General features: G+C 48.0%; 2 protein-coding genes and 4 long non-coding RNA genes across 40 annotated transcripts; 2 read left to right on the top strand and 4 right to left on the bottom strand.

The window, feature by feature from the left end:
• Positions 1-3924: 3924 nt before the first annotated feature.
• Positions 3925-16499, top strand: LOC116149518 (uncharacterized). Of its 11 annotated transcripts, none has more exons than XR_010378750.1 (8): positions 5645-6056; positions 6487-6802; positions 7952-8183; positions 8665-8751; positions 9029-10183; positions 15378-15455; positions 15694-15742; positions 15846-16499. XR_010378750.1 is itself a non-coding variant. In XM_064481783.1 (5 exons), the coding sequence occupies exons 1-5, from the start codon at positions 5889-5891 to the stop codon at positions 9327-9329; spliced, it is 1104 nt and encodes a 367-aa protein (XP_064337853.1). In that variant the 5' UTR covers positions 5645-5888; the 3' UTR covers positions 9330-10504. The 11 variants fall into 11 exon arrangements, 1 of the variants encoding a protein (XP_064337853.1); XR_010378752.1 differs by having other exon boundaries at positions 16286-16499; XR_010378757.1 differs by adding an exon at positions 3925-3983 and having other exon boundaries at positions 5086-6056; positions 6681-6802; positions 7955-8167; positions 15378-16499.
• Positions 6797-8671, bottom strand: LOC116149519 (uncharacterized). The gene is made up of 4 exons (XR_010378760.1): positions 8573-8671; positions 8066-8174; positions 7406-7519; positions 6797-6863 (listed from the first exon to the last, which is right to left on the bottom strand). It is a non-coding gene; the product is annotated as an uncharacterized LOC116149519 (long non-coding RNA).
• On the bottom strand, positions 10869-19274 carry LOC135319849 (uncharacterized). Its single transcript, XR_010378759.1, has 2 exons — positions 18118-19274; positions 10869-11233 (listed from the first exon to the last, which is right to left on the bottom strand). It is a non-coding gene; the product is annotated as an uncharacterized LOC135319849 (long non-coding RNA).
• A 5323-nt stretch (positions 19275-24597) lies between these two features.
• POU3F3 (POU class 3 homeobox 3) lies at positions 24598-26164 on the bottom strand. Its single transcript, XM_010991888.3, is given in 15 exon segments — positions 24598-24762; positions 24764-24874; positions 24876-24938; positions 24940-25275; positions 25277-25288; positions 25290-25337; positions 25340-25378; positions 25381-25476; positions 25478-25600; positions 25602-25679; positions 25681-25746; positions 25748-25865; positions 25867-25970; positions 25972-26058; positions 26060-26164. Coding segments are annotated over 15 exon segments (1530 nt in total). The 5' UTR covers positions 26156-26164; the 3' UTR covers positions 24598-24609.
• Positions 26165-26411: 247 nt separating this feature from the next.
• LOC135319848 (uncharacterized) lies at positions 26412-28368 on the bottom strand. The gene is made up of 3 exons (XR_010378758.1): positions 28085-28368; positions 27818-27876; positions 26412-27201 (listed from the first exon to the last, which is right to left on the bottom strand). It is a non-coding gene; the product is annotated as an uncharacterized LOC135319848 (long non-coding RNA).
• Positions 28369-29725: 1357 nt separating this feature from the next.
• LOC105099102 (uncharacterized) lies at positions 29726-81266 on the top strand. Of its 25 annotated transcripts, none has more exons than XR_010378766.1 (12): positions 29726-30225; positions 49531-49669; positions 51015-51334; positions 55513-55600; positions 58215-58275; positions 58608-58818; positions 59404-62401; positions 64012-64886; positions 69522-69658; positions 70715-74534; positions 75728-75866; positions 76275-76424. It is a non-coding gene; the product is annotated as an uncharacterized LOC105099102 (long non-coding RNA). The 25 variants fall into 25 exon arrangements; XR_010378782.1 differs by lacking the exons at positions 49531-49669; positions 51015-51334 and having other exon boundaries at positions 29956-30225; positions 70715-71203; positions 71791-71808; positions 72462-74534; XR_010378765.1 differs by lacking the exon at positions 49531-49669.
• The last annotated feature ends 60805 nt before the right edge of the window (positions 81267-142071 follow it).

Below are 142071 nucleotides of genomic sequence, written 5' to 3' on the forward strand. Positions count from 1 at the left end.
AGAGGTGGAGAGGGTGGACGGCTGGGGAAGCAGCGGCAAAATCGAGCTGGAAACCCCCGGCTCCATCCGATGATGCTCAGCACATCTCCCCTCCGTGTTTTCTTCCTTCTCCTGGGGGTGATATTCACATACGCATTTTCTGGAGTCCAGATAACAAAACCATGCTTTGAGAGACACTTCACTCCTTCTGCTCATAATCAGGACCCGTCCCTTCCAAGATGCAGAAATCCTTGAGCAACAACACACAATGTGCTCACCATGCTCGGAAAGCTTCTCAGATCACAGCGCAGGGAAGGAGGCGGAGATGCCAACATGCTGCCCGCCTGGGGTCCCAGGTGCCCTTCCCCCTGGAGTGTTTTTCTCCCGTATTAGCCCTTTGATTTCTCGCACAACAGGAAACACTCATTTTGTTCCTCGCAAACCTTCACACTTTGCAGAGTGTTTCAGGCTTGCCCTCTCAGAGACTGTAGAAATATGCCCATTTTGCACACGGAGCTAGGCTGCCCCCGGGAAGACCCAGGGGTGCGCTTTTCAGAGGAAAACGTGTCTTTCTCAAGAGCGGGGGTGTTTATACAGAAGGCACAGGACGTCGCAAACGGGTACTCTTTGGTAGGAAGCGAGTGATGGTGAACTGAAATCCACACGTTTTCTTACACGGGACCCATCTTTCTCCATCTCTGGTTGTTTCCATCCTCCAGTTACTCTGCATTTGTTCCCAGTGGATTTCTTTGATTTTGCCCTCCAAACAAGCGTGTTTGGGTTTTCACCACTATTCCAAACTAGTTTCGAGTTGACTTGTGTGCCATCCTTTGGACTCAACCCTTCCTGTGGTCCCTTCCACAGCCCCCTCCCCACCGATCTGACGGGGGTCATCTTGAACGTAACAAGCATGGTCTCTCTTCTTCTCAGTCCCCACAGGTAACAGCGTGTCCGTGTCACCTGCGTGGATTTGAAAGGTGTCACTGAGGAGTCACCCAGGGAAGGCGTCCTTTCCACCCTCCTCCCGCCCCGCCCCTTTCCTAGTTCTGACCATAAGCCTGATGGCCAGCCTTGCAATTCTGAGAAAGTCTCCCTAGGAACAGGGCTCCCCTCAACCCCAAGTGTGTCCTGACTTTCTGTTGCTGGAGGGACAAACAGCCCCCCCCCCACTACCGTCCATAACCTTCTCTGTGGTCAGAACCCTAAGGATATTTGTTCTGAAACTTTTGCATCTTTACAAGACGACATGCTGATTTTCTGACATCAAACATACGATTGGGATGGGAGGGTCCTGGAAATGTGTTTTCCCCTCTGTTCTGGGAGTGGAGACTTGAAATTGTCAGTCTCCCAGATGCTGGAAGGAGAGAGCTGGGCTGAGAGCGGAGGGGGCTGGACAGAATCCAAAGCTGCTGTGCGATGGCTCCAGCTGTCCTCTGCCAGACCTTCCGCGAGTGACGGTGCACGACACGAGCTCCCACCGCGGGAAGATGGCCCGCTCCAGCCCTGCCTGAAGACTGAGCAATGTGCCTTCATGCCCAATTTGAAGAAAAAAAAAGATGCTGTCAGTGTGCAGCTCCTATGGCCCAGAGCTAATCCAGAGTCTTAAACTGCTTCACAGAGTCCCAAGGCCAAGGCTATACCACAGGTCGGTCGGGGGCAGGTGCTGCTTGCCTGGTGCCGCGTGGCTCGGGCGTCACCCGCCAGGGCGTCCCGCCCCTCTAACACCCTGGCCACCAGGGGCGGGCCTCTCACCGCTCGAGGGTCAGAAAACACAAGCTCTTTTCCTCCAGTGCCTCCCCTTAATCCATTTAGGGGTAACCCCTGTAATTCTCCACAGGAAAGACTTGCTTTCCACGAGGAGGACGCCACGCTGGCCATCCCTCCTCTCTAAGTGGCATTGCCCTGGAAACAGGTGGGGGCTAATATCCCCCCCAGGCCCTCTCCAGGCACAGAATTACATTTGAATGCTGTTATTTTCTGATACTTACCATTCTTGCTTTCTGCTCCCTGTCATTTTCACCTGTTGTTCTGGTAGTCAATTCTTACCCTAAATACACTTTGCAAAGCTTTCATTTTATTCTGTGATATGTCTCCATGGTTCTGTCCTAGAGGAAGAAAGTTAAGTTGAAATTTAAAAAGAGGAGAGGAGAATCCTGGGCAAAGGTGTACACAACTTGGAGTGTGAGTTTGTTTCTGAAGTCGGATGTTGAGTGTTTCGGTCACACGATGCCAGGCGGGGGTGGGGGAACTTACAGGGTTACTCGGACCATCAACATGCGGGATCTCAAAAGTCGGGGCGAACACCGTTTTAGTTCTAACATCTACTCCACGGAGAGACTGGGGAGGCTGAAGGAAGAAAAGGATAAATAAAAACATGCAGGTCTTCCTTCCTCCCATGGAGTGTGCTGATTAAGTCAGACCAGTATCTGAAATTTTAAACTCAAATAAGACGGGAAAACCATACAAAGAAGGAAACCCTGTGATTTCTTAGATACCCGTTCCCTGGCAGTCGATTTCATCGGCTCTCCTAATCTCTCAGTGAGTCCACATCCACCAACGAGGCAACAAGCAAGATATCAACCTGCTTCATTATTTTCCCCATAAATGCGGGTTTTATTTCTTCTTCTTCTCTCATTTCCAAAGAAGGAAGAAGAAGAAAAAAAAAAGCAACCTGGAGATTCGGTGGAGGGGAGGGGACAGTGGTGGTGTTGTGACAGATATTCCAGCTATAAGACAGCTTTTAGGGCAGGCCCACCCGGCATCGGCCACGAGTCAGAGGAGCTCGGGGAGCCCCCACGCCCAGCCGCCCAGCCAATCACTATCGCCCAGAAGTTGAATCAAGTTTATTTTACTGAATTCGGGAAAATGTATTGATTTTTTTGGTCATGCCTCAGGCTCTATATCAGTAGAAAGTCAAGGCATCCTGTGGAAGAGCCAGTTTGAGAAACTGCTATAAAATATTATATTTGTTCAGACTGTACCCTGACGTGTGGGTACCAGAGAGACACATGTGAGAGAGAAACAGACACAGAGAGACAGACAGACACAGAGAGGGCACAGTGAACTTCAGTGTGATCTTTGTACAGGAGAAAAAGAGGATTGGATGTGAATGAAAGAAGACGGTAAGTGGAAGACACTAGACGGGAAATTAAAAGGTTATATGTGACATAAACTAGCTGTCTTCACCCTCTAAGAGTCTAAAACCTCTAGGAAACAAAACTTTCGCCTTGTTCGTGGAATATGTTGTTTTTGATACACTGTCTGTTCCTCATTGACTTTTCAGAGCATTTGCATGACCACCTGAGTCTAATTTCACCATCTCTGCTCAGGGCAAAGGGCAGCTTGTCTTCATTTCTCTAGTGGAACAAAGCACCCACCCCACCCCTGCCCAGAACAGACAGACCCTCTGCCAAGCACATGGCTGTGGGAAGAGGTGGGTTCTGTGTGCACGGGCATCGCTTGGGAGCACAGGGATGGCTGCAGCTTTCAGGGGACTGAGCCAGCCCAGCGCATCCTGATCCTCAGGAGAAAAGAGGAAAGCAGGGGAAAAGGTTTTCTTTCTTCTCTGGGTGCTGCCTCCATCCCTTGGTGTGGGGAGGCGAACACATCAGAAAGAAATGGGTGTCACTGCCCAAAAGAACAAGAGGAGATGTACGTGGACATGTATGAAGGGGAGGAATCAGTGGCATCAGCAGTGACTACAAACACGGCCACACATCGCAGCAGGGAGCGTGGTCGGGTGCAGAGCACACCCTGGAGCAGGCAGGGGACATGGAGGTACAGGGGGCCTCTGGGCTGTGTCCCTTGGGACCTGGTGCCCCTCCAGCCAGTCCCATGGGTTAATGGTTGCACAGACCACACGCCGTCCAAGCCCGAACCTGGAAGTGGAGCCAAGGGCGTGTTCTCCTCCCGTCATGCTGGAGGGCATTGTTGCAGACTCCGCGGGATGGAGGCAAGGATCTGGCAGCAGGAATCTTCCATCCTCCTGGCTGAGGAGTGAACAGGTGGCCCCAAATCTGTCTATGTGGTGGGGGGTGGAGGTGGGTGGGGAGAGGATGAATCTTAAAATATAATGTCCTGAAACTTAAATTCTCAACCACGTAAAGGAGGGGGAAGACGCTATAAGGCAGAATTCTCAAAAATTTCCACCAAAATACCACTAATGTCAGAAGAAACCGCATGTGCTTGGAGGAGAAGGGCCAGGTATTGGTCCAAAGCCATCGGCTCCAATCACCAAATGCATCTGAAGTCTGGGTTTTTGTTTTTAAGTTATATGATGATTTTGTGTGCTATTGGAGGATAGATTCATGCTTGTGTTTCTACAAAGATAGAGTTTGAGCTTATCGGTTAAATTACTTAGCTTGTCCCCTAAAGAATCACGTGGTGCTCTGATGCTCCAGGAAGACAGGCCATACTCATCCTGTGATGCGGCCACATCACCTGCACCCTCGGCAGGTGCAAAGGGAACCCTGGCAGCTTGGGAACAGGATCTCTGCCTGAAGTCAAAGCACTGAGGCTGCAGGGACAGGAGGAGGTCCCAGGGAGAGGAAGGACTCGGTGCCCTTGGTCCCAGGGCACCTCTCACCCCACGACCGCTGCCCTGTCCCGCTCGCCAAAGCACTAGGCAGCGATCTTTAAGTGTTCCGGCCCAAATGTGGGAAGCACTTTGAGCACTGAAGCTCAAACAGAGCTCAAGTCTGTCTCTGCCGCCCACCCCAGAACCCTCCCCCCACCCCAGCAGTGCGAGCTGAGAAGTCTGCTTTTCTTTAGTGGTTGGTCAGGTTGGGATGAGGGGCAGACAAAGTAATCCCAGCCCTTAGACGAGATGCCAGCTCCTATAGCCGGCACCCGCGGCAGTCCTGTGTCCTGTAAGTGTAAGAGGGCGCTAGACTCAGCAAACACCACCCTCACGTCGGGATGCTAGCTGCGGAACAGCACGGGCGCAGCCTGAGCACAGCAGCACAAGAGCACCGAGCTTCCGCTGAGAACGTGGCAGAGGCGGAAGCTGGTCTGATTGAATTATTTCATTAGCCTACCCCCTGGTACAGGCAGGGAGACAGTGTTTATATCACAACATCGATGATATATCTTATGCTTTCTCCATAGCATGAGGGAGAAACTGGCTGAGAGGACACAGAATCCACCTAGTTGGAAATAATTAATCCTTCTTTCCAGACCAAGCCTTACAACCGAATTCAGTCTCTGAAATGTGGGTAAATGGCATGATTTTATTTTCACTGCGACCTTTGGAGTCGGGCTGATTCCCGGTGGGCTGACCTCCCACTAAACTGACCTACTCAAACCCAGCCAGTTCAGCCAGGTGACCAGCTACTAATCAGCCAGAATCTGGTTAATCTTTACTGCTTATGGGTTTCCAGAATTTTCAACTGCCTGCACTCAGGTGCAGGAATGAGCCTTTTCTGTTCTTTTTGTCCTGTCCTGTGAGGACAGGAAGGACAGTCTTCTGTGGGACACACAGCAAAGAATCAGCAATGGCACGTGAGCCCTGAGGCTGTGGCCTCCCCGTCAAGCCACGTGCAGACGGCACAGCCCAGGCCCGCCTCTGCCACGCCGGGTCCCCCTTCTCTCTCTCCGCTGGGACTGGGATGGAACGGGAAACACGGGTGGCATCGATGACATCGCACCATCGGCGGAGATGCTCGTTGCCGACTATAAAAAGAAGATCCCAGCGTTAAGCACGAGTCCTGTGGGTGGGCCTCTGGGTGTGGGGGAAGGACGTGCTGCAGGCTAACTGTGTGTTCAGGACACACTTTGGCTCTCTCCCCGGCAGGGTCATTGGCGGGAGAGCTAATCGCTCAGTAAACAGAGAAGAGAGATGCTTATACTTAATAAGCCATTGCAAATGGAAAAGGCAAGCTCCTACCCAATGTGATTCTCTCTAGAAGCAAATGGCTTGGATCCAAACACTACAAAGCCGTTTCAGAATGCTGAGAGGCCTCCCAGTCTCAGCGCCCCTGGAATGTAACCCTCTGGCATCTTCTCTCTCACCTGGAAGTCGCTCTAACAAGGGAAGAGGGAAGGGTGGCACCATCGCGATTGTGTTCTTTTGTCTTAAGGTAAGGAGCTCCTGATGTGCAGTGCAGCCTCCTCTCTGGGGATCCCCCGCAGCAATTAAAGGGGAAGGCTGGGCCCCACGGAGCCAAGATGCGGGGAGGTGCCTCCGAAACCTCCTCCCTCCACGCCCCCCCCCCACCCCGAAGCACCGCAGAGCTTCCGCGGCGCAGCAAGTGGCAGACTTGGCCCGGCAGCAGAAGGGAGGTCGAGGTCTCTGCCAAGGCTGGCTGCTCTGGTTTCTCTCATCTGTGTCCGGTGCCAGCCCTCCTGTCAGATGAAAGCAGCAGTGTGGTCCAGTGGCCAAGGCCAAGTTGGGGCTAGGAGCTTGGGTGCAACCCTGGCACCACAGTCTTTTCCCTTGATTATCTTGTGCCCACTCTAGACGTTTTCACTTAAAATGTGGGCAATAAAAACACTGACCTGTCTCCGCAGGCTGTAATATTAAAAAGAAGAGGAAAGGATAACGGAGTGCTCTGGAAATCCACCACAAGTGACTCCTCACAAGGCTGGCTGAGCTCACCAGCAGCTGAGGCCGCGGGAGGGAGCAGAGGGGTGCTCAGCAGTGAGACGGCTCCCAGCCGGGGTGGGACGGCCGCCCTTCCGCTCGCACACTTGCTGTTTCTCAGCTCTTTTCTAGGAAAAAGGACTTCAGAGAGTCCCACCAGTCCATACACACTGCCAACGTTGGGGACACTAGCATCTCTTCCAAATGGAGTAAATCAAAGAATCCAGGCAGAAGACAAGCACGGTATATATTTTTTTCCCTTCTCTTCTCTCTTCCCAAGAGATGTTGAACCTCTGGTCTCCTTCTGGCAGCAAAGACAGGAACAGGGCTGGTTAATATGAAAGCCTTTCAATTTTCCAGCTTGTGATTAGAAAGAGGCCAAAAACAGGACCATCAAACAGTGTTAGGTCTGTGTGCCCCCTCCTCAGTCGTTTCTCTTCTCCCCCTTTGGTAGGACTGGGCTCAAAAATTAAAGAGCAGAGATTTGAAATAATCACCAGGATGTTCCCCCTCTGCTGAGACCCGTCCCCACTTTGCCTTCTTAGTGTTACTCCACTACGTTTGTAAATTTACACTTAAAACGTTTCATAACTACAATTGGGTACCACCTCACACCCCTTATGATGGCTGTCATTTAAGAAGCCAAAACCGAAAATAACAAGTGTTGGTGAGGATGTAGAGAAATCGGAACTCTCATGCACTGTTGGTGGGAACATAAAATGATGCAGCTGCCATGGAGAAAGGTAATGCAGGCTTTCCCCAGATTAAATGTAGAATCACTATGCAATCCAGTACACACCCCAAAGAATCGAAAGTAAGATCTCCAAGAGATAGGTGTACACTCACTTTCAAAGCAGCATGATTCACAGTCACCAAAAGCTGATCACAGCCAGGCGTCCTTCAGCAGATGAATGGATGAATGAAACGTGGTCTATACATATGATGGAATAGGATTCAGTCCTAAAAAGGAAGGAAATTCTGACACATGCTATAACATGGACTTTACGTTAAGTGAAATAAGCCAGTCACAAAAGGACAAATGCAGTCTGATTCCATTTATATAAGGGACCCAAAGGAATCAAGTTCATAGAGACAAAGGAGAATGGTGGGTGCCAGAGGCTGGGGGAGGGGAGTGAGGAGTTAGTGCTGAATGGATACAGAGTTCCAGTTTGGGAAGATGAAAATGTTTTGTGGATGGTGGTGGATTATAGTTGGACAAAAGTGGAAATGTGCTTAATGCCACTGAACTGTAGGCTTAAAAATGGTTAAGATGGTAAATCATATGCATGTTTTACCACAATAAAAACCATTTGTCCACCTGACATCATGTTCTACTCTCATGGCATACTTGAGAGAGGAACAGGCATTCTGATCTCTGTCCTACCCACCCAGCAGGGCAGGGCCTGAGACTCTCAGTCCCTCACCAGCTCTGTGCCTGGACTGGGAGCTCCACCGCTCTCCCTGAGTTAAGACTCCAGCCGCGAGTTGCATCCTCAGGGCCAGTACCTGGTGTCTCCGGCTGCCCACCGGCCTCCTGCCTCTGGTCCTTTGTTTGCAGGCACGGAGACAGGTCATCCACTCTTCAAAGCATCAGGACGGACAGCAGCTGTGAGATCTGGGGAGGGTGGGTGGTTAGGGCCTTGATCAGCACCTCTCCTCCCTTCTGGTCCTCCTTTCACAGCTGGTCGGGGCGCCAGCCCTTCTAACTTCCCAGCTCTGCAGAAATCCCCTGAGCTGACAGGAGCACATGGCACCATGTGCATCGCCCGTGGTCCCTGGCCCTCATGGTGGCCTGGAACCCTGGGAAGGCCTAAGCACCCTCAGGCTGCAGCCTACCTCTGGGGTGCTGGGTCCCTCCTTCCATCCTTTCCTGGGCCCTGCTTCCTTTGCCTCCCCTTAGGCCCCAGCTGGGCTTCCCCTCTCCTCAGGCTCCTGCAAATAGCAGACCCTGAAGCTCTCCCAAAGCCCGTCAGGACCAAATCTGTCTCCACTGGCACTTTTTTGTTTTGTTACCATTATCCTCTTTCATTGCCTTTCCCCATCCCTCTCGAAGATTCTTTGGCTGCACACCCCTTCATTATGTGGCTGTTCCTTTCGGAAAACAGGTGCTCCCGCTCAGGACTTCTTGGTAATTTCCATCGCAGGCCAAAAGGAAAAAGGGAGCGCTTGCAGGACACCAGGGTCCCATTAAGGCAGGTGCAAGACGATCTTTCTTCCCCCGCGGCCTGGGGGCACGCGGAAGGGAGGAGAGGGCAGGGGCGCAGGGGGCGGACTCAGGCGGGCAGGCGGGCGCCGCATCACCCCCGTCCCCTCCCCGGGAAGGTAGGCTCCGCGGATTCCCGAGGGTGTGCGTGGTGCGCGCGTTGGGGGTGGCGTCCAGCCGGTGTGGGAGGAGATGCGCAGGACCCGCCCGGCCCGCGCGGCCCGTCCTAACCTACACCCGGCGTCAGCTTTTGCTGCTCCCGTTAGATGGCGCTCGAGACTTTCCGACCACTCGCCAAAGTGCGCCGGGCCGGGAACACAAAGCCCCCGGGCCGGGAGCGGACGGAGCCGGCCTGTCGGGGCGCGCGAGGCCGGCCCCACTGGGGCGCTCCCTGGAGGCCTCGGCACGCCGGCCGCCGCTGCCATCTCTTCGCCCCCCGCCCCACACCCACTCGGGTCAGCCCCGGGCCCCGCCGCGCTGCTGGGATCGGAGGAGCCAGGGCGCAGACACGCGTCTCCAAACCGCACCCGGCCGCTGTTCCCGCGCCGGCCGCCCGGCTCTGCATAAGCCGGGTCTCTGCTTTGCAGGGAAGCGGGCAGGTGCGGGTTTTGTTGTTTTAACAGTTTCACTGAAATTGTTGTTCGTTGCAAGGTTTTAATAAACTTGGTCCGCGCGCTCACGTTTCCACCAACACACTCCAAACTTTCTTGCTGCCCCCGATGCCGGTGGAGTTCGAATGAAAGTCAAGCGGCCTCCTTAAAAAGAAAAGAAAAAAGAAAAAAAGGAAAAAAAGCTCGTGAGGATTCTAGGCCGTCAGATGCGAGGGCTTATTTCTAAATAACCGTTCAGCGATCAGGGAGCGAGCTTTCCTTCCGCCACCAAGTTCAGCTCTCCTTCCTCTCTCTCCAAGGAAAGTGACTCGATAAGGCGCTCCCGTTCCCCAGTCTCCTCCTTAGTGTGGCCTGCGCGGGCCCCGCCGCGGAGAGGGGTGCGCCTCCCGGACCTCAAACCCGCAGCAGCGAGCCCTTCCTTTGTGCCTGCCCTTGGCTGTGAACTTTCCCGCGCGGTGGGTTCTCCTTTAAGAAAGTAGCGATCTCTATGAATATTTAATGCCGGGCGCCGGCCGCCCGGGCGGAGGGGAGCCCCGCGCCCGGGTCCCCGCAGCCAGGACAGGAACCGCGGGCCGGGGCGCGCGGCCTGCCGCGTTCATTTCCATAAGAAAGCCGGCCGCGCGGCTGGAGGGAGGATTCGCGCCCGGCCGCCCTCCCCCGGACCCCCGGTTTTCTGCTAGAAGCGGGCTCGGGAGCTCAGAGCCCCAAGTGTGCGCTCGTCTCCGATGGTATCGACAAAGTGTGGTTTCAAATGTTGCCCCGACTGAGGCCGGTTTCCTGTCTGTGTGCGGAGTGGAAGGACCGCGCCGGGTAAGTTCGGGGCGCCGGGGAGCGGGCCGCAGGCCGGGGCCGGAGAGGGAGGGCCGCCGGTGCTCCCGCCGGCAGGGCTCTGAGAAGGGGAGCCAGGCGGAACGAAGACCCCAGCACAGAGCAGCGAGTGTGTGCGCTCGAGTGTGTGTGTGTGTGTGTGTGTGTGTGTTAGGGACCAGGGGGTGATGAGGGGCCAGGGGCCGCTGGTGGGAAGGTCTGACCCGCCTCGCGATGTCCCTGTTCAAAGACCCGGGGCAACTTGCCCTCGCCGCCGCGCACCCTCTTCCTGCGAAGGAATAAAGTGAACTTGCTTAGTTACTCGATTCGGCTGGCGGTTCAGTTTTTTCCGCTTCAGTATTGAGTTTCTTCCTTCCTTTCAGTGCGAGCAGCCTTGTGTCCTCAATTCCATAGTATGTGTGTGTGTGTGTGTATAATCTCCTAGGTACTTTATGATTCCATCTGGATAAATTAAAACCCTGATCTGTAATGTTTATTCTTAGTTTACAAAAGACAGGGGGAAAATATGTGAGACACATGTCTACAAATATAACAGAAGTACTTTCCCTTTTGCTTGAAAAAGTTGCAAATGGCCTCCCTCCACTGATCCCGGACCACCTGTACCTCCGGGTGAAACTAAATCAGGTCAGGAATAAAGCACCAATCAGATCAAGCAATTAAATACCAATTATGACTATTAAAGACTTTATTACTAATGATTGGAGTTGAGGACTCCAAACCCGCTCCAGGTGATCACGCTCTTTCAAAATTCTGCTGCGTTGGATTTTTACAGCACTCCACCCCAGTAAAGGGGGTGGGAAGACAGAGGTGATGTTTTCAGAGGGCCAGTAGGTATCCCATGGTCAAAGTTGCATTTATTTCTTTCAGTGAAGTTTATTTCTACTTCTGGTAAATAACGGAGTCTTCATTTCTGGCCGTGTCAAGTTATGCAAAGTGTAATTGATGGTGGTGGCTATTTGGCTTGGATGCAGAATTGAGTGGCTCAAGGCGGGGTGTGTTCTCTCTCCAGTTGCTCTGGTAATGCTGAAAGCCCTGGAAGAGTTTAAGAAACAAGTGCTTTAAATCTTTAAGATGGGGTGATGGAGACTGGGATGGCTGGGAGTTGAGGAGGTGAGGGTGAGGGTTGGTGAACTCAGGGAGCAGAGGAGAAATAAGTAACTTGGTCTGGGTTTTAAATTTTCTTTTTGCTCTTGAGTTCAGATGGTTTCGGCCTGTCATAAGCTGAGCAACTGTTCAAAAGAGGAGGTTAGTGAGACTTGTGTCTGTTGGTGTAAAGGTTACTGTGGCTGAAGGTGGTTCACCACCCCTCCTTGTCTCTTTGGTGGTACCCCTTCTCATCCCAAATGGAAATCCATGCTCAGCTTTGGGATGGGCGGAGGTGGCATGGAGGGAAGGAGGGAGGGAATAAATTGCTTTTGGGAATCCACAGCAAGAAAAAAGGAGAGGGCAGCTTGCGGGAGCCCTGGACAGCCACCGTGATGCAGTCAGGCTAAGCAACCGGGCAAGTTGGAGGTGTCCCCTCTGCTCATTCCCCAGAGCTCAGCCCTCCCGACCAGCCTATCAGGACTGTGGGTGAGCCGAGCCGAGGCAGCGAATGTGTTCGGAATGTCTCCCCAGCACCTCGGCTGGCTCTTGGTGGAAGCCCAGGGCAGTAGCACACATCTGGATCTGATGTATTTACCAGGCTGGTATGGAAGTGCCCAGGCTGAACAGCAGAAACCTGAGCTACTTGCGACCAGCAAACTCCTCTGCTCAGCGGTGGAAAAGTTTGCATGGGTTCAGAGTGCTGGGTGGCCGCTGCTCTCACCGGGAAGCACGTGACCCCGCCCCATTCCAGTCTGTTGGAGTTAATTGCCCTGCAGTGAGGGCATCTCACACCTCAGCCAAGGAATACAGCAGAGAAGGGAATCTTCCAAATTGGATGGGGCGGGATCATCTTGGACACCCGAGGGGTCCAAAAACCTCGCCTGAATGAGATGGGCCTGGCTTCTGCTCCCACCAGAGGCCCCTGAGGCAGGGTCAGGGTTTCAGCAGCCCCAGAAGACCCTATAATCCTGCGGGTTAAAGCTCACAGCTCCTTTGAGTGGGCAGCTGACCCCAGAGACAGATCTTAACACAGCAGCTCCATACTCGGCAACAAATTCCCTGCTGACCCTGAGACTCCCAGGAAAGAGGGCACTAGAGGCCAGTACATAGCTCCGGTAACTCAGGGCAGTGGGAGCCCTGCCTACCCCAGAGTCTGGCAGCAGGGAGAGAGCCAGGGCTGGGGAACAGGGCTCCGAAAATCTGTTGTCCCCCTTCCTTGGGTCAGCTGCAGACAAACCTGAGACAACACATGGCTGTGAAGAGGGGCAGGAGTGGAGGCTGGAGCTGGCCCTGGGTCCTACCAAGCTCCGTGCTGGAAGAAAGCTCCCCAGTGAACCCTACCAGGCCGCCTGGGGCAGACACCAGAGGTCGTGTGGTCCTTCCCCTTTCCTTACCGAAGGCCCCCATCATCCCTGAGAAGACTTGCTTTCTTGGAAACCCGGTGGGGAATCTGGTGAGCCTTGGAGGCAAGTTTCCTCAATTTCCTTACAACTTGTTTGGAAATTGACATATGAAGAGGACATGCTCCCAGCTGGAGCCTCTGCGGTGTCAGAAAACCTTTCCCCTCCCAATGAGTCCCCCAACCCTCCCCCCAAGTGGCCCCTTAGATGTTAGGTTAGCCGGAGAAGGAGTCTGGTCTCTCCCCTACACCCAAGTAAATACTAATGAATTTTGTTCTTGAAAAGAAACTTACAATTTGAAACTTTTCCCAGTTAGATTCACCCGGTTCCACCAGGGTCTCTTACCAGCCGCCATAACCCACCCCCACCTCTTTCTCCTTCCTTCTTTGTGGCTTAAAGTTGCATTTGAGGAGGGTTTATATCATGTTGTTCATGTCAGCAATTCTCTGTCTCTACTCTCACCCATCTCCCTGTATGGAATTGGAGTTGGAAACCACACACACACACACACACACACACACACACACACACACACACACACACACACACACACACACACACACACACACACACACAAATTCTCTTTAAAATCTTCCGCTATTCTTCCCGACTGGAGGAGTTGACAAGACGTAGACACATTAAGTTGCAGAAAATACAGTGGACTGATCAGCCAAAATGCATCTCATTTACACTTGTATGTCGCCAGGGGTAGGAGCTAGTGTCACTCAGGGCCTCCAGCCCTCTTGCCATGCTGGGCTGACTGGCTGGAATTTCCAAGCCGGGGCCCCTGGTGGGGTCGCAGGCCCAGCCCAGCTCAGGCCAGCAGGGGTGGGGGTGGGGGAGTCAGCGGCGTCTGGAGGCCTGGCCTGAGGGCCGGGGCCAGCCTGGGCAAGTCTTCCACTCTGGGCAGCTCAGGAGCTGGGAGGCCCAGCGGGGTGGACGCTGGCAGCTGGAAGCCCAGGTCAGCAGCCATTCCCAGAGGCCTCCCCGGGATTGAAACAGAGAAAGGGGACACTGCCAAGTAGAGAATCACGGACCACACTTTAGACCTACTTCCACTGCTCTCCCAAGGTTTTGTCCTTGTCACCCACTTTGTCACCGGCGGAGGGTCACCTCGGCCTGATGGGTTCTTCCACCTACCCCTGGTCCTGAACTTGGACCCTAGCTTCTCGCTTCCTGCTGGCCTCACTGAGTCCCACTTCTGGGCCTCCAGCTCCCAGGGAAACTGGGAAAGGCAGGTGGGAGCTGCACTGGGAAACTTGGAACCCAGTGGGAGCGTGAGGGTGAAGTCACAGGTCTCTCTGGGGTTCCCGATCCCCACTCCCTCTCCCTCCTGTGCTGGTCTCAACCCTTCCCGACCCCGACCTCTGTGTTAGGGCACCAATTCCTAGCCGCCAATTGCTACACAGCAGCTGGAGGCCGAGGCTGCGCTGGAGCTCAGGGTCAACGCCAGGGCTCCGTGGCAGCGGGTCTAGGGTGCAGGATGGAGGGCCCAGGCGGAGGCCTTGGGGCTGCCCACCTGCTTCGGCCAGCGACCCAGCATCGCGTCGTGGGAGGCGTCCTTTCCACTGTCTCCTGCTTGCTTTCTTGCCAAGGCCCTGGTGACTCAGATGCCCGCCAGCCCCGCGAGCTCCCTTCTCCAGTGCGCTCGCTCTCGCCCAGCAGGGATGCGCGGGGAGTCCTCAGGGCCGCACCACCAGGCATCGCCAGGCCAGATCGCCGCCCACCACCTTCCCCGGGGCCAACCGAGGGTGACCCGTGTGGCCCAACCAGACCAGCGCCTCCCTGGGCTGCCCGGGGCCGGGGCCCAGCCACCCACCCTTGCCCACGGGGGCCTGCAGGAGCGCGGGGCGCGGCTGCGAAGCAACACCACACCACTGATAGCCCGGGCACGTCCGCGGAGCCCGGGGGAACAATCAACGGACTCTCTGTCCTGGGGAGCTGGGGACACGCCTGGAAGGTGTGCGATCCTGTAAAGATCCGTGGTACCACTTTCGTTGGAATCCTTTGTTACAGCTTTGTCAGCTGGTGCGCCTTCCTGGCCCCCAACTCCCAATCACCACCCCCTGCGGAGGGGGCCTGTCGCTGGGGATCTGCTGGGACCCACCGCCCAGCTCCAGATCCCCTCCTGCAAAATGCTTGTCCTTTGGCTTCATCTCTCCTTCACGCTGGGGGCAAAAGAACACGGTTTGCAACGCCTGCGCCTTTGGGGCGAGGTTCTCCCAGAAGAACAGGTTTCCTGAATGTGACCTCGGGCTGCTGCAGCGGCGCCCTCCTCCTCCTGCTGCTGGTGAAAGGACAGCTCTCCTGCCTCAGGCCGGGGTGGCTGGGGTGTGCACAGCAGGGCCTTGGCCAGGGGGTGGCCTGCCCCCCACAGTGAGGATTTGAGGATTCTGACAGAAAGAGCAAGGTGAGGAAAAGGTGTTCACTAACTTGGTTCCTACAGGGCAACCAGGGCCCAGTATTCCTGGATAGGATTGCCCTCCTCAACCCCCAAGTTAGGTACCACTCCTCTTTAGCCAAATACAGCTAGAGGCAGGATGTTTAAAGATGCCCAGGGCCCAGACAGGATGTACCAGTAAGTGGCTGTTCACATGTGCCTCAGCTTGCATGCATCGGCGTATATGGCCACACAAGTCCCATTTCCCCATGGTTTTTCTATTTAACTTGTCCTTATTCCTTCTTTCTAGTCCCTTCTGCCTGTACGTAGTCATTTGGAGAAAAATCAAGGCTGAGCCCCTCTCCCTGCAGAAAGTTCTATATATTAGGTAACACTCACACAGGAATTCCTCGAGTTTACCCATTTGCTCCAAATCAGCCAGCACTTGGTTTCCTGGCTGGGGTGGGGCCATGGTGGGGGTGTCGGGGTAATGCACACAGAGGCTTCATTCCTGGGGGGCTGTTTTTTCCCCTCCTGGAACCCCCAGTCCAAGGCCCAGAACAAAGGGGATAGTTAAGTGACCTGTCTTTTGGTCTCTCCCTTTACTTCCACCCCCTCACCTGCAGGCCCTCCTCTTTGATACACTGAGGAAAACCTGTGGGACCAGGGACACAGGTAAGCAGTGCTGCCCTGTGAGGCCCCCTCATGGAAAATCAGAAACCCTGTTTTAAGTGCGGGCTGCTCAGTGCCTTGAATATCCACACCTCCACTCCCCCAGATGTCACTGGACCTGCCTAGCATCCCTCTCGCATAAAAAACCTCCAGGACAACTCTTAAACAGATCTTGGAAGAGTCAGACATCTCTCAGGTCTGAAACATTTTTAAAGCCCTGTTTGGAAGAAATCTTGGAGGAGCACGAGTTACAATCAGTAGGATTGCCTGAGCAAGTGATGCTGTCCTTTCTGACTGGACCTATTTAATTAATTTTTAAAAATTCTACTGGAGAGTTTTCAACCTTGGAGATGTCAATGAAAAATAGACTCTCTCTCTCTGAGATTCTTACAGGGGCTGAATGGAAGCACCATGCCTGGTTCCCCTTCACTCCTCTAAGTGGTCCTGCCTGAAACTGGGTGGGCTGAGGGTGGTAGGTTTGGGCATCTTTTATTTCAGGGCTGGTGCAAGGCGAGCTCTTTGAAATGAATATCTATTCTATTTCAGTGTGCAAATTTCCAGCCTACTAAATGGGCTTGCCTTGTGCCGGGAGGGAGGCAGCCCTGCAGGACAGAACTAATGTGCGATTTCTCAGGAAGCTCTTCGTCAGAACATCCCTTGTCCTTTTGTTTTTGTTTTTGAATTAAAAAAAGATGTGTTTGCTTTCCTCTCAGTGTTCATCCTGCTACTTTGTAGCTCCAACAATGAAACATAGACAACAGTTAGTGTTCCTTTTGTCCTTTGTAAACTCTGCTCCTTTGGGGACTTCACAAGGCTCTAAACATACCTCAGGTGTGTCCTGTGCGTTTGATGTTTACTCATTTTGGGTCACCCAGAGACTCATACTTGATTCTACCTTCCCCTGGATGTGACCTCTCTCCCAAACAATGCACTTCTCCCAACTCGCAGAGGCAGGGGACTCACTTCAAGAAAACTTCCCAAGTTAATAAGGACCAGACTCAAGTTCTCCAGGTAAGTGATACTGGCTTACTGGTAATGGGGAAGCCAAGAGCCTGCATCACCCCAGGTGTGACTCAGGAAACGGGGGGGGGGGGGGGGGCAGCAGGCACATTGCCACAGACATTTCTAAAACGGTGGCAATGAAGTGAGTTTTACGATAAAATTTTGCTGTGTTCCCAGCCAGCTCAAGTCATTTAAATTTTAGTTTTGTTCACATGCACGCACACGCTGTCCAACTAGGGTTATGTTACCAGTGCAATTTCACTGGGTAACTCTGGGGACAGCAACGACTACCAACAAACTTATTTTCTGAAGAGTAAAAAAGAAAAAAGAAAAAACCCAAAAAACACAAAACCTCTCAATATCTTTTAAATGGTTATTTTATACTGTTTAACGTCCCCACAGGCAGGAATTGGCCAGACACCACTGCTTCTTTTTCTAGGAACAGGTAAATTAGCCACTCTCCTCCCCTGCCCCCAAGACCCAGATATTTTTAAAAGCTAAAATTTCCCTTTCCAACGGGAAGAAAAGGAACGAATTCCATTAATGAATTACGGACATGGAATGTGGCTTGTCTAGAGCAATTGTATTTGTAAATAAATGGCTTCCTGTTTATTATGTAGGTTTTCCTGAGAACTCCGGTGCCTCTGAGCATTTAATGTGGCAAACATTCAACTTCTGGTTTAATATCCACTGTTTTGGGTTTTTGGTTTTGGTTATTCTCTGCAAAGAAACCGAGTTAAATTGAGTCAGTTGGGGGCTTCAGGGTCTTCACGCAGCCAGGCTGACCTGGGGGAAAGTAACCTCTGAAGTTCTGGCAGGTTTGCCAGAGTGGGAGGAAGGGGCTCGGCTGCCGGGGGGGACGCTGTTGGAACCAATCTAGGGAGTTTCACTTTGGCCCCGCATCTTTCTAAAGCTGACCGCGGCCTCCTCGGGCAGCTTCAGAGGCGGTGCACGCGCAGTCCTCTGGCGGGTGGCCTGGGCACCCCTGCCTCCCCTGCCGCCGCGCTCGCCCACCGCCCGCTCAGTGTCGCCCGGGAGGGGACCGCGACGCGGCCGGGCACACGCGGCCGACCCCAGCGTCCGTGGGGGCGCCCCAGTTCTCCAGCCCGGGCCGGTGGCGGGGCCTGGTGCCCGAAACTCCACCGAGCGCCGGCCTCCCGCCGCCCTGCCCCCGCTCGCAACCCGCTCCGGCCTCGGCGCGCTGAGAACAATGCGAGCGAGCCGCGCACCAGGCCGGGCCCCGCTGACCCCTGCACCCCCGCCCGCGGCCTGCAGCCCAGGGCTGGGCCCTGTTCCGACTCAGTGCGTCCCCTCCCTGCGCGGCACCCTGCGGGAAGGGACACACAGCGTTCCCGATGGAAACCCCAGGCCCTGACCTTGGGAGACCCGTGGCTCCAGCTCCACCTGCGTTCTTCCTCCAGGGCCCTCGGGCGTGGGGCCCAGAGACAGTCGGCCAGCAGGTCCGGGGCTCAGCCCTCTCCACTCCATCGTCCGCACGGGGAGGCGGCGACCAAATTCCCGGCAGAGGAGGCCAGGCCCAGGACGGAAAATCCGCAAACGTGGAGCAGAGGGCGATTGCCCTTTCTCCCCTGTGCCCTCCAAGAAGTTGTCTCTGGACGCCCGGAGCCTGAGCCGCTCAGGCGACCTCTCAGCCTCCCCACGAAACTCCCACAAGTCCTCAAGTCCTTAGGTTTTTTTCCAGCCACGGGCCTTGTCGATTGCTGTGCCAACTGTCCTTTAAGTTCCAGGGCTCCCGAGGCCCGAGCTGTTCCAGAATCAGGGCAGTAATTGTAATTATTAGGCTGTGAACGGAGCGCAGGGTCAGAGGCTGTGGGCTGAAGGATTGAGCATTAATGACGAAGGGGGAAATTTCAACCTGTTTCCAAAAGTTTCAGTTGACAATTATCAGTAACCCCGATAGACAACTCCATTAAAAAAAAGAAGAAGAATTTACTAGTGCTCTTGAAAAGCCGTTATTTTTTACATCGCTTTTAGGAAGATAGATGAACAAAACATCGCGTTTCAAGCCATTCTGATCTGTAATTAAATGGCAGGACCGGTTTGTATTCTCCTACGGCTTTTACAGAAGTTGCAGTGATCCAAAGTCGGGTTGCTGTGTCAGAGTGGCATTTTTATTAATGAGAATACAAAAAGCTTGCATATTCTCAGCCCTGCTTGAATTTAGTTGCTAAGCAACCGGTGTATGGTAATTCATCCGCGAAATTTAAATCTTTGAGAAAGGATCGTGCGTTTTGCTGAATGGTCGCCACGAGGAAAACAGCTTGTGGGACTGTCCGCAGCTGTTCCGGCCCGGCTGCCGGGCAGAGCTGGGCCGGGCAGGGTCGGGACACCCCCATTCCCGCCCCCTTGACAGCTACCGCCCCACCTGGGCGCCCGGCCTCGCGCGGCACCCCGGGGGGAAGCTGGGCTTCGGACGCCGGCGGCCCGCGCCGGCACCCTCCTCCTCCGCTCCTCCGATCCCCCACCTCCACCTGGGCCTGGCCCTGCACCTGAGCCAGCCGCCGGCACCCAGGGGTGCAGAGGCCCGGCCGCGACTCTGCGCGGCGCCCTCCTCGCGCCCGCATCCACGGGCACGCGGCGCGCGCGCACCCAGCCGCCGCGAGAAGGCCAGTTGCCCTCTTCCCAGACCCCTCTGAGGTCACTTCCAGAACGACTCTTCCTCGAGGAAGACCCGACTCATCAAGAACGCAGCCCACGGCCCTCCAGAAGGCCAGGCGGCCGCCGCTGGCCGGCAGTGACATCATAGCGCTCGCCACGCTCGCGCCCACATTTTAGGAGACAGGAACAAACACGGATGTGAAATCAAGAATGAAAGAGAGAGTAATCTAATTAATAGGCCATGAGCCAGGCTAACAAAATCAAAGAATCTGATTACACAAGTATCCTTGCCATCTCCGCCGCCCCCACCCCCACCCATCCCTTCCAGCCTCCGCACTGTTTCCTTTCCTAGACTGGAAAGTTCAGGAGGCAAACCCAGAGCCCTCTGATTTCCTTATTGAAATCAAGATCAAGCCCACGGTGGGGCTCTAGCAGCCAGGAGGTCACGTGGGTGACCTTCAGGCCCCCGGAACAGCCGCCCTGAGAAACGGAGATGACCAAGTGACCTACAGAACTTGGAAAGCTGGAGAGGTGACCCCCACACTTCCTACACGTATCACTCTTACAACAACCGCCACCACCACAACCACACCTGTACAGATTGCTCCTGCCTTCGGTAACAGGAAGAGGAGAAATTGGGTCTTCACTCAGGGACATTTTTAGAGGATCTTTTTTTTTTTTTTTTTTTTTTTTTAAACATCACACAACTCTTTTTCCTACATCACCTTGCTTCTGGGTCACTGATAACCTCAAAGTCTTAACTCTCCTTCAACACCCTTTCCCACCACAGACGTCTGAGCATAGCCAGGTACGGGGTTTTATCACTGATACCTTAGCATCTAGTCTAATCAGTCCAGCCAGCCAGCCACGTGCAATTCATGAAAGAAGTGAATTCTTTCATTTCTATCCTTCTGCCTTGAAAAAAACCAGGTCCACCTCCTAAATAATTAATTTCAAGTCTGCATCCAGTGCTAATACTTGTTGCATCCATTTTAGAGTTTGATTAATTACCCTGGAACTTGGGCAAACTAAACTCCATGTGGAGAGAATGTTTCTTCCTTCAATTTAGTTCTGAAAGCTACAAGTTATTGATGGATCCTCCTCTATTTACATACAAATTGGTGCAAATAGGCCCATCTCTTAAAATGCATTTTGTATACATATATAAAAGTGTCATTTTTGATTTAGCTTGAAGAGGTTGATCATTTATTACAAAAATAAATGAATAAATACAACAATATATTGTTGCTTCCAACAGGATAAATACTTTACAAATATATAATTTAAAAAACAAATTTAATTGTTAAAATTATTTAAAATATTACACTTATCGATAAAACTATCCATAGCATAGACTGCATTTAATTTTAGAACCAAGTATTCTCTGAATGTTGAAAACCATTCATACAAAACAGATTATGGATGTGGTAATACGCAAACACTGAGGCTACAGGGAAAGCAGAAGGAATCTCTAAGATTAATAATGAATAGTTCTGTTTTGGAACGAAGAAGTAGTCCTTGGCTAAGTCCTTAAAAAAAAAAAAAAAAAGCAGAGCAACAACAGCAAAGTGACTATTTTAAATACACCTTGAATGATTTATCGCCCAGACTTGCAGGGGAAGAGGGTTGGGTGAATGAGATGGCTGTGGCTTGGACAACTGGTCAGGGGCCACAGGAGACTGCAGATTATAAATGGGCCTAGTTTGGGATTAGCCAGATTGATGGAACAGAACTTTGTCACTGGGTTGGGAGGGGAGGAGGAGGGTGGGCCGAAATGGAGGGAACAAATGGACACTTGACGAAGCACAAGACACTTGCGCTGCAAAGGAACACAATGACCAAATTCATTAAAAAGATCTGGTGATATATAACAATATTTTCATTATTTACATGTGTAACAATATAAGCCTTTGCACAAAACCTCTCAGTTATCTCTGCCCTCTTTTGTTTTCCAGCCATGACTTTCATTTTGTAAATACATTCAAAGGGCTGATTTAAAAAAAAAAAAATGGAGTGCAAGCCTTAGCTCACTTTCAAAAATACAAAATAATGAAAGAAAGTGGGCCAGCTCTCCCAGCTTCTCGAACTAAGTTACTCTGCTACCCCCAAATCAGGGCTTCTTCCAGAGTAATCAGCAAAGGTTCCTTTTTAATAGAAAACAGTGTGAAATCCAATGTCAGTTCTTTTGTTGTCAGCCAAATAGGTAAGCAGATACCTCCTAAAATGTGAAATAGACCCATTCCCTGTCTGATCAACCACTGCCAGTCCCATAGGGAAAACAATATTTCATCTCACGTGCCAGGAGCGTCCACCATATTAAAGCAACCACACCCAATCCCCAGCTTTCCAATAGGGCCTTCTGTGCTTGCCCCTGCGGACCCTGGAAAAATGATGAAGTTGGTCCCCACCCCCCACTCCAGGTTGTAAATTTGCTGGGCAAAGAGATTACAATAGCAAGAGAAACAGAACACAAGGAGGCAAAGAAAAGTAAATTGTGGTTTCTTGTTTTCATTTTTTCCCCCTGCTCTCTGTTTAATAAATATGGCCTTTTTCAGATTTCACAAATCAAAATGATTGTGATTTTTAGTACGGTTTGGTGTTTAAAATAATGCAACCCAATACATGGCCATCTGGCTGGGCTTGATTTATGAAAGTGGCACAGGGTCTGTCTGGAAGAAATAACTGTTCCTTGTTGCTCTCACAGTTTTCTGGGTTTTTTAACCCCTGCATCGATATCACAGAGAGAGGGAGTGAAGATGAGAGAAGATGCAAAAAGTGAGTGACAGCTCGATGAGATTGGGGGAAATTAATCTGCAAAATCATTGCTTTCTCACTCCAAAAGCTTTTTTTTTTTTTTAAAGTAGAATACCAACGGACCCAACTAAGCAGAGCCTCTTGCGTCTTGCTGTCTTGTTACTTACAACCTGAGGCATGACACTTTCACTTTCCCACATTGTAAATATTGATACATTAACTTGATAAATGTGACCGCTCTGCAGGGTGTGTCTAAAGAGTGATCAAAAAGCAAAAATCCCCAGCACCAGGAAAGAAGATCTAGAATCATACTGGGGAGAGACCGAAACACAGAAACCTAGAAGCTTAAGTCTGAACTGGTAATCACACTGACAGAAAGCAGTGTGGGCCATAATCAGGATTTTAGAACTACTTTCATGATAGGAAAAACAACCCCCCCCAAAAAAAACAGCTTAATAACTTAAACTTAATTACAGATAATTATTCACCAGAAGTAATTGATATAAAAATATTTCATCGACTTGTAAGCTGTTCTTTACAAGTATTAATCTTCAGAAGAAGAGGAAAGAGACGAAGTGATATGGCGGAGGTGGGGGATGAGAGGAAAAAGAGAGGCTAAACTTTGGGGGGCACTCTGTATTAACCATTAATAATCAGTTGGCATGTTTTTTTACTGGTGATGTAGTCCAACTTTCTGATAAAGATGATGAAAGGACACAGGTATTTCTGAGGAAAAGACTAGCATTGAGATAATCTCACTGAAAAATACTAAAAACACCCACTAAAATTAAGGGAGAGAAGAATATAGTGAAATTAATGGACTAACAAGGAGTGACTATTTATGTCAATTACTAGCGGTTTCTGTCATTGACCTTTACTCTAGGTTTGCAAATATATCTTAGGTGGAGCAGGGTCCTACTTCCTCACTTAGCACTATCCCTTAAGGATTTGTATTAGTAAAAAAATATTTTCTAGAGGACTCTTTTTCTTCCCACACAGTGTTTATGCATCAGACACAGACTATTTCATTCTAACAAATTTATTTTCTCGATCAGCTCTTACGGAATCACTACTCAAATTAAATTACAATCAAATGATCACATCAAAAGATACCCTTATTACCTAACAACTGTCCATATTTTTTCATTTCATTTTGATTTGTGCTCGTCTGAAAAAAACACGTAATACAAGATCTGGGGAAAAATAAATTACCGTTTTGCAGCAGTTCATAAGTATTCTGAATAAAATATTAAAAGAAGTCATTTAATGAAAATATAAAGCAAATATTTTTAGATCAACAACGGATCTAACAATTCTATATTGCCGTCTTTTGAAAAGTCTGTTTATTAAAACCTACCAAAAACAAGTGCTGTCTTTCTAACTCCCTTGATCTGAGTCAGTCCAGAAATAAAAAATAAAAAATATTAATAAAAAAAATATTAGCGGTGGCATCTCTAGGCGTCGTCCGCCCGAGCGGCCGCCGATGAGCCGGGGTTGGCAGCCGGGCCTTGTTCCACGCCCAGTCCGCCTGCCCGTGCCTGGACTGGCCGGGGCCTCCCTCACTCGCTGGTGGACGTCCCCTGCTCCCTCGCCCATCCCTCTGCTCTTTCGTGATGCTTTTTATTTCCAAGGTTACGTTGAGGATACGTATTCTTTTTCTTTTGGCTTTGCTATCAGTCTGTTAATTTCAGAAGCTGTGAGTATATATATATATATATATATATATATATATATATATATATATATATTTCTTGTTTTCTGGAAACTGTTCTTTTTTCTCCTTCCCGTTTCACAGTCAATTTGTCCCCAAGTGACTTTAACATGGACAAGAATAACAGGGTTCGGGAGCGCAGAGTCACCCCTGATTGAACCCAGTGCCTCTGCTTGCTTTCAGGTCGCTCCCAGGAAACAAAGTTTCGGTGGCTCTCTGGCTCTCTGGAGGCGGGGGCCCTTTGGAGGGAGGGGGGTGGAAGTGAGGAGGATGCTTTTCTTTATAAAGAAAAAAAATCTTTTTTTTCTTTCAATTTTTAAGAGGAGAAGACGAGGCAGGTGCTAGGTTCTATCCACCGTCGCCATGTAGGATTTCTCAGGGTGGGAAAAACCTCACGAGTGCAGTTTTGGTGCGCTAGGCATCTTCACCCTTCTTTAGAAAGCAAAACAAAAACGAACCACCACCACGGTATAAACGAGATCGCATGATCGCCCCCCTTTTCTCTTCTGGTTTTGTCATGTACGCGTATATAAAACAGTCTGGGCATTTGTGATGCTTTGTTTGTTGGTTTGTTTGCTTGCCCCTCCTTCCTTGGACTTCAAACCACGTCTCCTCGGTGCGTCCCTCTCCGTTCCTCCCAGGGCGGGCATGCCTGTCTTTGGGCGGAGGAGAGGGCGGCCCGGCCCGGCCCGATGCGGCGCGGCGGCGGGGGCGGCGGCGGGATGACAGCGGTGGTGGCGGCGGCGACGGTGGCGGCCCCGCTCCGCGCGCGGCGCCTGTGCCTTCACTGCACGCTCGTCTGCAGCCCGTGGTGCGGCGGCGGCGGCGTGTCGGCGCTCACGGTGCCCACCTGCGAGTAGACGTCGTCGGGCGTCTGCTGCTGGATCCCGGGCGGCGTCATGCGCTTCTCCTTCTGGCGCCGGTTGCAGAACCAGACCCCGCACCACCTCCTTCTCGAGCTGCAGGCTGTCTGCCAGGTTGGTGATCTCCTGCGCCGAGGGCTTGGGGCACTTGAGGAAGTGGCTCTCGAGCGCGCCCTTGACGCTCACCCTCGATGGAGGTCCGCTTCTTGCGCTTGCGGCCCTGCGCCGCGATCTTGTCGATGCTCGTGGGGGCTGCCGGTGCTCGAGTCCGCCTCCTCCAGCCACTTGTTCAGCAGCGGCTTGAGCTTGCACATGTTCTTGAAGCTCAGCTGCAGGGCCTCGAAGCGGCAGATGGTGGTCTGCGAGAACACGTTGCCGTACAGCGTGCCCAGTGCCAGCCCCACGTCGGCTTGCGTGAAGCCCAGCTTGATGCGCCGCTGCTTGAACTGCTTGGCGAACTGCTCCAGGTCGTCCGACGTCGGCGTGTCCTCGTCCGAGTGCGGGTCGTGGCTGTTGAGTCCCGGCCCCGCGCCGCCGCCGCCGTGGTGCGGAGGCCCCTGCGCGTGGTGCGGGTGCGGCGGGTGCGGGGTGCGCGTGGTGGGTGGTGGTGATGGTGGTGATCGGCCAGCTCGGGCGTGTCCCCGCGCACCCAGCCCCGGGGTGTACCAGGCTCTGGGCGCCGCCGCCCGCGCTCCGCCGCCGCCGCCGCCGCCCGGCCCCGGGGGTGCGCTCAGCATGCCGTTCACTGTGAAGCCCCCAGGCTGCGAGTAGAGCAAACTCTGCGGCGGGTGGCTGCTGGCCCCCGGCCATGGACGGGAGGTGCGCAGCGGCTGCGGCGGCGGCGGCCGCGGCGGCGGCGGCGGCAGCGGTCGGCCCCCCAGCCCCCCGGGGTGGGCCCTGGTGCGGCGGCGGTCGGCGGCGGTGGCCCGAGGTGCGGCGGCCCGCGATGGTGCAGCGCGGTGCCCGCGTGCAGGTCGTCGCGCCCGGCGCCGACCCTTCACGTCGGGGCCCTGCGGCGGCGGCGGCGGCGGCTGCGGCGGCTGCTGGGGGCTGCCGGCCTGCCATGCCCACGGCGCTGCCGGACCACGGCGAGCTCGCCTCCACGGCGGCGGCGGCGGCGGCGGCCGCGGCGGCGGCGGCGGCGTGGGGCAGGGCCGTGACCCACTGGTGCGCGTGGCAGCATATGGCCGCCGTTGCTGGCGGCCATGGCCCCCTGCATGAAGTCGCTCTGCACCATCTTGACGGAGGCCGGGTCCCCCCGGTAGGCGCCCGAGGTCACGGCGGGCGCTGCCGGGCTGCATGCCGCCCCCGCCGCCCCCCGCGCCGCCGCCGCCGCCGCCGCCACCGCCCCCGCCGCCGCCGCCGCCGCCGCCGCCGCCGGCCCCCTGCCGCGTCCGAGTGGACGATGGAGCCGGCCGCCAGCAGGCCGTTCCCCGGCAGGTAGGGGTTAGAAGCCGCCGTGGCCATGCCGCTCCGCTCCCGCCACCACCCCACCGCCGCCACCACCGCGCCGCCGCCGCAGCAGCGGCCGCCGCGGCCGCCGCCGCCGCCGCCGCCGCGCCGCGCCCCCCCGCCTCCCGCCGCCTCCCCCCCGCTCCGCCCCCGCCCCCGCCCCGGGCCCCCCGCCGGCCCCGCCGCCTCCGCCGCCGCCGCCTCCGCCCCCGCCGCCGCCGCCGCCGCCGGCTGCAGCTGCAAGGCCGCTGGGCAGGGCGCGGGGGTCGCCGGCCGGCCTTGGTCAGCAGCAGCAGCAGCAGCAGCCGCAGCAGGAGCCGCGCTCTGGGGAGGGGGGTCTCGCTTCTCGGGGCGCGCTCCGTGGCCGCCCCCCTCAGGGGGGGTCGTGGCCGCCCCCCAGCCCCGGCGCGATCGGCTCGCTCCAGCGGGGCTCGCCGGGCGGGGCGCGGGCCTGCGCTGGGGCTCCCGGGCCGGGCGCGCTGGCTCGCGCTCCTCCTCCTCCTGTCCGCGGCCAAGCGCGGACTCGGCCCGGGCCCGGGGCTCGGTCCACCTGCTAAGTGGAGATTTCACGGGAAACACAAAGAAAGAAGCCGCTCCTTTCTTCTTAACCAAACCGTGGACGACCAGCGGCTGGCCGCTCCGTGCCTCCTCCCCAGGAACGCAGCTCACTGGGCTCCCCTCAGAGTAGGAAAAACTTTTCCCGTCCTTGAAGGCGTGGTGATGCTGGCTGCTCGCGTGCCGAGAGGAGAGGCTGGCTCCTGCTCTCTCCCCCTCTGGTCCTCTCCTTTCAAGTTTTGTTGTGTCCTAGGAAAACTTCTTTCGATGGTGCATTTCTCTGAAGTTGCTATTGCTGGAGCTCTTGGCTGCCTCTGAAACAAGAGTCCTTTTTCATTCTCCTCGCAACAGTCACAGCCTGATGCGACATCTTTCCTTTTGGGCAGAAATTAGGAAACAAATATAACAAGGAAAAAAATTGAACAGGAGAAAAACGAGGTTGAGTTTCTCTGTTACCTTGCTGCTGACGGTTGGGGTTGGTGTTTTATTTTTTTCCCAGCAGAGGTCTGGAGGAGGAGGAGGAAGAAGAGTGCATTGGTGGAGGTGTGTGTGTGCATATATGGGATCCTTGATACACAACCAACTCCAGTGGGCACCGTGCGCGGCTTGGAGGGTGCACCGACGGCGCTGGCGCTGGCCGTGCCGGAGCGGAGTTGCCGCGGGAGCTCGCTCTCCGCCCTGGTTCGCGCGCGCTCGCCCTCTCTCTTTCCCTCTCCCTCCCTCTTTCTCTCTCTCTCTCCTCTCTCTCGCCCGCCCGATCCGCTCGGATCTGACAGTTCGCTCTCTGTCCCTCCCTCTCAGAGCGGGGACTGTCGAATGTTTACCCTCCGCCGCGAGCGCGCGCACCCACCACCACCACACTTTCCCAAATACAAGGAAGTCGAGCACCAGGGCCCCCGCTGATTGGCTACCCGCTGGGTGATTGGCAGGCCCGGAATGACTAGCTTAGGACGCGCGGCCCCCCCTTCCGGCCGTTCCGATTGGTTGCTTTTTAATTTAGGCAGAGCGTCGTAGAAGCTGGAAATCTGTCGCCCCCCCCACCCCAACCCCTACGCCTCCCTCCCGCTCGCCACTTTCTCCTCCCCGCCCCTCCCCCGCCACCCCCCTCCGCCACATCTTAACTCTTAGTGTCCGGCCGAGACGTTGGTGTTCCCTTCGTGGCGCTGGGCATCGCAATAGGTCTGGGAAGGGGGAAAGAAAGGGGAGAGAAAGGGAGTGGGGTGGGAAGAAGGAGGGGGGGTCAGCAGGAGAACATAGAGGGAAAATCATGAAAAATAGCGACCTACCCACTCCACCTGGTACTGCGTTGTGTCGCCGCCCTCCCCGCCCCCCACTCCATCCCAGAGATTTGTAACGCGCGCGGCACGGATGCGCCATTCACGCTAATACCTATAGGCAGATGTGTCCCCAGTGGTTTCAAAGTTTCCTTGTTCCTTCGCCAGACGGCCCCCGTCCCTGCCTCGGCGGGGGTGGGAAGGGGGAGCTCGCGGCGCCCAGAGCTCGGGTAGCGGCCACGCTCCTTGGAAATCCGCCACCGCAACTTTCCTCAGCCGCTTCGCGCCGGCGGCGGCCCCCTTTGTTTAAGTTCTCGGATGCCATCGTCTGGGAAACCTGCAGCCTGGGACCAGCGCGGTGCCCGCGCGTGCGAGACGGACCGCGGGCTGCCGCGAGCTCCCCACCCCCGCCTCTCCCTCCTCCCGCCCCCCTCCGCTGGGATTCCGGCGAGGAGCGTGCTTGCCCTGGCGAGTCCCGGGATGCCGGGCGGCGGAGCCATCGGCCGACCTTCCCCCATAGACACACCGCAAGTGTGTCCACCCCAAAGGCGTCAGGAAGCCCGCCGCCGCGGGAGCGGCCTAAGGAACCGGATCCGCCAGCCGCGCCCTCCACCGCTCACATTGTGTGCGGGTGCGGGTGTGTATTTATTTATTTCGGTGCGGTTGGTATTGGTGGCGTTTCGCCGGCTCGCTATTCTTAGGCACGGTGGTGCTTTTCCTTTCTTTCCTGCCTCAGCTGGTTTGCGGAGTGGATGGGGCCGGCGGCGCCGAGCGGGTTCTCAGCCGGGCCCGGCGGAAAGAGTTAAGGGGACCGGGAGGGGGAGCGCGCGGGGTGGGCGGGAGGAGCGGGGGTGGGGGACGCGGCCGAGCGGAAACGCGGCACAGAGGAGCCTCAGCGAACCAAGAAAAAAGAGAAAGTGGCAACGAAAACAAGGGCAAATTGAACCCCTCCTCGGGGATTTCCAATGAACTAACCCGACTCGGACATTCAATAAATACATCGTCCCTAATGAGTGTGCATGTGCGTGTGCGTGCGCCCCGCACCCGGCCGCGGGGCGCCCGCCCTGCCCCGCTGCCCGGGCCTCGGCTCCGGCGGGCGGTCCCGGGCTCCCGCCTCGCTCGCCAACCCCGGACGCAGACGCGGAGCCGCCGGGGTGCTCGGGGCCGCCCTTCTCCCGCGAATGATTCCTCTGCCGAGCGCAGCTAGGGGCACTCGGTTAGAGCCGGAGCTCTGCAGCCCAGCCGCTGTGCCCAGCCCTGGCGAGATCTCCAGGTTAGCGGCAGACGCGTAGCGTTCGTGTAGGATCCGGGGCAGCTCCGGCGTGCGGGCTGAGAGATGCCCTGGTTGGGTAGGTTTTAGCCAAGCCATTACTGCTAAGATACAGACCCGAAGGGCAGCGGTAACCAAACCCCAGCTAGAACTGGTTTTTCCCTCTGCGTCCCCCTTCCAAGGTTCCTTTTTATATTTATGTACGCGTATATGTATAGATGAAAGATGGAACACAGATTTCATTGAATAAATCCGAGATCTCCAGGTGTAGACGTTTGAGTCGTCGGTGCCAACACCCCGTGTTTTCCTTTCCTGCCGATTTTGCTTGGATCCGGCTCAAAAACCGGGAGAGTCTCGTGGTTTTGTTTACACTGAATGGGGAGGATAGGAACAGAGCCATGGGGCCCTTTCATTAATATACAGTGAGGATTTTGTCTAAATTACTGCTATGAATTTCACAGTACACGCTTTCAAAAACAGCCTCAGGTGGCCTGGTGAAACGTGATACAGCGCCTCTGTAGACACATTCACTTTCTTTCTTTCTTTTCAGGGAGGGTGTGTGCGCGTCCGGGAAGCCCCCCAAAACGCCGTGCTCCTCGAAATCAGAAATATCCTTCTGTTCCGAGGTCTGTCCCCTTCGTCCTCCCCCTCCGCATACTTAGTTCTCCACTCGCTCCCCAGCCCCACCCATCCGCCCCCCTCCCTTTGCAGAGTGTGATTGTTTTGTCTGGAAAAAAAAAATCCAAAGTATATAACAAGGGGAGAACAGTTAGTGCTGATTTTCATTTGCATACATTTTCATATATTTTGGTGAAAATAATAGACCAGCGGAGAGCTAGGCTTCGAGGAGTCAGTGTAAGGGGAAGACTAAGGCGGCGGCGTTCTGGTTCTGGGGAGTTGAGACCATGCCTTCCCCCTCAGTCATCTTATTTAAAAAAACAATAAAACATCATTTATTTTAAAGTATAACCCTGGAAGTTTGCTCGGTAAGTGTTTTACATTTTCTTTCCCTGCTTTCTCTTTTCTCCCCCTCCTTTCTGGTTTATTTATGCTCTTGTAGGTTTGGGAGCTTATTTTCCTGGCTTGGGACAAGACAGGATTCACAGAGCAACTGTTTTGAAGGAAGGAAGGGAAAGAGCGTTGGGGGGAGAGTAAAAAAACCCAGCTCTGCTAAAATATTACATAAAAAGATGGACTCATTCCAAAGCTCTCCACAGCAAGGCACTTATTTTTTTGGCGGGGTTGGGTGGAGGGGTGAAGACAGTGCTATTAATTTTAATTGTTGATGGTCAGGGAAATATAAAAGCCCTAGAAAAGAAGTGATTATGAAGCACTGTTATAAATATTTCTTGCTTTTGGATTTCTTTCTTTCTTTTTCTGGAGAATCAGGGCTAGAGGGAAAGAAACCCCCTTTCTGTAGCCAGGGCTGATGTGAACTGTGTGTGCCTGCCTGGAGTTGGGGTGGGGGATTCCTGCTTGGGAGCAGGGGGATGGAGGGAGGGAGGGAGGGAGGGGGCTTGGCAAAGGGAGGGCAGAGAGCGGGAGAAGAAGGAAGGAGGGGAGGAGGAAGAGGCAGGAAGTCGGAGCACCCCTGGTTAATGCGGTGTCTGGGGAGCAGGCGGTTGGCTGCAGCCTCCCAGCTCGATAGGGAAAGTCCGTCAGAAAGAGGGTGATCAATCAAAACTAACCAGGACATCCTACACTTTATTCCCAAAGGAGGCTGGGGCTTTAGCATAGCAAACTGCTTTACTTTGTTTCCTATTTTTGACAGCCGCCCTGCCCCCCCACCCAACCCTCACCCTTCCTTGCCACCGTCCCTGGGTTTTGTACAAATTAAGGGTGCAGTTGCTTGCTAGGGGAAGTTAATTGGAGGAATATGGGTGGAGGAAATAGCTAGGCCACGTCCAAGCCCGTGTGAGCACCTTACTTTCGTGCAACGGGGCTGGAGAGGATTCTCAAAGGTTCTTGGTTTTGTTCTTTTTAAAGGAAGTCGCATCTGGGGCGCCGAGGGGGTAGAATCAAATGGCTGGGATATGATTGCCCTTTTGTATCCAGAACACCTTGCGATTTAAAATTTGTAATTTCTTTGGAAACAGTTGATGCCAAATCAATGAAATGGCTTGTCAGGAGGGAGGAAGAGGTTTTGGTCGGGGGGGGGGGGTGGGTGGGTGGTAAGAATCGCCGGTTTTCCACTCCTTGTTTGCGTGCTTGGCAGCGTTGCTTTTGACTGAGGTTAACTCTCTGTGCTCCATTGGACCAGATGCCATATAGAGCCGCTCCCTGAAGATCATTTGTTTCCTTGATGGGGAACATTTCTGAGCAGAGCATATTGGTTGCCATAGAGAAAGAAAGAAAAGGAAGAACACTAGTCACATTAAGCTATATGTTTGTGCACTGGGCTTTAGATAAAAGGACCTTGGTTCAGCCAAAGAGAAGAAGCCAAGCTAGAGATTTCTAGCGCCCCCAAAACTAGCTTTATTTTGTTTTGGACTTTTACAGTTGAAACATATAAGCTAATTTTATTGGTTGTTGTTAATTTTATATGACACGGTTTACTGAACAAAATAAACTTTGGAAGTGCCCAGGAGTCGCACTCTTGACTTGTCAGCAGGGGGCGCACTGACTCGTCTTAGCAGGTACTGAGTAAAATGTAGCCGTTTCAAAAGCAAATCTGCTCTCCCAAACTTGCCAAAGGAACAAATGCCCCTACCTTTCTATGCATATTCAGCTCGAGGAGTGAATTCATTGCATAACACAGGGCCTTAAAATAGGAGGACAATGCCCTCCCCATCTCCCACCCAGCCCCTTCTGTGAAATGGCCCTGAAAGAAAAACCGTCCCCAAAAGTGTTCCTCCATTTCTTTCCGTGCACTGTATAGAAGTCTGGAAAACAGTTAGGCTGTGAAAGCAAAAACGCTTTCAAAAAAATCATTAAGGTTATGTAGTTAGCTACTTCAGAAGCTACCTTGCAGGTTGTTGTTGTTTTGGAAACAGTCAAGAAGATAAAATCCACCCTAAAGGTATTATCTGTTAAATAGTGAACGCTTTTCAATTCAATGCATGCTTTGACTTTTCAGTAACACTCATGCTCCTGCACATTTAGCCCGGCATCTTGGACCTCTCTTTTACTCCATTTGATATTTAGTGGTTCCTTTCATTCTTGGTACCTGCTCTGGTTGTAGAAGGATTTTGGACTTATCCTTGAAAGGCTTGTTAGGGAAAAGGAAATACAAACCGGCCATGGTGTAGAGGTAACTGTGGGCTGGAAACTTTTTAGCACAATGTGACTTAACACGGTTGAAGAAAAGTTTTGAGAGAGCACTGGGTTTCTGCCTCAGAGATTTTTAGATGCTGCCAAGGAAGACTGAACTTGATTGTGGCGAAGGATGAAAAGCTATGTGGAAAGCTTCCTAAAATAGTGAAGGGCAAATCCTTCCTGGTTCTGAGGAATTAGTCTGTTTGTCACTCACAATTTTCCCAAGGAGATTTAGAGAGCCTGACTAAGAGAAGCCGGGAGAGGCTGCGAGGGAGAAACCGACTTCGTGGATCAGCAGCTCCCTGCACCTGCGAGTGTGTCCCAGCACCTGCTGGGAAGGGCCCAGGGCTGGAGGCTCCGCTAGTCCTCTGGAGGAGGGGGAAAGACACCTTATTCTTTCCAACTCGACTCCAAGCCAGCCAGAAGTTTTTCTTTGAAACTAACTTGAAAAAGACAAGGTTTGCATTTAAATGGTATTTCATCTAGGAGGGTGGAAAGATTATTAGAGTAACATAAGCAAAGGAGACTTTGAAAACCATTCTCACTCCGTGATTTTTGTCCACGAGCTCTCACATCCAGAGTCGGGAAGTGTAACTGTCAGGTTTGTGCTAATGAAACAAAGTGGAAAATGGAAGAAACTGTGTAATTTGAGTCCAAACATCACTTTTTCTTCAGCTCTCTGGATGTTTCGGACAAAAGACTTCTGGGGGAGGTCCGCATGCACTGGACCAGTGCCTCAAAGCTCTAGGTTAGTCTGCATGCCCCGAGCTGCTAAATGCATTTAAAAATTATGAAGAAGAGGAACTTTTCAATTTAGGCAGGCATTTTGCAAAGCATAGCTAAGTACATATATAGAGCATCATTTTTGATATCACTTTTCATGAGATCTGGGATTGTTACTATCTTGGCTGCTACGTACGTACGTTCCTTATTTGCAAAGTTACTTAAAAAAAACAACCCTGAAGTAAAAAAAAAAAAAAAAAAGAGTGTGCTTCTCTTGATATCTACAGTCTTAGGTTATCGAAAGTAAAGAAAACCAAAAAGAATAATTCTGGGTAAAGCAACAAGTTAATTTCAGGACTGACATTATTATAGAGAGCGAGTTAGCATATTCTATAATGATTTGGAGGTGGAAATAATCAAGCTGGGTATGAATTAAGATCCAGAGAGCTGGGCAAAGCTACAGACTTTTAATTGTTGGGGATGGTGAAATTGCTTTTGCCAAATGAGAGAATGAAGAACATTACCTGGGTCAAATGCACAAAATACAAAGTGGGTATTTCTTCATTTGCGTCCATTTGAGAACGAGAAGGTGCTGTGTCTGATACTGTAGCAGCTCAGCTCAGATTTGCTGTTCGCATTTACAAATGGAAGTGTTTGGCATACTCACAACCCACTGTGTGCTGGGTACACTCTCTAATCTCTGTGCTATGTGACCACTATCCATGGGGCTATATAATCACTGTATGCCATACACAAAGGAAAGGGCTCGTGCACGGTAGCTTTTGGGTGGAAATGAGAATTTGTTGCTTTGGCAGTGGATAAGTTGTTTTTAAGTCTCGCGAAGTTTTCTGAAGCGTACCGGTGGTTCCTCCCAATTCTTTGTATCACTTTGATAACTGGTTTATCTGATCTGTAGGAGAGGAGCGAGCCCTTCGTTGTCTTAGATGGGCTTGAAGGAGCAATTATAAATTCAGACAGCTGCGACTTCTCACCCTAAAGTAAGAAGCTTTACATCTGATGCTTAGAGGGCAGCTTTAAACCACAGGCCATTTCAGATTGTGGAGTCTTGAGTTAAGAAAGCCCGATAAGTTGGTCATCAAGTGGACGCTTTAAAAACGACCCATTTCCAAGTCTGCCCACGGTAGCTGCATCTGTACACCCAACAAGTCTGGTAATGAGAGCTACCAATCGCTGGGGAAGTCGTGGCTGGCACAACCGACGAACTATTCTTGCCTGCTCCCCTCACCCCCCACCAACACAATGGTCTTCTTGGAATTTAAATTCACAGGACGAGGTAACTGAGAACCCGGCTGATTGACCAGAGGGATGATGATGATTTATTAACAAAAACATGTGGGTATGTCTAGCTAGACAAATATTCCAAGGTCAACTTGGTGTTTTTGCATCTGTGTTTTTAAAAACAAAATATTAACTCAGCTTTGCCAGAGGGGTGGTTGGATTTTCCAAGCTCATGGCCCTAACAGAATTAACTCTCCTTTCTACCTGGGAGGACACCCCCCTGCTCCAAACCCCCCAAATTCTCTATACAGCTTCTCCTTTCTGGATTGGAACTGGCTAGTCTCCTGATAGAGAAGAGCCTTTGTTGCAGACCTCTGTTTTTTTTTATTAATTATTATTATTATTAGATTTTTGACACTTGAACTTAGCTATTGTCAGAGGAGCAGGGTTCAGATTGCAGCTCAGGCTGAAGGCTGCTCTTTTTTGGGTATTTTTTCCCAAATGATGCTCCTGTGCTGTCTTTTCTCCTGTGAATACTGAAGCTCCCACTTCACTTTCCAGCTTCCTCCCTAGGCCCATCCTGGACCAGCAGCCCAGAGTTGGGGGTGGGGTGGTCTTGAAGAAAATGTGGCTATTTTGTTCACTTTGAAAATTCAGTACCAATATTCACTGATATTTGATACCTCAACTACTCCATGGTTTGCAGCAATAGAATTTCAGCACTAAAATATCTGGCAAAGAGATTTTGGTGGTTGAACCAAGTGACCTTGCTCACTGTAACTTCATGCAACTGGGGCTTGTTTGCCCCAAGTTAAAAGTTACGTGTCCACTCACACCCTCCTCCTGAATTTCCCATAGGGAGCCTGGTTACTCAGTGAAGCCCAAGGGGAGGATCTCAGGCTTACAGTGGTGCTGGGCAGACGTCAAATCTTAATTTCATGTATGTCAGGGTGCAAAAAATCTCCAGAAGTGCAGGCATGTATTGTCCAAATGGCACAGGCCGTGCTCCCTTTATTTGAAATTCACATCGCAAAAATTAAACAGATAAAACTTTACTAGGAAAACTACGGACTATCCAAGTAAGCATCTGAAATTCGGAGGCACTATGATTTCAGGGCTAGGGTCTGGCAAGCGATTCCTTTCCAGGGTTAGGAAATGAGGTTTGGAACTTTCCCTGGAAAGGTTGCACTGGGGGTCTCATTTCTGCAGCGGTGGGGTCTCCCTGCCCACCTCTCCTGTGATTTGTGGTCCCCAGAAGCAGCTTCTCCCAACTAGGCGGTGGCTTGTGGAGGTCCCAGGGCCGGACTCCCCTTCCTTAGACCGCATTTTACTTTACAGAGAGTACAGTTTGCATAATAAAATTAAGAGGCGCCCATTACTCTGCTTTTTCCCGTCCGCACTGCCCTGCAAGGCTTCCGAGCTGTTAATCTGAACACCCAGAGCGGCCTTCAGAATTCGAATTAGCATTGCTTTTCTATAGAAAAGAAAAATGGGAAGAGATTAAAAAAAAAAAAAAAAAGGCCAGGGGAGAAGGAGTAACGTAGAGCGAGTGAGGTGGAGAAAGCAGGGAAGAGAGCGGGGCCGGAGGCACCGGAGAGAGGGAGACAGGGGTGCGGGACGACGCACGAGGTAGACGCTGAGTCACCCTAACAGGTCACCCGGGACGCAGCAGCGAGATGCCGCCGCCCGGGAAAACCCGGTACAAGTTGCACCCCATCTTCTAGGCCTCCTTCCCGCCCGCCGCCGCCTCCGGAGCGCGGACGTGGAGCTCGGCGCCGCCGCCTCGCCATTGTCACCGGCTCGGTGCGCGGCCGCGGGCTCCCGCGGTGGGCTTTGTTCTGGCGGAGCAGGGCAGGACCCCTCGCACCGCCGCGTCCCCGCCCTCCCCGAGCTGGGGACGGTGGGGGTGGGGACTGGGGACCAGAGGAGCGTCGGCGGGCGCCTCGGAGCCTGGGATTTCCTTTCTGCGCTCCTTTTCGTAATGGAGCTGCTCTCCTTCGGGGAGGGGGCCGGGCTGTGCGGGAGGAGGGAGAGCGGGAAGGGGGCTCCCGCTCTCAGCCCGCAGCAGGGGCGAGCGCAGCTCCCGGGGCCTGCGCCGGCGGATCTGTATTGTGTGCACGGCTGGGTGGGTGCATGCATCTATGCATGAGGAGAGCCCTTGAATTTGGCCCTGCGTTCTAGCTTCCAGGCCGAGGTTGAGGCAGCTGCGGGGCGCCTCGGGTCGGTGCCTAGTTCTCCCCTAAGATCTGCTCTCGAGGTGCTTTGGGGCCACGCGTGGGCGCTGTGGACGCGCCCTGGGTACGGGGGCTGCCCCCGGGGAGCGCGCAGATCTCCGTCGCCGAGGCCTGTGGCGAGGGACAAAGAGACAGACCGCCAGAGCGAGCAGAGGGCAGGCGCGCACAGGCACCCACGCGGGCCCGCGCCCGGGGGCCCTCCCCGTGAGCCCCCGCGCCTCGGGGCCCAGGACTCTGCGTCTGGAAAGTTCATCCCTTGCAGAGCCCGCTCCCTCTACTCACCCTTGCATTTAGCAAACGGCGTGTGATCGTGTGTCACCCTCTTTCCAGCCACCCCCCGAAGGTGTGGGCAGATTGCAAGAGTTGCTGCTCTGTTATTGTTTGTCAAACAGGCCCCTTTCTCTTGGGAGAGGGGCGAGGGGCATGTGGCGGATCCCGGGCCAGGATTACATTAATCAAAGCATTATTTCCCTAGAGAAGCCAAGCACAAATGAGAGTAAATCCTAATAAAATTGAATCGCGGAGAAATGGTACGCTTTAAGTAATCTGTGCGGCCTGATAAAAATCTCACACTTACACGATGTGAGTCTTAAAAAAAAAATCTGCACACCTCTGGCCTTGGGTGCTGGGTCCAGATCAGGACGGGGGACAGTCACAACCCCAAGCTCAGCTGAACTTCTGGAGTGAGAAAGGGACGTTGAATCACCCCAGAGTCCGAGGTTCTACTCCAAACGCACTTTCGGCCCCGGCGCCCTCCTGGAGGATTTGCAGAGGCCCTGGGCGGGACCGAGCCCCCTAGGTGCCCCCAGAGGACGCAAACTCCATTCCTATGGGATCGCGGCCCCCATCGTCCTCCTCTAGAGACGCCGCAGGGCGGGCAATCCCCGCGGGTGGAGGCGCCGAGCCCACTGGGCGGGCGGCGGACTCCCAGGTCTCCGCGGCCCCCGGCCCAGGGCCTGCGGCGTCCACGGGGCCGCTCGGCCAGGGGGGGCGGTGACTGCTGGGGAAGCCGGGGGCGCGGCTGGCCGGCGACACTTCGGGTACTTTCGGGTCGTCCCGGCCTGGAAGCAGGCTCGCACTTCGTCCGCCTCCGTCCCCCAAGTGGTAGGAAACTTTCCGACGCCGGGTGCGGCGGTGCGAGAGCGAGAAGAAAAGCCCCCCTCCCCACCCGGAGTACCGAGCGGGAAGGCAAGGCCACCGGCCAGGAGGCGCCCTCCCTCGGCCAGTTCCCGAATCCCTCCGGCCGCGGGGCCCGACTAGTTGGTGACAAGTGTGAAAACGCCGTCCCCGTCCGGCGAGCGAGCATCGGCCTCCGGGATCCACGCGACCTTCCGGAGATGCGCGGCCGAACGCGCTTCGGTGCCGGCCTCCTCGGCCCCTCCTCCGCGTCTCGGGGCCCCGCGAGCGCCGCGCCCCCTGCAGGCCGGCGCCGGAGGAGCCAGCGCGCCGCCCGCGCGCGGCCCGGCCCGGGTGGCTTCCCCGCGCTGCCCACGGCCGCGCCCGGCCCGCGCGCACGCGCACAGCCGGCGCCCCCTCCGCGCGCGAGCTGCCGGCCGTGGCGCAGGAGGGGGAGGGAGAGCGCGCGGGAGGAGGCGCGGGGGCGCGGCCGGTCCCCCCTCCCCGGCCCTTCCGCCCCGCTCGCGTCCCTCTCCGGCCGGCGTCGGGCCGCCCCCGCTGGAGCCGGCGGACGCGCGCCTCCTTCCCGCGAGCGGGCGGGCTCCGGAGGCCCCAGAGCGGCGCTGTCCGCTCGCGGGGCAGTGCCGGGCGCGGGGAGGGGCTCGGCCGCCTCACCTCCCTCCGGCGCGTCTGGCGAGGAGAGCGGCTTGGAGCGGGGTGCGCGTGCGGTGTGTGTGCGTCCGGGTGTGTGCATGTGCGGTGTTTGGGTCCGGGTGTGTGTGTGCAGGTGTGCGCGCATGTGCGGGTGTGTGTGTGTGTGTGTGTGTGTGTGTGAGGTGTGTACGTGGGAGTGCGGTGTGCGCGCGCAGGGCAGGGCGGGAGGCGGTGAGGGATGCTCTGGTGCAGCCTTGAGATCTAAATCGGCCACCTAGAGTTCCCCCGCCCCCCACGCGGGAGTCTCGTTCCTTCGCCTTCATCCCATCTGCGTCCCAGAGAGATCCCTCTGTGGCCCAAGGATGTTCGGCGAACACCCGGACTCACGTGAGCGAGGGTGAGCCGAGAGGGACAATGTTCGCTGACAAATGCGCCCGAGAGCATTTTTCTAGCCACCAGTCTGCCCTGGAGACTGGATTCCACCCACCGGGAAGCCACGTTTCTGGGGCTTATGTATCTGCTACTTCTCTGTCCTGGCCTTTAAAATGGCCTGCGTGGAGGTTGTTTTTTAGTTTGGGAGGCGTCGGGTGGAGATAGGAATCAATTGAAAAACCACTTTTTGGGTCTCTTTAGCTGACCAGCCAGCCAGTTTACTGGCTCCTTTCCAGTGATGGGAAATTTGTGGGGAGGGGGCGGAATGAAGACACTCGCACCTTTTCAGTTCTGAAATAATGACTCCCCTTTCTCCCAGTCTGTGATTTCCATAATTTCATACAAAACAGGGCTGTCAGTTATCTCTTATTTGAAAAAGAAAAGCAGACTAGCAGAAGAAAACTTGGACCGAATGAAATCCCTCCTCACAACATGAACCAGTCTCATCCAGACCGTTCAACGCTGGAGGGGAGAACAGGGCAGAGGGAATTCAGAAAAAGGCTAAACATTTCTCTCCATCACAGAATATGAACCCAATCGCCCAACTGTATTTTTGATGGCATGAGTTTCGGAGGATCCTAAAAATAAACTTTATCAATACTGTTAGTTGTCCTCCTTTTGCCCTAATGTTTGCATCTGAGAGCTTTCAATAACTTGGGAAGCCCAGTGGTACACATATTTTTTGTTTCTTGGATTTAGATGGACATCAGATGGTTTTACTGTTAGCCATGATCCTTTATAAGCTCTTCTGTGCTGGCGAAAGGCTCTAAGTGAAATTTATACACACTCACCTCAAGAGACCCTCACCAGCCAGTGTCTTCAGACTCTTTCAAAATCACTCCTTTTCATAAGATAATGTATAGACAGCTAAATCTTAGTAAAGAATGTTAATGGTAAAATGTTAATGTTTAACCAGATGAGCTTTTGTTTTTGGAATCAAAGTTTAGCTTTTCTTTGAATTATTTATCAAGCTATTTGCCCATAGGCCTTCCTAAGAGAAGGACAAGGTGAAGGCGAGGGCATTACTAATTTATTTAAAGCATATGTTGACATAAGATGATAAAACTAGCCTTTTGGAAAACAGGAATAACTAAACCACGTCTATACACGCCCACCTTTGGGACTGAAAAAAGAAAGAAAAAAGAAAACCTAGTTACTTTCATAGAAAACAGCCCTCAGTTAACAGTTAACTAAAATATTGTATGGCAGTCCCTAGAAACTCCTCCTCTTCAGTATAGGACCCTTTGGTAATATGCACATATTTACGCATGATGTAAATATGCATATGCACGAGGGTAGATGTTTATGTACATAACGTAACAAAATATATACATACCCCACTGAATACATTTGCATGTGACATGCCCATGTGTAATGTACCAAACTTCCACGATTAACAATACATTCTATAAGAGTCTTAAAATAAGAGGCAGAGTTTTTATTCCTGCTGAAAAAAAAAGTCAGAATTTCTTTTGAAATCTGAATTGTGCCAGCTGTAAATGACACCACAGAAATCAGCAAAAAAAAAAAATATCTGTGCACACATTAATATTTTCAGCACACCTCATTTAAAAATACTATGAACCTAACTTCCTTTGCATAAAATGAAAAGGGCACCATACTTCAGAAGGTACATTTAGAATGTAAACATCTATCTAAATTCAGTTACTTTTTTTCTTTTTTTTTTCCCTTGCAAATTAAATACTGTTGTCTTAGAACCAAAGTTAAATCCGGCACGCAGTGAAAAAGAGCGTTAGTTTAATTTTCCTTTTCTGCTGTCAAGAAAACATTTTTAAGTAGTTTAATTTTATGGGCCTTTGTATCATTAAAAAAGACATTCAGTCGTCGAGTGATAATTCAAAATGTAAAAGCAAGTTGTAAGCATATATTTATCCTTGAAGTGATTTGTAGAATATGGGATGACGTGTTACTTATTTGCTTCTTTTTAGGTAGTATTTTGAATCTTTCCATTTTCAAAGACTTTTTTTGGGGGGTGAAAGTAAAAAGTACAGTTAAAATGAATACACCGGCAAGAATCCAAATGCCCGTTTGTGCTGAGCAAATGTAAAGAGATGTTATACCTGAATGTTATGCTTGAAAACTTCTTTCTCCTTATTGATAGAAAGAATCAAAATGATAAAGTTTTGCATCTTTCTTGAGGACCATGATAGAAGGAGCTGTCTCATGTCAGAGTTATTTTTACTAATATTACAAAATATTTTGTTAGCTTTTCTATGTTTATGTAAATGTATATTTCTTTACTGAAAAAACATATACGATGTTTATGATGACATTTATTCCCACATATAATTTATTGCTTGTTTATTTCAGAGAGAGTATTTCAAAGACTGATGACTCATCGGTAGTGTCTAAATATTAGTGCCGAGCTTGTGAAAATAAAAATCAGTTTAGCCCAACTGCTTTTTGAGGTTTGTTTTTTAATCTCTTAAAAAATTTGAAGTTAACACGATGGAAGTACCGCAAATGAAAAATTAAAAAAAAAAGAATATTACTTGGAAAGAAGTAAAAACATTTTACTCTAGACGGGGTTTAAAATCAACTGTGAAAATAAGCTAGTCTTTTATTTTAGAAAGTTTTCTATCTAATGGTGTGGTGTGATATTAGGAAACAGGCTATATAATCTAAAAATCCACAGTGTAGATTCAAAAATTTGGATGAAGCGTCATTTACTACAAAAGTGTAAAAGAATCTTTTCTGTTGATTTAATCAATGAAGTGAGTGAAGGACTATTTTAGTAGGCTCAAGTTACACATATAGAAAGATTTGTAAGAATAAATACTTTGGTGTTCTGTGGCCAAAAAGCAGACACAACTATAATATAGCAAATGACCGCCACCCCCTCCTGGCCCCCGCCCAGAGTTTGGGCATCTGAGATCCAATTTTATTAAAAAAAATTGTCAGTTAAAGAAAAGAAGGAGAAATGCTTATTAACTCAGGGCAACTATAAAATGTTGGCAGATCTCAAGTTTCATATCCAACCAGGCTTTTAGGAAACTGCTCGGATGTTGGTAGAGAGCAAGTTATTCTGTGAAACCACTTTTCAGAGTGAATTCTCTTCCCAATACTTTCAAATTAAACTCCAACTTCATAGACTAACCATTTTCTTCCTCCTTCCCACCCCCCCTGCCCCCGTCACACCTACCCCCTCCTCTCTCTCCCTTCCTTTCTTTCTCCCTTCCTTTCTTTCTCCCTTCCTTTCTTTCTTCCTTCCTTCCTTCCTTTCTTCCTTCCTTTCTTTTTCTTTCTTTCTTTCTTTCTTTCTTTCTTTCTTTCTTTCTTTCTTTCTTTCTTTCTTTCTTTCTTTCTTTCTTTCTTTCTCTCTTTCTCTCTTTCTCTCTTTCTCTCTTTCTCTTTCTCTTTCTCTCTCTCTCTCCCTTCCTTCCTTCCTTTCTCTCTTTCTCTCTCTCTTTCTTTCTTAGACTAAGCAGTTGGGTGAGACTGCTCTAGTGAGGTTCAGAGGGACCCCCAGGGGGATTTCAGGCACTCAGCCTCACTGTTGAGACACTATGACCGGTACCCATCGAGGTGAGAGGGTGTCTGTGCTCTTAAAACATTTATTCTCTTTCCTTATCCAAGTACTAGCATCATAACCGGGTGATGTCTACCAAAGGCAAAATAAATTGGAGAATTTAATTAATTATTTGAAGAATTCAGGCATTGCTGTCTTCCTTTCTGCCTAGCTATTAAGGAAAAGAGAGAGAGAGAGTGAAATTTGAGCAGTGTAGATTGACTATCTGTAGTGGTTAAATTTGTAAGCTGGCAACTGATTCTGTAAGGTATTACTTGAGCCCTCATTGTACCAATTCGGAGAGGGGAGCACACCCCTGAGTGGCCCTCCAGGTGACAGTTACTAGATTTAAATGAGAGAGTGGAGGGGCCTGACTTGCCAGTTTGGCTGAGAACATTGATTGAAGTTATTAGATAATTGTTCACCTTCCTACTTAGCCCCACGAGAGGAGATACACACACATATTATAAAATACGTTAAATTAATGTTAAATAGTCCAACTGGGATTGCTAAAGTTATTTACATTCAGCAATGGATTAAAATGTTAGCATTGTACATTTAATGAATTAGAATGGGAGTCTCCTTGTGTGCTCTGACATGGGAACGTTTGCTGAACGCATTTTCAGGGGTCTTTTAGGGAGGACCATTTGCTCAGGGCAATTGGGCAAATTGAAAGGTGCAACACTTTTACTGTCTTGGGGGACAAAAATATGATGTGACAGTGTTACGTGCTGTAGGTGGTAGACAATTTTACAGTAGCCTTTGGTAGAAGAGGATAAGCTTGAGCATGATTTGGGTTCAGTTTACAGGACATTAGTAAACATTAATTACAGGCAAGGTCTAAAAAGATATCTAGTTGCAAATATTATTTTAAAAATAGCACCTAGAATCTATATGAATAAGCTTGGCTTTCTTTCACAAAAATTTCTGGGAAATTGTGTCACGACATCTTGCATTCATCTAATTCAACAACTGAAGTATTGTTCTGACGCATAAAGCATGACTCCTCCAAGAACAAATAAAAATGTAGGCTAGATAAAAAAGAAACACTGAGGATTTCACGTTTGCTGTAATAGCAGGAAGGAGTGGCCAGGTGAAAACTCTGGGCTAGTAATGCTTTTATACTTATTTATAAAGTTGTTTCAGGTACATTAATGGAAATTATGTTCTTCGTATTAATCTTAGAAAAAATGCAATCATTTTTTGAAATTTGTGGTGATATGCTATTTCTAGATGCACATGAAAATAAGGAAGCATTTAATAGCTATAATGTTTGCTTGTTCAGAAATTAAACATCTAGAAAGATTTAATGAATAAATGAGTGAAGGCTGTTTAACAAGTGGGCAGTTAAACTGAAGATGGTACTTTTGCTGTTTACAACTATTAGTCAGTCGTACAGGATTTTTTCCCTTGAGCCTCCAAAAACTTAGACAACGTGGAGTTGTTACAGAACCACTAATTATTCCTCACCCCAGACCCTCGTCAACGAAGTCACACCATCACCGAACATTTATGGCCAAACAAGATAACAGACATTATTATTAGGAAGTTCTCCTGTCATAAGAATTTACAAGATTTTTTTTTTTTTCTTTGGAAGTAAGTCCTACAGCGATATTTATTTTGCTTCTTTCTTTTCCCATTTTAGAGTGAGGGCCTAACTCTCCATGTTGGTCATCGATCACGGTGGAGGCTGCCGAGAGGTAGCCGTGTAATTTCTTTATCTTTCACCTGCAAATTACACACATTATTTTGCAGCTCAAAATAAGCATTCCCAATGAGTTGCATTCAGTAAATGTCTTTCACAGCATTAGTACAGAACTGAGGTACAAAAGAATATTAATCTAATACATTCCAAAATTCAAATACTTGTGATTAATAAGCATTATTATCTATAAATAAGGCCCTAATGATACTTTGGCAGTGTTGTAAACACAAGAATCAGAGGCAATTATTGTCATTATTGTTCAGCAAGCACTTCCCATGAATACCAAGTGGGGACTGCTGTCCAGCCACTTGGCAAGTAAGGTTCCCATAAAGAAGCAGATGTTGGCCCACTGGGACTGGCTACTGTTAATCGCCCTTCGCCCAGAATGCAGGCTCCCTCAAGAAAAGGAGAAAAAAAAAAAACAACCCAAGACGTCAAAAGAGTTTTGATGCGATTTAAAAAAATATCCTTTCTAATAAATACAAAAGCATCTTGAGAACAGCACTGCTGCGAAACACTGACACTGGTGCGTTAGATACGTGAGCAACCACTGTGTTAGCCGGAAGGAAAGGTCTCATGTGTGAGGCTCTGGGCCCCGTCTGATGAACTGCCCTGGACGTGAAATCAGCGGACAACAGGAAATAAACTGCAGTCACGTGAGTGGCCCTTTAAAGAGCGGGGGCAGGAGCACGTCCTTCTCTCTTCCCTTCTCTCAGGCCCCACGGGGCTCACTCCTCTCTGTTGAACAGGCCCAGCCCACCGGGCCCAGCTCTCACACGGGGTGTGTGTGTGTGTGTGTGTGTGTGGTGGGGTGAGGTGGGGGACTGCTGAGGGCAACTTGCTTTACAAGTAAAGTAAGTTCCTCTCGTTCCAAGGAGACTGGACGCAGTTCCCCAGTCACTCAGGCTTTCTGCACTCTGGGTCTGAGAGGTCAGTGCGGCACCTGCTTTGGCTGTGGCGGTGAGCTGATTTTTGCTTGCAGTCCTAGTCAATTCAGTGGCATCGGTTAACAGCTAAATTGGTGGAGAGGGAAAAGCAAGTTTTATTTACATTTTCCTAAGGGATGGTTGAAGTAAGCATCGAATAGAGGGTTGTTGTCTGTTTTTAAGTTTTCTTGTGCCACGGCTTGGGCTTTGAAGATAGGGTAGGATACCCTGGGGGATGGAGAAAGCCTTGAACTGGTTTCCCAAGGCGCTGGAGAAACTTGGACAGGAGGGGTGGTGTGGCAGTGGGACAGGTGAAATCGGGAAGAAACCATTGTTGGCGATCAATTTGAGTGTGGGTGGGGTCTTTATGGAGGGTGAACCGTGGATTCGCTGGAGGTGAGCAAGATTGCTCAGCAACGGACCCCCCACGCCCAACCCCTAACATCCATCACTTCAAGTTTGATGGGATTTCCCCCTCTTGACCTCAGGGAAGTGAAACAGAAGGGATTCCACTGTCCTCACAATAAACTGGGAGGGCGACCGGGGCAAGGGCCTGTCTGTGAGGTTTGCCCCCATCTCCTTCTGAAGATGTTCTTGCCACCCTCGGCCTGGACTTTGTCATGGGAGCGAGGTAACCATGCTTGGGGATGCAGCAGCAGGTCAGAACGCGGCCCTGGGCATCCTTTTCTCTGTCTTCTATTTTGAACTCCTCTGAATGGGCTGGAGGATGGGTGGTCCACCAGGATTCAGCAGCCTGTGCTCCATCTCTGAGTTTGGGGAGATGAGAAAAGGTGAGCGCTTGCAAGCAAATCTTTTCTCGTTTCCAAGCATAGACTCAAAAGAGAATTTCTATGACAACAACAACAATGACAGCAGTAATAATAATGGCCACGCTTTACTAGGGACTAATCAAGTACCAGATATTGAAACATTCACCTTGTGTGCATTGTCCTATTTGAGCCTCTAAATGTCATCTGCTGGGGAGGGCATAGCTCAGTGGTAGAGCACATGCTTAGCGTGAACGAGGATCTGGGTTCAGTCCCCAGTACCTCCATTAAGATTAAAAAAAAAACACATTTTGAGGTGTAGCCTGTATCCAGTCTGACCATACATTCTGGTCTGATAGATGAACCAACCGAGGCTTCCAGGGGCGAGGTCACGTGCCCAAGGTCACGAGTGCTGTCGCCCAGTTTTGAACGTTGGTCATATCTCTTGGGGACAGTGTGCTTTTAACAGAGGTGCCTTACTGTTTTCCAAGTTCTGGGGACCCTGTTGCTTTCTCCCCTTCTTGGAGCTCCCCAGATGTCCCCCGTTTAGGGATGCCTCTGTGCCTGCTTGCAAAGCAGTCCTGTGGCATTTGTGAGCGCAGCGCCCCCCGCCAGTCTCCTGTCAAAACAAGGGTGGTTCAGGCTCTCGCAGCCCCGTCGGCACCAGGACCAGAGGTGGCCACGTCTCCCAGCCCTCGGGGATGATGAGAACAGAATAAGGCTCACAGATAAACCTGCGATCAGTATTGCAGTTTAGTTTGGGTGGTCCACTTACACTGAGGTATATAGCAGGGGGAAGGCTGTCAGACAGTCTATAAATCTTGCACTAAGTAGACAACAGTGGTGTGTCCATTTTTCTGTATCCGAGCACCCTGGGGAGGAAGCACTGTCCCTAAACGTGACGTTGGCTCTCGCATCCGGAGATCCTGTCTGCCTGCAGGCTGATGGAGGAGCCGTGGGGCTAGTTCTGCTTCTCACTCTGCTCTCAGCTCACAGATGCCTTCCTAAGGGCTGGGCGATGCCTCGCAGCTACGAGCAGAGCCACTGTCTTTAACCTTCTCCCTCGTCCCGGTGCTGTTTGGAGACAATGGAGCTGTTTCCAGGGAGTCCAGGATACATCAGCGAGGCTGCACTCTGTGCCCCCGGGAGTGCCGTGCATCTGGGCTGAGAGCAGAGTGTGTGCAGGCAGGCTGGTTCCTGGCGAGACGGGGAAGGATGGGGTTTTGTTTAGGGTCCAGGAGGAAAGACAGTCAGCTGTGGAACTCTGAGAAACACCGGGACTCCACCGTGACAGTGACATAAAGGTTGGAAAAAACCTCTGCAGTGATTTTGTTCTAAGCGAAATCTTCCTTGCGGCCACTGGCCCCCAAAGGGTGAGACGTTATTTGTAAAGGTCAAAGGCTTTCAGAAAATGACTTTCACCCAATAATTAATTGGTTATTAATTTGTTAATATTCTGCCTCATTCCAAGACAAGATTTGAGGCAGTTTATAAAAATATGAGACAGAAGGAAATGAATTTGGGAGAAATGAGCCAGGGTGAAGTTGCATACCCTTAAATTCTTGCTTAGAGATATTAGAAGGTCACATACATGATACCCAATAGGGTCTGCATTCTCCATGGCAAAAAAAAAAAAAAAAAAAAAAAGAGAAAAATTATAAACAAGAGTTTTATGGTCAGCTCTCAGTCTATGTTCACTTTTATTTAAAAAGACACTCTTTTCAAGATGAACTGTCAATTACAGATGGCTTGAATATATTTCCTAAACATCTTTGATAGAATATTTTACCTCAAAGAAAATGTTCAGAAAAGAATTTACTACCGTTATCTTTTGTATTAAAAATATAAAAGTGAATTTCGAGTCTATTAGAATTTTATACTGGAGAAATAGTGCTGTGATATTTTTGGACAATTTTTAATGCTATAGCAATTGGCATTTTACTTCCTGTATTTTACTTCCTATAAGATAGTTTGACAGTTTGCAAAATATAGATCACGTCTGCTTCCTGGTAAGTCTCGGGAAATCAGTAAATGATATGTTTTTTATTTTCTATTTTTTTGCTTTGTTTTGTTTAGGTAGTCAGGAGGCAGAAAGTACAAAGAGATCAGTAAGGCTCCTCTGGTTTTGGGATCTATAAATCCATGCACGAAGCCGCAAGTAGGTTAGTGACCTGGGTGCCCAGTGTTGCCCTTCTGGTCTCAGCTTTTCATCTAGTAAATCAGGGTACGGGGCCTGGTTGATCTTTGAGTTGCCTTCTAGTCACAAAATTCTGTGTTTTGGATTTTTCGTCATTTAGAGAAACCATTAATGTAAGCATGATTTTTAAATACCTAGTTATATTTCAGTTGATACAGAACTCGCATGGAAAGGAGAACGCAGGGCATTCTATTATGCAGTGTAAATCAATAAAATGAAAATGTATCCATTGACAACATTTGTATTTTCACCTATTACAGAGCCGTGCCATCTCTTTGAATACAATATACTTTTATGCCCCATTAAAGCATGCTTGACATAGCTTTCAACTACTTGCAAATGCTGAGAAGTTGAAAAACATAACATTTACAAAAGATACATCTGGTGTATATTTATATGACTTGGAATAAGGAATCATTTAAATACTGCTGAACCATCTCTGTATTAGGAGAAACCATCTTCCAGGTCCATATGTGAAATTGGTAGTAAAATATATGTAGGTTGAAATTTCTCTGAGGCTTTTTTTTTTTTTTTTTTACTTAACACGTTAAAAATATGGAAATGTTGATGAAGGCTTAATTCCTCTCTTTGAGTTGTTGGGATTGCTTCCCCCCGAACTGTATAGATGACATCATTCACTCTAGTTTACATCCTCGAGGAGATAAGTTTTTAAAGGGGTGGAAAGGAGCACTTTCTACTTAGAAAATTTGCTTCTGAAGGGCTAGGAGTTCTTAATCTGGGGACCATGGCCCGTCAGGCAGCCAGAAGTAGACACTGGGGTCTCTGTGACCCTCCTGAGTTTGTGTGCAAACACTGGTGTGTGTATACAGGAAGAAGGTATTTTTTTCTCCCTCTCTGGTAAAGACCTGCCTTATACCAGTATCTCAAAGGGGTTTATGACCCGCATAGAGGAAAGACTTGGCATCATAAGAAATACTTGGGGTTCTTCCTTACTAATTGTTTAATCCACCTTCTCAGGTCTTAACCTGTGAAACAAAAGGATTGCACCAGACCATCTCAATGCCCCTTCCAGCACCAGCATTCTCTAGTTCCGAGTCAGAAACTTGCCGCCATCTACCTAAGTGCTCAAGTCACCAATGCCCTCAGCATTTATCCTGCCTTCATCTTTAGGTTGTCACTGTGGCATTTCTGTGTGGCATCTAGGCGAGGCTCTGCTGAATCGTGTGCATGGCTGCATACATAGCAAGTTGGGGGAAAAAAAAGCACACCTAAAAATTGTACAGTGCTTCTAGAATGCCATGTGGCACAGCATATGAAATAGAACTTGTACCCTCCAGCTCACACACACACTTTAATTAATGTTATCGGCTGTGCTTTAAACTGGGAGAAGTGAGAAAATCAAGGTTAAGGATGCTCTGTTCTTTCCTGTGTAGAAAGGGAGAGAGACAGCTATGTAAATGAAGGGTTTCAAGTCTCCTCGTCAATTTCTTATCTGTTGTCAGTTTGAATGATTTCTAAATCAGAAGAATGCTGAAGATCTGTTTTCCCATCAGTTTTGAGCCGAAGGAATTCGGAGCTGGAGTTCTGAGCCAGGAAACAGTCCTGTTTTGAATTCAGAGGCTCTGCTGCTGAGCACAGATGCCAGGCTGATGATAAATTCCACGAGGTTCGGCTCGCTATTTCAACCCCAAGGTCAGAGGGACTTCCTTGGAGGAGGGTAAATGAAGAAGGCAGGTGTGGCCAGGGCATCCCAGTGGGAGCACAGGGGAGGAGCACCCCACCAGGCTGCGGAGACACGGTCAGCGAGGAGAGACCCACCTTTATGAGGAGACCCTTGTGGTAGTGGGCACTGCTGGCCTCAATCTCCGTATGTTTCACAGGGTGTAGCTCTGAATCCAGAAGGCTTCCTAGATTTTCACTTTATAGTTAGTTATTATGGTGTCTTATAGACCCAACCTCCAAAGACAACACGATCTGTTGTGCAAAAATTCTTAATTTGAGAGGTATTCGTTGGATAGATTCCCCCAGATGTATTCGTCTGTTTCTGAGCCCATACAGTTGGTAAGGGCCCGTGTGGGCTAACTCCACATGCACGCTGCAAGCCAGATTCCAACCTCAGAGGTCGGCACCCACCCCACCTTCCTTCACTCTCATTCCCCAGATACTCTTCTAGCCTGCAGACTTATTAACAACTGATTTGACATAACAAAAGGCGATAACTTTTTTGGAGTTCAGATCTCCACGGAGACTGTTTTTCAGGCGGAGGGTTTGAAAGGGTCCTCTAGTGAGATGTCTGAAGTCACGAGCTTCATATGAAGTCTGACAAATCACATACTTGATGACGTATCCTGATGACACTAGGAAATCTGAGAACATTGAGATTTATTTATTATTAATTCATCTTTCGAATGGTTGACAGAATGTTTCATGACCAATTGAAATGACAAAAACAAATGACGCGATTAAGGATTGAGATACATAAACCAGATTTCAATGGCGAAGGAAACAAAAGTGTATTTTTTCCCTAAAGGACCATAACTGTAATGTTTGAAGCATCAGTAAAACCAAAAATACATCCTGCACTGAGTGTTTCCTTAAGCAGTTCAATTAAGGATCTGCTTCTTAACCATTATTCACCTTGATGGGGAGATTCATTGACCCAACCTGAGTCCCAAGTGACCCCAGAGGGTGGGAGGTAAGAGCAAATTTGGGTAACAATGTAATGTTTTCATCTTTGGAAGGAAGGGAAGTAAGAGACTGCCAGTGTTTGCTGTCCCTTTGTCTCTACTGGGAGAGATCTGAGTGACCATGCTGTCCCCAAGACATCCATGTCCTGTCGCCTCCACTTCTCCCCAGCCCCTCCTGGCTCTGCTGAAGGACACTTGAACTTTCTACCTTGGATTATTCTCCTGTCAAACTCTCTGAGCACATGGATAAAGCAAGCACAATAAAACGGAATGGCGAGCCATCAGAAAACCTTAGCTGGTTTAGGTTAACTCTAACCCCTTCCGTCAACAATGTATTTGTTTATTCGTAGGTGTTCAATATTTGACTTCCATATCATAAGGGCTTCAAAGAAGTGAAATAAAGTATGTCCAAGGCTCCTTAGAAGAAACCAACTTATGGGTCAAAAGCATTGCTACCTCCACAGTGACTCAGTGTTGCCGTCCGTGGGGCATGGTAGACATCCCACGAAATGGAAAATGATGGAGAACAAACAATGGAAAAAGATCTCTGACACTCATGAGATGCACCTTATTCAGACTTTCCTGAGTCCCTTCCCTAAGGCTCCGGGAGCTCTCACTGTGCTTAAGTACCCATGATATTTTGATTTGGAAACACCGTTGGTTTTGCATGGTAATTTTGGGTTTGGATAGTATATTTCAGAACTGGGGATGGAATTTCACCTTGGAGAGTTTATGCATTTGCACAGATGACAGTTGAGACCTTTCTGCTGGGATTTCGCATCTGGAATCCACCTAGAGAATGTTTTCTTTTGTCCTTATGGCCTTTATATTTATTTAATTAACTAATGATGTATGTGAATTCCAGGGCAGTTTTGCTAAGTGAATATGAAACAGGCATCTGGATGGAGGGAAAAATAGTCCTGCCACCTTGCTCCTCGCCAGTGAGGCACTGACACCAGAAATCTAAATGATGCTTCTACAGGTGTTATTTAGAAAACAGGACCATGACGTTACAAAGATAACCAGGACAGTTTCCTAAATTATATTTTTATGTTCTGGGATGGAAAACATTATCATTTTGAATAAAGAAACATTTCCTTCTTTACAAGTTGTTCAAAGAATCCTACGCAAGATCTTTCCACATATTATCAACCAGGAAGATTTTTCTGATGGAAAAGATTACTAAAAGAGGTCAGAAAATGTGCTTTATAAAGGCATAATTCCCCATCCGAAAAGGCATGGGCTACAAATTATCCAAATAAAGTGGCCTGGACTCTTAAATTATCCTTTCAACTTTGGGAATTTAGCGGTGAACATTCACTGTATGACACTGAATGTTCATGTTGTAGATCCAGAATTTAAGAAAAGCCATTTTGTCAATGATATGCTGTGAAGAGGTGGTGCAAATTAATTAATATTGAGGAAAGGACATCAGGTGTCTATAGCCTTAAACAGTTGACCTGTTTGGACCAAAAGGAGTGATAATTCAGCTCTACATTCCAATTAAGGTGGTGAACCAGTTAACTCGGTAAATAAATTAAGTAGAGCTAAATTAAAAAAAATAAATTGGATGGTTCAAGTAGGTCAAAGTCAAAGAACACTAGAAAGGAAGAGGGATGTAGCCCCCCAAATGAGGAATTTCTTGTGATGCCATTTGCAAAGAGGTGAAGGAAGAGATTACAAACTTTTTTTTGGTAATCATTTGAGATGAATGCATAACTTTTGGGATCTGTAAAGTAGGAAAGTAAGTGGAGAAAAAGACAGCTAAAAATCTGGAGGTTCACAACAAATATATATATATATATATATTTCATATATATATGTGTGTGTGTATATATATTTTAAAGAAACCTGCATGTGTTTTGAATATTAGAGCGCTTTCCTTTCTCTTCTTCTGATTATGCCTTTTTTTATTTCAGTGGGGGAAGTAATTAGGTTTTTTGTTTTTATTTTTTAAATGGAGGTCCTGGGGATTGAACCCAGGACCTCATGCTTGCTAAGCAGGCTCTCTACCACTCAGCTATACCCTCCCCTATTATGCCCTTTTAAGTAGCTGATGGTTTTATCAGCATTCTTAACCTGAGTCAGATGATCTGGCCCTTGGTGATTTTTCTAGTGCCTCTGGTGCCTGTTTCAACTTGTTTTCTAAGAAGACGGTGTGTATATACTTTTTGGCAGATGTAATCTTGGTCATTTCAACCCTGTTGGTTTTAGTTTTAGTTCTAGTTTTTTTCACTTGGCTCCTTGGCTTTTCTTCCCCTTGGCCCTGGCCCCCCTTTTACTATTCGCAGTGGATCTCCCATCCCCACGTTTGTTTTTCTTTGCTCTCCTCCGTGGGTCTCTTCTTCTCAGTGATATTGCTGGATCTCTTCCCTGCCCCACTCTCAGGTTTCTGCTCAGTGTCCCTCGTGCGTTGTTGACTGTCCTTTATCCCCAGTGTCCTGTCACCTCCAGTTCTCGTTGCTTCCATAGATAAGGTACGTTGTCTCCTTCCTACAGAGATCTCCCCAGCTATTGGGATTGTAAACCAGTCTATGTTGATGGACAACTAATTTTCATCCAGTTTTTACTGACTTTGTAGTTGGCCTTGCTCCCTAATTTCTTTTCCACGGTTGCTCAGTCTTGTCCCTTCCTCCTCGTGGGCACAGACCCTGCCTTTGCTTCATCCCTTACCTTCCTGGGTCCTTCCTTGTCCAGCGGGCTTTGGTGACATGTAGGAGACTCCAGGTGGAGAGTTCTGTGGAGCCGACTTCACGCGGGCAGTTTAGGGCAGTCCTCTCATCCACTAAGTAGATGGTGCGAACAGACCCGTCCTTTCGGAACAGACTTGGCTGGTCGCAGGAAAACTGCCCCCACCCACCCAGATGGGAGGTGGCGCTGTGTGTGTGCGTTGAGTCAACGGACACACAGGAGGGATTGGACAGGCCCTCCCTACGCCCTGGCTGGCCCCGTCCTGGGTCAAGGCTGAATTCTCTTCATCTCTTTGCATTCTTGGAGATAATAACACCCAGCTCATAGGGTTTTTGTGTGACTTGTGTACTTGGAGCATTTCCAGTGGATGCTAATTTCCTCTGTACTCAGAGGCTGCAGAGAACTTAAAGCATGTCGGTTAGACGCAGCAAACACCGTGGATGTGGTGGGAGAAATAATGCCCTGAATGTAGCACTTCTTGGGTTACAAAGCGTGTTCATATCATCCATTTCGTTTCATCTTTACAAAGACCCTGAGGGCTGGTGAGGACTCCAGGCCCCTCAACAGGGGCCCTCTTTGGGCTACTGCGGCCACGTGACTCATTTCAGAGGAAAGAAATGCCCACTAAAAAGACACGTGGATATGATGAAGGTAATAGTGACAAAGAGATGGTCTTGCGTGTAGAAAATTGGAGCCATTCAGCCTCGTGGAAAAGAGGAGTTTTATGTTTCACTCCCAAGTTCAGAGAAAAGAAAACCTTTCCTTTTCTTTCCTCTTTGCTGTTGTTGGCAAGCCTCTGTAAGACTGCAACTCACATATAAGGCACCCTGGGCCAAATTTTCAAAGAGCCTCTATGCTTTGCATGTGTTAGATTTTTCGTGCAAAGCTACAGCTCTGGGTGGTGGGGAAGTTTGTGGGATGGAGGGGAGGGTGGGCACAGATGGCTTTTCACATTTGCCACCTCACTTTGAATGTGGAAATGTACTAATTTTGTGAGACTTGGTTTTCTTAAAAGTAGAGTTCCTTAAGGAGGCTTAGACCGCTGAGCGGTGCAGTCTTTAAATGAACAGTTCTGAAAATGAGAAGGAGTTGGTGTCTGCTGGATCCTGGTGAGAAGGTGGTTTGTTTGAAGTAAACCTCAGGCAAAAGTGACCCTAAAGTACCTTGCAGTGTGTGTGGGTCACAGCGACTTCCAGTTGCTTATGGATCATATCAGACCTTTATCCTTGGCACTTTTTGCTAAAATAGACCTTTGCCAGGGAAAGATGATATGTCTCAGAGTTGGTGATTGGATAACAGAAAGCCTTGAGGATTTGGTTTATTCTCAGAAAGATGCAGAGTCCTTTCCCATGTGACCAGCAGTGGCTGTAAATGCTCTTGTTTTGGCTCCTTGCTGGCTATGTCTGTTCGGATAGAGAAGGTGAGGCTGGGATAGAAAATTAACTATCCAAACCTCAGTGGCTGATCTATTTCAAATACAGTAGTTAGTATCTGCAAATCTCGAACTCCCAATTTATCCCTTCCCACCATCCCCTCCCCACCAGTAACCGTAAGTTTCTTCTCATTAAAAAAAAAAAATATATATATATATATATATATATATAAAGGGGGAAAACTCTCAGTGGCTTAAAACAAGAAGAGTTTGTTTTTTGATCCCATTTTGTGTCCATCCTGGGTTGCAATAGGTGTCTGCCAGTTGTAGACATTTAGGGACTCAGAACGAGGGAGACTGTTCTTTGTACCTGGGGGAAGGGAACCTGGTAAAGCTTGTCCAGGCTTCTACAGCTCCTGTCCAGAAGTGACACCTGTCACTTCTCACAGTTCCTTGGTCAAAAAGTCACATGACCATGCCTGTGAGTTTGTGTCAGGGACTTTCAATCCTATTCTGAGCCTAAAAGGAGAAGGAGAAAAATAGAAATAACCTGCCTATGACGACCTCACCCTTGATTAAACCCTTGATTAAAGTATCCCGTATCTCCACAACCGTCTCCATGCATTGAATGTTCTGTGTCCTTGGAATCTTATGATACTTTGAAATGCTTTCAGTGACAATGATTATAATGAAAATAATAGTGAAGAATAAAAACTCACTGCAGAGAGAAACACATCTCTCACTAAGATGCTTTAACTCCACTTTTTTTCCCTTTCTTTTGAAAGTGCTTTTCAGGTCTTAATCAAAGAACATCTTTGTGATCAGACTAATCAGCAATTGATGGATAAAAAAGCTACAACTCAGACAAGACAGGTAGAGTTCAACTTTCAAGTCTCTAATATATGAGTTCAAGTGTTTAATTAATTTTGGGGGGATTTGACAGATCATCAAAACCACATCCACCACCTCCATCACCACCCTCACCACCACCATCATCCCCATCCCCATCATCATCACCACCATCTCCACCATCACTACCACCAACACCACCATCACCATCATCACTACCACCACCATCACCATTGCCACTATCAATACCACCACCATCACCACCACCACCACCATCTCCACCATCACTACCACCACCACCATCACCATCATCACTACCACCACCATCACCATTGCCACTATCACCTCCATTATCACCACCACCATCATCCCCATCATCATCATCATCACCACCACCATCTCCACCTTCACTACCACCACCATCACCATCTCCATCACTACCACCACCATCACCATCATCACCACCATCATCACCATCACCACCACTACCTATCATAAACACACACTTGTGTGACGCATATCATGTTTCTCTTCAAGCCATCATGGGGACAATGGCATTGGTAAGCTTTTTAGTAATTAAGTTTGCTTTCTTTTCTACACATTGCATAATCTAGGAATTAAAAAATCATGGAAGAAAGGAACCGTCTTTGGGATTGAGTTTGGATTAAACTTATCACACTCTTCAATTTGACTTGTTTTTCCCTTCCATTTTCTTCCAGTTGTACTTTCTCTCCTCCTTTAAACTTGAAAGAGAACCAGAGCTAAAAATGACATGATCCATGACCTTCAGGTCCCAGGGAGGGCGGTATCACTACACACCTTTAACTCCTTTACCGCATAGGCCACTCAGATATGTCCTTTTGAAGTGCACAGGTGTGGCCAGAATTTCCAAAGTTGGGGTGATTTTTCCTGCCAAACTTTGCTCAGCAACCAGCAGGGGGATGCTAGAAGGACCAGTTCAAAGGAAAGTGGCACCATTACCCAGAATGATTTGGCAGAATCATTGCAATTGGCAGGTTTCACTTCATGAGTTCACCTGTCTGCTCTGATTTGGGTGTGATGCTCTGGGCCTCTGGGAATAGTGTTCAGAGTGGGCTTTCTTTGGAGGTGATTCCATTGCCCACTGCCCTGAGGAGATCAAGGCTCTGTTGTAGTCTCTGGCTTATGTTGCAAAGATGGCATCTTGGATACTTGCCCATGGCCTATGTCTTAACAATCCCTTGCAAAGCCTCCAGGATTTGTGCCTTTAAACACCATTGCTGGCTGAAGTAATGGTGGAGAGAGTACAGGGAATGTGGCCCAGAGCTAAAGCCCTGGAGCTTTACCCGCCCTGCCCCCACCCCCATCCAAATATTAACAAAACAAGGATGTTATTAAATTACCAATCCTTGCTCCAATTGAATATACGCCAAGAATTCCATGCTTCCACCTCACATACTGTGTTTTATTTTTCTTTTGGGGATTTGTTTTCTGAATCGGTTTACTTCTTTGTGGTCCAATAATCACCAAATGGAATTCTCTCCATCTTTCATCCTTCCTCATTAGGAAAAAAAATACAGTATCATTTTCTGGCAAGAAATAAATACCTCAAAATGAAAGACAATATTTAGTGACCAAAAAAAAAAAAATCCCTCAAGAGTACTATTTTTCTGATGAATCAGAGCTGGAAATGATTAAGGGCTCGGTGCATTAAAACAATGAGCACTCACGTCCATTGCTCCATTTTTATAAGAAAATCAAACATCCTCTTTTAAGTAAGTGTGGGGGGTTTCTGCTTAACAAGTCTTCTAAGTGAGCCATAGATAAGTGCATTGGCATGGTTTGAGGAAATGCATAGAGGAAATTAAAAATATTTATTTTATTGAACTATCCCCGCTGGAGATTAAAGTAGCAAATGGAGCCCAGGACTGTCAGACAGATACTATTCAGCAGTTTTGTTTCCATTTATTTAGTTCCTAATGGTCAACTGGAACTTGGGGAGAAGTTTTAAACTGTAACCTACTAAGTGTTTGTACGAGTGCTCCTTGAATAGAAAATGGGGTTGTCTCAGATTGTGTTTTCATAAAAATATACTTAGCCTAATTCGATTTGAATGGGTGGATTTTTAATAATACATTCAAGCTTTGAAATTCTTGAGAATCTCTGGGTTGACTAAAATTCTGGTGTGCTGGAGAGCTGTAGAAATACATGTAAGATTGTGTATTTTGATCATGCCAGTTTGGAAAGTTCCTTCTGCCGTCTTATAATGTATTCCACGAGGAAACATTTTTGAAGGCATCATGTAGAAACCGGGGGTAGCTCTTTTCATTGCAGGCCGCCACCTCTCAGCTGCTTGAATCAGAGTGCGCTATTTCAGCTTGCCTGTGGTCAGCTTGAGCGTCAGTATCTTCTTCATGGGTGGACAGCTACAGCTGTAGGACAACTTAATTTTTATTTCGGGTTTATAATGGAAAGGCCATCTGGAATGCAGGCCCGGGCACGGAGGGCGCCATGTGTAGGAGACAGGTTGTAACTGCAACAGTTAACTTTCAGTGACTAGTTGCTAGGTTCCAGGCAGCCAACTAAAGAATTTCATGTCCATTATATCATGTGGAGACAGTTGCTATTTGCAGTAACTGTAATTCTCATCATTTCACAGGTGAGGAAACTGACAACTCAGAGAAGATACTGACTGTCCCACGGCCCCTCCCACCGAGCTGGTAAGTGGCAGGGCGGGGCTGCTCCCCAGAGGTCAGGCTGGTCTCCCCGGGGATGCTGTGGGGCTTCCTCACTTACAGCGGGCAGACGCCTGGATATAAAGGTGATCTTCAAGCTCCTTTCGTGCAAAATGCAAGGCTGGCTTCCTGTCCTTTCTCCGTTCATAGAAATTCTCCCGCAAGACATGTGTGCATTTTCAAGCAGGCTTTTCTATGGAAGAGCTCGCAGGGGCCCACGTTCAATTCTCCCAGGGGCTCTTCCACAAGATGACAAAGGCTGGGAACTTCACCCTTCATTATTAATCTTTTAAAAAAGTTATTCTGGCTTCTTTCAGGGCCATATCATTTTCAAAGCTCGCTGTTGGGGTGGGAGCCCCCGAAGCTGAAATGGCCTGAAAGTGGAAACTTTTCTTGGGAGTTGACTAGTCAGTGAAATATTCATAGAAATGTAACACGACACAGGATGCTGAGCTGGTGTCTAAACTTTGTTCCAAACCATATTTGCTATTTGTAAAACTGGCCCCTCAGGGACTAGATGGGGTTAAGGTAAGCGGGGAGTGGGCTGAGACAGGGCTGTGGGTCTGGGATCCCAACCCCTGGAGGGAGGGACTTCTCTCCATAGGAATTAGGGTTCTCAGGTTGGGGGGAGAGATAATGGGGTCCAGCCACTCCCACTGTGGAAGGACCATCTCTGCCTTGGATATGGGTACCTTTCCTTCACGTTGCCACCTGAGTTTTGTGCCTGAGTTTGAAATAGGAACTTTGAAGGAGTCAGTACAGATTCACAGTGCAGTGTTTTTGCAAGTGTGGAAGTGACATCTTTTGGTTTTTCCTTGAAAGTCTCCTGATCGGATATTGACTGAAAAAAATCATGGTGGGGCAGGGGGAGGGTATGGCTCAGTGGTAGAGTGTTTGGCATGCCGAGGTCCTGGGTTCCATCCGCGGCACCTCCATCAATCAATCAGTCAATCAATCAACGTAACTACTGCCTGTCCCCTGCAAAGTCATGGCAGCATGGTTCCTGATGAGTGTCATCTTCAGATGTTGGAATCGTATCTTAAAACTCACCAAAAGGATGATGACCCAAATTTCCTTTCAAGAATTAACAAATCTCTCATTCTTTTCCCCCAGGAACTCTACTCATCTGTAGTTAATCTAAGAATTAACATTTAGCAAATTACTGCCTCAGTGCCTGAAATGAGGTATGTGTCTGGTGGCTCCGTTGATTAGAACCCTGTGCTAATGAGGTCACCAGGTAAGTCCCCAGGAGGGCTGGCTCACTTCTCTGTGGTCCCCCTCGGAACCCCAGCCAGGCCCCCAAATGAACACTGGTCACAAGTGGCCTTCTGGGGAAGAATCAACAAATTCTTCACTATTCGTGGGAAAAAAACAGCTCAAAGCAGATGCCTTGAGTTGACTTGGAGTATGGCAATGATCCCATGGGGTGACAAAATGGTACCCTAGAGGCTGCAAAGACTTCTTGCAGACGGCAAGTGCCACGCTTCCCGGGGTGGCTTCCATGCTGGGAAAGCTGGCTTTGGTGTGTGTGGGAGCTTCCATCCTGCAAGGAAAGGGGAGGGTCATCTGGGAACAGTGGGAGGCAGGATGCTTGTTCAAGAGGGAGACTCGGGGAGGGGGGGATGCTTTAGAGGGAATTTTGTTGAATTTTTCACTTATCACTTATTCAAAAGATGATCATTTTGGGCCTGCCAATTACTGTCTGTTGTCAGACACCCCCCGGGACCATTTCTCTGGCAGCCACGCCACTCCACCAACTTGCCTCAAGCTGGCAGGAGACCCACGCACTGAGAGCTTTCAGAGCACGGGGGGTTCTCACACTCAAGCATTCTCTCCATTTTTCACTCTCCGAAACCACTTTTTTCAGGTCCAGGTCCATTCTGAGGCTAAATCTCACCCAAGCAGGGCCAGATGCATCAACAACCTCTGAGGCTGTTTCTTGGGTTTAGGAAGGAATAATGCCTAATGGCCTCAGCTGTGCCTTTGGCATTCCCAGTCTAAACCAGCACCCTCACTGGCTTCCTCCTACTTACCAAGAGTGCCTTCTCCTGGGCAGAGGCCACCTCTCTCTCTTTTTTTTTTTAGTTGAAAAATTAAAAAATCTCTGTACCCTTATCCCCTAGCAGAATGCTTTGTATACAGTAGGAGTCCAGTAAATGTTCACTGAATGAGTGAGTAGATGAAAGAATTCCGCCAGAATGGAATCTGGTTCCATTTAGACAAAGGCAACTTTTTAATGTTACCATTTTATTGCTTTTCTCTTTAGAAAATTATATGTGGTTATTAAAAATATTTTGGAAAATTGAGATGTGTGGAACAGAAGAAAATACCGCCCCCCCCAATAATGGCATTACTTGGAGATAGCCTTTCTTAACACTTTGGGGTACATGACATTTATATCCACATGCAGATCTATCATATATGTGGGACTCAGACAATACATATTCTTGTGTAACTTTTTAGAGTTATATCAGAAAGCTTTGTGCAATATTGTATCTTTTTACACGTGATTATTTTTATTTTTTCAGAGTATCTTATTGTATGACTTGATTTTGACTTAATCTGTCACATATTTAAACATCCTTGTAGCTTAAACTTTCCACATCATTTCATTTATTTCCTGGGGATAAGTTCCTACAAGAGGAATCGCATAATTCCATGTTTTTCTAATTCATTGTATGTTCTTGGCAAGTTATTGGTCAGAGAAGTGCCACCGATACATAGTCCTACCAGCAGCAGGTTAGTGTCTGTCCACTGTCCTCCCTTGGTAAACACTGAGAATTGGCATTCTTATAGATATTTGCTAATTCATAGGCAAAAAGTATGTCAGTGTCCTTATACTTTGCATTTCTTTTATTAATAGCAAGACTGAATATTTTTTCATGTGATCATTTTAATGTCTTCTTTGCAAATTGCTTGTTAATGTTTTTGAAGACCCATGTCTGTTTCATGGGCTATTGTAAGAATTAGTTGAAATAACCTATCTGAATACATTTGAAGCCTACACAGCAAGAAACAAATATGTTAACCAAATTTGTGACCTGACCAGACCTGTCCCAGGAGGGTCAGAAGGAATGGTTACCTGGAGTCAGTGGGTGCCCAGTGAAGACTTGCACAGCTCTGCCCATGGACGGATGGGGAGAGGTGCCTGCGAGAAAGGGAAAGAGACGTTGGTATAAAGGTTTGTTACTGAGAGAAGGCCACCGAAAGTAGACAAGGTTGGAGGCGATCCAGGGCCTGGCAGCTCGAAACGGGAGCAGAAGGGACCAGGGAGCAACAGGAAACCGAGACCCTGCTCTGGGCTGGTCTGAGTCCCCCCCCAGGGCGGGGGGTGTTGGGGCAGGCATCTTCCCAAATGTCCTCAAACCAGCAACTGACAAAACACCAGCAGGGCCGCCCCTCTGGGGACTCCCCTGCGTTCCAGTGCGACCAAGGCAGGTGTGTTTGAGAACAAAAATGAGATGGAATCCGCCGCACACAGGTGTGGTCCTCTGGCCAGAACACACCTGTGCTTTCCGGGAAGTACTTGGAGTTGCCACGCTTAAGACAGGCAAACCATATACGTAGATAAGAAGTAATCCAGTGAAGACAGGATTCTGCACTAAAATTCCACCAGTGTGTAGACCCCACTTCTGTAAAATTATATATAATATAGCTATGTGTTAATATAACTATATTATACACATTGTACAGGTACACATACAACACATGAATGTAGGCATAAGCCTGCCCGTGGTCGTCTCCGGAGAGTGGTACTGAGTTGGGATGAGGAGAAATAATTATCTTTGCTTTTATTCACATTTCTAAGTGTTGTTTCACTTGTTACCCTGTATATTCACTTGTTACAACTATATACTTTCTGTACTTTGAAAATGATCTAATAAGGAAACAAAATTGCAACACTCCACCCTGCAGCAGGAGTCCACAACTCACCAGGTGACCGGAGCTGAGTTCTGGGCTGTCACTGGCCCCAGTGCTGACTCGGACAGAGGAGCCCCAGGGAGCCCCTGAGAGTCACACCTGGGCCCCGCAGGACACTGAGCTCATCGCCACCTCACACTTAGATGACGGGGAAGCCTTGCCTTCTTGGCGGACAGGACCCTGAGAATAGGTAAGACGTTCCCAGGCTGGGAGTAAACGCTGGCCTTCCTTCCAGATCAGATGGACGCTGCCACCTGGCAGGGAGGAGGCAGGGATTAATTGCAGGGGAAAGAACTTGAGTGTGTGCAGGAGGAAACATGAGATCCTCCCTCCTTCAGTTCAAGGGCAGCCCCTGCAGCTGATGACACAAGGTAGAGACCTTTTTTTTTTTTTTTTTAATTGAAGCCTAGTTAGTTTACAATGTTGTGTCAATTTCTAGTGTACAGCATAGTGATTCAGTCATACATATGTTCCTTTTCATATTCTTTTTCATTATAAGTTACTACAAGGTATTGAATACAGTTCCCTGCGCTAGACAGAAGAAACTCGTTGTTCATCTATTTGATATACAGTTAGTTTCTGCAAATCTCGAACTTCCAATTTATCCCTTCCTACCTCTTTTCCCCTGGTAACCATAAGTTTGTTTACTATGTCTGTGAGTCTGTTTCTGTTTTGTAGATGAGTTCTTTAGTGTCATCTTTTTTCTTTTTTTTTTTTAGATTCCACATATAAGTGATATCATATGGTATATTTCTTTTTCTTTCTGGCTTATTTTACTTAGAATGACGATCTCCAGGTCCATCCATGTGGCTGCAAATGTCTGCCTGGGGTGTTACGTTGTTTCGCACCAGGTAGACCTGCTTTAAGGCAACACCATTTCCTGTGTCCCTGGTGTGCCAGGCACTTTGCTGGGGCCTGGGGACAAAGTGGGGGGTAGACTGAGATGATCTCTGACTCTCTAGAGGCTCAGCTGAGTTCAGGAGATGGACGGCACACAAGGGACCAAGCAAACAGAGTGCATCACACATGGAAACGATGCTCTGAGGGAAGTCGAAACAGGGGTGCCGATCAAGGCTGGGGATTTTGGATCCCAAGGCAACACAAGGTCTTTCTGAGGAGAGCACATTTAAGAATGAGGAGACAGGCCAGCAGAGGAGGGACAGCAGGTCCCAGAGGTGGTGGGACTCAGCTCAGCCTCTCCCCAGAGTGACGGGAGAGCCGTGAGCTGGTTGAGCTGAGGTCTGGGAGGCCGGCAGGTCATGCCTGGGCTCAAACATGGTTCATGTTTTGAAGTTTGATTTTTATCCTAAATGCAAAGGCAAGGTAAAGTGTTCTTAGAAATCCAAAATCACAACGCCTGACTGAAACCTCAGCTTGGCGTGTGTAAAGATTTCTTGAGTGAATGCAAATAAACAAATTGATGTTTCGTGCTTGGAAAACATCCTGTTTCATTTCATTCTATTTTTTTTTTTATTGAAGCATAGTTGCTTTACAATGTTGTGTTAGTTTCTGGTGTACAGCATAGTGATTCAGTTATGCACATACATGTATATTCCTTTTCATATTCTTTTTCATCATAGGTTATTACAAGATATTGAATATAGATAGTTCCCTGTGCTGTGCACCAGGACCTTGCTGTTTATCTGTTTTATATGCAGTAGTTTCTATTACATGAACAATCACTCCCATTTAGATTTCTTTTCACAAGAAGACCAACCTACAGTGATGAGAATAAAAAGTCTGAGGTTAAGAAACATGCCTGAAATTAAAGAAAAGGTTAACGAGACTCTGTCTCCACAGCAGGGACTGTATGAAGAACTTTCAGAAGTGGGGTCCCAGTCTTCACCATCGCCCATCGCCCAGATGAGGAGACAGCCTCGGAGAAGTGGAAGAGGCTTGGCAAAGCCACCTCCCTGTGCGCAGTTCCTGGAACCTTTGTCTCTGTTCTGGTGACCTTTCCGTGAGCCCAGGGACAGTGATGGATACAGTGACCTCAGGGAGTTGCTTGGGCTCTTTTCCATGGCTCCTGGGGACTCCTGCTGCAGGGAACAGGAAGGACCCTGTGGGTGGTCAGGGGGTTCCTATTACTCTGTGGGGCAGCCAGGCCCCTGTTCCATGTCTGCCCACAGGTAGACAGGCTCAGCCCCCGATCTCACTCTCTGACCACCTAGTGTCCACATCTCGGACCTCACCGGGGCTCCCACATCTTGAGATTGGGGAGCATCCAGGGAGATCAGTGGAAGGTCCAGCTTCCTCCTCCCGTCCCAACACTTAACAATGTGGGCTGTGATGACTGTGGACATGCTGCCTCTACAGATTAGCATCTGGGTCCTCTGTCCTCCTGGAGTTCTTGCCTGTTCCCGTCCTTCTTCTCAAACTTGTCTCCCAGGGAGTTGGCAATGATGGCTAGGACCACCCGTTGTCTGAGGTCCATCTGGGTGCACCTGCTTTTGGGGGGACACACACATGGCACTCAAACAGGCTCGTGTAGCTCTCTGGCCACCTTGGGTTCCACACTTCCTGGCAGGATCCCACTGGGAACTCTTTGGGGCCAAACGTTTCTTTTGCAACTTAATCATCGGCATGTGGGCTACTGTGCTCCCTGCCTGAGACTGACTGGATGGAACTCATCAGCTCTGAGTTCCAGCTCTGGAGAATGGCAGCTGCTGGAAGAGGTGAGCATGACATTTGAAACTGGCTGACACCTGGGAGTTGGTGTCAGGTGGAGAAACAGACAAGGGCTGTGGGGTTGGGAAGATCTGGGTTCCAGACCAGCTCTGCACTGACCATTGTGAGACTCTGGAGTGGACGACTTGTAGGATATCCGTGAGGCCCAGTTTTTCCATCTTTAGAAGGGGGGTCATGCAATCTAACACAAGCATAATATTTTGGTGAGGACGCAAAGAGGAGAATTAAAATATGTGGCACACGGGACACGCAAAATATTAGTTTTTATGTTTCTTTATCCTCAATAATGTAATGAACCCTTCCCAAAATAGAATCCTTCATAGTAGACCCCTACCCATTTTATGTTGATGGGACACCCAAAAAGGTGCAGGAGTCCTTTGGTTTGTGGTAAATGGATTTTGCACTTTAAATGGGGAAAAAAAAAAAAACAACCCTGCGGTCCCTCAAACAATGACCCCTTTTAAACCTACCTTGGACTCCAATTTCAAAGAATATTCTTATTAACATTCTGTCATAAATAGTGCACTGCTCATCAAATATTTATAAGGAGTAGCCTGAGAAGCCAGCACAGCGCTTGGCAAGCCTGGGGACAGTCCCCCATGCACTGTGGGGTGGTGTAGGCAGGGGACACCCTCTAATTTTGTGGCATGGTTCGGGGGCTCGAGTGCGAGCTAGTCTTGGCATGGTTTCTCCCTGCTCTGGGCCTGCTCTGGAGATGCTCAGGACTCCCACGTAGCCTGTGCTTGCAGTCAACCCTCTTTGAAGTCCCCGGGAGCTCTTTGAATGGAAAACACACACAACGGGGGGTGTGATGGAAGTAGGAATCAGGCCTGACGTACGCGGGAGAGTAAGGGTGCTTCCCACCCCAAGTATTAGCTCTTTAGCTCAGCAACTACGGTTTGATCATTAAATAAAAGAGCCCCTCCTCACCTCAAAACCCCTACAGCCTACCACCAAAGCCCACTGTCCATTTGCCCAGAAAATGATAAACCTGCTAATTACCTGAGAGTTTTAATTAAGCAACAGATATAGACAGTGCAGGGCTCTTTTGACTTTAACCATATTAATCAAAAAAAAAAAAAAAAAAAAAAAGAGAGATCTCTATTCCAGGGCAACTTGTAAATGATAAAAAATGAAACCCTACCATCTTTTGAAATATCACTCATTGAGTGTGATAATTTGGAAAAATATCTCTATTAGAGACAGTTAGAGATGTTTTTGGGTTGAAAAATGCAATCACCGCTGAAGTGCAAAGCGGCAATTTGTAGACAGGTTGAGTAAATTAAATCACTCACTGCCTTTTTTTTTTTTTTCCAATGGCTTTAAAAGTTAAAGGTAATTTGCAAAGAAAATGCTCAGTTTGAATTGGTTTGTAATATCTGTTAATGATCTTTAAAAAAAAAAATTCACTTATTCACAATCCTGTCCCTGAGGGAATTCCAGCGTGCTATCAGAAAAATTTCTAAAGTCTGAAATGTCATTAGCTAGTGATTTCTTTGAAGTAAAAAGCCCTGAAAAAAATAAATTATAGAAGGTATACAAGTGTGCAGGACAATCACTTTGATGAATAATATCTATGTGTTTTGTGCCGAAAACTACAACAATTGAAAACCCAAGCTGCTAAATTACTGAGCTGTCTTTTGAATTACCTCCGTAGAGGCATCCCTGCCTTGTTTATTTCACACATATATTGAGTTCTTCCATATATTTATAGACTGTTGATATAAAAACAGTAGTGTTAGGAACAATTTGATTATATTCCTTGTGTTTACCTTTTGGAAACACAAGGTGTTGTCTAAATACGGGCTACAGGTGTTGTCATCCAGGAGGGAGACAATAGCCGGTTTGTGTGCAGCCGCCGGGATCCCAGAGCCAGGTGCCGGGAACCGGGGTGCACATGCCAGGCACCGCCTGGATGGTTCACTCGGAGATGACAGAGCGGTGAGGTACTACACCAAAGGGGGAACTTCCTTCCTGACCCCAGCTGGCTGTCTGTTATTGCTTGGAAGCAGGGGCGACTTTGTAACACAATATTAGTCAGTGTAACTGCGGATGCTGGTTCGGCTGCTATAAATAGCTAATCTTTTTTTTTTTTTCTTGGAGGGAGGAGTGGGATTTGACTAAACCATTGGGTAGAGGTTAATTATACATTTCGCAAAAGTATTCATTTCCTTGTAGATGGCCGAAATTTGTTACCTTTTAATTCTGCTTTATATGATAAGGCTAGAAATATATGAGACTCCCCGGGGGTCCTTCATTAATGCCATTAGTTTATACATTGAGCCTTTAATTTCTTTCTTTTTTCACTCATGCATTCCTCACCTCTCAGCTAAACTGCAGAGGGTCCCGGTTTTATTCATTTCTCTGGCAGTCTCTTCTTCCCAGCCCCACTGACCTGTGATCGTACCCCCGGTTTCTTTCCATTTTCTGCTCTGACCTCAGGACAGCAAACTGAACCCAGGTAAAGCAAGTCACTGATTGATTTTAATAAAGAGATTCTGTACTATTTTCTGTTAGTCCCTCCATTGACTTCCCCTCAGAAATGGAAATCAAACTATGAAACTTTTTTTTGAAGCTTTGTTGCAGTTCCACGAAGAAGCATACGGTTCGGTGTGTTATCCTGGGGTGAACACTTCCCTGTAACCATCCCCGGGTGGAGAAAGAGAACGTAGCCCATGTCCCCTCCTGTCCCTGTGATGGGTCCCCTCCTTCCTCTGCAAAGATAACACCATGCTGATTTCTGACACCATAGATTCTTTCTTTCTTTCTCTCTCCCTTTCTCTCTCTCTCCCTTTCTCTCTCTCTCTTTCTTTCTTTCTTCCTTTCTTTCTTCCTTTCTTTCTTTTGATGGGGGGGCATCATATAAATGGAATCACATGGCAGCTGTTCTTTTGTGCCTGGTTTTATTCTCTCAATGTTATTTTTGTGAGCTGTACCTACGTTGCTGTGTGGAAATACAGTATTTCTCCCTCCTTGTATTTCCTTCCATTGTATCAGTTCCATAACACAGTTCACCCATTCTATTCTTGATGAACGTTCGGGTTGTGCCAGTTTCAGGCTATTGCAGAGAGGGCTGCTGTCAGCTTTCTTGTGGAAATCTTTGGTGGGCGTGTGCATGCACTTCTGCTGGGTGTGTAGACCAGAGGGGAACTTAACTACTTTCTAGGGCGTGGCTGTCATTGGCTTTCATAAGGGCGAATGGTTTCCCAAAGAGGTTGTGTCTGTTTCCATTCCCACCAGCAGTGGGTGAGAGTTCTGTTTCTCTGCGTCCTTGTTAAAGTTGGCTGCTCTTAGTCTTTTTGATTTTGGACATTCCACGGTGTGCAGTTGAATCTCATTGTGGCTTTCATTTGATTTCCTGGATTATTAATAAGTTGAGCATCTTTTCATGTACATTTGGGTATTTTGTGAATGGGCTCAAGGGTCCTACTAATTTTCCTCTTGTAATGTTCATCTTTTCTTACTGACTTGTAGGAGACACTGATATATTCCAAATATGATTCTTTCTTGGTTATATATATTGGAAACATCATATACCACTCTGAGCTTGACTTTTCACTCTCTTAATGCTGTCTTTGGCTGAACAGAAGATTTTAATTTTAGTGTAGTCTAATCTACCAATATTTTCCGTTATAAGTCGTGCTTTCTATGTCCTATTTAAGAGAGCTCTGCTTGTCCTGAGGCCACGAAATAGTCTTTGATGTTGCCTTCTGGAGGCTTTACCGACTCACCTTTTACATTTAGATCTGCAACCCACATGATATTGACTTTTGTATATGGTGTGAGGTTGGGATCAGGTTTGTTTTTTTTCTCCATCATAACCACAGACTCTACACCATTAATAGAAGAGATTTCTTTTCCCCAGTGCTCTGGAGTCACACTTGTCATAAATCAAGCACTCACTTATTTATAGAAGAATCACATGACTGTTTCTCTTTGTTCTGTTAATGTGGGGAATTATTCACTAGGTTTTTGAATGTCAAGCCAATCTTACGTTTCTGGACTAGACTGAACTTGGTTATGCTGTGTTGTCTATTTTATGTGTTACTGCATGTTGTGATAACTTTTACAACAATACACGTGAATAAAATTTACCTGTAATCTCCCTTCAGTGCAATGTCCTTGCCAGGTGTGTTACTGAGGTTTACTTGGCTTATAAAATGAGGTGAGAATTGTCCTCTTTATAGTCTTCAAGAAATTAAAACACAAATGAATCTAATCTCATATAGTGGTTAAACATATATGTCATTTGTCCTGCGTATATTAGGGTTCTATATATTAGAGAAACGGAACCAATAGAATACACATAGATGTACAAGAGGAAGCCTATCACCTAGCACAGTTAGAGGCCAAGGAGTCCCACCATCTGCAAACTAGGAACCAAGAGAGTTGGTGTTGTGACTCAATCCAAGTGTGAAGGCCTGAGAGTTGCGGGGTTGGGGGTAGAGGGTGGGGGCAGTGGTGTAAGTCTGGTTGTATTCTTTTTTTTAAATAAAAATAGAGTTGATTTACAATATTATATTAATTTCAGGTGTATAGCATAGTGATTCAGTGTTCTTACAGATTATACTCCTTTAAAAGTTATCGCAAGAGAATATAATACACCTGGTTGCATTCTGAAGGCCCGAGAATCGGGAGCTCCAAAGTCCAAGGGCAGGAGAAGATGGACATCCAGCTCAAGGAAGGAGAACATTCACCCTTCCTCTGCCTTTCTGTTCTATTCAGGCCTTGAGTGGATTGGGTGGTGCCCACCGCAGTGGTGAGTGTGATCTCTTCTCACCCCAGTGGTCCAAATTCTCACCTCTTCCAGAAACATCCTCACAGACACACCCAGAACTCCCTTAGCCCAGTCAAGCTGACACATAGATTCAACCATCACAGTAAGAATTCACCACAACCGTCTTTCATTCTAGGCTTCTGTAGATTTTACGTTAAACTTAGGGCAGGAAGCTGGTTTTGTGTGAGTTTTGCATGGGAAGGTAGATGGAAGTGAGACCCTCTTCTAGGACTTCTGTGCGATGCTTAGCAGTCATATGCTCATGTGCCTAAGGCTGAGATCTGCTGCTGCATCTCAATCCTGGGACTCATGGTCAAGGCCCGTCCAGGGTTTAAAGGAGAACCTGTAAGATGCGAACTTTCTGGACAAATGGCAAGCATTCGGGTAAAACACCTGACCCCAGTGAGACTCTTTGAAGCCAGTTCATCTCCTCCTTTTGACCTCTCAGTCACTCACTGTTCCACAGGGTTGCTTTTTAGAGTCTCCTTCAATGGTGCACATCTCATGACTCGCCCGTCTCTGCACTCCCACTTGTCCTCTGGGCTGTTGCATTTGTGGGACATGCCTTCATTTCATCCTCTTCTCAGCTGTCCACATGCTCACTCTACAGTGGAAAGCTGGCCTCCTTAGCCCCTGCTGAAACCTCCTTGGTGGCTCTCCGTCGCTGTGCAAGGTGAAGTTCAGGCTCATGACCACGCTACGGAGTCCCCGTGACTGGGCTCTTCCTCCCCAGTCTGGTCTTTGGCATCAAACTCCATCACCTTCAGCTGTTGATGGCTCCCCCTGGGCACCACGGGGCTCTCTGCTCCAGCGTGAGTGTGTGCTGCTCTCTCCCCCAGGAATAGACTGTCCTGGTCCTTCTCCTGGAGAATCCATCCTTTAACAGTCAGCTCAGCCCAGACAGCCTTGACCCCTCCCAGCTGGGGCTGCGTGGTCTCCTTCCTGCCCGTGCATCTCTCTGTGATGAGACTTGCAGGCAGGGTCCAGGTCTCAGCCATCTGCATATATCCATGGCTTGCTGTGTTCCCTGCATTACAGGTGCTCAGAAAACACCTATGGACTTGAACAGACAGGACAACACTGACCGGCTGGCTGGCTTGAGTTTCATTTCTTTTTGGAAGCCTGGGATGGAATAAAATTGCCAAAATGCCGTGACCAGAAGGAAGGCCAAGGTTTTGGCAAATCCACAGATACAATCTCCTCCTCTGTGACTGAATTCCGTTCCAGTGGTTAGAACTCTCTAACGAGGGCCTCGGCTTTGTGTAGACGGATTAGCAACAAGGGTTTTCTATAGAGATAGATTTTTCCAGAGTAGCAAATTTGAACAATTTACTCTCAGAATTTCAATGGAAAAAGAATAATCCTACACAAAAAGCAAATGGACCAAGATCCTTCCCCCTCTTCTCTGGTTAATCAAAGCATTTACACAGAAATGCTGTAAGGACTTGTGTAGGAGATGCACTGGGATCTTCAAGTCTCTCCTCGACGCTCACTTCACTTTGTCAGAGTGGCTCTGCCCTCCGAACGGTATCACATAAAAATGGATTTTCTGGGGCTCCTGGCTATGAATGGGTTTTAGTTGCACAGTGGTGCCATTCATTTTATTTGGCCCATTATCACAAGTACGGTCTAAATTTGGCCTTAATTATTTTTCCTTTCACAAAAATATTTTGTGGGATCTTTTTGAACCCCGACTACTTCCTTCTTGTCCCTTAAAACAGAATCCAGGAGTGTTATTTTTTTGTTCTCTTCTAATTAAAATAATTGCTTGGTTCCTTTTAACTAGATTCATGCCATTAGGGGCCTAATACATGGATGGGTGCCCTGGGGTGCTTGGGAAACAGAATGAAAAGTGATCATGTAGCTTCACATGAAAAAGGTCCTGCGGTGCCAAGAAGCATTTTTTTCCCTTTCAGCTGGCGTTTTATAAGGGCCTTTAGTAAACCTGGCCCCCCATACCCTTACTAAAAGACGATTAAGCCACAGAATAGTTCTATTTTCTTTATTAGGTGTGCAGCGACCTCGGTCCCGTTTGAAGAGGGGCCCTTGATGTGCTGGGACTGGCACGAGGACCGGGGTCTGGGTTTAATTTCTGCCCCTGCTTTGTCTTTCAGAACAACTGCATGTGAAGGGTGAGTGCTCCAGGTCCCTGCTGCCAGGGGGTGTTTCTCAGGGGACAGTGGAAGACGAGGGACATGAGGGCCTGGATAGAGCTGGAATCCAGAGTTGTCAGGACCCGGCCTCTAAGAGGAAGGGCTGAAATCATGTTGACATCAAGGCTTTTCTCCAGTCCTAGGGTTTGGCAAACAAAGGCCCACAGGGGGCATCTGACCTGTTGCCTCTTTTTGTAAGTTAAGATTTATGGGACCACAGCCACACCCACCTGTGCACGTGTGGTCTGCTGCTGCCTTTGCGCTGCAGCGTGGAGCAGCGTGACAGAATGTACCGTCCAAGAGGCCGAAGAGGTTGACTCTCGGGTTCTTTACAGAACAAGTTTGCTGACTCTTGATATAACCCATCCAGTGAATGCGCTGAGTATCTGCTAAATATCTACTCCATGCTGAGACATGTGTGCGCAGGGATGCTCAGAGTGGTCCTCACTGGATGGGAGGCTGATGGCCTTTGGTAACGTGCTTGTGTCACGGGTGTCCAGGACAGGTGTGTAGGTATCAGGGAGTAAGAAGGATCTGGTGGAAGAAGTCATGGTTTGAGAAAATGTTCTGCCATGATTGTCTTGGTGGCAAGTCGCGGATCACGGCTGGGCTCTTCCTTTGTCCGCTACCAGGAGGAGATGCTGACGCGGCTGGAACTTCAGGCTTGGGGCGCACCTTTATGAACTACTTCAAGACCTACAGCCAATATGTGGACTTCTGGTTCCAGGCCAAAAGATGGGTACCTTCTGCCACCAGTTGGTGGTAGGGTGGGTCAAGCAAGAGGATGTGAATCCAAGTGTTTTCTGGGCCACAAGGTGCTGTGTTTGTGGCCTAGACATTATCTATAAAAACGTTAGGATGAGTGTTGTCTCTGTTGGCACACGAGGACATGCAGCCCATCCAATATCAAAGAGCAAAGCCAGTGGCAGAACAGGAAGCTGAGTCTCTTGGTTTCAGTCGCTGCTCTTTCCAGGGCACCGCGTGATTCTGTAAGTCATGCTTCTTTCCATGGCGTCAGGAATGCTCAGTTCTTTAGTCCACGTGTTCCTTCCTTCCTTCCTTCACTCACTAGTCAACACTATCTAAGAGCCTGCTGTGAACTGGAAAAAGGACTGAATTTTTCAGGGAGAGCGATGACTGTATAAAGAGTTGGAAGACTCAGAATTATTTTGTTCTTGGATCCCTAAGGCTGCCGTCCTCCAGAAATACGTAGATTTCTCCCATGCTGCCCAAGTGGTTGGCCCTTATCTGTGACACGAAGAAAGAGAGTTGGTGGTGTGTGTGGGGGGGAGTAATCCTATCACTCAACAAACTGTTGCCTGAGATGTTGTTCTGGGTAGCGTGTGTGTGCGTGTGTGTGTGCATGTGTGTGCATGCATGTACGTACCAAGAAAGAGGATGAGAGATACTGAAATGTCACTAGCAGATTGTACCAGCAGCTAAAGGATGGAGACAATCTAGGTTTGGAAGATTTGAAAGTTAGGCTTTCGTACAGAAAGTCCAAGGGAATCCACATCAGAGACATTTTCAAGTATCAACTGTCAAATTAATCGAGTCTATTAAACCTGCCAGCTGTGGATTTCCTTTACTATACTGTTCCAGACGGTCTTCGTTCAGATTGTATTCTTTCAATGATGTCTCTTGTAACTTTGGAAGTGATGATTATCAAATGTGCCTAGAGGAAGCAGCTTCCACCAGAATATTGAACCTGCCGTGTCGTGATAGGGGAAGGGGAAGTTCTTGAAAGTTTCCGTGTTTTGACACTTGCCCATTTCATGGGGAAGTTTGCCAATATTTCCCTCTCACTCAAAGTCAGTGTCATTGGCTACTTAAGCTCTTCAAATTCTGTGAACCTGAAAGTCATATGATTCTCTGAAACAAGGTACCAGTGAAGTGGCCTCCTAAAGACAAAACAAAACAAAACCTTCCAGAACCTTCCATCATGCAGCTGTCACCAGCAAAGCCCTCTGGGAGGTACATTAGAAAATTCTGCCTCGTTCTCTTCCTTCTCCTGCGTCAGTCAGTCACGACCCTGTGGACTGAATCTGGAGGTGGTGGCATCTGATTCTGCGAGTCAGCTTTGGGTCCGTGCTACCTCTCCGATAGGTCCAGGACCCAGGACGCTGCTGTTGTAACAAACGTAACTTGTTTCAGCACAAAACGTGGTGTGTTCATTGCAGGGCTTAACACCGATACAGACAACGCTTCTCATCTCGAAGAAATTTGTAAGCATTAACTAATTCATTTAACTTTCTTGTGGTGAAGCGAGTTTTCTTCCGTTTGCTGTGGGAAAACCCTTCTTTTTCTGATTCTAATCCTTGAGCAGGTATTCTACTGAGAAGTAGTCACCACGCTGGAAATGTTTTGTAGAGGGGAAATAAATCTTTCAACACAGTGTAAAATTCCACTGAAACAGACGACCTCCAATTCCTCAGCGTATAAGCCTGTTTTTAAGCGATTAAGCAATGCTCTGGGGAAAAAAGTTAAATCTCGCTGAAAACTGCAGGAACCCTTACTGTGTTGTTACCACCGCTGCCACCACCGAGCCTGTGTGCAGAGTTCTTAATGGGTCACATCTACGAGTTTGTGGGAGAACAGAGAGCTGGAGGAAGGGCTCCCGTGCTGTCTCCTCGGTGGAGAGTTCAATCCAAGTGTAGGATGTGACAAAGGATCTAGAGATGGCGAGATTACACTGGATTATCTGGGTAGGTCCTAAATCCAACTGTAACTATTCCTTTTTTCTTAGATTTAATTTTTATTGAAGTGTGCTTGATATACAATGTTAGTTTCAGGTGTACAGCAAAGCTATTCAGTTATACATAAATGAATATATATATATTCAGATATATATATATATATATTTCAGATTCTTTCCCATTATGTAACTGTCTTTATAATAAGAAGGAGGCAGGGGGAGATTTGACGCACAGAAGAGGAGAAGGCAGTTTGACTGTGGAGGCAGAGGTGATGGGGTCCCAAGCCGAGGAATGGGGGCAGTCCCCGGGAGCTGACAGTGGCCAGGAAGAGACCCGCCCCTAGAGCCCCGGGGGGGAGCTCAGCCCGCGCTGACAGCTCCACGTGGGCCAGCGATACTGAGTGCGCACTGCTGGCCTCCAGAACATAAGCCAATGCACGGCTGCTGTTTCAAGCCCCCATGTTTGCAGTAATTTGTTATAGCAGTCACAGGGAAATAATGCAGGGACCATCCTCTCAAAGCGCCAACTATGAGGTCTCGGGAGAGACTGACTGGGTGGAGGGAGGGAGAGGAAGAAAGAGAAAACAGTTATTTGCAGGCACCAAGCTCCAACTGGTCGACGGTTTTCCTCCCAGGACATTAATACCCCTTCCCTTCCCCCTCTTATTTCCGGGCTGAGCATGGTTGCTCAGTTTTGCTGGAGTGTCCCATGCTCCAGGGGTCCCAGGGGAGCCACAGGGTGGGAGGGAAGAGCCTAGTCATGAGCTACACAGAGGGGCTCCGTTGGTTGCTCCCTCGGGAGTCTGTTGCTGGGAAGTTGAGCTGAATCTGGTGGGGGCAGCCCAGAGCAGGGTGGCCAAGGCACCACCCATGACATGCATAGCAGGCGTCTGAAGCCACGATCTCCTGGTCCTCATCACAGCCCTGTCAGCAGGTGTGATAGGGCATCCCCGTCAGGAGCCTGTTCCCTAGTCTTGAACACCGTCAGCGTTTGGAGCTCACTGTGGCTCCAGGCTGTACGTCTTACCTTCAAATGCAGTAACTGAAACCTCTTCTTTCAGTTGACTCCAAACCCATCTTCACGTAGACTCCACGACTGGCTCTAGTTTTTCTTCCTGATGCACATAAAATAGGGCTCATTCTTATGCCCGAAAGCACTCTCCAAATGGTTGAAGACACTTTTTCTTCTTTTTCTCTTACCAGGCAAAGCACTCTCCATTTCTTCAACTCTGACGCTGTGGAAGAGTATTCTTTTTGTGGCTGGTGGCCACCAGTCCTTCCTCTGGACATGTTGTCGCCCTCTGCCTCACTGGGAAGCTTATGTGATGCAGCACAGCTTCAGGTATGGTCTGCTCAAGCACACAAGAGTCTTGCCTCCTGGGTTCTTACATCACGAAGGTAGACAGAGACGGTTTCTATTTTATTTCATTTTTTGACAAGCACATCATTTTTAGTTGTACTAAAGATAGTGTTGGTTAGTGTCACAGATGTTAGGACACAAGGCTTAGGCTCCAGGGCTCACAACACAGGGGTGTCTTTGGCCCTACAACTATTCGTGAAGTGCCTTCTGGGTCTCTTAGACCCAAACAGGACAAGGATGGAGGAACAGAGGCCCTCAGGATAGTCTAGTATAGCCGGGATCAACCTTCCAAAAGGAAACTCCCAAGTGCATCCTTTATAAATGACAGCTTATTGCCTTTGCTCGGTTCTAACAGTTAACCCCTCCTCCTCCTCATCGTCACACCAGCAGGCTCGCCCCCACCCCCGAGAGCGCTCATGACAGCGGGTTTCACTCCACCGCTCAGAAGAGTCGTGTTCATGCCTTGCGTTGAAATCATATTTCCGGGGGACGGAGATGGATGCTGTGTACTTACCTGATTAAACTGCCTGTTGTTTTAAATCTCTTTTCCCAGAGACTCTTTCCCTCCAGGAGACAGCCAGTGACATGACACGTGACACATTGTATCTATCAGTGCCTTCCTGTACTGTGTTTGTGTAGCGTGTGCATGTGCGTGTCCACGTGTGCAGGCGTATGTATGCGTGTGCAGGCGTGTGAGCCCCTGGTCCCTTGCTGTGATTGATGTGTTTTCAACAATTACGAAACAATTGCAGTTTTTTTAAAAAAGGTTGGATACATATATTTTTAACAGTTAAAAGAGGAGAGTTGTGCGAAGCACCAAATACATAAATTACATTGGAATGAAACAAGGAAGCGCGCTCGCCCCGGCTCTCCGCCTGAACTCCAGGCCCTCCACCGTCACCTGCAGGCCAGCCACAGGTCTCTCTTCCGGGCCATTTTCCTAATATTTCTGCTTTTCAGCCAGGCCTGGGGGCCAGGAAGGTGGGGCTCAGCTCTGGCCCCCTGCCTGCTGTAGAACCTTCTTTGAGTTCTTTCCCCCACTTTGCTAAAAGAACAATGTGTCCCCCAGAATGACACAAAAATCAATGGCAAAGTTAATTGAAATCTGGATCTCTTAATGTTTTTCCCTTTCTGAAGCGATGGCTTGTCTTCGGCAGAGTGAGGCCGAGCTCAAAGGATGGCTTTAACTGGAGAGAGTGAGTTAGGAAGAGAAAGGAGATGCAGATAATTTTCCAAGTGACAGAAAGAGAGTGTTTACTTTGGGGATTTCATTTCCTTTCACGTTTTGAGTCGGGGCTTAAGGAATGCTCCTGGATGGGAAGAATGACCAGGGCCTTTCCACGGCCCCGGCTCCGGCTCTGCCATCTCCTTGAAGGGCTAGAATGCTTTGAAGGAGGTGGGCCTCCCCCCAACCCCCGGGACCGGGGAGAGTGGGAGGGGCAGAGGCAGTGGCGGGGTGGGGGGTTGCTGAGCCCTGGGAATAAGGCGGCCAGCTGCCTGACGAGTGAGGCATTTGTGTCGCGGGGACTTGGCCTGTCACCTGGCTTGATACCGTCACACATTCCTTGTTGACAGGTACAGTCGTGAACACGCTAAGTGGACGCTATTTCAGCGGATTCTCCCGTCAATCTGCTGAGGCAAATGGGGCTGATTTCTTTTCTCTGTTTTGTAGAGGAAGAAACTGGGGCTCCAATGGACTGGAATTTGTCAAAGGTGACCCAACCAGTGATGGGGGCCCAGAGGGGTGGGTAATGGGTCTTCAGGCTTTTAGGGGCAGAGAAATCTGGGTGGAGGGCCAGGCACTGACCTTGATGGAGTTTCTTGATGACGGGGTGGGCAGGGCTCATCTTCAGCCAGTCGGTACCCTCAGAGGGTCTCCAGAGTGCCAGCGGGGTCACTGGGCGCTGCCATTCAGAACGCCGGTTCCGACTTGCCTTGGTGTCTGTAGCTTCCAAAACGTCCAGACACAGGACTCCGCAATGCTTCTGGTCAAGCTTTGCAAAGGGAGAGAACGTAGCCTGTGATTCCTGAAGCCCTGAAGTCAGGGATGTGACCACGCTTATCGAGGTCTCAGCTTCCACCGCTCCAAATGTGATTAGTTTCGTAATTAGTTAATGTCATTACCTGTCATCAAATCCAGACAACGCTGGTCTCCAAAACCTCCTGTGGTGGAGAAACCCACAACCTGACATCTTTCCACCGCTGAACACAGGGTTTCTTTAATAATTCTGGCAACTGTCCCCTCGTTCCTAGACCACAGGTCTGAAAGGCAGGAGAAAGATCTATTTCTTGTATTTTTTTTTTTCAAGGCAATTTAAAATTCTTCGGTCCCCTTCCCCAAACTTTTCTTCACTCCAAGCAAAGTATAAATACAATCTTTTCAGCCAATCTTACACTCTCCCATATTCCCCTTCTGATATGTGTTGGCTGGATTTTGCTTTGGGCAGAATGGCCAAAATAAGAAGCGGTTTACCGGAGGGAAACGCCCTGTTAAGGACTATTTTTACCTTTTTATAAAATGCTGCTTGTCTTCTTGCTTACTTGCTGTTAAATCCTGGGCAAGTGGTTTTCTTCTTTGCTCCCATTCAGTTATTTGGCAAATATTCTCCGAGTGCCGACTGTGTGTGGGACCTTGGGACACAGCAGGGAACAGACCAGCCGAATCCCGGCCCTCCGGGAGCGTAAGGTCCAGTAGGGAAGGAAGAGGCTGAGAAAGTAAACAGTGTGCGGACTGGACGTTTTCCGTGTGCCCCTCGGGAGCCCTAGGGAGGGGGGTCAGCAAAAGCACATCAATGGCCTCTTTGCCCTCGGGTCTGGCTGGGTCTGGAGCCAAAACTGGGGAGCAGGATGTGGGGTCAGGGTGCTGGTGCCCTCGTCCCTCCTGACACCCGAGGGTGACACCATTACTTTTCTGTTGGGCGGGACTCAGCCCTTCCCAGGGCTGCTTCAAGCCCAGGGTGATAACGGCTCACCCTAGTCTGGGTTTCCTTAACCCTAGGGACCCCTCCATCCACAGACCGCCCCTTGCGCTCTCCCCAGGCACCCATCTGAAGGTGCCTTCTGTTTCCACCATGGGCAGGAGGCAGTGCCCTGGCCAATGCCATATCTTCCACGCCCCCAGTGTTGCATGTGGCCAGCCGCACACTTGTGGACAAACGTCCTCGGACTTCAAGCTGCCTTGCTCCTGCAGGACTCAGTTACTCCTTGGTGAGCACGTGACCAAGCCACCTTTGCTGTGACAAGTGTACCTCCGTGTCCTCCGATGCCGCCTGCCTGTTCACTGCTCAGGGCCTCACCGAGTGCGGGGCCGACAGGGGCCCGCCCATCCACAGACCAGTTCAGTGAGCTCCCAACAGCCTGCACCGAGGGGTCCAGCATCCTTGTGGGTTTGCTGAGACCCCTCCCTGCAGTCCTGCCTTCCGTGCTCCCGGTCAGCCCTCCCCTTGCTCGGTGCTCAGGGGACCACTTGTCCCTTCCCAGCCCACCCCCCACCCCCTTCATTCCTCCTTGATGAAGGCTGAGTTCAACAGTCCTCTTGGGAACCGTCGCCGGTTTCATCATTTTGAAGAAAGAGGCGGGGCTTTATCGTTTTTTAAAGGTTGTAATTTTAATTTTTTATTTATGAAAAAAATGCATGTTGACCATAGAGACCATGAAATACAGCAGTTAAAAATATGTGTCTCACTGTCACGAATCAGCACCACAAACAACTGGGACAGACTCGGGGTCTTCGTCTTTAGCTTGTGGGGGAGCACATTGTCCCTGGCCAGGTCACCTCTGCTGCCCCGAGCCCGTCTCTTCTAAAGAATTTTACTGGATTCTTGGGCTCTCCTGCCTGCCCAGTTCACGCTGGCCTGAACTGTCCACTGAAGCCAAACCAAGCATTTTCCTTGCCTGCTTTAAGCTCATTGCTTGGGTTTGGGGAGTGAATCTGGGCTCCGAGCTTTGCAGCCCACGGCGACGCCTCCTCTTGGAAACAGGGTCCAAGGATTCCGATGCGCTGGAGCACGCCCACGTTGGTGGGTGGTTTATACACTCATCACTCTGCTTCTGGAAGGCCCTGATGGATGCCATCCGGGCAAGCGCTGCTGCTGTGTCCAAGTTTTCCAGGGTTGCTCTGTAGCTCCCCCCTTGGGGACGTCAGTGTGTGTTAAAGCCGTGCTAGGATTTCCCGTGCAAAAAGCCCTTGAAATACGAAGTTCCCCATTTCTCTGGATGATAAAAGCATTGCAGAAAGAAAAAAAAAAAAGCGAACAGCTTCGTTACTGGTGGTACTTATTAGCTCGCTTCCCGCAGGGAGAACGCCGAGGGAGTCCAGGTGGATCTGAGCTGTGCTCTGGGGAATTCGTCGGCGCAGGACGCTGAGTGGCCGCCATTCCTGTGTATGTGTTTTTCATCCATGAGAGATGAAATAAGGATCATATTCTTCATTTGATGACGCCCTCGAGAATCCTTCCATAGACGTTTAAGTTGAAAATTCTTAGTTTCCAGCAACTTATTAAAAAAAAAACACACACACACCAACCAGTCTGGCTAAAAAGTATCCTCAGGAAACCAGGCTGGAGGAGGAGAGGGTGAAGCAGGAATGAGCTGTTTAGCTTTTCTTGGAACGTGGCATAATTCTCAGAGGACTGAAGGGCCGAGCATTCCCCAGATACCTCTCAGGCACGTGTGCCAGTCCACAAAGTGCTGGAACCCCAGACACAGAATCTGGATGGATTTCAATTTCAGTGATTCAGGTGTTTGTGGCATAGAATAAACACCACCCAGGAGGCGGTATCCTGAGTTACCAGAAGTTCCAGTCTGCAGTATAATTCTGGGCCATGCTTTCAGTGTCTACACGGGGATAGCAAGTCAGCCATTCAGTCCGCATCGGCAGACCAGCTTACTGTTTGAAAAGGAAATCCTAAATCAACCGACGTTTGGGACTGAATTAATGTCTTTTTCCAGGGTCGGGCAGACCTAGCTTTGATCTGCTCAGCTCTCCATTTCTACGTTTGCTGAGTGACTACTGTGCAGTCCCATTGTGTTAGATGTTATGAGCCACTGGGATCCAACATGGTACCCAGAGCTTTCAGGGAGCTTGCAATCCAGCCGTGGGAATGGACACACACTTAGGACACAATCAGTGGATAACACGAGGCATTCAATAAAAGGATGCGATGGGAGTTGAGAGGAGAAAGACAAACGCTCCTGGACTCTTTCAGAGAAGACTTTAAGCAACAGGGTGTGGTCTGGGGGACTTTGAATAGGCTGAAGGAGAGAGATGGCTTATTAGGCTGGGACTTGGCAAGAAAAAAAGCCACTGACCAGAAGAAAAAAAGAGATCGAATATCTATACTCCACGTGTTTCTTAAAATACAAAGATCTTTACTTGTGTGAGCTAATTTAATTCTAAAAATGAGCATGTGACAAGGTGTGTTAGCTCCCATTTTAGAGGTGAGCAAAATAAGTCTTAAGGATATTAAGTAATTTGCTCAAGGTCACACAGAAGGGGGGTGCTAAGCCAGGATTGTCTCAGGACACGGAAGAGGTCTGCCAGTCTGTTTCCTGCCCTTCAAGTCAGAGCAGCGGGCGCCCTGGTTCCCTGCTGTTTGCTTGTCCTTGCCTGGTGAGTGAAGAGCTGAATGGGAAAATTCAGGTGTGAAAACAAAGGGGAGGGCTGACTATGTTGGCATCTCCTGCAGCGCCTGCCACCCCTGAGGTCCTGCCCCCTCCAGCTCTCCGGAGCTCCGCCGTGTGGCTGGGGGTCCTGGGTGGGAGGTCCTCTTCCTCTGATCAAAGACAGTCCGCACACAGGCTCTGCTCCCCCTGGACAGGCCCCGGAATGTTTTCTACTCAGAGAGGAGTTGAGGAACACGCAGCAGATGGCCGGCTTTCTCCAAATCTGTCTTCCTTTCTCCCTGGACATGAAATCATTCAGCTGGAGACTTGACTTTCCAACCGCCCTCTCAGGACATGAGACGACATTTTCTGCTGATGAAATGTGAGCAGAAGTGACGTGGGCCACTGCCGTCTCATGTCTTCCCAGGGCGTCACTCTTCCTAGCCCCCCTCCGTCTCCCCGTGGGCTGGAGCCGGCATGTGCTGAAAGCCCCATAAAACCAAGCAGGTGCGCCGTGCCCTGCAGGCCCGAGAGGCGACAACAGGCAGAGAATTTCTGGGTCTCTTCAGCACTGCGTGAAACGCAGCATCCGCCAGCCTGGACCCACAACTCCAGAGAGTGAAGTGAAAGAGGAAGCAATTCCATCTTGCGTAGTAACATCAAATAGTAGTTGGAAGAATTAAGCCGCAAGAGGGTTTCTTAGCGGACATCTGTCCAGCTGCAGGCAGGCTGGGGAAGGCTGGTTAGCACTCGGCGCTGCTGCCCCGCGGGCCACACTCACAGTGCGGGGCCGTGGCTGAGGCTGTTGAAAGTGTTTGCAGGAGTTGTGCTGGGGCTTTGGAAAGCTTCTGAGGGGCCCGGCCTTCGGAATTTCTACCTCTGGTTTGGAGACAGCAAAGGAGGAAATGGAGAAGTGAATTTGTAATAGCTTCCCAGACCGTTAAAGCTACTTTCCTATTTCTCTCCAGCAAGTCAGGTCCGTGTCCAAGGACCACCTTTCCCTTCAGAGATTAATTTTTCTAAGTGAGATGTTAGCTCTTAATGAGCAATATCCTGACTCCTTGGGACATGACTTTGAACAAGCGTTATTTCAGGAAGGGAACGACACAGCTCCCGGCCTTGCTGATGTGAACGCCATTATTCCTGGGGTTTTCTTTGGAAGGTTTTATTTCCCCTTGCTTTGTTGAGATACGCGGACACAACGTTGGTGTCAGTTTAGGTTTACAACGTGTGGGTTTGATACACTTACTGCAAATGTCTAAGGTTTTTAATATTGTCCGAAAAATAGGAAATTGTTAGTGGGGAGGGTGTAGCTCAGTGGTAGATCATGTGCTTAGCACGCACAAGGTCCTGGCTTCAATCGCCAGCACATCCGTTAAAATAAATAAGTAAATAAAAACCTAATTACTTCCCCCTCCCCCAAGAAATAGGAACTTGTTTGATTTATTGCTTTTTTCAGATGAGTGATGTCAGGGTCTGGAGGAGTCCAAGCTGAGTGTGTTGTGAGACTTCCTTTGCAGGGTGAGTGTTTTGCATATCTGAAGAGTCCAAGGAGACAGGAAGCCCAGGTTTCAGCGTCTGCACATCCGGAAATGGTTGTGGGCCCAGTCTGGCCTTGCAGACCTGCTGAGGAGGGAAACCTCCCCTTCTCCCCAACCCTCCTGTCCATCACTCACCCTGGAGGCTTCTCCCAGGACTCTGGGTCCGCCTGACTGCTCTGCAGAGCGGCCGGCGCAGCTGCTCCGGGGCTGGGCCTTGGAGCCGGGCCCTCCTGGGGGGCCGGAGGAGGGAGGGAAGAGTGGGGTCAGATGTGGCTGGATTTCCCGGGGCAAGGTTTCCCGGTGTGCGCCCCCTGAAGAAGCCTGGGGAGTCTGGTCAGATGTGCTGGCCCGGAGCCTGCGCTCGGCTTCTCTGGGCCTGAGGCTCAGGCCGGGAGCTCTGGATTCTCACACCTTCCTTTCTGCCCCCTGGAAACTGATGGGGAATGTTAATGAGATTAACGTGGCCAAACAGTGCAGGCTGCGGAGAAGGAGAGAGCCTGATCCGTGCTGTCCCCTGCAAACACGCCGCCAGGCCTCCCAGATGGGGACTTTTACTGAGCCCTCCTCCGGGAAAACGTGACTGTCTCTAACAGGCAGCTCAAAAGTAGCATGTGTTCCGGGCCGGCCAGGACAGCAGCTGCTCAAACAGCCCCGCCACCGAGTCCCGGAATCAGTACAACATCCTATGTTATCGCTCTTCTGACCTTCGCACCAGCTTTTCCCCTTGCTTGCCACCTTTCCAAATACACAGACGTTCATATTTTCGAGGCGAGGACTTTTTACTCAAAAAGGAAGTTGTGTCTATGGTGGTGCATGGTCAAATGCAGAAACAGCGAAGGACGAAAACCAACCACTCCGGGGAGCAGAAAGAGGAGAGACCGCTTTGGTTGGAGACTCTCTGAAGAAAACATTCTTGAGAAACACGAAGATGAAAATGTGTGTGCGTTTATGAATATTTAAAAAAATGAACTCCAAGGGGAAGGAGGAGAAGAAAGAAGAAGTGTTGGTCCATCTATAAAATGGCCACAATTTATGAGAGTTGAAAAAGGCAATTTCTTTTTAAGGGGCCAATTCCTAATTTCCCACATAAAAGTATGGGAATTGAATGGTAAATCCTTCTCTGCCGACAAGACCCCTGAAAAGAGGGAGGAGAAAGAGTTACTGTTCCCTTTCCATTCATGTGTCTTGAAAGCCCGTGGCGGCGAAAACTGCCCGGGACCGCGGAGGCCTGGGTTTCAAAGCTGCCCGGTGACTTTTCAGAAATGATCTATTGTGCTGCTTTGTTTGGTCCGGGTCGCCCTCGTTTTGTTCTGCTCAGGCTGTATCGCTCTTCTGCCGCTGCCATTAATCCACCCTGTCTGCTCCTCCCCATTCAGAGGCACATTTTAACCCTGCCCCGCACAGGGCGCCGGGATGAAAGGCTGAACAGCTGAGCATCACTGTGGGGAGAGGGACGGGCAAAGGGGCGGGCGGGGAGGGGCAGGGCCGGGCGCAGGTGCACAGGCTCACCTGGGCCGTCCGGGTGTCCGGGAAGCAAGGACAGGGGAGCAGGCGGTGTGAACCCGCTCTGTCTGTCTTGCTGCAGGCGGGCAAGTTGGAAAAAGCCCTTTTAATTTTTCGCACACTGTAGCCGCCTGACTGGGCAGCTTGCTGGGACACAGGGACTGGGGCTCCTGCAGCCCTCAAATGAGACTGCTCTTATTTTCCACTTTTGATTGGATTTCCTCCCTTGTCGTTAAGTAAATCGGTTCCTTGCAGCTCAAGGGTTGTCAGACTGGAATATGACCGCAGAAGATACAGGGATTCATTACAATGATTAAATCAGAAACCTGTTGTCTGGTTAGTAATCCAAATCTGGGTCCCCTCCTTGCGTTCTCCAGGAAATCCTATTACATTCAATTATATTCTAAATGGAGAAGACGCTTCTTCTTTACCTCCTCTCTGTCCGACACATCACTCACTTTTAACGGTGCCAGAGGACCGTCCAGAAGTCCCGAAGGGTCCGGTGAGATGCCGGGTTGTAAAGCAGTAACAAGCGTTCGCCACGTGCCTGTGGCTTAGCGGCTCTGTGGTCCTCACTGCACACCTAGTGAGGATCCCCGGAGATTCTGCTCCTCATGGTCCTTCAGGAACCACGGTGATGGAGGTGGTGCTGGAGGGCCGGTGGTTCTCCACGCGTGCAGCCATGGTCTTCACGGACAGAACACGGTACCTCTCTGGGCTCTGACACTGGCTGTTAAATCTCCGGCCCAGGCAACCTAACCCAGAGTTTTGGAAACCCAGAGTTTTCGATTCAGCAGGCCTGCGGGGAGGTGGGGACAAAACCGCATCTCTAACAAGTTTCCAGGTGATTGTGGTGTGGCTGGTCCAGGGAACACACTTCGAGATGGTCTCTAGAGGAACGGGAGGGTCTGATGTAGCTAGGAATCCCCGTCCTTCCTAATGGGATGAGGAGGAATTGGCCATGTGTTGACTTCCGGCTGCAGTCTAGTTTTCACGTGGAAATTTGACTGGAAAATAACTCGCCAGAGCATCACCAACCCTTAACCTTTCCTGAGAGCTCATTTGCATGTTGGGTTGACACACGGAGTTTAAAGACACATCTCAATTACAAGACGTGGTCCAGGCAGCTGCCCTTGTGGGGACAGAGACGGCCACTCAAGTCTGAGCAATTACTTAAAATTAGACTTGTCAGATTTGTTTAGGGTGACCAGGCGAGTACACACATTGACCTGATGTCACTCTTCCTGGAGAGACGGTGTAATGATTTCGTGTATCAGTCAAACTGTTCAAATACTAATGCTGCCTTCACGCCTTAATCACCATTCCAGTCAGATGTCATCTTTAGAAGCCCTTGGGGATTTGCACCCCTTAATTATTCTTCAATACCCAAACCAAGCATTCTTTAATTGGTGTAAATTGAGCTGTGTTCCAATGCAAACAAGGAGAGGGCACCTGATCAATGATGCCGTGCGTGTCTGGCGATTGGAAAGCCGCTGCTGTTAGATCAAGGAACACGTCCTCACCGCCATTCACCTCCCAGGAAACACCAGCTCGTGCAACTGGCAGATACCAGAGCAAGCTGTGGTCCCAAATCTCATCTTCTAGAAAAAGGGTTAAGAAAACCCATCAGAAAAATACTCTCTGTTCTAACGTCAGGGACTGTGTTCAGGAGCCTTTTGTGAAAACTCAACTAGGAGCAAAGCATTTCTATCCTCTGGCGACTTGGTGTCTCTCTCTCTCTCCATCTGTGGGTTGGAAACAATATAAAATTTTTGTTAACTTGAAAAGCTGGTTTTTGCCATGATTTTTCATTTATCTTTTCTTCCTGATGGGGCTTGATCCAGCTAATCGTACGTTGGAGCTGTGGGCGGGCAAAGTGAAGCAGGTGACCCTTCTCTCCTCCTTCCAGTACAGCCGAAAAAATGCAGGGCACTGTACTTACGAAGCCCAGGACAAATCCTTCTCATAAACGTGTCAGGCCACTTTTCACTCCTGTCTCCTTCCATCAGCTCCCTCAAACTGATTATTTATTACTGGGATGGGAAGGAAAGGTCGCAGACGGCCGGTCACTCACCCCGGGCCCAGACCTGCCAGCCTCCCGCTCCCAGTGCTCAGCAAACTGGGCTTGGTTTCTGTGGAGGTCCACTGGCTGCTGTGCTCATTTTTAACGTAGCTGGCTGTTGACAAAAATGCTGGTTCTTGGGGAGAATCTTACAAGTCGATTTCAGTTGCCATTTGAGAGCGTCCAGGGCAGAATGTACATCATGAGCTGGGGGAAGGAGGAAGAGGGCTGTCAGCTTCCTTGAGCATCTTTGCTTGAGAGCTTAGACATAAAGTGGAGCTTTCTGTGGGGCAGTGAGTTTGGGCAGCCTGTCTGCACACAGTGTGCTGTAATCCACACACAGCCTGACGAGAGTGTACTGCTGCATTTACAGCGCTCTGGCCAAAGGTTTTGAGGGCCTTGGGGTAAACTTTATGGGGGTGTCTCAGACTCTAGGGACCACTTGTTGAGTGTGGCTGGCGGGATGCAGACAGAACGACACCTGCTATCCATCGTCCTGTGCCTTGGTCGACCTCACGGACCAGGATATCATCCTTATGGTAAAGGCACACCCATGCTGGGAAGTCAAAGGGGGTCAGGATTCCTTTATCTGGATCAGCTTTCAGGGAGTAAAATAGCAGCCTTGGAAGGGGTAGCAGAAGTCGTCTCCCCCCATATGCTGGGGGACCCCCGAGTCTGCAGCAGTGTGGCCCCCTGTCCTGCCTGTTTCATTCCTGTCCCCCTTTCTCTCATGGACACTGTTCCCTGGCTTCCTTCAGCCCCACAGTGAGAACACCGAACTTGAGAGCAAAATCCTTGATTCCAGTTCTGTTTTTTTCCCTGAGCACATCCGATCTGGGCTTCGATTTCATCATCTGGAAAATGAGGGAGTCGAATTAGATGGGTTTTGGATCCTCTGAGATCTGAAAGCGGAAGAGTTACTTCCTCCAACGCCAGCTCTCATGAGAGTCAAGGGCGGGGAGCCCACCTTACGCATCTTCCGAGTCCCTGGTCTGAGTTTCACTCGTGGGAACAAGCATCCAAACTAGCGTTTCCCAAGCTCGAATGTGCGTCCAAATTGCCTGGGACCCTGTTAAAGTGAAGCCTCTGTTCAGCGGGTCTGAGCTGGGGGCTGAGGTTCTGCTCGTGTGCGGCTGTCAGATGATGCAGCAGGACTGAGAAACAAGCACAGGGCTCTGGAAGTACAGTGCCCTGAGGTTTCTCAGTTGTCCTGAAAGTAGGAGAGAAGGGACACCGGCTTCACGTTACCCGCCCACAGCCCGGACGTACGATCAGCTGGGTCAAGCACCATCAGGAACAAAAAGGTAAAAAAAAAATCATGGGAAAAACGGTTTGTCAAGTTAACAAAAATTATATATTGTTCCAATCTACAAATGGAGAGAGAGAGACACTAAGTCGCTAAAGGATAGAAATACTCTGCTCCTAGTTGAGTTCTCTGCATGAGAGGCTCCTGAACGCAGTCTCTGACATTGGAACAGAGAATATTTTTTCTGATGGTTTTTTTAAAAACACTTTTCCTAAAAGATGAGATTCAGACAAGAAGCTAAGTGAGACCTAGAGGCTGGTCAGCTCTGCTCAGCCCTGGACCCCGGCCCAGCCTGGCTCAGAGTGCACAGCTTGGCGAGGCTGGGATCAGTGGAGCCTGCAGGTGTTCAGAGAGAAGGTAAATCATGGCCTCCTGATCCCTTGGCTGGGCCACATCCTCACCATCTCCTGTTTTACTTCCGACGGGATTGGAGGGTCTGGCTGCAGACCTGGCCGCTTGCCTCATTGGGCCCGTGCGGCTGTGGGAGCAGGAGGCAGGCAGAGACTTGGGGGGATGCTGGTGGGGAGAAGTGGGTGCCTCTGCCCTGTAAGTCCTGGCTCCAGATCCATCACCCGGGGCCACAGTGTTTACTGAACATACATTCCTCCGTGCTTTCTTCCCCTCTTTGCTTGGTTCCTCGTCAATGTCCATTTCAACCTCTGCAAATTACTTAGAGGGCGTGGAGGTTCCCACACAGTGTCACTGTGGCTCCAAACATCACCGTTTTATGGAAGGAGCGTTGGTCTGGGAGGCAAATATGAGTGTCTTTCCGGCTGGCCCGTGCACCACGGCAGGGGATGCAGTCACATACCTGAGACTGCAGGCCTCTTCCCTCCTGTCCACACCCACATGCTGACCCGGAGAGGGGTTTGCATAGTGCACGGGGTTTTCTAACTGAGGTGAAACCACACAGCATGAAACTGACCCATTTCATGTGTACGCATCAGGGGCGTTTAGCCCAGTCATAATGATACGTGACCACTAGCAGCCTATTTTCAAAACTTTTTCATTGCCCTAGAAAAACACACCATGAGTATTAGTTACTCCCATCCCTGGCTCCCCCCCAGCTCCCGGAACCTGTAATCTGGTTCCTATCTGTGGGGATCTCAGTTCTGGATATTTCATATAAATAGAATTGTACATACAATGACCTTTATGTCTGGCTTCTTTCACTTTGTATCATGTCTTCAAGATTCATCCCCTCTGTAGTGTGTTTCAGTGCCTCCTTCCTTCGTGTGGCTGAGCAATATTCCATCGCATCTCTGCTTGCTTTTGTAAACACAGTTCTCCGGGATGAAGCACAAAAACGGACAACCTGTTGGTGTCTTTTCATATTATTTATGGTGCCCTTTGCTGTGTGAAAGCTTTTAAGTTTAATTAGGAGCTGGAGGAACCAAGCTCCCTGACTTCAGACTATACTACAAAGCTACAGTAATCCAAGCAGTATGGCACTGGCACAAAAACTGACACACAGATCAATGGAACAGGATAGAAAACCCAGAAATAAACCCACACACTTATGGTCAATTAATCTACGACAAAGGAGGCAAGAATATACAAGGGAGACAGTTAATTTACATACTATCTAGGGTGCTTTTGACCTTCAAAGCCAGAGTTAAATTGTGAGGAGAACATACAGCCTGCAAAGACTAAACTAGTCACTATTTGATCCTTCACAGAAAAAAAAAAAATGCTGATTTCTGTTGTAAATAACATTCCTGCAAAACTTTATTATAATACTGTGTATGGAAATTCTGAAGTTTCAACATAGTTTATTTTTTTATAAGGACATATATTAAAAGTTCAGCTGGATAAACAAAAAAGATAGAAAGGCCATGAAAATTTTGAAAAAGAAGAGTAGTTGGGGAGATGCCTTAGAGGAGAACATAAAATGTCACAGCTGTAATGGCTAAGGGACAGAAATAGGCAGGCCCTGGGAAAGCCCGGACAGAGACACATGAGGTGGCTTTCCAGGCCAGTGGGGAAGAGATGAATTTCTCAGTAGGCAGTGCTGGCTGGTTCTCCCTGAGACCAGCCACATAGACATTGTGAGGCTGGGTCCCCTGTTACTCCTTCCAAACAAATTCCAGAGGCATAAATATTTAAATGTGCAGAAAGGAAACTAAAAATATTGGAAGAAAAGACTGATGGCTACCTTAATAATTCTGCAGTAGAGAGATTCTTTTAAGCATGACAAAAAACGGTCATGCAAAAGTGGATGAATTTAATAAAGCTGGCTAAAATGTAACCTTTTGGCACGGCAAAAAATACTGTAAGTAAAGCTTAAAAGATAGAACAAAATTCACCTGAGAAAAGTTTTTTTTTTTTGGTTATAGACAAATGGCTGTTGTCTCTAAAAGTAGAAAACCCCTGGCAAATGAAAAAGAATATGAAAAGCACAAAATAAATCAGGGGGAGATTTACCAACTAGCAAGAATGCAGTGAATGCGATGGTCTGTAAGCATGACTCTCTGGGCGTTCAACCTTGCCAGTAATTAAAGTAAATTCAAACTCGATGTCATTTTGTTGCTGTTTATTTGCTTGATGAAGATGAAAAGAAGTTAAGAATCTCCAGTGATGTTAAGGGTGTGGCGGAAAGGACTCTTCGGTATTTCTGGAGGGAAATTTGGCAACGCAGGGCACACCTATAAATGCCAGTACCTTCAGGTCCAGTGACCTGGTGTCCTGGACCTCTAACATATACAAAACTAATGTAGAGATGTTCCTTGTGGACCCCCTGAGTGAAGACTAGCACCCAAAACGCCAGAAACAGAAACCAAAGGTATTCCTTTCTGCCCTGAAAAGCTGGAAGCCACCTCAATTCTCATCAGGTGGTTTTTTAAGAACACTTTATCGAGGTGGGGTTGACATGTGAACATACTTGACGTACACAACTTGGTGAGTTGGGGTAAGTGTACGCTCACGAAGCCATCCCCAACATGAAGGCCACAGACACCCATCACCCTCAAAGGTTCCTCCTGCCTCTTTGATTATTATTATTACTATTATTTTAAAAATTTTTTTAGCGATCCTTCATTATTATTACGGGTCTTTCTTTTCTTCTGGAAAGACCACTTAACGTAAGAGCTGCCTCTTAGCAAATTTTGAGCCCACAATACAGAATTGTTGGCTGAAGGTATTGTGCTGTATAGCAGATCTCCGTTATTTAACTTGCATAATGGAAACTCGGGGCCCTTGGACCATCACCTCTCCATTCCCCCCTCCCAGCAGGAGCTGATAAAGTAAGTTGTGACACATCTATACGATGGACTTCCAGGAAGCCATTGAAAATGAAGCAGACACCTGGGAACACGAGCACACGGAGACACATGTTTCTGACGGCCATGGGGCCATGTTGTGCTGATGGGGGAACTGGAACGTCTGGGCCCTCACGAAGGACCCTGAAGCCCTTGTCGCATGCTTGCCCACTATCTGCTCAGTGAGCACCATCCTTGAAGGATCTCTGTTGGCCCAGGGAAGTGAGGGCAGTCAGCTCCCTGCTGCTGCTGGAACTCCCCATCCACACGTTCCTGACCATCAGAGTGTAACTCTGAGCACACGAAGCCTCAGGGGACCCCTGGTCAACTAGCCCAGTTCAGGAACCGGCTATGTGTCCTGGCAGGGGTGGTGAGGGTCGTAGGTGTGGGCGACCCCACCCTCTCTCTCTTCTCTGACAGCTGAGTTCCCCGAATACAGCTGCTGGGCCACCTCCCCGACATGCAGGCGTAAGTTTGGCCGCAGCATCTGGGGCAGTCTCCTGTAGTCATCCCCGGAGGCTGAGCCAGATCACTGGGCTTAGCAAAGTGGGCTGACTAGACGATGAAATATTTATTGTGATTCCTCCTCTTTTTTTTTTTTTTTTTGAAGTTCAAAAATCCTTGGCATCCATGGGCTGAAGTCTGTGCACACGAGAGGAATTCGTAATTAGCGCAGAGGTGGCCGCTTCCCGCTTACTGACGCTCTCGACCTGAAGCAGGAAGGAGGCAGGTGGTGGTCCCTGCCTACGTGCTCCGTTTAGTGGTTTTTTTTTTTCTCTAACAACACAGAAAAGTCTAGGAAGCAAAAGAAAACCACCCTCCAAACAGCCTGTTTGATGGTCTCTTATTAGCTCTTGGTGTATGAAATATTTTCTCACATGGGTGAAGACAGAGGCAAATAACTTTGCTATTTTAAAGTAGACTTTTAACATGAATAATGCTTAGTCTTATACTTATGTTTTATTTGCCTTCAGTGTCGACTAAAAGCAAATGAAGAATTGTGGCATTATTTAGATAATTCAGACCAAAATGCTGAGTTGCTTTAAGTATGTAGACAATGGAAGAAAAACGTAGCCACGTCTGATGTGCGTGGTTTGGGCACCCTTTGGGGTTAGTTGATAAGACCTTGTCCTTTCCCTCAAGCCAAGCCGCCTATCAGTGGAAAAACATCACATGTTTGTTATAAAAGGGCTTCAGCTTTCTGCCAAAAGTGGACAACTGTTTTTCTTCAGTGTTCGCACTAATAAGGAATGTGGCATTTACGTGTGTCCATCAGTGAGTAAAAAGCACTGATCCCAGAGAAAGACGAATGTTCCCATCTGGGTACAAGATGCTCCCGCTTTGGATCCCCCTACCTGTCTAGTCCCAGCTCTGGTCACTTCTCAGGGGGTCTCGTGCTCCAGTGGAACCTCCTTGGTGTCCCCAAACCAGTCCAGATCACTTCCTCCTCCGTGGCTGTACGGCTGGGGTACGCTCCTGCCGTTGCTCTTGTGGGCAGCTTCCTGCGTGTGCCCTCATGGGAGCCCCGTGCTTCCGCCCTCCCCTTCTCCTTGGTGCCTTTCTCGCCAACCCACCTTCCACTGGGCCCCGTGCTGAGAAGAGCATCCATCCTCTGGACTCTCATTTCCTCCTCTTCACATCTCCAAAATACCACACTTCTCCTTCCAACAGCCACAGATGTTCCCTGAGGGCCTCTCTCGCAGTTGGCCCTGCTTGGATGCTGAGAATAAAGACACAATCCCCGCCCCCCTGGGTCACATTCCAGTGCAGGAGGAACAGTGAACACACGTGTGAAACGACGCCAGGCAGTGTGATGACAGAAATAGGCAGAAGCCTTCCTGTCTGGCTCTCCCAGACCGCTGAATCCCGGAGCAGGTCCTGGGGGACTCAGCAGGGACCAGAGCACTCTCGTGGGAGAGGTGTCGGTAGGCGGTCAATGGATGAGGAGTCGAAGGGAGCATTTGGTGGACTTTTAGCCATCTTCTCAATCTTCGCAGCACCGGAGAATGCAAAAAAAAAAAAAAAAAGCTAATTTTAACGTCTTTATGGGTGGAACATTTTCTCTTCTCAAAGGACATCTTGGTGGCATTTTCAGAGATCATAGGGAGATTCCCCTCTGAGTAGAAAACCACCACCAGTTCATACAGACAGATATGTTGCCATAAACAAATTCTGCCTACCATGTATTTGCTGGTTGAATAGATGACCCACCGGCCACATAAAAAAGATGCTTCCGTTCTATGGGTTTTCATCTCTATTAAACTCTATGGCATATGATCTTGAACAAACATTTGTAGTCAATATTTGATAAAAAGTCCGATTCAATCAAGTAAATAAGGCGTTAGAAGACATAATTTCATTCCTTTGCTAAACTAAATCCATTAAGACTCTCACACAAGTAGAACCGAGGACAAAGGATATTTGAAACAAAACAGAACAAGGGAGACCACTGCACGTTTGCATTTTAAAATTAATTGCTGCCCTAATTATTCATCAGGAGAAGCGTAAATTAAACAAATATGACTTAGAGTAAGCTTTTGGACACCCACAGGGTTCTCCCCTCAAGAGTCCGTTGTCATGATGGTTCAGCGTGACGGTTTACTTCTGCTGTCTTTCGGTGATGGAGGAAAGAGAGGAGATAGAAATGGAGCCGTGGAAACGAAACTGACTCTAGAGAAAGAGGCAGACACAGGTGGGTCCCTGTGGCTCCCCCTGTAAGGTGTGAGAAGGTAGCAACCTATGAAGCATGTTGGGACCAGGAGCTGCTTTGGAAACGTTACTCTCAAGTGAAACTCCTTGACCCCAACATGGAACCCAAAGGTGAAAAATGCAGGAGCTGTTGGTCGCCTTGATGACATAAGTAGGACTGAATGGCTGGAGTACCTTCTCCATCTGCATCCTGTACACCAAGCCCATGGAGCTAGAAGCCTGAGGTGTAGCTGAAATTTTTTTCCTGTGGCATAATTAGGCCATTAACTGTTGCCCCTTGTTGGGGCTTTCTCTCAGAAGTGTACAAAGCCACACAATGATGCTTAGTAACAAATAGCCCTAAATCTCAATGACTTAAATGAATCTCCAGTTTGGCTTATGTCCCTGGGCTGCGGGTCATCTGCGGCTCAGCTGATCCAGGCTGGCTCCGTTGGGCAGGTCACCTCCAGGGACGTCCGCAGGTGCATGGGCCAGTTGGGACAACTCTGCCACGGGCTGCAGGAGTTCTGTTCTGTTTCACCTGCCTTTTATTCGGCAGGGGTCCTCTGAGGTCTCAGAAGTGTCTGGTTCATGATCTTTTCAAGGTGGAGATGGAAACTCTCTGAGTTGGGAGAGTGAGCACGTGTGCCTTAAGGTCTAGATGCCAGATTGGCACGTGATCGTGTCTGCCCACATTTTATTGGCTAAAGGAAGTCTCCAGGTCAAACTCAACATCCATACGATGAGAGAGTAAATTCTTCCCATGGAAATCAGTGTTGTGTGTGTCCGGGGTGGGGGTGAAGGTGGGGGAGTGAATATTTGCTGAACAATGATCTACCGTGACCACCTCCATGTAAAACGTCTTCATTTTCTGATGTGGGCTTTTATACATGCATCATGTAAAGCTTTCCTTTTTTGTTTTCCTCTCATGACTTTGTTAATCAAAAGTGTGTTAGATTAGCCAGAAAGAACTTCTCTCAGGAAGACGGAAAATTTAGACAGTTTAACCTCCAGCGAGAATGGCCTGGGACGACCTGGTTGAGTCTTCATCCTGCTGTTTGAAGACGGGGTCGGTGAAATGTGCGTCTGCAGGTCTTAATTTGGCTTCGAGGCCGTGCCTTGAGCTGCCTGGTCCAGGCCAGACGGGCAGGAAATCCACCTCAGCAGATGTGTGCGTGACTTCCCTCTCCGATTACAGCACCCCCTCTCCCCTGTCAGCAAGCGGCCATCCACGGCAAGGGCTGTTTTTCTGATCATTTTGCACTCATTAAATGCAGCTGTCACAACACTGGATGCGAGGATGCACGCAAAACTTTTCTGCCACGTCAAAATCAGGCTGAGGAGCTTTTGAAAAAGGAGCCGAATGCTTTGAAGCCTATTCTCAAGGAATATTGGAAATACTGCCTTTTGTTGTTGACAATTGAAAGTGTTCCATTGCCACACAAATGAAATCTTGGCCCAGGCTAAAGAAGAAGCGTCATTCATCAAAACGGCGCAGCAGGAAGCGTTTGGCCGACCCGTGGGGGTTCAATTGTGCTACTCCTGGGTCTGAGTGACTTACAGGTTCCAGCCTCACTGGGCTGGCTGATCCCTGCAAATGGTTTTAATGGGGCGGAGTAGATCCCTGGCTCTCGAAGGAATGTTCTGGGAATGAAATAATTGGACACCTATTGTATACCTCATTAGAGAAGTAAAACAAACAGATGGATTCTGGGAAAATACAAACCCCTAGTGGATCGGGCTCTCTGGGTGGAGGGGAGGGTCTTCCGTGAGTTGGGCGTGGCCAGCAAAATCCAGTTCTCCAACACCAGACCTGCGAGGGAACCAGCATAAAGGACCACACGCTTATGAATGTGCTTCCTGATGCAGCGCCTCCTAAAATTCCCTGCTGTTTGCTGAGCGTCAGTCTTACCACTTGAGCAGCTCAAAGATTGACCCTGTGTTGTGCTCCTCCAAGAAGCCTTCCATCAAGCTCACCCGCCCCCGGGGCTGGGGAACGGGGTCATCGACTGTGCTCCCTCCCACCCCCGTCCACCTCGAATATGACCACAGTCTTGAGCACCTTGCTCAGGTGTCCCCGCTAGACTGGGATTCTGAGAGCAAGCGTTTATCATCATATGTGTGGTCCTGATGCTGAATGCAGGGCTGGGTCCCCAAAAGGGTGAAAGGCAGAGGGGAGGAGAAAGGAAGAAGGGGTTTTTGAGGGGCGGGCAGCACAGCCACATCAGATGACACAGACACTGATGCTCAGCCTCCCCTCGCCTGCTCCACCTCGAGGCGTGCAGCCCAGGTTCCTGTGCACATAGGTGGTGATTATCAGTAACAAAGAGGGGCACTTGTCTCGTGGGTGAGTGTCTCAGTCAGGGTCCAGCCAGGAAAGTCCTCATCACTAGACATTCCCTACCGCTCAGAGTCTCCACCCAAGTTCCCCTCTGGATGTGGCTGGCTGGGTCCCAGCCCCACAGCTCGGGAGCAGAGGGAGGAGGGCAGACAGTGGCTTGGTGATGCAACCCCGGGAGACAGGTGGCTGGAAGCCTGTAGCGTAACGGACACACTTTTCAGTGACCCACAACACAAGCTAATGGGGTTTGAGGATGGTGTCCAGCCCGCTCTGCATTCTCGTGATGTGGGATGATCACATGGGCGACTTCAAGGAAGAAAATGTGAGAAACTGAAGTGCTGTCTCCACCATGATGCCATGCTGGTGAGAAAACCCGGAGTCTGGACAGAGATGATGTATTTAAAAGGATTGTGGATGAGGACCTACAATTCTCAAGTGTCTTGGTTAGTGTGCTGGTCAGAAGGGAGGGGCAAAGGAGAGAGCTGAGGGTGGCACAGCCCCGAGCTGGAGTGTGGAACCCTGTCCTAGGCGAGCCTGCGATGCTAAGTCCTACGTCCTCCTGCAAAGCCAGGAATCCACCTACTGCTCGCTTTGTTTATACCCAAGCATGTTTTGACTAGATTTTCTCACCGATCTGAATGCACTAGATCGACTTTTTCAACTCTTCTGGGGCGTTGGTTGTGTGTCTGCCGCGTGCGGCGGCCCTCCGCCGGGAACGCCGTCCTCCCTGCTGGCTGCATCCTCGCCCCACTCTCTTCCTTCTCTGTACCCCTCCCCACCCCAGGAGGCCCCCTCCTAGGAAGCTGTCCTTGGAGATCCGATTTGGAGTTGGTCTCCTCCCCTCCGTCAGTTCCTATCTTGTGCTCTCCTTACATTCCCTGCTAACACTAATTATAATTCGTAATTAGTTTGCTTACCTGTTTAATTACTTGTTTGCCTCCTCCAGAAAGATAGCCTCTACGTTCTGAAGGAAGCACAGAGCCTGGCGCACCATGGAAATGACACGGGAGCATGACTCACTAAACGTGCATAACGCGTGTATAAAACAGAGTGTGACCCTCGCCTTTCCTCAGAGACGTCCTACTATTGGGAGCGGCCGTGGACACGGATGGCCTCAGGACACCGCAGAACAGCTCCTATCTCGAGTGACACCACAGGGACTCTAGCAGGAAGGGTGTGGGGGGACATCCTGCCCTTCCTCCGGTGAGGAGAAGGATGAGCAGAGAAGCAGAGTGGGTTTGGGTAGAAACAGGACTGGCGTCTACCGACATCTGAGTGATGCTCTCTCCACTCTCTGGGTTTCGAGCTCCAGTCAGCATGTGTGTGTGTGTGTGTGTGGCTTCAGCCTGAAGTGGCAGGTAACTGGTGTCACGGGGCAGGTGCCAGCCTTTTGGAGGGGAGTTGCCGTGGGGGTCTTCTGGTCCATCGCAAGTGTTTCCACCCCAGCTGCTGCTCCCTGAAGCCAAGCTGACTGCGCTGTGTCCCTCCCCGCTCCATGGTGGTGCCTCCCAAGCCCAGGGAGTGACAGTGGCTCACACCCATTCCAGAGGCAGCACTGACACACTTAATTCTGTTACTCATGCCTCTTATAGCAGGGCTGTGGCTACACCTTTAATGTTGAGAAGAAAGCATTCACAATTTGGGATAACTGGAAACATTTTTGAGTATTTCTGAAAACTTGGGAGGCGAATTCAGGGTGCTCTGGGGTGTGGTGAAACTAAGACTGGGCCTCAGGGGGTGAACACAGTGGGCCTGGGAGGGGACCGGGACTCGGCTGCTCCAGTGAGGAACGGGCCAAGCTCTGGGAATTAGGGCCGGCAACCCTCTAGCGAGGGGAGGACCACCCTGGACTCAGGAAGCTGGAGAATTTATTCTCTCATTAATGAGTGCTTCCGAAAGTGCACTGTCCCCAATTCCCTCCTTTGGAAGATGGAAACTTTAATGTGCAGTTAATTAAACATTGTGTTGATTTGCAAGCCCTGAGCTCTCTGAGGACTCAGGGAGGTGGAGGCAAGTTTAGAAACCAAACAACGGGAGGGCTGCTGTCCCCATCTGACCGCAGAGCGGCCGGCACTGTTTACTCCAGATGCCCTGGAGGTGTTGGAGGCGCCCGGCGGCCGGGACCTGCGCTCTGGGCCTGGGGCTTCCCCGCTGTTTACAGTGGGGACCAGCGGGCCGCGCCCCGGGGTGGGAAGGAGGATGCTGACCCAGCCCTGCCTCTCTCTCCACTGCCTGGCTTTCAGAGGCCTTCTTTCTGCCCCTCCCCAGGGCTTCAGCCCTTCTTTGTACTGAGAGGAGCTGTGTCAAGCTGGAATTCTTTTCGCAAAAACTGAAGGAGCAGGGGGCGGGGGTGGAGGATAAATTGGGAGTTTGGGATTTGCAGACTACTGTATATATGAAATAGATAAATAACAAGGCCCTACAGTATAGCACAGAGAACTATATTCAATCCCTTGTAATAACCTAGAACAAGACAGCACACATATAACAGACCCACTGTGCTGTACACCAGCAATTAACACGACGTGGTAAATCGACCCTACTTCGATCGAAAAATAAATAAATAAGAAAAAATACAGAACCCGGCTAGGGTGCTGGGTGGAGCCCTGCGAAGCTGCAGGCTTCTCATGTGCTGGGATTTTGGTGGGGGGACAGCTCAGCCCCCCGGGTGGACTCGTTGTGTCCAGTGGGGTGCCCGCTGGCTGGGCGGCGTGGATGCTGTGTGCGGGTGGTTCATGGTGGGCTTCTCAGGAGAGTGGGGGGGGGGGGGCGCGGGTTTGCTGGAAATCCAAGCAGGCAGGATGGGAGGCTCACAGCGCCCACCTGCCCTCGCTCCCATTTGATGGATGGGGGGGGGGGGAATGCAGGCAAGAAACTCAGTAGCTTGATTTTGCAAGAGAAAGCCTGGTTTGCTCCAAATAACCAGCACCTGTTAACAGTGACAAACTTATCATCCATTTGGCCCTGGCTAAAGGCTTAACTTCTGTAGTCACCAAATGACAACTTGCAGGGTTATCTTCTCCCAGAGCACGCTTTCCTGAACCCCACGCCTGGCAAGAGTGAGGCACCAGGACCCGATTAAAACAGGCTGGCTATCATCTGGGCATCCAGCTCCTTACCTGCAACCCTTCCATGTGGTCATCTTATTTGCGACGCCCTAAATTGCTGGCAAAGCTTCTCGGACTGACATTGGAAAGCGCTGGCAGTGCTACTGTTCTCTTATTATGAATAAAAATTTGAAACCCAAGCTGATAAACATATTTTTTTTCACACTGAATTCATCAGGAATACATTAACATTTTCTAAAAGGTAAAGACAGAAAAAAAATGAAAAAGAATTGAAAGGAGAACGTCAGGATGTATTTGGCCATTAGGCTCCCTGTTTCCATCAGCTCCTGAGCCAGAACGTCACCCTGTATAACTAACGCTCGGGGAATTAGCCGGTGGAATAATTATCACCCCCGATGAAGAGAGTAGGAGCGTGTTTCCGTGTGTGCAGAGCCATTCATCCTCAGAAAGAAATCTGGAGTGAAAGCTCACAGCATATTTTGCACAGGTCCTGTAAAAGGATCCAGGCAAAACAGGCTTTGCAACATTAGTTATGATCATATATGGAAAAAGCAGTTACTTTCTGGGGTGACATATGGCTGAGTTGGTACCATGCCCAGGAATCTCAATGTCCCCCCCAGAAGGGTGAGCCCAGGCCTCCTCCTTCGCCCCGTTGTCATCGGGACCAACATCACAGGCAGCTTGCGGAGAGATCACCGGGAGAGGAAGATCTCAGCCACGTGTGCCAAGACGGAAGAGGCTGCTGGGCACTGGCTGCTGGCAGGTTCCAGTGTCCCCGTCTGCGATGATGATTTTTCCTAAATCAGGGAAATTATGAATGGAACCCAAACCCATCTGCTTAAAATTCAAGTGCGGTGACAAGCTGGAGTAAACAAGGACCGCGACAACAATGAAAAAGCACAAAAACGCCTTTGTCGTGAGGATGACTCCACCCTTAGTGGGGGGAGCTGGGTCCTGCCCTGATGACATGCCACCACCAGTAAACTCACTTCCAAAATTTCTGAGGTGGCAAAGCCAACCCTTTGAGTTTTATTACAGAAGACACAGAGGAGTGTGACCACTTTGAATTCAGCACAGTCATCCATCCACTCACTTGTTTATCTGACCGTCACTCGATTTGTTTAAACCTCCCAGTGTCAGCTTTGTGCTCAGCCTTGGGGACACAAAATGACCTTTATCTTTAAAGAATCAGTCTTGCAGGGAGGACAGACACTTGGAACTAAGCCACTGAGCGACACACACCCTAGTTATAAGGGCCCCTCAGAGGGAGGGGGAAACCTTTTGCAGTTGGCCCTGGGAAGGGGGGGAGGACTGAAAATTCCTAAGTGACACCGGGTGCTGAATAGAGGTGGGAGAGGGCAGTGCCTTGGGGACCAGGTCCGTCTGGGTGGGCCTCCTGGCTGGGCTGCTTCCTGGCAGCAGGCAAAGTGTGGGTCTCCCCACCTGTGAAGCTGGGACGGCAGGGCCTCCTCCCAGTGATGTGATGCTTCACTGGGAAATTTTGTGGGAAGAGCTTAGTGGGGGACCTTAGCGGGGGACTGGGGTTGTAGTGAGGGCAGATGGTGGGAGCTCCGTGTTACTGGGGGAAGGGGAGCCCTCCGGGGCTGTGGGGGTGACTGAGGGTCTTCAGCAGGGGGCAGACACATAACACTTGGGAAGGGTTTTGGTTCCTAGATTAGGAGTGGAGGGTGGGAGATGTGGGTCCTGGAGCAAAAGCAGGAAGCGGGTGCTGAAGGTGACGGACACGTGCTTATGAAGACCACCTTGAGCCGGGGAGGGGGAGGGGAAGAAACGGAGCGGAGACACGTTTTTAAAGTGAAATAGGCAGAACTGAGACTGGAGAGAGACAGAAACAGGAAAAGATGGAGAGAGGCAGAGGGGAGACGGGGGATTTCGGTGATGAGGTTATGGTGACGACTTTGACATGAAGATAAAGGAGGAGCAGATGGGGAGCAAAGGGATGAGGAGGCGGCACCTCCCTTCGGAACCGGGCAGCCGGGGCCCAGGTGGGTCCCGTTTGCGGCCCCCAACCCGGCCAGGTTCCTGAGGGCTGCGCCCGGATCTCAGCAGGGCTCGGAGGGTGCACGTGGGCCGGGACCTCTGAACCTGGAGTACTGCCGCGTTGGGGGCTGAAGTGAGCAGGGGACCGCGCAGGGAGGACTGTGCGGCTCCGCTGGGACGGGGGCCGTGGCGTCACCAGGCTGCACGCGCCCCTGCGGCGCTGCTCCTCCCCTCGGGGCCCTGGGGCCTCCAGGTGCCACGGGTCGCGTCCTTCCTGCCCGCCCGCGGTCATCGGTCCTCAGAGGGCAGCCCCTCCTGCCGGGCTCGGGCCCCGGAGGGCGGCGCTGTCCCGGCAGATGCGTCCCCGTCCCCGACCCCGCGCGGTCTAGCCCTTCTCTCCAAGCGCGGCCCGAGGGGCCCGCGCTCCTGTGCAGGTGGTCCAGGCGGTCCAGGCAGGGCCAGGCTGTGACTGCAGACCACGGAGGGGCTCGTCCTCCGCTTTGCAGCCACAACCGCTCTGCCTCCCGGTGGCACTTCTCTGGTCCTCGGATTCCAGGGTGCCTGGGACCTGCTTTCGGATTTTCCCACAAAACACAGGTTCCTGGGGAAATGCGAAGAGTGTGGCCTCAAAGAAGAGACGAGGGTGTGGCCGCCTCCTCCACAGGTGGGTGCAGACCCTGCAGAAGTGGAATCCAGTGACTTCTGCCGGTGCTGGTGTGACTTAAGTCTGCGCTGCATCACTGCCCCGCCGTCTGCGTTCATCCAGCGCTTTCAGTGGCGGCGGGGCCTCACCTCCGCTCAGCCCCACACGGAGTCCACGAGGCAGGAAGTGTCTGGGGATGTCTGCACGGCAGGCGGGGGAGACCGGATCTCAGACAATTCCCGGTCACACAGCTGGACGTGGAAGGAGATGGCTTTTGAACCCTGATCTTTGGGTTCTGAGAACAGGACTCGTTACCTTATATTATTCTTGCTATATAATTATATTATGTATTATATTTATATATTATAAATCTGCAAGATTACAAATTTCTTTAAAAAAGTATTTTTTAAATAGTGGTACTGGGGACTGGACCCAGGACCTCGTGCGTGCTAAGCAGGTACTCTACCACTGAGCTACACCCTCTCCCTTCTACATTTCTTGATTTGCAAGGATTTTATTTTCTACTCTTGTTGGGCACTTTGGCAAAGGAGTAAGAACATAAGGGATGCTCAAGGGAGAGGAGGAAGTGGAGGGGGGTGGCTAGTGCTAAATTCACGGGCTACTGGTCAACCGAATGCCCCCCCCCCCCCACATCAGAGGGGCACACGCCACCCACCCGGGCTGCTTTCCTCTAAAACACTGAGGAACAATGCACAGTCCTCAAGCCGTGGCAACACACCCCTGATCTAGGAATTGCAGGAACAAAAACTCAACCTCATGAATGCACACAAAGTCATTCAAGTTCAAGCATAGCTGGCCCTCCAGCTGTGATGACCCCAGCAGCCTGGGGATGCCTGGGGACGGGACATCTGCTCCCAGTCCCAGAGGAGCTCTAGAATTTGCCTGGCAAGCCAGGGGGCCCACAGTAATGGGCATCTTACAGTTGCTCTGCCCTCATCACAAGCCTAGGAGGGATGTGTGGTTATTGTCATGCTTATTGTGAGGCTGAAAAATTGAGATGGGGCAGTTAAGTGACTCTCCCAAAATTTCATGACTGGCAAGTGGCTGAGCTGGCCCTTGCCCCTGGAGGGCCCCCCTTCACCACCCCACCCATGAGGACGAGGAGGGGGTCCTGGGAAGATGTGGGGTGGGGGACCTCGGGGAACTGCCTCACTGCTTTCCTCTTAATCTGACTCCTTTGAGAGGATGGTTAGTGTAGAGAGATGAGGGTCTGAAGGACGGGTGACGCCCTCCTGGAAGGATGTCAAAGCTCCTTTTTGGCAACCTCCCCTCACGTTCTAACAAGCTTTGTTGTCAGGGCCTCCTTTCTTCCTACTGAACTCAAATCCTTCTCCCTCGAGTTTCAGCCACTCGATTCTTACTCCCTACTAGATGGAGTAAGGAAGAGCTGGCTGAAATCTCCTGTGTGTAAACACACAGTTCTTTGAGAAATGAAAACACACACACACACACACACACACACAAAACCCAGATCCTCTACATGCCTTTGCTGCTAGAGTCACAAGCTCAGAGTTCTGCCTTTAGGATGCTTTTTTTTTTTCTCCCTTCGGAGAACATTCCCCAGATTAAATATAAATTAACTTCCAATTTTTCAAAAATAGTATCTCCTAGTGGATACAATCCGCATATGTGTATTTACAGTGAACAGTGGCTCCTTAAATTACAGTGTTTTAGAGTCTTGCCGATAAACTTGAAATTATGAGCTGGAATATCTTCCTATAGAAATACACGCCATAGACAGTGCATTTTTGGAAGGAAAGTGTCCACAAACTTAAGAGTTTTGTCATATTGTCTCCCTGAATCTTAAGGCATCAAGACCAAACATAAGTTCCAAGGCAGTTTCTTCTCTCTAAGAGGACAGTGTTTGGTGATTGACTCTGTTCTGATTTCCATTGTGGATTACTTTTATGCATTTTTATGGGATTCTATTCAGAAAGGAGCCAGGATTCTCCAAGTGCACAAGTTGCTTTCCATTGCTTTTCTGAAGCAATGGGCTGGGGGTGGGTGGGGGTGAGGAGAGGGTGGCGGGAAGTCAAGAGGCATCCCTGGGGACAAAGCACCACGTCCCTGTTCCTCTCGGCCGCTCTGTTCCCTTCTGCTCCGGGCCCTGACCTTTGCAGTCACAACTACCAGCAAAATGCAGAGGTGTGCAGAAGCTTTTAAGTTTAATTAGGTCCCATTTGTTTAGTTTTGCTTTTGTTTCCATTACTCTAGGAGATGAATCCAGAAAATATTACTGTGATGTATGTCAAAGAGTGTTCTATTTATCCTCTAGAAGCTTTATATTATCTGGTCTTACATTTAGATCTTTTATCCGTTTTGAGTTTATTTTTATATATGGTGTTGGAGAATGCTCTAATTTCATTCTTTCACAAGCACGTGTCCAGTTTTCCCAGCACCACTTGTTGAGGGACTATCTTTTCACCATCAAATATTCTTGTCTCCTTAGTCATAGATTAATGGACCATAAGTGTGTGGGTTTATTTCTGGGCTCTCTGTAAAGGGTCATGTAGTGAATATTTTACTCTTTGCAGGCTGTATGTTCTTTTCACAACTTCACTCTGGCATTGAAGTTTGAAGGTGCCATAGATGATGCATAATTTAATTGTCTCCATTGTACATTCTTGCCTGGTATGTCGTAGATTAATTGACCGTAAGTGTGTGGGTTGTATTTCTGTTGCATCAATCTGTGTGTCTGTTTTTGTGCCAGTGCCAGACTGTTTTGATGACTGCAGCTTTGTCGTAGGGTCTGAAATCAGGGAGCGTAATTCCTCCAGCTCCTAATTAAACTTACAAGCTTTTACATAGCAAAGGGCTATGAAAAGATAACCTATGGAATGGGAGAAAATATTTGCAAACGATGAGAAGGAATACAATCTACTATGAAAAAGAAAAACACGAAGAAACCTGAGGAAGATGGGAAAACCTCAGAGGGGCCCATAAGGAGGGCACAGATTTCTGGGGAAGGGAATCACTTCCAATTTGGGTCCAAAGGAGAGACGGTAAGAATGAGGACAAGGAGGAGAGGAGAGGTACAAAGTGGAGGAGAGGCAGAGGAGGAGCAGACAGAAGGGGAAGAAGCAAAGGGAGGGGGGAGAGCCACGGGGCCACAGCTGTCAGTTTCTGGGAAAAGTGGCAGAAGATAACAGTGCTGTCTCAGGGCAGAGGAGCCCCAGGGCTGCTAAAAGCCTGCCTGGTGGATTCAGCCACTAAACCAGCTGGCGGCCAGGCAGCCACCACTACCAACCTCACTCTGTCCAGGCACTGAGGGTGGCATTAGGGTCACACAGGACACTGGCTCATGAACATGTTCATGTTCACTGCCACCCTGATGGGCTAGGCCAGGACCTCCTTAGGCACCTGTCCCACCCCAGCCCTGCCATCTAACCCCACCCCACTGTAGACCCAGGTCTCCTGGGCCCCAGAAGCCCCCAAAGCACACAGCAGGTGCCCCTGACTGCCTCCCTGCCTCTCCTGCCACCTTGACCTTGAACAGAAGTGTCTGTGATTTCCCCAAACAAACCGAGCTTTCCCCTGGAGTTACCCAGGCCACTGTCTCAGTCAGGAATGAGAAAAACAACAGATCTGTAGAGTGTGTGTGTGTGGGGGGCTCTGATGGCCTCCGTTTTCCAGGGAATTTCCGGGACCGAGGAGGCTTCTTGCCCATGTGGAAAAGGTGTTCCAGATCTAAGATGCTGTGGTGTGCACTCCAAGCTGTCAGATTTTTCCAGAACAGAGATTTCTGATCAGAGTTTCATTGGAGGAGAAACCTCCTGCCTTCTGCAGACTGGACTTATCTGTGTTTTTGGCCCTGGCATCTCCAGAGTGATAAGGTGGGGGCTCCCCTCCCTGCCGCGCTCCTCTGGGTGGTCAGTAGTTTTTGCTCCTTTGCATGCAGATGCTGTCTGTCTCTGAGCGACAGGAATCCACTGGCAGGAAGAGCGCTGGAGAGTCTGGGAAGAAGGAAGGGAGGAGAGACAAAAGGTACTCCCCACACCAGCCCCTGAGAAGCAGGGACACACAGGAGGATAAAGGTCTTCTCCAGTGTGTCCCCTGCAGCCTGGTCAGGGAACGTTTCTTTAGATGGCTTCCCTCTGCCCCTCATGCCTCGCAGTTCCTCATCATTTTTTACCATCTCATGGGGTCAGGGCCCCCAGGGGACAGGGCCATGAACACTACCAGCAGCCGGAGTCCGGGGTTGGGGTTCCGGGTCCCTTATCTGGTAGCCTTGCCCGGCCTCTGTGCCTGAGCCTTCCTTGGAGCAGGTGAGGGGGCGGGCTCACCATTCCAGTCACGTCATGGCTCCTGGACCACAGCAGCACACCTCCATCCGCCCATTTACATTTCAAACTGACGCCTGCCTGCTCTTGTTTCATTATTTAGTAACGCTGGTCACTCGCCAGAACTTCTGAGCTCATGTTTCCCGTAAAAGGTCCAATCCTTTTTTATCCAAATCTTCTCTCCCTGAGTCCTTGGGTCATTTTCCAAATGAAACGCCGTGTATTCCCTTTGAGGCACCGGCATCTCCAACCCCGTTTGCAGAGCAACCTGCCTGATGGTCAGTTCCCAGGAGCAGAAGCCCCTGCCGGGCTCTTCCCTGCCCACCTCCGACCTTGGCCGGCCCCCTCCATGGGAGCTCCATTTTAAAATAAGCACATAAAGGGGTTTGGAGGGTCTTTCCTATCTTTACTGATGGAAACATGAGAAGTAGCAGAAGGGATATGGACTTGGGAATTTAAGAGAATTTGGAGCGTCTCCTGGCTCTGGCACTATTTACTGATGTGTGAGACACTGGGTGATTTATGGACTCAGCTCAACTTTCCTCATCTCTACAATGGGTGTGAACGTGAGCAGGAGGCAGGGTGCCAGGACTGATGCACGAGGAACACCTCCACCAGCACGCGTGGAGTGTAGACGGCGGGATCAATGGCACGGCAAGGATTTAATGTGGACACTCTCAAACAGTGCAAATGTGACAGTGGCACTGAATCAACTCTCAAGAACGGTTAGAGGATTTATCGTGCTGTTACCTTAGCCGTGTGTAAAATCCTTACCGATACCGCAGTGGGCCGTGGGGGATCTGCCCTGAGCTTTGTCCTTACAACCTTTGAATCTCAGATCTAATGCTTACTAGTTGTGTGATTTCAGCAAAATTATTTCATTTTCCCTGGGCCTCAGTTTCATCATCTGCAAAATGGTCCCAATTCAACCCACCTCAGGAGGAACAGAGCGAAGAGATTAAAGGCTAACATAGTCGACTCCTGGCACTGAGCGGCCGTCCAACAAGCAATTCTACTTTCTTAACATGATAAATGAATGTGTTCATGAATCAGCTCTGATCAATTCTCTAAAAAAAAGAGGGAAGGTTCAGATTTTTCTACTTTGTTACCCAAAGTATTATTAGACTTTAAAGAAAACGGAGCATAGCCTTCATCACACAAGAAGAGTGAATTTACTGTTTTTTTGGCAAAGAAAAAAAAGGCATAAACACAAATGACACCGATTTTCCGTGCAGATTGCATCTTGTCTCCCTGCTTCACATAAGTTTTCGGAAACCGGAAGTCCATCTGTCTCTAAAGACCTTTCTAGTTTCTAGAAGAGAAAACACTGCCTAGATATGGTTGTGCTGCTTTGTTTGGCTGACTTGAAGGCCCGGCACTCCCTCCTCCCGCTGCCTTGCACACGCAGCCAGGATGCTGACCGACGGCCGCCTCTGCCCTGGCGGGTGAACCCCACCACAGGTCACCCCGCTCTGTTAATTTGATGGTGACCTTCCCCCAGCGCTTCAGCAATGAAATCACAGCAGAGGGGAGCACGCGGCTCGCCGCACGTTGCCTGTTGATGCCCCTGGGAAAAGAGCAGCCAGGACGTCTGGGGACCGGAGCACACCCGTCTGCAGGGTCAGACAATCCCGCACCCATCGGAGGACTGCGCACCTCTGAAGTCCGCTACCCAGACAGCGTGCTGTATTCCTGGATGGAGAGGCAACAGCACTGTTGTTCACAGCTCCTTTCTAAAAGGTGTTCTGAAGAGTAAATGCAATAGTACCTGTTAAGGCGGGTGAAAGAAGAAAACAGCATAAACGTACGGGTGTTTTTTTTTTTTTTAAATCACTGCCAGTGAAATAACAGATGAGTTGGAATCCCCTGGCCAGACTCTGGTGCCCGGCAGTGGTAGTCACGGGGGTGGGGGCCTGACCCCTGTCAGGTGACCTCCCATCTGTCCCGGAGGATAACGGCCTAGAACTCCCAATTTATCCCCTCCCATCCCCTTGCCCGCCCCACCCCCTCCGGCCCCTGGTGACCGTAAGATTGTTTACTATGTCTGTGAGTCTGTTTCTGTTTTGTAGATGAGTTCATTAGTGTCTTTTTCCCCCTTCTTTTCTTTTTTTAAGATTCCACATATGGGTCATATCACTTGGCATTTTTCTTTCTCTTTTTGGCTTACTTCACTTAGGATTACAATCTCTAGGTCCATCCCTGTTGCTGCAAATGGCATTATCTTATTCTTTTTTATGGCTGAGTAGTATTTCTTTGTATAAATATACCACAGCTTCTTTATCCAGTCATCTGTCGATGTCTTGGCTATTGTAAATAGTGCTGCTGTGAACATTGGGGTGCGTGTATCTTTCCAAATTAGAGTTCCTGCCGGCTATATGCCCAGGCGTGGGATTGCTGGATCATATGGTAAGTCTATTTTTAGTTTTTTGAGGAATCTCCATACTGTTTTCCACAGTGGCTGCACCAACTTACATTCCCATGAGCAGTGTAAGAGGGTCCTCAGGGGATGTTTTGGAATTAGAAGAAAGGAAGGATTTTCTGTATCCTTTATGTATTTCTGTTTTTTTGCTTTGTTTTGTTTTTTCTTAAGTGGCTATCATTTTAAAGAGTCTAGGTGATAAGGGGACAGGTGTGGAACAGAAATAACAGCAGAGAGAATTGGAGAGAAGCATCTAGAAGGATGGTTTCTGAGCACCCCACCGCCCCCCACCTCCCCAAGCGTCTGGTGCCTAACAGGTACACTGTCCTGGAACAGTTCCTCCCACCTGACACAGGGGTCCTGCAGGCTAGCGGGAAGGGAGAGGTGGTGTGAAGTCTACATGTTTCTGTCCACCTTTCCCGCAACTGGGAGTCCAGGCTCCACCTCTAACAGTCATCATCAAACAGAGCAATTAAACACATGTCACAACAGCCCAGGAAAGCTGTGGACACTGTGTGTCCATTCTGGTCAGGTCCACTGTCTGCTCTGAATGCCAGCCAAGTGGGACTGCTGGTAGAGAGGTAGGAGGAGGGAAGGCAGCCCCCAGGGTGATCAGGGTGTAGAGAATTCACATATTTGCTCTTGGAAGCTTAAAGAGTGCTGAATACAGTGCAGAATAAAGCACTAAGTGACTGTATCTTGATTGAATGGTAACGATGAGTTAAGAAGGACCATGCCAGTTAGTCATAGAGACTGCTGTTTAGAAAGTCACGTTGGCAGTGGAGAAAAAGCACGGGGTCCTGGTCAACACCATCTGCTCAGCGCAGCTCACCCGCTGGCACCAAGAACCACAAGGTCTGGGACGGCTCGTCCTGTGTGTTGTGTGTGACTCCCCACGGTGACCCATGTCTAAGTCTCCATCCCGTGTCCTTTGAGGTTGCTCCTGTGGCTCGGACATCCCACCAGAGGGGCAGCTGGCGCCACCTGGATGCGTTCATTCCAGTAACAAAGCCAAATTGCGCGTGAAGAGCAGGTGGGTGACCCTACTCAGCTGTGTCGTCTGTCCTGCTTCTAGGAAACCCCTTCACAGAGACGGAAGCGCAGAAGTAACGCTGGGATAGAGGTGGATTACTTCGTGAGAAAGGAAACCTTCCAACTGCCCGACAAAGAGCCCGAGGGTCTGTCTAACTAAATGCCACCTTTCTAAGCTGGCATTTGGAGTTCCACCTTTGAAGAAGGAGAGGATCACCCCAAGCTGACACCTCTCCCAGACAAAAAGGCTGGTTTTGATCCCCTCAACATGGAGCTTTAGGGCTGTCTGTGGGTTCAGTGACCCCGTCCCTGGAAGAAGGATGCTCACGGGTCCTTGGGGCTGTTAATCCCGTTTTCCAGGCGGGTGGGCTGCCAACATTGACTTGTCTTATTGAGAAAAGAGAGAGAAAATGCAATCTTCCCTCTTTCTTTCTTTCCAGGAGACTCCAAGAAGATCCCATTAGCCTGACTCAGAAGGGCTGCAGCCTGTGCATAAGCCCGTTTCCCTGGAGAATCTTCTCTTCCTTCCATGATTCCTGGTGACTGGCCACATTTTCCACTGCCGTGACCTCCTCTTAGCTTTGGAAATGGTTGACTAGAAACTGAGGTTATTGCAGCATTGACTGTGGGCTCTCAGGATTGGCACAATGAGTTTTCCTCCAGATGTGTATCGGGAAGGTTCGGCAGCAGGTTATGTGATGAGAGTGGAGCCCTGGAAGGGGTGTCCGAGGGGGCCGTGAGCTGGGGCAAGTCGCTTCCCCTCTCTGAACCTCATTCTCACCAACTATAGAGAAGAGGGTGGACTGAACATGCTTCTAATTACCAGGTCCTCTAAGTCCTAAGAAACTGTGCTCTAGAGGAGAGAACGCACATTGCAAGACATGCATTTGTCCACTCTCCTGCCGTGACTTTGTAGACTAGTTTGAGAGCATTCTGAATTCACCTGGTAGTTGCACCATCTTAATTTCATATGGAGACACAGTTTCAATCACTAACCTGTAAGACTTGCACACTGGCTGGCTTCCAGCCTTCTCTGAACAAAGTAGATTAATTCATCCAGACAATTACTGTCAAGCCTCTGTATCACAGAGCAAGGGAACAAGGTTGGAAATTCTCTGAGAAATCCTGTTTTTGTACAGTTGATATGGTTAATGTGAGAGACCTCCTTGGAATATGTTCATTAATGATTTCATGACTATTATATTTAGATAATGCTGGATGGATAGAAATCTATTAAAATGATAAAGTGTTTGTCAGTTTACCAATGGGAAGCGGAAGTAACATTCTAGCCTTTTTTTCTTCTTTCTAGACCCATAGCAATTAGAGGAGTCATATCACGAAACCGGGCATGCTAAATCAGCCACCCCCAGCCCAAAGGCAGTGGAGAATCAAACCGTTAAACCACGCCCCCCCAAATCAAACAGAGGCTTCCTGGAACACAATGTGTTAAAAGAGCACATTTATGAAATGAAATAGACAGGATATAAAATTTCCATGTACAAAATCCCTCAGCTGGGACTTTTCTGACATATGTCTCCATTGCCTTGATAAAATTGAGAGTTAAGCTGTGGCTGTTTAATTTTAGAAGAAATAGGGACCATCAGGTCCCCAGGATACATCCTCACAACTCCTTTACTTGGTTTAGAGTCATAATTTTCGATTTTTCTTTTATATTTTCATGTTTATGGTCCTTAGATGAGGCTGACTGCTGCCTCTTAACAGAGGAACCAGAAAGAGCTACAATTCTAGATTCTATAAATTCCTCTTGCCCACAGAAATACCTTAGCTTTAACTTTGATCACTGTTCCGTTGGTCAGTCTCTTTCAACGGCCTGTACCTTTTACTGAAAGGTCAACCCCCCAAATCCGAGTTACTGAAACACTTTTCAAATGTTCAAATTGTGGAGGGCTTAGTTATGTACTTTATCCCCAAGATGAAAATTCTGGCATTCTCATCAGCCTCCTCACAGAGCAAACCTTTAAAGCTTCCCCAGCACATGTGAAAACCAAATTTTATGAGAATCCGAGACCAGCCAGGAAACTTTAACAAAGACTAGATTTTAGAACAGCAGATCTTTAGTTGTGCAAAGGACATTGGGTTGGAAATTATCCTGATCTACCTAATTCTATTTATGAAACTGCATATGTGCTTTGAAACTCCATTTAGATCCAGCTCTCTCAGCTGGAGATGGAAACCATATGTGTGTCGAAGGCCCGTATGTTTGGGTTTGAAGGGTCTTAAATTTCGTTTTGATTTCAGCATCATTTGCAGGACTTGGAAGCATCCTGGGTATGTCCTTGACCCTCTGGGTCACGCAGCAATATTTTTATTATCTGATACTCTTCTTCTGAGATGAATCCTACTTCCATATGCTCAGAAAGGTGTTGTGTCCTTTCGTTCTCAAAAGGTTGGTCCAAAGGAAACAGGGATTGGCAGTAAGCGGCTGGAAGACTCAGGCTCACAGTCACACGTGGGGAAAACAGCGTTTTGTTTATTGTGTATTTGAGTTCCTCAGGTCTTCTCTCCTTGGTTCGTTGTTTCTTTTGTGTAGTGTGGACTTGCGCTGCATACGCTTACACCCAGGACTGTGAGCACACCCCTGTGTGAATGCGGTTGGCTGCCCACCAAATCTATGCTTCCATTCTTGCAACGTGATAATCTAGCTGTCGGCGGACGTGTGGCCTCTCGGCGAGGGACCGTGTTTCAAGCCTCACTTGCAGAACTGTGTTTAAGTTCTTGCCAGTGAAACGTGAGCAGAAGTGATAGGAGAGATTTCCAGGTCTACCCTTAACACGCAGCCCTTTCTGATAGTAAAACACAGAACAGTCTACAAGCAGCTTTGAACATGCAGATGCTGACAATACCCTGGGGCATGTGGAAGGAATCCAAGTCTCCTCATATCTGGAGTGGGCAGAGATGCTGGGTTAGAGAGGAAAAAAACAAAAGCTTCTTTGTCCTTAAAATCAGGTTTTTACCCTAAAATCATATGTAGATGTCAGGGCTCCTGCATCACAATGAAAGGAAAAGAAATCCTTTTCTGCACAGAACCAAGATAGACTCATAGACTGTGCTGACATGGATTCAAGAGGAAATCAGTTCTCTGAACAAAAAATATATAGATCCATTCAGGGAAAAATGGCCCGTCTGGTTATCTGGTCGCATGATACTGGATTCAGAAGGAATGCTTATTCAACATTGGAAGTCTTTTTTTCTTCTCTGTGTTGGTGGTCATTTAAAACGTGACTCAATGAAACATAAAAAAAAATCAGATTAACGTTGAAGATCATTTTATATATATACACATGATCATACATATATATGCGATGGAGATTATATATATATATATATATATATATATATATATATATATATATATATATATATACACATACATATACATAACTGAACCGCTATGCTGTGCACCAGAAACTAACACAACATTGTAAATCAACTATACTTAAATAAAAAAAAGAAGAAAAGCGTCTTTTTAGTGAAAGTGTGAATAGATACCAATGAAGAGCCAAGAGCACAGGTTTCCCTGTGGGAGGACGGTCAGGGAGCTGCTGTAACTGCCCACCTCTAGGGGGCAGGCATTGGCGGGAGCGCCCGGGCTGTGGTGGGTGGAATCCCATGGGGTCTGGGTGGATGCCTTCACCTGGCCCAGCCTCAGTTCCCTAAACTAAAACGGCAGTGATGAGACCCACCTCATTCATTTCCATGCTCGACAAGCTGTATGAAGTGACGTCTGTGTGTTATCCGGTGACCATGTCCTGAGGCTGGTGGCGACTTCTCATGTGTTCCTGCTGCGGACGGGGTTCCCACTGCGGACGAGGTTCCCTGGTGTGGGTAGTGGAGGCAGAGCCAACATCCTGGTTCCGTGATTGTGAAGGAGCTGCGGCTGGACTTCGAGGTTGACTCTGCGTTCTCCAGGATCTGGAGGAACCAAGATGGGCCCAGGCTCCGAAAGACCTTGGAAAATTAAGATGTCTTTAAACACAAAAGATAAAACATGCTATTTTTGCATTTTTCACATTATTTCAGTTTTTAGGTTTGATACTGTGCATCGTATTTGATTGGCGCAACGTTGTCCAGGGCACGCTGAGTTAGGAGGAGTGACGGTGGAGGCTGGATATAAATATACAGCCACCAAGCAGAAGGCAGCGGCAAAGAGCCAGGTGTGTTGTTCTGTGCTGCAGTCTGAGTGATTCGTGACTGAAACTGCCCCGCGGCGAGAGAGCACTGCATGGTCATTATTGGGATGTGATCGCTATACTGAAATGGCAAAATTCCCTGGTACATTTGGGAATAGGAATCTTGACTCCAATTATTATTCTAATTCTCAGTTTTAATTCTGGCAAATCACGGAACTGCCTGTGGTCTCCGTTCCTCCTTTTATTTTTCTCATGCTGGCTACGTTAGAGTTGGGTTTTCAGCAGCAACTTGCCCTTTTGGTTCTCAGGTTAATTTTTAGAAAAGCTCAAGGTTGGTTAATATTTAAAAATTTAAAGTCACGTGCAGCAGAACTCCTGTTTTTGCTTATTTGTAACTTCCGTACGATTTGCCTCTTCACCGACACTTCCAGGCTTGGTTTTTAGGGGATGAAGGGTTCACTCATTTCAGATACTTTTCAGGTAGGTTGAAGAGGGACAGTGTTTGTGATCTGAGAATAACACTTAAGGGTTTTTTTAGTTATTAGCGACTCGAAACACCGAAATCTAAAAGCACAGAAATATGAGGATATAAAGGTAAGAGAATTTAAAATCAAAGACTCAAAAAGAAGAAAATAGCGTTAATCTTCCACTTGATAATTGCTGAATAAATCTGAATTATAATTTCTTATGTATTGTAGACCCACCTTCCTCCCCAGTAAGGCTGTATCAACATTTAATAGGGAAGAATGCAGTGAAACCAATAAAAGTTAGTGTACAATCATGGCCTCTTTCGTTCAGTTCAGCAGACATATTTTTTAAAAAAATAAATACTGTATACAGTTAAGGTGTACAAAGTGGAGATTTGATTTATGTAGTGAAATGATCACTGCCATCAAGTTGATGTATCATCTTACATGGTTACCATTTTTTGTGGACATATGTGATGAGGGCCCCTGAAACCTACTCTGTTAGCAAATTTCCAGTATTTAATCCAGTACCATTAACTCTTGCCATCATGTTGTAAGTAGGATCTCTAGACCTACTTATTCTATGTAACTACAGCTTTATACCCTTTGACCAACCTTTGACTTTGACTTTTGACCAGCATCTCCCCTTTACCTCCCCACCCTTGGTAACTGCAGTTCTACTCTCTACCTCCACTGAGTTGACTTTTTTCAATTTCACATATAAATGAAATCATGAAGACTTTTTTCTTCCTGGGTCTGGACTATTTCAATTAGCATCATGTCTTTCGGGCTCATTCGTGTTGTCACAAATGACAGAATCTTCTTGTTCAAGGCTGAATAATATTCCACTGTATAGCTACACCACATTTCTTGATTCATTCATCTGTCAACAGACACTTGGGTTGTTTCCATGTCTTGGCTGTTGTGAATAATGCTGCAATGACCATGAGGGTGAAGATCTCTCTTTGAGGTACTTTCACTTCCTCTGGGTTTATACCCAGAAGAGGGATTTCTGGATCATAGATTTCTGGTCCATTTTTAGTTTTTTGAGGAACCTCCATACTGTCCTCCATAGTGGCTGCACCAATTTACATTCCTACCAGTGTTCCCTTTCTTCCATATCCCTGCCAACACTTCTTATCTTTCGTTTTTTTGATAATAGCCATCCTAATTGGTGTGAGGTGATATCTCATTATGGTTTTTTTTTAAATGAAGCATAGTCAGTTTATAATGATATATCAATTTCTGGTGCACAGCATCATGTTTTAGTCATACATATACACACATATATTCCTTTTCATATTCTTTTTCATTCTAGGTTACCACAGGCTGTTGAATATAGTTCCCTGTGCTATACAGTAGAAACTTGTTGTTTATCTATTTTAAATACAGTAGTCACTATCTGTAAATCTCAAACTCCCAATTTATCCCTTCCCACCTCTGTCCCCTCTGGTAACCATAAGTTTGTTTTCTATGTCTGTGAGTCTATTTCTGTTTTGTAAATAAGTTCATTTATGTCATTTTTTTAGACTCCACATATGAGTGATATCATTTGTATTCTTCTTTCTCTTTCTGGCTTGCCTCACTTAGAATGACAATCTCCAGGTCCATCCATGTTGCTGCAAATGGCATTATTTCATTCTTTTTTATGGCTGAGTAGTATTTCATTGTATAAATACACTACAACTTCTTTATATAGTCATCTGTCGATGGACATTTATTTTTAAAATATTTTTTAACATTTATTTTACAATGTTGTGTCAAATTCCAGTGTAGAGCACAATTTTTCAGTTATACATGAACATATATATATTCATTGTCACATTTTTTTCTTTGTGAGCTACCATAAGATCTTGTATTTATTTCCCTGTGCTATACAGTCTAATCTTGTTTATCTATTCTACATTTTGAAATCCCAGTCTGTCCCTTCCAACTCTCCTCCCCCTTGGCAACCCACAAGTTTGTATTCTATGTCTATGAGCCTGTTTCTATTTTGTATTTATTTACTTCTCTACTTATTTATCTATCTACCTATCTATTTATTTATATATTTATTTATTTATTAGGTTCCACATATGAGCGATCTCATATGGTATTTTTCTTTCTCCTTCTGGCTTATTTCACTTAGAATGACATTCTCCAGGAACACCCATGTTGCTGCAAATGGTGTTATGTTGTTGGTTTTTACGGCTGAATAGTATTCCGTTGTATAAATATGCCACTTCTTCTTTATCCAGTCATCTGTTGATGGCCATTTAGGCTGTTTCCATGTCTTGGCTACTGTAAATAGTGCTGCTATGAACACTGGGGTGCAGGTGTCATTTGGAGTAGGATTCCTTCTGGATATATGCCCAGGAGCAGGACTCCTGGGCCATATGGTAAGTCTATTCCTAGTCTTTTGAGGAATCGCCATACAGTTTTCCATGGTGGCTGCACCAAACTGTATTCCCACAGCCTTTTCTCCACAGCCTCTCCAGCATTTGTGATTTGTGGACTTTTAAATGATGGCCATTCTGACTGGTGTGAGGTGATACCTCATTGTAGTTTTGATTTGCATTTCTCTGATAATTAGTGATAATAGATCATTTGTATTTCTTCCTTGGAGAATTGCTTGTTTAGGTCTTCTGCCCATTTTTGGATTGGGTTGTTTGTTTTTTTTTCTTAGTAAGTCGTATGAGCTGCTTATATATTCTGGATATCAAGCCTCTGGCGGTTTCATCTGCAAAAATTTTCTCCCATTCTGTAGGTTGTCTTTTTGTTTTACTTATGGTTTCCTTTGCTGTGCAGAAGCTTGTAAGTTTAATTAGGTCCCATTTGCTTATTCTTCCTTTTATTTCTATTGCTTGGGTAGACTGTCTTAGGAGAACAATTTTGAGATGTATGTCAGATAATGTTTTGCCTATGTTTTCTTCTAGGAGGTTTACTCTTTCTTGTCTTATGTTTAAGCCTTTGATCCATTTTGAGTTTGTTTTTATGTATGGTGTAAGGGAGTGTTGTAGCTTCATTTCTTTACATGCTGCTGTCCAGTTTTCCCAACACCATTTGCTGAAGAGCCTGTCTTTATTCGATTGCATATTCTTGCCTCCTTTGTTGAAGATTAGTTGACCAAAAGTTTGTGGGCTCATTTTTGAGCTCTCTATTCTGTTCCATTGGTCCATATGTCTGTGTTTGTACCAATACCATGCTGTCTTGATGACTGTAGCTCTGTAGTATTGTCTGAAGTCTGGGAGGGTTATTCCTCCAGCCTCTTTCTTTTTCTTCAGTAATGCTTTGGCAATTCTAGGTCTTTTGTGGTTCCATATAAATTTTATTATGATTTGCTCTAGTTCTGTGAAATATGTCCTGCATAATTTGATAGGGATTGCATTAAATCTGTAGATTGCCTTGGTCAGTGTGACCATTTTAACAATATTGATTCTTCCAATCCAGGAGCATGGGATATCTTTCCATTTTTTAAAAGTCTTCTTTAATTTCCTTCATCAATGGTTTATAGTTTTCTGTGTATAATTCTTTCACCTCATTGGTTAGATTTATTCCTAGGTATTTTATTACTTTGGGTGCTATTTTAAAGGGGATTGTTCCTTTACTTTCTTTTTCTGTTGATTCATTGTTAGTGTAAAGAAATGCAACTGATTTTTGAATGTTTTCTTGTAACCTACTACCTTGCTGAATTCTTCGATCAGCTCTAGTAGTTTTTGTGTGGACCTTTTAGGGTTTTCTATATATAGTAACAGGTCATCAGCATATAGTGACACTTTTACTTCTTCTTTTCCAATTTGGATCCCTTTTATTTCTCTCTCTTGCCTGATTGTTGTGGCTAGGACTTCCAAGACTATGTTGAATAGGAGTGGTGATAGTGGATATCCTTGTCTTGTCCCAGATGTTAGTGGGAAGCTTTTGAGTTTTTCACCATTGAGTGCTATGCTGGCTGTAGGTTTGTCATCTATAGCTTTTATTATGTTGAGATATGTTCCCTCTATACTCACTTTGGTGAGAATTTTTTTTATCATAAATGGGTGTTGAATTTTATCAAATGCTTTTCCTGCATCTATTGAGATGACCATGTGGTTTTTGTCCTTTCTCTTGTTGATGCGATGTATTACATTGATTGATTTGCATATATTGAACCACCCCTGTGTCCCTGGGATGAACCCAACTTGATCATGATGTGTAATTTTTTTATGTGCCATTGGATTCTATTTGCTAATCTTTTGGTGAGGATTTTGGCATCTATGTTCATCAGTGATATTGGCCTATAATTCTTTTTTTTGGTAGTGTCTTTGCCTGGTTTTGGTATCAGGGTGAAGGTGGCTTCATAGAATGAGTTTGGGAGTATCCCCTCCTTTTCAATCTTCTGGAAGAGTTTGAGAAGTACTGGTATGAGTTCTTCTTTGTATGTTTGGTAGAATTCCCCGTTGAAGCCATCCTGTCCTGGACTTTTATTTGTAGGGAGGTTTTTTTTTTTTTTATTGCTAATTTAATTTCATTTCTAGTGATCGGTTTGTTCAAGTGGACAGTTTCTTCTTGGTTCAGCCTGGGTGGACTGTATGTTCCCAGAAGCTTGTCCATCTCCTTTAAGTTATCCATTTTGTTTCCATATAGTTTTTCATAATATTCTCGTATGATATTCTGTATTTCTATGTTATTTGTTGTAATTTCTCCATTTTCCTTTCTTATTTTGCTTATTTGTGCTCTCTCTTTTTTCTTCTTTGTGAGTTTGGCCAGAGGTTTGTCGATTTTATTTACTTTTTCAAAAAACGAGCTTTTGGTTTGATTTATTTTTTCCTATTGTTTTTTTAATCTCTATTTTATTTATTTCCTCCCTGATCTTTATTATTTCCTATTTCTGTTTTGTAAATAAGTTCATTTATGTCATTTTTTTAGACTCCACATAGGAGTGATATCATGTGTATTTTTCTTTCTCTTTCTGGCTTACTTCACTTAGAATGACAGTCTCCAGGTCCATCCATGTTGCTGCAAATGGCATTATTTCATTCTTTTTTATGGCTGAGTATTATTCCATTGTATATATACACCACAACTTCTTTATATAGTCATCTGTCGATGGACATTTAGTTTTGACTTAATTCGGCAAACATTTCAGGTTCTCCTCCTCTCTGCCCAATACTGAGAGAGTTACTAGGGCTAAAAAATGGCTGTAAATTATCTCTATTTTTGAGTATCTCTGAGTCACCTGGGTTACTTGATTTCCTCCAGCTGCTGTCACAAAGGATCAGAAATTAAGTGGTTTACAACACTGCACATTTGTTATCTTACCATTCTGGACTGTAGGATGTCTGAAATGGGTCTTGCAGGGTGAACAGCAGGTGTCAGAGGGCCAGGTCCCTTCTGGAGGCTCCAGGGGAGACCCCATTCCTCGTCTTCTCCAGCTTCTCGAGTCTGCCTGCCCTCCTGGTCCCCAAGCTGTGTCCCTCTACATGGCTTTGAATCTGTGCCATCTTATCTGAGTACAGCCCCCACCAGGCTCTCTAGCCTTACAGCTACTTCTTGTGTTCACCCACTGAACATCCACTAGTCAGTCCTGGGCATTTGGGGCCTGAAATGTAGATGAGTTAATAGCTTCCATTGTCTGGGGGGTGTCCAGATGCCATTTGATTCTGAGTATGCCCTGGGTGAGTTGGGGTGGTTGAAACAATGCCCTTCCCTCAGCCTGTGTTGAGCCCAGAGCCTTATGGGATTAGCTGGGAGAGAGGAGAGAATAGTAGGGGTCCTGGCACACTCCCAGGGCCGGGGTAACCTGTGTGTGAGAAGTCCCTGACCTGTGTTCTAGGGGGCGCCCTGTGTACTGGACTCTAGGTGGAGGTGTCCCAGGAGATGCACAGTGGCTCTGCGCCGGGACAGGTCCCAAGACAGGTGAGCTCTCATGGGCCCCTGTGGCTTCACCCACAGGACTCAACAGCCCTCTCTGTCCTCTGTTTTCATTCTTTCAAGCTCTTCGCTTTAATGGCCAAGAAGCTACTTCAATTCCTAATTATAGACAGTGTTTTGTTCCTTTCAGGGTGTACATTCCAGTAAGCTGTCTGCAGCATACTTGCTTCCATTCGATAATGATCAAGATTGGAAAGTTACATGGTCATTGAGTCTTTTTATTTTGGCTTAATGACATGTGAGAGATAACATGTTGCTCATATATATATATATATATACACACACACACACACACACGTATATATGAATTTTTCCAAATATTTCAATTATATGATTTTACTGAATTGAATCTTTCAAATAATTTTTAATATTTTTATGATTAACTTAGTCCAGTCAATCACTTTCTTGTTAAGCTTATGAGGAGATCAAAACACATCTTGGTTAACCATCCTAGCAATTAGGACTAGGTTGAATACAGATTACAAGCGTTCACAGATTAAATACAAATTGCAAGCGACTTAAGATGTCTGTGCTCACGATATGTTTTGAGATGTAAGACAATCTGATTCTAGATCATAGTAAGCCTAGATCAGCTAGAAATCTTCTTTGCAATAAGCTGGTGTTACAACACTTGCTAGGATAATAGATATCTTCTGCCTATTTCACCAAAATATTGGTTTTTTCCTGTTAAAGAAAAGAAGGAAATCCATTTGTCAGCCATAATGAGTTCTAAAGCAGTTCTATCAATGCGGGTGTGCCTCGAATTAAGAAAGCCAGACATTTAAATAGTTTACCTTACAGAGCACATAAATTAGAGGGTAATTACTTAAATGTTCTTCAGTTTGTGAAAGGATTTACTACAGGGTTCCTCTAAATAGCTAACTCTGTGGTGAATTTAAATTACTGTGTGTGTGTGTGTGTGTTTTAAAATTCATTCCTTTTTCTTTTTATAAAGAAACACACCTGTTGCTTGAAACAAGGTGTGTCCGAATTAAGAAAAGCTGAAGGGTTTGTCAAGCATGTTTGTGGGCTGAATTATAACTCCTGTGCACTAAGCCTCCTTTGGGAGGGGGGATTTCTCAGCAATAAACTGCCAAGGTGATGCTGAGCTCACTTTGGCTCTGGCTTCTTAGAACTGGGGGAGTAGGGGTTTCCAGGTCCATCTGGGTGGTGGGGGCATCCCTGGGGACAGGGGTGAGGGGAGGGGGCCTGTCTGAGGACCCTAGGGCCATCCTGGGCTGAGTCTGTCTGTCCTGGGATGGGATTGGGAGTGGGGGGTGGGAGTGACCCAGATGGTGAAGACCCCAGATGGTGAAGAACAGGAGGAGGAGAGGCCATTGACCTTGACTGGATTCACCTCTGTGACCCCGAGCAGAAGTATAAGCCTTCCTGGTCTTTGTTACGCCATCCTTCAAAAGCACACAAAAATTCAGCCAAGATGAGAAACTCTTCCTTTTAAGTCTGCTTTTTTCAATGTCTGCATTTATCATAGACACAAGTTCTATTTAAAGACCCAACCTCACCCCCATTATTCCTCAGTCTTGGCACGTTCCTGCCCTTGGTACCTTGAGATGGTTTATCCTGCGTGATTATGTCTCTAACTTGAGGCTTTGTGGGACCACAGACTTGGTCTGTCATGTGTGCATTCAACTGGACCAGTTCTGTCCTTTTGGGTGGAAAGACTAACTTCCAGATTGAGGCCCAAAGTCTTCATTCTGAGCTTTGGTCCGTTGCTAATTACCAACACAAAGTAAAGTGTTGACACTTTGACACCCTGAGCTGGAACCACCCAGCGGACTGAGTCTCAGAAACTGTGAGATGATTAATGTTTGTGTTCTAAGCCTCCACGTTTTGGGGCAGTTTGTTACGCAGCAGTAACTGACAGATACAGTTGGTATCCTACTGCTGAATTGTTTTCAAATAATGAAAATGCAAAAGTGTAGGAGCTGCTGTTCCTTATGAAAGTAGATTCCCTTTGTGAGGAAATTTGGATAAAGTTATACTTCTTTGTATAATGCTATTGATTATTCTGTGTTTACAAGTGTCCCTAGTACACGTTAGGGTTACAACTGTTCCAATGCATCATACTTAATTATCTGTTAGCTATAACTGCAGGGCGGTTGCATCTCTTGGCTGAAATATCATCTTAATTCTCTTTCCTTTATCCAGATCCTTCCCATTCTTATGGGTCACAAATAATGCATTTAATAGCTATTACTAGGTGGACAAGTCACACAATTAAAAAAAATCTAGTCTCTCAGAGAGTCTAAGAAGTAGAAGGAAGATTATTTCCTACCTGTTGTTACAGTACATTTCTTAATGACACTCCCTTGTCACTTTGAGAAGTGCATAGTTTGAACAAGACACTCGGTCGCCCTGGCTAAATGCAGAAAGCTCAACAATTTCTCCTCGGTTCTCTCAGTTTGCAGATTTTTAAGGTAGGGATTAGAGCTCACTTTCAAGGGCAAGTGACAGGCTGACTAAACAAGCCGGCACCCCCTCTATGCAATAGTGTTTTCCCTTCTGACACCCACAAGGAGACAAAGTCCCCTGGATCCACGGAGATCCCAAGCAAACGTCAGCGTTAGTTCTCAAAGTGGTGGCTGGGCGCTCAGTGCTACCTCCACAGCGCCCACCATGGTGATGATCATTGAGTCCCTTTGCTGCTTTAAGTGCCCGCGGAGACAGGTCGAGGGCTGAAGGGCACTGTCTCTGAAGGTGGAGGCAGGGCTGTTTGCCCCCAGCCTCCCCATCGAGCCCCAAGGGGACAGGCTTAGAAACCAATTAGCTCCCCCCTCAGTAGGTGTACTTCCTGCAGGGTTTGCCCTCGGATAACCTGGGAAGTGAGCAGGGTCCCATCACGTGCTGAGCCCTGGAGCATTCTGGAAATGAGGGTGGCTCTGATTTCAGCTAGAAGAGCCGAGGAGGATTCCTCCTGCGCTTGGGTTTAGGGTGTGGAAGGTTATGCTGCCACCAGGGAGGCAGTGTGGGCAGCCCCTGATGCAGAGCCAGACTGATCTGGGTTTCAGCTCTAACTTCCCCTCTCATTGGTTATTGATCTGCTTACCATCCCTGAAGGTCAGGTTCTCCCTCTTGGAATAAGGCCAACTTCCAAGTGTCATTCTGGGGATTAAGACAACTGTAAAACACGGTACACAGGGACAGGCACAACCAGAGAGTCCTGGCTGTTTTTGTATGGTGAACTTGGATGCTAGATGTTCTGAAGAAACTTGTCAGCATTATTTCCCCTGTTCCCTGCATTGCTCTCAGCTTAGGGTCCTCTGTGGGGTCATTGCCCACCTTCCACCTGGGGTATCTTTCATCTTCTCTGTCCTGCAGCCCCTTTCCCTCCAGCCCCCCCCCCCACCGATTTCTCAGTCTCTCTCCCCATCTCTGTCTTTGTGTCTCATCCAGACAGAGCTCCCCTACCCTAGGTTTAGTAACTGAACCCAGTGCTTGCATCCATGTCTCCCGCCTCCGCTTTCTGCCATGGTGTCTTTGAGCAGAGGGACCATGTCTTGGATGTGGTGGGGCTCAGGCTATGGGAAAACTAAATACTGATGGGTGGCCTTTAAAAAATGGAGCTATGAATTTAGAGGAAGTACTTTTTAAAAATTGCAGCACCCAAATTCATGTGGCGAGAGCATGGGGGGCGGCATCAGCGACTTCCCTGATATATCCTGACAGCTGGGTGTTGATTTTTTTTTAAAAACCCAAATACACAGTCGATCACATTGTTCTTTTCTTCATCTCATAAAAAGGCGGCTGTGAATCAGTGACTAAGGAGAGCTGACCCAGGAAGCTTTCCACACCTGCTCAAGGGGACTGGGTAAAGCAAGGCTTATTTATCGCGGTCCTCTGAGCCGTCACACGCACAGGGGGACCAGCCCGTGTTTCCCGGCTCAGCCTCAGGCATGGCAGGAAATGGAGAGTGTGGGTAATGGGCCACGACAGTGGGGTCGCCCATCGACTGGAACGGGCTCGCTGGGGCCGAGGGCACAGGTGGGACGCGCTGCAAACCGCACCAACATTTCTTCCGTGCCAAGGAGGCCAACTTCTGAAATTGGTGGTGACAAGGGGGAGGGTGGAGGGGACAGGCAGAAACAGGTTCACCAAGTCCTGGCTGTAAAAAGAAAGACCACAGATCAGGACGACAGTTGCAAGTTCTTAGGAGACAGCACCCCTGAATCTAACACGTGGCAGAAGGCGGATCACTGGAGACATTCGTCATATGTGCCGATTGCGATGTGACCTGCCTCTGAGGCCGCGGTGGCTCCCTGGTGACACATCTTAGGGGCAGAAAGCCTGAGGGTCAGGAGAGACCAGCAGGCTCAACAGGTTCAACTTTTGAAATTTAACCATTAAGTTCGGTCCCTCCTACTTTGCCAAAGCTTGTTTAGGGCCAGACCTTGTTCTGTTCTTCACTTTGGTCTTCTCAGCATTTACAGCATAGAGTGGGCACTCAGCACATGGTTGTGAAATAAACAATGACCAAAATGTGCCCTGTGATGTTAGTTTCTATCATTTAAATTGTAAAAAAAATGACTATTTTTTGTTTTTAATCAGAAATCTTGCAAATCATATGCAAAGCGTTCGAGTCCTGCCGGCTGTACTTTATCGGTTCCCGCCTCCTCAAAGTACAAGATGAAAGAATAACCTTTTATGGAAAGTTAAATACTAAGCTACACACCTTCAAGGATCGTGTTTTTCTCTGAGAAACGTGTATTCACTCTAAATCCAACAAGATTTTTCTTCTTTGCTGAAAGGGAGAATATCACTCTAACACGTCTGGGTGATTTTGATTGCATAGATTTCTCTTGTTTATCTAGGAATCATCCTTTATTACAGGTTGAGTTTAATTTCAATTTTTCTGAATGAGAAAAAAATACAGTAAAAAATTTTAGTTGACGTACAGTCGGTTTACAATGTGTTAGTTTCTGGAGTACAGCATAGTGATTCAGTTATGCATATATCTATTCCTTTTCATATTCCTCTCCATTATAGGATATTAGAAGGTATTGAATATAGTTCCCTGTGCTCTACAGTAGGAACTTGATTCATTCTCGATTTATCATAGTTTTGACTTCTTGAAGCAACAGTCTTGCATAATGAAAAAATCCCCCGTTCTGCTCCTGGTCGAGGTGGACTAGCGGCTGAACCCGCACATGCATCACATCCTCCGCTAACCCGTCTTCCCTCTGAGTCTCACCCAGCACTGAGCCATTAAGTGCTCTTTTAGATGTCGGTGACATACATCAGACAGAATCCCCCTTCTCAAAAGTCTGGTTCAGAGACAGTTACTTTAGCAAACAATTAAGAGAGCATGAAATATGTCAAAGTGATGCTTATTAAACACTTTAATTCAGTTTCTTTAAGTTAAATGCAGAGAGTGCTTATTAAGCATCAACCCTATGCAAAGAAACTGCAGTTTTAGAAACGGCCGTGCTCTGGAAAAGCCATGTGGCTACGTGGGACTCGGGCAGCAGGGAGATCTTGGCACTGCCTGCAGACTTGGTATTTTCAGAAGGACAGAACTGGCTCAGCCTGGCATGAAGCTTTGGGAAAACTCACCTAAGAAATCTGTCTATGTAGTAGTTTTAGCAAGAATAAAATTTTCACCTGAGCTTACCGAAGGTGGAGAGCTCAGGTTGGGAGACCAGCGGAACAATGTCCAATCAGGACAGAAGCACAGTTGGTTCAACTCAACCCCAAACTATTAGAGCACTAGCAAGGCCATCCATTTCAATATTGGGGTAACTGACCTTTTTTTTAGCATATGCTGCTCTAACAACAAGGCTTGTCTAAAGGCATGAAAAGGTATTGAAACAATATTTAGTCATGAATTGATATTTTTCTGTGTAATCAGGAGACCAAGTAACACCCAGAAGTAGTTGCACGCATAAAGTTAAGTTCAGGTACTATTGGATTCTTGTTCTAAGATTGTGCCTTTCTGGAAGATCAGTCCTTCACGTCTACCACCCTGCTTTTTATTTTAATTTCATTTTTAATTGTGTTAATCTCTGGATTAAGCATTTAAGATCATCCCTAGAATTCCAGGTCACACGTCACCGTGTGCTAATCAAAATAAACATTACAGGATGTGTTATATCCATGGAAAATATGTTTATCAATGTCCATGTGTTTTAAGCAAAGCTGTATGCTATGAGCAGTTTCTGTAGGATGTGAAGGTTTTATTAAAAGAAGCGTTTGAAGCACAGAAAACTCAGTTGCATCTGAATTTCTGGGACTTACATTCCACGGAAATCACACCTGATGCGATTCATTCAGGTCAGGTTTGCTACCAACACCACCTTGTGTGCAGGGACAGTCTGTCCGGTTAAGGGGCTTCCTTGGTTCGTCACCCTGCATTCAGCGAGTCAAACCTAAATCTGTGGAGTAAAAGTAATTAGACATTTTAAGCAGTGATGAGAACATCCCAGGTAATCAATTCCTGTAGCATTACCAGCTACTTCGTCAAGAAAAAGTCTATAAACACAAGAATTTATTACAGAGTATCAGCCAGCCTATCGGGCATCGATTCTTCCGGGTGCACAGACTGCTGGCTTTAAAGGGAGAGCTGTAATGATGCTCACCTTTAATTTTCCCCCTCAAATAAACGGGAGCAAGTTGTCCACAAAGCCCTCAGTATAAGCAAATGAGTGTCTGTATAGTTGTAAAGATGTATTGTGAGACTTTTCACAGAAATAGGAAACCAGCAAACTGCTCGGGAGTAATTAGACGTAATCTGATGCACACCGCCTCGCAAAGAGGAAGAGCTAATTACAGTCACAATACCCAGTGCTCAGAAACATATTTATCATGCTTATTGCATAGATGTTTATTTCACCTGGAAGAAAAGGACTGCAAAGGCATGTGCCTGTCATCAAAACAGAGATCATCTTCTTTTACAGACCATGTTTATTTCAATTTCTGAAGTTCAGGGCAGGCAGCATTTTAATCCACTTTAAACTTCGGGCTTCTTAGCTGTTTGAAACTAACGTGGCTTAAGAAACAATTCACCTGTCCACCCTGTGCTCCTGCCTCCCCCCGCCTGGAGACAGAATGAAATACAATAATTTCAACTTAATAACTTAGCCATGGAGAAAGGAATTCAGCACTAACGTATTCATTTAAAGATGAAACATGCATTTGGTCCTCGAAACTGAAATGAACTACAAAAATCCAGTGGAACTTTCCCAGCCCGCTTTCATATGTGCTTCTCTCATAATGAAACATGGAATACTCATTACTGTAATTAAAATAACACCAACTGGAACCAAAATGTAAGTTGTGACTTAAAGTAGAAAAACGGAGGTGGATTAATAATATTTCCATCATTCAGGCTGACTTTGGGTTATTAAGATGCAATATAAGGCAAAAAACGTCCACCCTATACCCCAAGTTAATTTTCTTTTAATTCTATCCGGAACGTGACTTCTGTGTTATATAGAAGCTACCTGAAATGAAAGTTTAAGTAGAAGAAGAAGGCAATTAAAAGAGTTAAGGGGATAATTGTAACTTTAGAAGAATTTGGTGGTGATACATTTCTTCCTCTTAGCTGAGCAGTTGTGGTTGCCAGTCCCCGCAGGGAAGGAGGGGCATGCATTCACAGGTAGGCACCTGGGGGAGAGTCTGTCCCTGGTGGTCCCGGGTGGTCCCCGCACTCTGATCCCAGGGTGTGTGGAGTTCTTTGTACAGTTAGAAGGAGGGCTCTGTAGCGAAATTCCCGGGGACCTACCTCGGATCCTGCATGGCCTCCTCTGTGACGCAGCTTCTGAACTGTCAGTGGTCTGAATTAGAATCTGCTTCCTGGAGAGGGCAAATCACTGAAGATACGTTCAATCTAAAAATGCAGCTTTCAAAAAATGTAGTTTTTGAATATGCTAAGATATTTCCTTAGAACCTCCCCTTTGACTCCAAGATTTGTTCAATGGAACCAAGGGGATATGCGTCCATGTGTGCATTATTGTCAGAGTAGGATCATTTCAGTGTGTCCTGCATTTGGGGGAAATTGCCAGCAGTGTTGAAAGAGGCTGACCAAGAGCTGCATGCACGTGACTACTCCAGGTCTCTTCCCATGGAAGATTTAAATTTAGAACTCATTGAATTAACATTTTAGTTTAAGGCGTGGGAAAGGTAAACAGTGTCTCATGGGTAGTTGGTAGCTGGGATGTGACTGGATAATATCTCTCAGGTTTATCAATTGCTGAACAAAGGGATGCGTGTAATTTCTCCAAGTTTAAATTCTTAAAGATTTAAGTTGACAGACATATTTTCATAACAAAGAGCTGCAGTAAATCTTCGGTTGAGTTTAGATCAATGCCAAGATAGGCAGCAAAGACCCTTTACAAAATACTGCAAGCCTTGTAAAAATATCAGGCCCCCCCCCCCAATTTTTTTTTTATGGGAATCTCTGGTTTCTTCAACATTTACATTCTAAAAACATGGAAATCGGTAGCACTGAGGAGGGAGGAAAATGGAGTTTTCTATAAAGCATTCGTATCACCTAAATCTGCTTTAGGTCAATACTGAAGACTTTGCAATAAATTGGAACTCAAAGAGCCAGGCCTCGGGGCAGAAGGGCCGGGCTGGCCGGGAGGGGAGGGGACATGCTCCCCTCCTGGTGAAGCAAGGCTGCGGTGGCCACATTGGATGGAGACTCAGATGGGACCGCCGGCCCCAGAAGCCACATAAATGGGCGGTGCTCTAATGACACACCTGTGATTCTCGCCCCCTCTGCATGTGCTCACAGTGAAAACAGCACACATATAACACGACAGCCTGGAGGAAACACGGACTGCCGGCAACGTGACCTCCTGTGCCGTGCAGGACTCATGAGTCCTCACCAGCTGCAGGGACCTGTCTGGACGTGTCTCGGTACTCCTCCGCTACGACTGGCAATTAAACAGACTGTTGCAGCTAGGAGACCCTGGATTTGATTCCATCCTCTCTTCCTCTTCCCAGAACCCAATCTTACTAGTTTCTCTGCTAAAAAACTGGATACATTCATACAGCTGTTGATGTGTGTGTTTGTGTGATTCTGATGCCCCTGAGCACATGTGTGATAAAAAAGGCAGATTCCCTACCATGAAAGAAGAGGAATTTTACCCAAGTCCAAACTCTCCATGGTTATTTTAAACACCTATGTGTTTTTAAATACACCTATTTTGATATTGTCTTTGAACTCTGTCTCGTTCTGCCTACGTATGTTGGTACAAGAAGTTCCAAGTTGATTAACCCTTGAATGGATGGAGAAAGGGAACGTGAGCTTTCAAAGTCTCAAACGAGTTAGTCATCTAAACACAAGTCAGCCAACGTGGAAGTCCAGAGAGTCTACGACCTGTTATAAAGAGGAAGTAGAAGAAAAATCTGTGAAGTGGTAACAAAATATGACAAGAACCTCAGGAAGGGGTGCGCTGTGCATTTATCTAAGACAACACTGCATTTGCTGGAATGAAAAATGCATTCTAGTGAGGACCTGGTGGGATCCGCAGATTGTCAGATGCTGAGAAGGACCAGTTAGGAGACGGGATGACTTATGACATCGTCCCTTAAAAACAAACCCCCAAATGGGGAAAAGAATAGTCTATTAAAAATAATGTCACTCACCTACTGGCAACTCAGACTTTGCTTTATGAATGTGGACAAGCCCATTTGACGTGATAGTTCGTTGTATTTAAAGACAGTGTAAAACTCTCGTCGCAAACAGTTGTTTACAGTGCGTTTTCCAGCGCCGAGCTGTTTTAAAGCTCAATTGTGCATTTTGCAGATAAAGTGGGAAAACTCACTGAAGGCGGTATTGTAAGCAGTGGTTGCCGTGGAAACCCCAGTTTCAAGAGCTGGTTCTCCATTACCACTTAATTTAGGCTTCCTAATTGCATTCCACTAAATCGGTAGCGACAATATCTGCCGAGCAAAACTGCATGCCCAGTCTAGCGCAAACCTCTTTGAAACAGGCTTTTTGAAAGCCAGGAGCTATAAAAACCCAGCAGGACGCGGAGCATATGAGAAACCTGTAGTTCAAATGTACTACCGCTGGCTCTCTCATCCTTGGTAACTCCAGTGCGTTCCACACCAATCTATTAGTTCAGTCTACCTTAAAGACGATAAAGCTCTCCCACGTGGAAACTCATCTGTCCGGCAGCACATTGGTGCCAAATAGATTTAATTGTGTTCCCAACCCGGTATCATGTCCGTCTTTTTCACTCCGCACCAGCAGGTAGCCGTGCACAGGGCTCACTCTCCTTGAACCGCCCTTGCTCCTCGGTCCGAGGAGAACAGTACTTTCTCAGTTGAAATTCTTTGCCGCCGTTGGGCTGCGCAGAGAGCCGGACCGCCCCTACGTGACTTGCAGAGCGGCTTGTCAGAACCACTAGACATAAAAGCATTCCAATTATCGACCACACTGCTTTAATAGAGGAGACAACTAATATGACAGTGTAAGTGACTGCGCCAGCGAGGAGTTCTCCGTCACTGTCAGATTAACACTTGAGTTAAACTCTTGTAAATCAGTCACATTACGCGGCTGCTGGAGAAACACACGCAGACCTATGATGCTTAAGATTCCAGAGGGCTCCCTCCGCCGAAGGAGTTAGGCTGGATGCCCTGTTCTTCTGAATTTTGTCATGTTTATTATTTTGCAATGGCTAATGTGGACAGTTGGGCAGATTTAAGTTGCCTGCGATTAGATTCTGAAAAGGAAGCAGGAGCCTTTGCTGGCAAAGGGGTTGGCCAGCCGGGCCTGGGAGCGCACAGTGGGCAGGCTGGGTACTGCTCGGAGGGAGAGGCAGCCTCCCCGCCCCCCACCCCAACTGACACCCCGACCCCATGGAAGACCCCCCTTTTCTCTCTAATCCGCAACTGCTTTCCAGCAGGATGCCCCGCTGTCCTGGAGGACACGCCTTCGTGCGGATGCACCGCGAAGCTCACCCCTTCTGAGCTCACGTCCCAGGGATTTGGCATCTATATTCCAGGCAAAGAGATGCTTTTGCTCCGGAGAGACAAGTAAGCAGCCGCAGCATTTTATCCTCTCCCTGGCATCGGCGCACGTTGCCTGAGCAGCCCTGAAGCCTCTGCCAAGCCCTCCACCATTGTCTTCCATATCCACAGGTTTTGAATGCCCAGGCTTACCCAACGGCGGGTCTCCTGCAGGAATGAATGAGGCATTTCCCAGGACAAGACTTTATGAATGAGGCAGACTGTGTATTACAAGGCGAGAGGCTCCGAGCACACCCTAGACTAAGAAAGTAAATGTTGAGGGAGCCTGGCACCTCTGTTCTAGTACGAATGTGGGGGAGGGGACGTAACATCACCCATGAGACTTTGCCAGGAAGTCTCCACCATATGCAAAGGGCAGACACGTGAGAGCCTTGGTCCAGGTGGATTCCGAGATGCAAACAGGTGCTGGTCCAAGGCAGGTATTACTGCTGTTGGACGATTTGAATCTGCAGGAGACCAAGGTCCCTGTGGAAGGGTGGCCAGTGCTACGCGGTGGCCGACTTGCAAGTTACCTTTGCATTAAATACACCCATGGGCTTCCGTGACTGAGAGCATGTTATGTCAGAGGCTAAGTTTGAGCAACGCTATGTGTTACAGCTCTGCGAGTTTAGTTATCTTCAGCCGTGTAGACCTAAACAGAGCATGCGTGTCCCATCCCTGAGAGCTTCCTGGAGCTTCCAGGCACACACCCTGAGCTGTGGACACTCCTCGTAATCCTGAGCCCTTGACGCTGGGTGCCGCGATGTCTCTCCAAGTCCATTTTCCTTTCGTCCCCTCCTCTCTGCAGATGGAGAAAAGTAACTGAGCACGAGATCACCTTGATATCACCATCCTTTAAGGAAGCAAGGAAACCCACCCTCTCCCCTGACCTTGCTCCCCCCGCCAGCTCTCACGGTCTCCTTGCCTGCAGAGCACTCAGAAGCAGCTCCCAGGGGGCCGGCAGGCACCGAGATCAAGGAAAAGCAGAGACAACTTTGTTCTAGCATCAGGTTCCTGCTAATTTCCTCTCATGCTCCCCTCCTGGAAACACCGCTGATTTTATCTGTGTTCTCCCACTTTGCCCCTGCTTATCTCTGATCCACCTCATGAAACCAATAAAAGACGAATGTCTCCTTCTCATCCTTAACAATTAATTCTAGTTCTGAAACGTCTTTGATCGCCTCTCCATTTTCCTAAAATGAAACTCCAAATCTTTGTGCCTAAAAGTCCAGCCTCGTGCCAGTACCTTGCCCAGGTGCTCCGCAGATAGAACATCGCAGCAGCCCCGGAGAGTGATTACGGCCGGATTACACATCATGGAGAGCGGCAGAAATAGTTATGAGGGAAAATTGCAGCCTAATGCTGCTGATAGAATCAATATCATCTTTGATAGGAACACGCCCAGGGGTTCTGTATATTATCTGTCCACCAACATGTCAATATAATAAAACCTAGAGGAATTTATATCAAGATCCATTCTCTGCTAATTCCCAAGTGGATAATAAGTCAAACTGGATATCGTCAAGATCTTCTCTAATCGACTTGTTTAAGAAACTGGTTTAACTGGTCATCACGCTGCTTCAACTAATGGCTGTTAGGAAGCCATTTCTCTCTGTTTTCAGATTTATACACCATTTTAGCATATTGCCCATGGTTGCAAAAAAAAGGGCCTTTTAATGTATTTCATAAGTCCTTAGGATCTGTGCAATGTATTTACTAGAAAATATTTTATATTTATATTCTTTCTTTTTGAATCCCAGTGCTTCGTGAGGGGCCCAGGTTGTATAAGATGCTTTGGGGATAAGCAAATATACATTGACTGGGCTTTTTTATTTATCTTTTGCTATCAGTGCTCGTTTTTTCTTTTTTCTCGTCTTTTAGCATCCTTTAACTACTCTGTGAATATATACATATATATATATATATATATATTTTGGGAAAAAATTAAAGATGCATTTTAAGCGGAAGCCTTTTATGATCCTGGGTGACAAGCCTTTTATGTCAGGTAGCTTTGAGAGCGACAAGGATGCGCCCAGCTCACTGGGGGTGGCTGATTAAGTGTTATTAACAAAAGCTCAGCTTTCATATACATCTCTTTACGAAAAAAGAAAAAAAGACTTTATAGCACTATATTGGGGTCTACGTATTGAATCAATATTCAGTATAATCAAATTCCAGGAAAATAAACATTTTTTTCTTTAAAAACAAATTCTTGTACTATGTTTGTTTTTAAAAGGTAGATGGCCTGGGTCAGATAACAAAGCACCTATTTCCTAAACGTTTTAGACACCAAAGAGTGTTATCAAAGGGACGTGCTCTGTGAGTTTTAAAGCAGAATACAAAACCGTGTCTTGTGATTTCATTATTCCATTATTATTTTTAAACTGTGGAATTGTGAGTCGGGTTGGGAATGGACACGCTTATGGCAGAATCAAACATCGTATCCACCTTCCCCTCCCTGATTTTAGAGTAAGGACTTGGTGATGGTCCTTAGCCTCTGTGGGCTCCAGGTCACGCGACCACGACATCCTCTTTTCCCGTGAAACAAGGATCGTCTTAGGGCTTCACCCCCCTCCCCAGTCATTGCTCACCAGGAATTTATGTTCTTGGTATATGTTATGATATGACACGATGTCTGTGTTTCTGACATGACATTTGTGTTCTTGAGATGGCGTGTTATGACATGATATTTATGTTTCTGATATGAAATGATATATTTATATTCTTGATGTTCTTGATGGAGCTGACTGTGCCTGGGAATCTAAAACAACGAAGTCCTTTGAGCCACTTTTCTGAGTCCTAATAGCAGAAACATGAACACCCCAGTCCAGCCTTCCCTACGTCAGAAAAAACACATGGTTGTCACTCAGACCCAGGCAGGGGACATGCCTGGCCATGTGACCATAATTCTCCCTTTGGGAACTACAGCCACTGCTCCCATTTGAGAGGAACAGCTCTCGGCAGGAGTGGGGGCACTTCAGTGGTCCCTGGCTTCCTTCTGAAGGTTTTGAAACAGCCCCTGGCTGGAGGGCTCCCCGAGAAGGGAAGTTTCTGTCACATCTAAGGCAAAAGTGGTACCAAACCCAGTTCATTCTGACAGATGTGCAGCAAGCCAAAATGATGAGATGCAGAAGTTTGCAGCAGAGAGAAGGCTGATTCTCAAGGCAGCCAAGAGAGGAGGTGGGAGGGCAAGTCTCAGATCCGCCGCCCTGAAGGTGAGAGGGGCTCGGGGTATTTACGGAGGAGGGGTGGGAATAATAAAGAATCAGGGCGGTCTGAGCGGGGGCGTGGAGAAAGGGGACTGGATAGAGGTGGGGTCGTCATCATTGTTCTGAGCAGGTATAATCAGCTACATGTTCAGAAGTGGAGGAGCTTAGTGTGATCTGAGGGTGGAGTGTTCAGCCCTTTGACATCCAAAAGTTACCGAGTGCCCAGTTGGAGGCTGGTGGTCCTATCCAGTCTTCACCAGCTCAGCTCCAACTAGACACAGCTGACTCCAAGTTCCTGGAGTCAGGCAACTCAGGTAACAACTCAGGCCAACACCGTGCTGTTCAGGGGTCCACGAGGTTCAGAGCAGAGCCAGGTTATCAGCTAGCAACTTTTCAGGCTCTCCCACAGAAACTTGTCGGTGTGAGGGCTCGGCTGGAGGAGGACCGGTCACCCAGGGATGTCTTCACAACCTTGAGAGGGTGTCACCTCAAAAACCCATGTAAGCAAAACCTGCCAATCACAAATTCAAAAGACCAACATGACACACTTGTATCGTAAACGGCTGATACTGCTCAGAGTAAAGAGCTTCTGAAATCTGAGATGAAAAAGGTGGATAATCTGATGGCAAAGTCAGCAACAGAGTTCAGCAGGCAGCTCACGGAGAGGATGAAATGTTCTTAAACTCACAGCAAGGTGATCATCGTGCAACCGCCACCACCATCCACCTCCAGGATGTGTGCGTCTTCCAAAGCTGAAACTCCATCCCACTGAACACCAGCTCCTGGGCCGTCCTCCCCCATTTTCTGGATAATGATCATCCCCCTCTCTGTCTCTGAATCTGACTCCTCTAGGGACCTCCTGTGAGTGAAGTCACACCGTATTTGTCTTTCTGTGATGGGCTTATTTCACTTCATACGATATCTTCCAGGTTCATTCATGTTGTAGCTTGTGTCAGAATTTGATCCTTTTTTCAGACTGAGTAATGTTCCAAACAGTGAAAATCTTGACATAGTGGTGAGTCTGAGGGCTAGGGCCCCAGGTGAGTGCAGGCTGGTACCTCTCCGGGGAGAGAATGCTTCCTTGGAGGTCCACGAATCACACCCTGGAATTAGTTGCCCATTTTGCTGCTCTCTGAAGCCAATCCAGGCTTGGTTTTCAGAAAAAGGTATTCCTAGAATTTATGAGCTATGGAAAATGGACGAATTTACAAGGGGCCATTGGAGCAAGCATAGATTTAGAACCACTGTGCTCAGAGTTCTTTCCAGGCTGTTCCAAGGGCTGCAGAGAGCAGAGGCAGCTTCCTCATACGTCACTTGCCTCCCACATCACCACTTTCCACAGAGCGCCCATGTTTTTTTGGCATTCAGTGTGGTTGCATACGTTTCCAGACAATTTTTGGTCTTGAGAGCAAATATTTACTGGGTTATTAGCCAAATGAAAGGAAAACAACACATGACCTTCTAGGGCTGAGCCCATCTCTAGGATGTGCATCTAAAGAACATAAACTCCTCCACATGGAAATCAGTCGGGTACGGGCTTGAACGTATAAATTCTGTAGGGATTTCCCTGTCTCTCCCTTCATCGCTAATATTCAAGAAAAACAATGATGTGTGTGGAGACCCAGGGAGATTAGACTAAAACCCAGAGTAAATAAGGATTTTGATATCATTCTTTCCTGACTCATGTCTTGCATGTTTTAAATTCTCCTGGCCCTACAAACACATTACAACTAATTATGGCTGAAGCTCAGGGGGCTTGGGGGCTGAGTACATGGTGGATTCCAAGGCATGAAAACCTAGCTCAGTTTCTCCACGTTGGCAAGGGCACACTCCTACTCAAGGGCCAAAAACACTGGGGAGGTGGGGAGTAGTTTGCAGCCAAATGCAGGGGAGGAGGAAAAAGAAATAGAAATCAATCATCTGTCATCGCGTTGTTAAAACCACTTGGGGTTCTGGTTTTCCTCCTGTTTGTCCGTTTATTGTAACAGCTGGAAGGGTGAGCTCAGCCGGCGTAGAGATATTTTGTAGTCCGAACAGATTCGGTGACAACTCAAACTCTTGGACGCTTAACAAAAGCTGGGAGACTAAAATCATAGCTAGGGATTTGAGAATTCTCTGATGTTGCGGCGGAGAAATAGAAGGTTTCCTTTTTTGAGCTTATACAGGACATGAGTGTGATTAGTTATCTGCTTTGAGGATGGAAACTTAGTGGCAAATTACAACAGGGAATTTGGTTAGTGCACGTGACTCGCTGAGGCCAGGTCCGGCTACCCCACCAGGCACGCGGTGGCGGTGGGCTGAAGCAGTGTCCATGGCGCACAAAGCTTCTGGGGGCTCACAAAAAGGTTTTCATTTCTTTTAAGTTCAGGTGAAAAAAAATGAACTTTGGAGCCAAATAAACTGTTTTAATATATAATATTAATATATTTCTTCTTATATTAACACAGTTGGAAAATACAATTTTTCTTCTTTTTTTATTGAAGTGCAGACGATTTATACAATGTTTTAATTTATGGTGTGTAGCATAGTGATTCAGTTGTACATATATATGTTCCTTTTCATATTCTTTTTCATGATAGGTCATTACAAGGTACCGAATATAGTGTCCTGTGCTGTACAGTAGGACCTTGCTGTTTATCTATTTTATATATAGCAGTTAGTATCTGCAAATCCTGAACTCGCAATTTATCCCTTGACACCCCCTTCCCCTTTGGTGTGAGTCTATTTCTGTTTTGTAAATAAGTTCAATTGTGTCCTTTGTTTCCCCCTTAGATTCCACATATGAGTAATATCACATGGTATTTTTCTTTCTCTTTCTGGCTTACTTCACTTAGTATGACAATCTCCAGGTCCATCCATGTTGTTGCAAATGGCATTATTTTATTCATTTTTATGGCTGAGTAGTATTCCATTGTATAAATATATCACAACTTCTTTATCTAGTCATCTGTCCATGGATATTTAGGTTGCTTCCATGTCTTGGCTGGTGTAAATAGTGATGCTATGAACATTGGGGTGGATGAGTCTTTTTGAATTAGAGTTTCCTTTAGATATATGGCCAGGAGTGGGACTGCCAGATTATCGGGTTCATCAGTTTTTTAAGGGATTTCTATACTGGTTTTGCTTATTGTTAGGACCACATTCTCAAGAAATGAGTCCTTCTGTTTATTATGTGTTGAGGTAAAACTGCTTTTAAGTTTCCTAAAATGAACATACAGATAGGAGACTCGACTCTGAGGCATGTAAGCTACGTCATTTGTCCATCTTGCTTAACTTCTGTCATGTGGGGAATTTAATCCCCTTCGTATGCTTATGGTAAGAATTTTCAAAAATATGATGTGAAATAGAAAACATAGTGGATATACAATAAATGGGAAGTCTGTAAATAAATTCTGTCAGTGATGGAAGGATAAATATCCATCTATCTGCACACACACTTGTGTTTATACAATTTTTCATATTCTATTACAGTCAGCCCTCTGTATCCGCAGATTCAACCAACCTGGTATCATACATCACATTTACAATCCACAGTTGGTTGAACCCATGGACTCAGAACCCAGGGATACCGAGAGTGGACTGTGGGTCTTGCCTTGAACATAGGCAGAGTTTGGTATCAGGGGCCAGCCCAGGAACCAACGCCCTGCGGACACTGAGGGACACTTGAGGTTGTTTTGTGTGCTTGAGGGTTGCTCTGCTTAGCTTATGCTTTCTGAGGAAAAAACTATGCTTTGAGAAAAATGATACGAACTTTATTTATTCACTTAATAAATATTTATTGAGCAAGTCATGACTAAAGACACTGGATTCAGGACGCAAGAATATGAGATTGTCTTCACACTGCGGGAGCATAAAATCTGGCAACAAGACACAATGCTTTTATGAAGCCATGTGCCTTTTTTTTTTATTTATCTTGAAGATTTCAAATGTCACAAGCAAATTTCTCTGCAAACTAAAAGACAGTTTCTGATGAGCCTTCAGGCGTTTTGTCTTGAATTCATATTATCAACTTGATATCTCTGCTGTGTTAGGAGATACTCATGAGACAGCTGAAAGGGATAATATTAAAATAGATTAGGTGATTGTATTCGGGGTCTATAAAAAGCCATAATCTAAAGGCCTAGAACGTTTATTTCTATAACTACAAAAATGTAAATGGACATTCAAATGTGGCATTCATATTTTTAGCCAAACATGGCTTTTATCACATATAAACAAACGAGTAATCCAAGATTGTCAAAGAAGTTGTTAGAAGTATAAAATGACTAATTAAAATAAGAAATACCGGTCTTATTACCCTGCAGTGGTCTGGAACTGAATTGAATGCTGTTTGATTTAGGAATTATAGCAATTCATATCTTAAGGGCTCTGGAGTCTTCATCAAACCGTGGAAAATATGGTACATTAACTCTGGAGACCAGACAGAGACATGCTCAGCGAAGGCGCATTCCAACCAATGGGAGCTCGCAGGGGGGACACGGCTCCTCTGTCTGCCTCCATGTTTGATCTGTTTCGCTTTGCGTAACCTCTGTGACGCCATTTCAGTCGAGTTCTCTTTCTGGATTGGTAACAACTACTCTTATTTTTAAGACGTCACCTCCTCAGTGGGCACGCTCCCTTGTTCCTCCCTATAGGATTTCTGTGGGCCTGAAAATGAACAAGGAGATGAGGAACTTTGCAAAACTGGGCACAAGAGCAGAATGAGACGCCTCAGCGCACGCTCGGGAGCGGTGACGTCCAGGTACGGACGTGAGAAGTCGAAGCTGGGCTATAGGAGAAACGCTTACGGTCTGAACTCAGTTCACAGCAACTACACGATCACAGAAGGAGACGGCGCTTCTGCTTCACAGCGAAGATTTACCCTGGGGTCTCGGAAGGGGTTTCTCTCTGCTCGCCCTACTCTCGGACGGGACTTTTTAAGGTTGAAGGGCAATCTTAAATGCCTCATCCTCCTTTGGTAAAGAGGCTTGAAATTCTTTTGGTGGACTTGAATTAACATGGGATGAAATTTTGCCAGAGCTACTGGGCGAGACAAGTGAAAACTGAAGACAAAGCTTAGCACGTGTTTGCACAGTCAACACCCTCAGGACAACCTCCTTTCTTCCCAGTTGCTGCTTCTCTTTCTCTGTTGCTTCTATTCTGCTTTGTTTCCTTTTTCCCTCCCTCCCTCCCTCCCCCTCTCTCCCCCCTCCTTCCCCTCCCTCCTTCTCTTACATTGATATTAATGGAGAAAAATTTCACTTGTCAGATTCTTTTTTACCTTAAGAGAATTTTCATTCTGCTTTCTTCTTTCTGCATGACATCAGAATTGAGATTTTTTTGTTGTTGTTAAATTGACCTTTTTAAAAATACATCATTACCTATTAGAATTTTTCTCATGTAGGCTTGTACGGCCAAGAACAATTCCCCAAATCTCTATAACTTGATTTATTTATAGTTGCACAAATGAGCGATCAGTAACAGATAACAAATTTGGAAAATAAAAGAAAAAAAAATTCATCTGTTAGAAAGACACTTAAAAAATTTCCCTTGAAGTCTGTGGATAATAATTCCTATAAGACATGCTTCTTTCTTTCTATTTGACTTGGGATTTGCTTATCAAATCAATTCAACTTAATTTAGTTTTTATTGAGTGCCTATTACGTGATCTATAAGGAAAAAAAAAACAATGTGTCCAAATGAAATCACACCCTTCCAGGAAATGGTGCATGCTGTCTGCTGACAGTAACCTGGTGTCATTTAAAAAATATTGAACTCTGCAGTTGTAAGTGGTTCTTTTACAGGGCGGTCTGGTGTGTCTTTATAGGGTGCATATCTTGTGTCACTGCAAGGAACCTCTGAAAGAAGACGCGAAGATACCAGAGTTAGTTGAAGGGCCATAGTTCGATCTCTCAGTCTTTTGTCCTTACATCTAACAATATCACACAATTTGCTCCCCAGACATACGATCCACTTATTACTGAATAAAAAGCCCAGAATCAACGCACCTCAAGAGGTAACTGATGGCACTGGGGTAACAACACTCTGTGAGTTACATTTACCGTGAGAATTCTTGAAAATTTTACCTTTGATTTCAAACTTAGCAGATAGTACATTTAAAAACTTACTTCCCTCTTTCCTCAATTTTTTTTCTTGATTGCTTCATGGGTAAAGATTTATATTTTTAATTCGTGTATTATTTGAAAGTCTCTGCATATGTTAACCTTTTCCTTACACCCAGGATTCACTTAGAAATCAAATATAAGCAGGTATGTGTGACAAGAATGTAGCTGTGAAAAAGTCCAGTTTGTAGGGCACAGCCGCCTGTGTTTGTATCTTGGCCCTTTCACTCACTGGCTGGGCAAAGCTGATCTAGCTGCTGACCCTCTCTGGGCTTCTGCAGGACAAGATGGGAGGTACAGTTTACTCATAGGGATGTGCGGATTAATACCTGGGAAGCCTTTAAAGCAATTCCTGGGACATAGCACGTGCTCAGTAAACATTGACTATTATTATATTAGAAGGTGAGATACATTTAAATCTTAATGAGTGGAGTCAAATTCAGTCCCACAGGCACCCTTCTTTTGTGTAAAAAGAATGTATTGCTTATGAGGAAAGTGCTGGGCTGAATTCATCATTACCGACAGCAAAGCCTACTTACATACAGACGCTCTGCCGACAACGACAGAGGGAGGGCAAGAGTTCTGTCTCAATTTCTATTATTCTGCTGCTAATTTTTCTCACTGTGTGGACAGTTTGTGACACCAGGAGGTCCTGGATCTTTTTTGTTTGTTTTTTAAATTCTTTTTTTCTTAAATGTACATGTAATAATTCTGATTTTTTTTCAAAGTTCATATTTTAAAATCAAAAAAAAAATTTTTGGAGGGGGGAGGTAATTAGGTTATTTATTTATTTAATGGAGATACTGGGGACTGAACCCAGGACCACGTGCATGCTAAGCCCTGCTCTACCCCTGAGTTACACCCTACCCCCCGGTCCTGGATCTTGAAGGAACCCCTTTCTCTCCTTATATTCAGTACCGTATTCATCCATCAGTGTTGTGTCTACTTTGGGATCTAAAGTGCTCTCCTCCTCACTCCTTCTGGTTCTCTCAGGGTCATTCCCTGGTGCTTGCAGCCTGTCTGAAACGGCCTCCCGTGTGCACCAGTGAGCGCCCCCTCCCCACGCGTGCCCTGCAGACCTGGGTCCTGCAGGGACCGCCTTGTTGGATGGAGCGTGAAGCCCGGGGAGCTGCAGGTGCTCAGCTAAGGAGCCGGAGGCCCAGAGAGGACCTGACTTGCTCATGACCGTGGTCCAGGCCTAAGCGCTAATTCTTGCTCCCAAAGTGACATCATCTTATTGAGATGGAGGAATTGGATTCCTCAAGTGGACAGTTAGGACTGAAGAAGTGTTTGATCCCAGTTTTCTGAATTCTAACTCAGGGATTCCCACACTGGCTTTTCACTAGTCCCCTCAGCCCTTTGGACTGAGAGTCACTTGGGACTTGGATTTTAGTTTTTGCCTCGTCACAAAATTATTGGCAAACACCAGGTACCTTATGGCAACCACAGAAAAGGGAAGCAACCTGGAGGTTGGTATATGGCTCCAAATCCTGCTGAAACCTGGTCTGTCTCTCTAGACCCTCTCAGTTAAGTCCCAGCCCCGACATTAGCTATGTCCCCATCTGCCTTGGTGAGAGAACACCTTTTTGTTCTTTACGTGGTGAATTTCATAAAGGCTAGAATTTTG

The sequence above is a fragment of the Camelus dromedarius genome, chromosome 33 (genome assembly GCF_036321535.1).
Source record: "Camelus dromedarius isolate mCamDro1 chromosome 33, mCamDro1.pat, whole genome shotgun sequence".
NCBI classification, from domain to species: domain Eukaryota; kingdom Metazoa; phylum Chordata; class Mammalia; order Artiodactyla; family Camelidae; genus Camelus; species Camelus dromedarius.

What these genes read in the sequence shown, in the direction of transcription:
- LOC116149518 (XM_064481783.1), top strand. Translation starts at nt 5,889, where the DNA reads ATGGCTTGGATCCAAACACTACAAAGCCGTTTCAGAATGCTGAGAGGC. An exon ending in CCAGGCAGAAGACAAGCACG is followed by an intron (nt 6,803 to 7,951) that starts GTATATATTTTT and finishes CTACCCACCCAG; the next exon opens with CAGGGCAGGGCCTGAGACTC. An exon ending in AGCTGTGAGATCTGGGGAGG is followed by an intron (nt 8,184 to 8,664) that starts GTGGGTGGTTAG and finishes TTCGGAAAACAG; the next exon opens with GTGCTCCCGCTCAGGACTTC.